Source organism: Lipophrys pholis (assembly GCF_963383615.2).
Source record: "Lipophrys pholis genome assembly, chromosome: 18".
NCBI classification, from domain to species: Eukaryota; Metazoa; Chordata; class Actinopteri; order Blenniiformes; family Blenniidae; genus Lipophrys; species Lipophrys pholis.
In genome coordinates this window covers 21,005,796-21,139,627 of record NC_137646.1, presented here as the reverse complement: position 1 = coordinate 21,139,627, position 133,832 = coordinate 21,005,796, and the positions used below count along the sequence as shown (strand labels likewise).

Here is a 133,832-nt window from a genome sequence, read left to right as displayed (position 1 = left end):
CGTGAATACATCTACTGTCCTATGTAGTCGGCTGAGAAAATTGAGTGTGCCTTAGCAAACAGAATGTTAATGCTTTGTGTATCAATACAATGCTGATTGATTCTAAAACTCTTTCACATGCATCCATCATTGGCCGGGTTTCAAAAGTACTGGCCTGGTTTAGACTGATCTCAAGCCAGTGACACGGAAAGCATTACTCACGACAAACTGGATGACAACAGTGGTAAAACCTTTAGCAAGTGACTCTGAACACCTTCTACAACATTATGTCTCCTTGGTAAATGGATTCCACTTATATTGCCCCTTTTCACTAATGCCTTGCTCAAGGTCATTTTGACATGTTGACAAGATGGAAAATTGAACCTGAATTCTTGTTGTTTGGTGGATTGGATGATTTTTGTCTGAGAAAACTAGACATAATGGAAGCTGAACAGTTTATTCAGTAAACAAAACAAAAGCGTTTGTTGTGTTTAGAGGATCCATGTACAGTAATAATAATAACAACCCAGCGCCTCCTCCTCTTGGACGGAACCGACCTGATGGTTTTTCCCTAAAGAACTATATTGGGCTTTGTGTGTAAATATTTGTCCTTTCTTGACTGAATAGAATATATGTCTTTCAGGCTTTCCATCATTAGATATAAAACAATGCTGACTTCAGCGGCTTTAAACGCCATAATACATGAAGTTCATATAACCCAGTGAGGCCTGGTTACGGGAGCAAATTGCTCTTTGGCTTCACGGCGCACGGCCACGGACTTCCAGCCACATCAACCTGCGATCTCGTGGCACCCTGAGAGACGTTAGCTCTTCTCATGTAAAACAGATGTTCCTCATTCCTCAGCTCGCGCTCCAGCTGCTGCTCTCCACCCGAAGAATGCCAAATGAATGGGCTCTCCAGGATATTTATCATTAAGTAATTGCGCGTGAATCCGAGCGAGAGTCATTATGCTGAAAGTGGAAAATAATCTGGCTGATTGGACTCCCCGCCCTTCAGCCCCCTTCTCAGTTCTCTCTCATCACCAGGCCACTTTTTTGTCCCTCTTTCTCCCTCCTCTTTCGACGTCCTCCACTTAATCCGCCACCGCCTGCCCCCCTCCCCCCCGTCACCCGTCTCTCCTCCCTTCTTCATCTCTGCCTTCTCGTCTTTCTCCAGAGTGACCAGATGCCGCCAATTTCACGACTGTTGACTTATTTACATTCCTGCAATCATGGGAATGTATGAATATTTATGATGCCGGTCCCTCGCTGTGGGGCATCTGCCTGTGCCTCCTGCTTATTTGTAAGTGTGTTTGTGTGTGTGTGTGTGTGTGTGTGTGTGTGTGTGTGTGTGTGTGTGTGTGTGTGTGTGTGTGTGTGTGTGTGTGTGTGTGTGTGTGTGTGTGTGTGTTTGCATAATTTCCATGACGTTTCATTGAATTGTGTGTACGTTCACAGTTGGATTCTGAGTGTTGGTGAGGCAAAACGCTCTGTGAAGACTCTAACAGCTGGTCGAAGTTTGTGTGTGTGTGTGTGTGTGTGTGTGTGTGTGTGTGTGTGTGTGTGTGTGTGTGTGTGTGTGTGTGTGTGTGTGTGTGTGTGTGTGTGTGTGTATGTGTGTGTGTGTGTATTTGTGTGTGTTTTACTTGTAGTACTGTAGATCCTTCTTCTTTCTGAGGTGTATGAGAGCTTAGGGAAAAAAAAAAAACATGAAAAACGGCGATCAATACTTCATGAGAGCTAAACCCTCGTGACGCACGCCCTCTATCTTTTCTCTCCCTGAACACTCTTTAGAAATGGATTATTTCTGGAGAGCTGTAGGATGTTCGAGGAATGAACTACGGCTTGTTTGAGGCTACAGGCATGCCCGCTTGATAAACGAGAATGCGCGCGATGCTGCTTGGTGCCGGCAGAGGTTTCTGTTGCCGTTATACATCAGATCAGAGCGCAGGAGCTGCCAGTTTTGTCCCTAGACGTGTGAGAAAGTTTCCCCGAATCAACTCGACATGAGCGATCCACATCCAAAAAAAGAAGTAAAAATACTTCTGTTTTGTACTTTTTATGATGTGGATTAACTTTTATCTTTTTTTTTTCTTGAGTAACTGCTTTGACATTCCTGAAGTACACAACTAATACAAGTTAATTGAAATTAAAATTACATATTTATCGTTCATCACTGTTTTTACGATTTAAATGACCTCATGCTAAACTGCACAGTACTTTTACTACTTTTAACAGGACCAATTCCTCATAGTTACACTTCGAATGAGCTTTGATTGTCGTATTGAAAAACAATACTGAGCTTGTACCATTTTGAAGCTTTCTTTTTGCCCCCCAGGTGACCTTCAGGTTAAACAGTATTCATGCCACATGTGAGTCTTGAATCTTTAATGGTTCTTACATAACTTGTGAAGGTAGTCATTTCACCAAACACACCTTCAACGCCTTGTCATATTTATACTCGTCTACTAAACACCTATACATACTATCGTGCAAGCCATAGGAGTTTCAGGTCAACTGAGCTTTCACCTGCATGGAAATCAAGTTTATTCATCCACTTTTGATAAAGAGACCAATAACATCTTTCACGAGTCCTGTGTTTAGTTGTGACTGTTTGTGCAATCACACGTGAATACAGATGTGGCCTGTCCAGTGCACTCGTGTTTGATAATGAATTATTAAACGAAGCCACCAGTCCAGATGGATTAACATATATATTTCTCCAGATAAGATAATCCAAACACTTTTATATCATATAATAACTCATTAATTTTATCGCTGGTATTGTCATCTGTTAAAAGGTATTGCAAGTTTTTATCACATGTCTCATGTCCCTATATTGGCGTGCATGCAGCGCTGCTGGGCAGGGATCGTACATCAGTCAGGATTCATGCCGGCTCTTCAAAGAGAATAAGATCAAAAACAGAAAATCAGTCGTCAGCAGTTCATTTAATCGGGTATAGTGATCGTTGGTTCCCTTTTCCCGACAGAAGGCGTCATTAAACTGGACTCAACCTGAATGAAGCTTCTTTGAGAAATGACGCTCGAGACCAATAGATCCCAGCTGAGGGGATGGTACCCCATATTGGGTCCCCAAACACTTTGCTTGTTCAGAAAACCCATTCATTTTCAAATTCAAATAGTGCATAATTTGCACGAAATAGACATTTGTGGGATGGGCAGCATACTGGAGTATGTTGGTTACACCCTCTGTAACAATGAAGAACATAATAATTTTGGCCATTCTGAATGTAATAAAACCAAGAATATAAATCAATATGCAAGTGTTGCATTGTATGGATCCTCAATAAATGAACATGATGACTATCTCATTCAATATACCTATTTTAGATTATAACATTTTTAAAGTTACTCTATCATGTTACGAAGCAAAATGTTATTACAATAAGGAATCAAATATGTCACTACACTACTCACAAGTTATTACATTATGGGCTTTATTACACTTTCTCGCCGGCCCTGATGGGGAAATTATTGCTAAAGTGATGAATTTTTATCGACGAGCTGCGAGAACAGAGTCGCCTCCTGCTGATTTGATTATTATTGAATTCCTGTTCAGTTCTGTGTAATTTTTTTTTTAATCTTTGTTGACTTTTAATACACTTTGATGAGTGTGATTCATTGATGTGGCTCATCTGCTTTCATGCCATTAAACCCCCCAATAATGGTTAAAGACGCTGTATATGTACATATATATATATATATATATATATATGTGTGTGTGTGTTTCGGAATTATGCCGCAAAGTGAGAGTGCTGAGTGCGAGAATGAAGGTGACATGCACGAGGCAAAATATTAGTGCTATTTATTTCCGCTGGGCCACAGAGAGCAAGTGCACTGGCCACACAAACACACTGGGCCATGACAAGCGAGGGCTGCATGATTTAAGAGTGCGGTCATCCCCTTCCTCCTTGATGATATACAGACTCTTCCAGCCTGTTGCATGATATAAACACGTGCATTTCTATAGCCACTATCACACACAAACACAAAGCACGGTAAATAACTTCAGGTTTACAAGAGTCACCAGAGGTTGACAGAGTGACCCGACACAGCAATCATTTGTCTCTAACAAGCAGCAGATTGACGGGGGTCACCTGCACCGCCGACACTTTATTACCCCTTCAACTACTGAGCAGAGTCTATCTCTTCCTCTGACACCCCACCCCCCCACCCCCCGTCCTTCCCGTGCCCCCCAGTCGGATGACTCAATGAGATGAGTGACCGTCCATTCATTAAACCCATTGGACCTGCTCCACCACCTGAACCTACAGCTACAGTTCTACTGATTCAACAGTCTGACGCAGTGCAGAAAAGGTTTTTAAGTTAATGTAAATACATTAAACATTCAGCCACCAAGTGTCCTGTAGACAAAGACAAAGTTTGTGTTGATATTGTCAAGAAAATAAGCAGTTGTTTTTTTAACCTTGAGTTTTCAAATTATATGTAAGTAAGAATTTCTTTTTTTTTTAAATCCGAAGGAAGGTGGACTCTTGATACCATTACTAAACTTTCATTATGCTCCTTTACTTCCAAGCTGTTTTGTTTTCCCGAAGCACTTGTACGTTAATCTCGCATATCGTTTATTATAAACCCGCCTCCGACATCAGTGATCCCACTAATAATATGACAGTTAAGTCGGATCTCTGAACATGCATCTTAATTAGCTTTTTTGACGCCACACACAATTGAGCCGTCATCTATTCATCTTGAAGCAATAATAATCCAGCCTATGCTGTCACGCCCACTCGGCACGGGAGCGTCGTATAACTGAGACGATCAGTCTTGTCAATCACACATATAGCGGGGCCCCGTCGCCGCGGCGGCTGCCATCAGATTTGTAATCCTTGGCGATAATGGCTAATCCAATTTAGCAAATCCCTGCTGTCAAAACCCCAACATAGAGCTCCTCATACAGCGCGAGATGTATTTATAGAAGACACATAGGATGTCATGCTGCGTGGAGGTTTCATCACACAGAGGAACTCTCTCCAGCTAATACCATCAAAGGCCACTCCAGCGGCCTCTTTTCATGTGCCAGGCCGGCTGCGGGACACTAAAGCACCTCCTATAGGATGAGATGTGAGCAGAAAGTAACAGAGGAAGAGGTTTCGCACCAGGAGTTGTCATAATTGTTGGGATTAGAAAATGAAGACGTGCGTAACAGCAGGGAAACGCTGCTACGTTTCTAATGAGAGCTAATTTACCCCGAGGGTGGACTGGGAGGCGTGTGCGCCTCGCCAAGGTAGCGCAGAGGTGAGATTACGCTGCGCCTGAGGCCAAGCCGGAGAAAGACGAGGTGGAGGGGAGATAAAGAGAACAGGAAAAAGAACTGAAAAAGCGATAGAATTATGAGTGTTGTGTTCGCACGGTGGATGACGGCCAAACAGTTTAATAACGGCGAAATTGGGACGTGACCAAACCGAAGGATGACTGTGTGAGTGGAGGACGCGGGAAGAAAAGGAGAACCAAAGATCTGTCACCCCGCCCAAATTATAAAAGCCGCTCGGTTCTATCGCCGCTCCCCTCTTCCATCCCCCTTTCCTCCCGTGTGGATCATGGCAGGCTAATCTCAATCTGTTTCACTGTGATATCGCACAACTGCTTCCCCCTGTAGCCGCTGCGGCTGCCAGCCCGTTGTTGGGGCTCGCTGCGCCGGCCTGCCAAGCCCGGGCGCCAGCTCGGAGGCTCTGGCGCTCCACGCTTTAGTGGGGTTTTTCTGCTGTCTGCGTCCAAAAACGCTCAGCTCTGCTTATTATACAACTGTAGTGGCTCTCTGGCCGACGTGCCGCTCGTCGGGTTTTTTCGCCCCCTCCAGAGTCGTCTTCTGCACTCTTTCAAGTACGCCGCCAGTCCAGAGGTCACACGACACCTCCCAGTGACAAAGACAGGCACAGGCTTTTCAGCGTGGGAATTAAGAATCTTTAATAAAGACACGCTCAGAACTTGATTCAATGTGATCTGTTGCATTTATACTTGCTTCATTTCCCCCCCCAAAAAAATCCAAGTATTTATTTTTATATATATATATATATCGGTTTCGCTTTTAGTAGCTGTGGTTAATATATCACCAGTGAACCAGGCTTTGATGGGAGCTCCTCTGTGAACAATTGCTACAGCGGTTTTAATTAGATCTTACGGTGTCTGGATGTGCGTGCGTGTGTTTGTGTGTTTGTGTGTTTGTGTGTGTGTGTGTGTGTGTGTGTGTTTGCTCTCTCACCAAGCTGCCTGTCACTAAAAGTGAGAGCACAGCCTGTAACTGTGCCTCGGCTGGATTTCCCCAGTGTGCGTACCATAATTTCTCTCTCTTTTATGGCACTTTTCTTTTTTTCCTTTTTTTTTTTTAATTACTGTTCGGACTGTTAATTACACGTTACGATCTTTTAATGGCAATTAAAACAAGATCACGTCAATATTAGAGGTTCATTTGATTCCAAATCAGTTTTATAACTTTTCAAAGAGAATACTTTGGATGAAAAATGCAACACTTTACTGGATTGTCTTTTTTGAACTTGACTGCAGGAAGTGGTTTCTTATTGATCTTGCTCGTGACTTCTTATGAAAAATCAAGGATGTAAAAAGCGTCTTAATATAGAGGTTTGCATTTCTTGATTCATTTTGCCTTGAAGTACGTGGTTCTTGCGTGGCGAAAGGAGAGATTCAAACCTGTAATCTCCGGCCATAAAGACCATTCGAAATGGTGTGATCCTATACTATATGTCCCCCTTATGTTGTCTAACAGTTATACGGTGTGTTGTAAAGTGGAAATTGCTCTGAACTTGGAAGACTCGGTCAGTGTCTGGAAAAGATAATATTCTTGGCACCCGCATGCAGGCCAGTGTCTGAAGACTGAGCGAGGAAACAAACGGCCTCTTTCCTCACATTAAAGTGCTTCTGGGCCGTCCTTGAGAAACTCCCCCTGAACACTAATACGAAGGTTTACAACTTAACAGAGACCAGGTCAGCGTCGGCTGAGCTACCTGGACCCGCGGCACTAGAGTCTAGAGAGAACGTCGTTTTAGATTTACAAAGTAAAAAAAAATAGAAATAACTAAAATCTCATGTCATCTCAGTTTACCTTTTTTTTTTTTAATGATGTCATTTGTTTTCTTGATGCTGGAGAAAGCTGATAAGGTGAATGTATCTTCAATTGGTTATTTCAAGACACATTTGGTGAGACATGAGACCATTATTGACCAAAAAGGGACATTGTCTTGTATGGGGGGACAGCTTGCAGGGGAAGTTATACACACACAAAAAAGACAAACCCGTGATATGAAGTAAACTCGGGGTGTCAAACACATTTTAGTTCAGGGGCCACATATGGCCATATTTCATCGAGAGTGAGTCGGACTGGTAAAATAGAATCATAATAAGCCTTCAATTTAAACTTTAAAGATTTTCTTTATTGTGTTGCAGAGTATGAGTGATGGAACAACAATTACTCCATAAAATGACTGCAATATCTATATCAGACAATTTAATGAAACCTTCTGATCCAAAATACCGTGAAATGTCTGAAAAACTTCCCCTAGAGCTGTTGCATTATGGACTGGACTCCTGTGACCCAAATAGGTCAGATAGATAATGTCAGTCCACTGATTCCTAAATATGATTTATCAGGGTCCGAGCACTTCGTAGGGATTATTATTTGGATTTCAAATACTAAAAACTGATAGTTTTCCTTCTATTTAAAAGAAATAGCAATTTCATTCAAGCGGGGGGTTTAATTTTGTAGTCTTCCTTTGTGTTTATACAGTAATATTAGTACAAGTATAATAAACGGATTATTAGAGAAAAGTTGTATTGAATGGTAAGCTCACATGCTATTCTAGCATTGATCATTCATACCTTTACCTTGAGAGAAGTTTGCATGTTCTTCATCTGCTTGCTTGGGTTTTCTCCAGGTATTCCTGCTTTCCTAACATATTCCAAAGGTGTTTGAAATTACACGGGGATTCCAAGTTGGCCGTCGGTGTACCTTGCATTCATTCACTGTCAGCTGCCGTCACCTCCAACCTGAAAGGCTGAGTAGGTTAGTGACGACCTCTGAACACTAAACAGACGCGGCAGACCTTTTTCTTCACCGGAACATCCAAATGCGATCTCCTTCATTGAATTTAAAAAAAGCCGATGGTAAAACGTGTTTGAAACACATATTTGTGTGTTTGGTGAGGTTTTGAGGGGCGCTAAACCTCCAAAACTAGACTGGACAACGTTGTGGAAGCATGTTCGTCAACCAAACTCCTACGTCTATCTACCCAAGCCTCATTCATACAAAAACATGTCACATAATGTTGTGGTTATAAACGACATCGCCGAACAGAGCATCACATTCCTCCATCAACCCAAGAAAAGCTATCAAAAGCTGTAATTAAACCTACAGAATAAAGCCGTTTTCCACGGACGCATACGCACGGCGTTGCCCTGAAACGGCATTGAAACATAAAGTTTTACTATCCATGTAGTGCACGGGCCACTTCTTCTGCGCCTCTAAAAGGAGGTGAAAAAAAACTTCTAATGAGTAGAACGGAAAGGCGAGGGCCTCAGAGCTGAGTCCCGTGCTGCAGAGAGATTGTCCGCTCTGCTCCACTGCGTGTTGTATCTCCACAACACGACGGGTCAACCCCCCCCCCCCCCCCGACTCGCTGTCTTCTCCCAGCCCGCTGTGGCTCTTTAAGTATTTAGAGCTGCTCGGCTTCTCTTCCTCTCCTCTAGTCTGTCGGTTTGAGTGGCTCTAATTCTCCGTCCCTTGTCAGCTTCCCCCTCCTCGTCTTTTTTTTTTTTTTTTTTTTTTTTCATCTCCTTTCATTTCCTCTCATGTCTTCCTCCCCTCATCAGCATATTTCTGTCTCAGGACATAATGTCAGCGTCTCCTTGCCTCTCTTTCATATTTATTTCAAATCTCTGCCGCCTGATGTTTTCCTGCCCTGTCGCATCCTGTCTCCTCGATGAAACTCCAATGAGCCGTGCCGGTTTTAACCTCTGCTTATCGATCTGCACTCCTCTGTGTCCGTGCACACATGAATATTCAGAGTTGTTTCTGCGGACGAGACATACAAAGAGACGGTGTTTGCTCCGGTTACAGTGATGGAGGAACCTCACGCTAATGGACCCGGAACATGCTGGGGAGCAGAGACATGCACAGACATGTTTGCTCAGTTTGTGTGGGACATTATGTTATTCCCCAAACCTGTATCCTGTCCACACTTCAACTCCAAAACCACATCTTAACATTCGTATAAGCGCTACACCCTAAAACAAGTACATACTTATTATGCACACCCTTGTATTGACTTACATTCATTCCCTGCAGATCTATTAATCAGAACTCTACAGCATTCCCGTCAACCCTCAAACATCTTTACACGTAAAAACAGTTAAGTTTCAAGGTCCAATCTTTGGTTTGGACCCAACAAGTGCAGCAAACTCTCAGGTTTTAAAACCTAAACGGACGACAACCAGCGCACACAGACACACAGCTTCCTATTGACTTTCCCTATTTCCTCAAGATTTATTACTCAGGCATTGATAAAACACACACACACACACACACACACACACACACACACACACACACACACACACACACACACACACACACACACACACACACACACACACACACACACACACACACACGTTTCCATTAATTGGACATTATGCAATTTGCTGGCCCATACTCAAACCTTAACAGTAACCTTAGTGTAACCTCAGCCCTGAAACCCCGTCTTCACACTTAATTGCATGTAAATTGTAATGAGCTCCAACACTCGGTCGACATGATGTCGGCTGAGCCAGCCATCTCTGAAACGTAGGAACCGACCTACACGAGTACAACAAACACACTCTCATGCGGCCATATACTTAATGAAATTGACGTATATTCATTTCCCCACTTGCTCAGTCCTAAACCTTCCCTTAAAATTAAAAATGTCCTTATTTCCTAATCACCCATAAATAAGATTTTTCTTCTGAGTACTTGATTTTTGTCCCCAGAATATAAGCAAGTGAACACATTTAGGTCCCTACTACAGTGGTAAGTACCCATCCACACACACACACACACACACACACACACACACACACACACACACACACACACACACACACACACACACACACACACACACACACACACACACACACACACACACTGTAGATGAGAGGAGAGGGATGTCTCTTGATCTCTGTATTGTTTCAGAGATTGCCAGAGAGCCTTCTGAACTGCCTCACTTTCATTTAGGAATAAAAGGAGGTTTGTTGTAAAGATCTGTTGGGCTCCTCCTTTAATTGGTCTGATTCTTCAGGTATCTTGGAGCTCTGTGTTCTTAATCGTGTGTTCTTCCGCCGAGGCACCGGAGACACAAAGTGCTGTATGTGGAGGATTTCTACCATGCCAGGCAATGGAAAGGAAACACCGAGAGATTTAACTCAAACTAAGCATTTGTGAGCACACAATGTTATTAGATTCCATGTGTGCTTTAGTGACACCAAAAGCCACTTTTGATACTTGTAACTGGAACTAAAGAAATCATTAAAAGTTTGTTGAGGTAGTTTTTGCCGTCCTGATCGAATGAGGTCAATACAACTTGAAATGCTGTTGATGACATAATCAAGTTTGTAGAACCGAAGCATTAAAATCCGACACGCTTTAGCATCCTGGTCCTATCACACCTGCAGCCCCTCAGAAATGTATTTTGCAAGATCCGGGGAGTACCCAGTGGCACATACCTGCAGTGTGTTGTTCATTAAAGCCCCCTACAGAAGGAAAGCTCCCATATAAATCCCAATTTGAGGTCAATTTATCCGAGGCTGATGCCACATAATAGACGCTGACTGACACAAAGGGGCCGCGTGTTATTGCATTACGTGAGACAGCGCGGCACTGCTGAGCAATAATTTACCAGCATCTAATCTGCAGCCGTGTCTAGAGATTTAGAGGTGAGCGTAGGGTTAACGCACGGATGCAGCGCGGCCGAGCACACGGAGCAAGTGACGGGCAAATGACAAACATTCACTTTCCAACCTCTTGCGGCGGCTCGATTTGTGGTTTTATGAATGTGCCGCGCGCGTTCTCCGTCTTTATTGGGTATATTTATCTGTGACACCGAAGTCGGGGCAGGATGTAGGTTGAAATATGAAGTCATAATGCATTAGTGCCCTCAGCTCCTTCCATCCAATTGCTGATGTCGAGATGACAAATCCAGAGCTCTACGTCGTGCAGCTTTACCTGTCATTTCTCTGCACAGATGCTTGAAAGAGATAAAGAGTGCTTGCTTCTTCATTGTAGTGCCTTTCCAATCCTTTTTTCTTATTTTCCGTCCCCAAATTCTTTTGTTGCTTTCCCTCATCTTTATTGAGTTAGCCCCGGGCTTCCTGCTCTCCGCATACTGACTATATTTTTGCCTTTTGCACCTGTTCTCTCTCTGATCCAAGCAGATTTCCTGTCCCCCTCCTCTCTGCACGCATGCAGAAACGCAGAAAGGAAGGATTACAGATAACCATGCATGGATAATATATATGAAGCATGAGCTAGTAACCACGAGGATTCGTTTCTATTGTTCCAAAAGCCTTTTTTTATCTTCTATGTTAAAGTAGTAGGTCAGATTTACTGCCACTGACTGTTTTAACTATCTCTTCATATGTGCGATATAATGGAGTTTCATATTAGCCCCAATCACTTCACTGCTTGTATTTTTTGTCCTAAACCAACAGTCACTGCCTTTACAGCTAAATGTCTCCATCAAACACAATAGTGTATTGAAAGTATAGTTTCATATTATTGAGACTACGGAGATGCTTTCTACCACCAACTTTAAATGAGATTAAATATATTACAGCATGATCTTACTTCAGTTGGATTTGGAAAATGGAAAATGGACTTTACTTATATAGCACACTGTATTTTACAATTTCAGCACTTTACTCGGTCAGTCATTTTTCACTCACATATTCAAGCAAACACACACACACACACACACACACACACACACACACACACACACACACACACACACACACACACACACACACACACACACACACACACACACACACACACACACACACACACACACACACACACACACACATACCAAAGGTGGCTGCTGCTCACACTTAAGGAACAATTTAGGATTAGATATCTTGCTCAAGGATGCTTCAACAGGCCGAGATTGGAAAACGATCTCCTCCATAAAGGAGCAAAAGTCAAACTTTGAGTACTTGGTTGATTAAAAAAAAAAAAAAAAGTTTGAGTGTCTATGTTTAGTACGCGCACTAAACTTTATTCACCTATGTTTTTTTTAAAGATTGGCTCAAGACGAGACGCAAACACACTTTTCCAGTCCCTTTCCTATCCTCCGCTTCATTCTGCCATGGGGCTGAACCCTCTTTACACTAAGTCTTCTGTTTATTACAGTTCGCCATCAGAATAAAGTAGATGTTGCACCCTACTACCCTCTTATTTATGGCACTTGTAAAACAAAAACCTCCACTTGCGTAGACAACATTTGAACTCGGAGTAATAAATCGTATTAACTTAAAAGTAGTACTGGCAGTCTAACTTGGCTGGATCTCTAGCTGACGAACAAAAGTCGTTTCATTTAATAAGCCGCTGAATCATGTTTCCTTTCCGTGTTGAATATTCAGATGTGATCATGCAAATCCCTCCACTATTGCTGGTAAACTTGGGATAAATTTGCTTTGAGTGTTTACAATTATTTTCATTAAATATAGGTTGTTTTTTTTTTCCTAACCCCCCCCCCCTCTCCATTGCTCCCATGGCATTTCGTAGCCCCTCCCTGCATCAGTGAAAGCAGAATATCAGTGAGCGGCCCAAAGCGAAACAACCAACCGTGTGATCAGTCATGCAAACACTGCAGGATCGTCTTTCTTTTTTCTTTTTAACTACAGGCCCTCCATCTGTTTCAGGGAAAACAACACAAAACAGCCCCATTCATGCTTTATGTTCACTCCCCAACGTTTTATGCGTCATGATGAAACATACGAGGACGATAACGGAGGCAAGGATGAGCAACAGAGAGGAGGTGGGCCTCCGATTAACTTCATATCAAACGGTGGTGTTACACATTGACAGTTTGAATTTTCTCTCAGGTGATGAGAATCAACACACTGATCCAGTGAGATCACATGTTGCAGATAATCATTGTTACCATGGAAACCTTAAGCGCTGACATTAGATGACTCGATAATAGCTGTTACAATGTGATTAAAGATAAATGGCATTTTGTTTTAATGTTGTGAAAGAATATTGAAGCTTGAGACTCCATGAAATGTCTCTAACCAAGTACACACACACACACACACACACACACACACACACACACACACACACACACACACACACACACACACACACACACACACACACACACACACACACACACACACACACACACACACACACACACAGATGTACAAATAGATTCAGGGCATGTTTTCTTCCTTTCGCCCTTCCCATCCCTCTTTACTTCATTGTCCCTCTGATTCGGTTGCTCTGTGTCTTGGCCGGATATTTTGTTTGTCTCCTTGGCAGTTCCCTTCTCCCTCCTGGCACTCGCCCTGCCGTGCCTTGGCCAGTTTGCGCCCAATGATGTCTTCATTCCGATCCACCAGCATCTGCATCTTTATAACCCCCCCCCCCCCCCCCCCCCACACACACACACACACACACGCACACACACACACACACACCAAACGGTTTCCATCATCCACTTAATTTCAAGGATGCGTCCTGAGCAGTTTGCTTTTAGAGGATGCTGGGCCACGGTGTACCACCACAGCAATGTTCAGAAAGTACAAATCCTCCCCGATAGTCCCATGGACCGAATGACTTCAAGGTAGTGTCCAGGGTAAGTCCTTAAAACAACAGCAGGTCATTGTGCACAAACTGATGTATAATGGAAGTGATCTCAAGCTATCACTTACTGCTCACTGTGGTAAAGTAATTGTATTAGTTCGGTCTAATTTATCAGAGGGGCTGCTGTTTCCCTCAGGTGTCTCCCCACAGATTTTATCAGTCGACCTTTTTATGTGTTGTACTCCTTCTCAGGTTTTGCAGTTTTGACGTTGTGACAGACCATCTCCCGTGTTGCATCTTTTCAGAATTATCTGGCTGTAAGACTCCAATATGTTCAATGACTTCAATGTCACACTTAATTTTGTGCCGGTGGGGGTTCAGCACTCCATGGCAAATACAGGCACTGATTTCAAAAAACTGTTTCGTATGACTTATGGCATTATTATTAGTTGTAAACATGCAGAGCGAGCTATCTAATCGCAAAACTTTACACAGCGTCTGAGTAAATAGAGAATATTTGCTCAGTTTTAATAACAATTTTCCAACCACAAAAAGCTAATTTTTGATTTGTAGTTTTCGGCGAGTCAGCAAAAATATAAAGAGCTATTGAGTTTATAAATTATTTTAGAATTTCTTTTTTTTTTTTCCTTTCAATGGGTTGTGAATAAAGTTCTGGGTAGGTGGTTTTATAGGGCTGAGGGACGTCCTTGGGGAAGCATAGGTGGGGAAAGACGACCATGGCGCAGTGAGCGGGAAGGACACGGGGAGAAAGAGAGATAATTATTTAACAGCTCAGGAAACTGCAATATGGCGGGGTGTGCGTGTGTGTGTGTGTGTGTGTGTGTGTGTGTGTGTGTGTGTGTGTGTGTGTGTGTGTGTGTGTGTGTGTGTGTGTGTGTGTGTGTGTGTGTCTGTGTGTGTGTGTGTGTGTGTGCGTGTCCGGGGAAATCCTGCAGGGTTTTCTCTTCCTCGTTCCCTACAATGCCAGCAGAAACAGAGAAAGAGAGAGCAGCGATAGGTCTGCCTACAAATCACAGAATCCCACTATCCTTTCACATTTACCTTCTCGGGGGACCACATGCTGAGGAGAGACGTTATCTCTGGAAACCCCCGTCACCAAACGTCGCTAATCGTATTTGGCGTTAACTTATTACTCCCAAAACTGACTTCAGATGTTTTGATTACCATTGATTCAGTCCAGACAAATCAATGTTTAGTTTTCATTAGCCAGGCTTATTTTGTTCCCGTGGTTTTTTTTTCTTCCTGCTTTGTTCATTTTTTTTTTATTGTTATTGTTCTTTTAGATAATCAGCAGCGATGTCCTGTCTCCACTGATGTAAATCAGTTGATCAGTTGGAGCAGGGTTTAGTTAAAATCTCCCTGTTGAAATTCACCGTGTAGAAATGAATACCGTCTGGCTTGAAGTTAATCTATACTAAAAAGACATAAACGGTTTACATTATTTCAGGGAGAATTTTCAGCACGCAAAAAATGGGAAAATAATGTCACTTTTACTTCTCTTTTTGGAGCAGATCCTTGTGTAATTTGCAGTTAACAGTTAATTGTTTAAGTCGGCGGTGTCAAACACATGACCCACGGCTAAAACCCGCCAGATGACCTTGCAAAGGGAAAGAATTACAAAGAGAATATTAACTTTTCAAAAGAAGTAACTGCTGTTTACAAATTACTGTGTACTTGTAACCTTTGTCCAAAATCTAGGATATTTAGTTTAATCATCCAGCCCATCAAAGTTTAAATCAATTTGTCTGTTGTGGACCCTGAAGTAAAATGAGTTTGACTCTGTGAGTTTAAGTTTTGAGCATCATCTCTAACTATTCATACGTACCGTTGGGTAATTCAACCCAACATCTAATATTGTCGACTGGATTGGTCAGAGGGACACTTTTCAATCTCTTCTGGATCTAACTTTATATTGTTTCATCTCTAACCCACACGATTGTTTATTTGAAGGTTGCATCAAGCAGCCTGTCCTCTAGCTTAGTAAAAAAAAAAAAAAGATTATCGGAGTGGAAGGATGGCGAGAAAGAACAGCCTGAAGGGCCTCACTGCACATCACCGAAGTTAACGATCAGGTATGCTCGGCTCAACGGCGACCTGCACTCAACACATATACGCAATTAAACAGTCAATCGAGTGGATGATGGCGGCTGTTTGGAACAGTTTAACTCAACTGCCGCTTCAGTCAGGAAGTGTATGGGGAAAGAACATCATGGATGGATGGATGGATGGATGGATGGATGGATGGATGGATGGATGGATGGATGGATGGATGGATGGATGGATGGATGGATGGATGGATGGATGGATGGATGGATGGATGGATGGATGGATGAAGGTAAGACGATTGTCTAGGTTTGATGTGACTCACTGGCGTAGCGTTATCGCTCCATCTCTGGCCACAGAGCGACGCCGTGCTGCCAGCTCGTTCAGGCTGGGCATTAATAAATTCACCCTCGCTGATCGGAGTTTGAACGTGGGCCAGCAGAGAAGGTTTGGAGAAGTCAGCTGAAGTCAGAAGCAATACCAGCACTCTCTGAAGATTAAACTGCAGGCTAAATCTGATGCTGGTGTCCCTTGTTGTAATAATTTCCTTTGAAAGACCTCAAAAGACTGCTTTGCTTTGACATCATCATCTCATTGAAACAACAGAACAACTACAATCGTTGAAGCTGACACGTTTTCTTCAGTCAGATTTCCAGATGTAGTTTGTCTATTCATCTCCAACTTGAGCAATGTCACTAAAGAACTTTGAATGCATGTGTTGGAGCTGGAAACTCGCGCAAACCTGGAAGAAATCCCTTTCCCAAAATCAAACCCTCAACATTCTACGAGTTAATAGTGCTGACTGGCTCACCACTGTCCAATCACATGCCGATGTGAGACAGGTGCAATTATATTTTTACCTGTTTTGGATATAGATCATATAATTGGGAGTACTTATAGTTTTATTGAAAGGTACTATTATATATGGGATCACACCGTCAGGTGTTAAATGGTAGTCGTAATTCATGGCACTCAGTTCCTTGGGTATTTCTCCCATTACAAGAACTTTTCTTCTCGCATTGTGACTGTTGATTTACCATTATTTGATGGCGGCTCTGATGATTTCAATATTTGAAATGTTAAATTTGAAACCAAAACTGTATCTTTCCCCATAGAGTGAAAATAAAAGGGTTTGCCCTGTTCCACAGTGACTATCAATGCCTTTACAAAATTCACCGGTGATCCATCACATATACAGGGGTGTCGGAGTGGACCGTAGCGGTGGACCTAAAGCTCAAGTTAACCGCTGACATCTGGGAATGTGCAGAGGAAGAAACTCACTGATGCAAGATACACATTCACAGCGAGACACGGCTTAAAATCCAACCGGAATCCCAATTATTCATCCTTTTGCGCACTTGGAAAGGCACCTGTGTTGTAAAATGTTTTATATGTTTGAACAGAATCCTACAACAGAAAATTGCCCCCTTTCCTTTGAATTGGGGCGGGCCATGGTTTGATGTATAGACAAACAATTCCTCACAACAATTGAGGTAGTAAACAAATATGTTATACACTATTTTACATGAGCAGCCACTGAGCTGTTTGCTGTTGTTTGCAGGATGACTAAAGAGAAAGCTTGTCTAAATGGGCCCAAGTGACATTTCCAGGTACATTTATATGCTGTTTAATGCGCTTCACCTGAGCAGCTAATTGGTTATCAGTCTGGGCTGCAAATGGACGTTGGTAGTTAACGCACTTTTTCTCATGAATCTTTGTTCCTGAGATAAGAAGACTTTTACTGTCTATGGAATATGACTGACCTTTTATAAAAATGTACATTACTGCAATATTGTACCATTGTTTGTTGAAATTTCAATGCAGTTAAGAAGGTCACATGAAAAAACACTGTTTTTTTGACATGATCAGTGACATTCAGCCACTCACACACTGATAGGGACGGCACTCATTTAAGGAGCTCACATACCTTTGCCCCATTTTACTATCTCATGTATGGAAGACCAGAACAGACACATGAATAAGTAAAATCCCCAAATAATGCATTGAATAATTCACTTGTTGATTGTCAGATTGTAACAATCTCTTGAATGTAATATTTCTAGTTTATTTCCTCTATAATGGTACAAAACTAAATTTTATTTGACTTGTCGGGCAAAGACGTAAGAGATAAGTCTGTATCTCGTGCTTTGGCAACCACTGACTGACCTTTCTCGCCAAATTTTAAATATTAGAAAGACAGAAACTATTCTATTGATTGCTCACTTAAGGAAGTCAGTGTTCGTTTGCGTCTCTCTATTATGATTGAACGAGTGACCTTCCAACTGAAAACATTCATCACAGTTTCCTGTAGTGGCTCCTGCTCAGATTTTACTGTACAACGGAGATTATTCAACTGAAGTCCGGGTGCAGATGCCTTTGTTTATAAAGTGACTACTTCTGTTTGGCTCCCTAAGACTTTACACCATGTGAAGGAGCCTGTAGTGTGTGTGACTCATGTATGGGTGATGCAGTGACGTTCAATCCCGACTGACTCAGGCTGTGTCACGGCATCTATACGTCCTTGTCATAGTTGAGAACGTAGCACTGACAACCTCTCTGAGTTTGTCTCTTTAAGCCAACATCACTTCAGAGGTGGTAGGGGAGAGAAAAGGGGGGAGGGAGGGAGGGAGGGAGCGCCCCATCATCGACACGCTGCCGGTCCCGGCGATGCCTGACCCGGCGCGATACCGGAGAGGTGATAGGTGTACAGACACGGGGGGGAGGAGGAGGGGGCATTGAATTTCAGATGTGGAAGGAGGGATCTGAGTGACGGAGAGGGAGGAGAAAAGGGAGGGAGGAAGAGGAGCAAAGGGGGAGGGTTTAGGGAAATAGATTTGAGAGCGAGAAAAAGAGAGAGCGGTGTGTGAAGCACGCTGCCAGCGCTCACTCAGTAATGCACTGTGAACAGGGACAAGAGGGAGAGGGAGTCTCACACACACACACACACACACACACACACACACACACACACACACACACACACACACACACACACACACATGCATACACTTACGTGCTGTCTCTGTCACACACACCCTCACACCCGTACACCTTCCCACTGTGTCGCTCTGTCAGACACATGCATGCACTCCTTCACACGTGTGCGCTGAGCCCGAGAGGTGCTTTATTCTGGAGACTCATACTTTGTCTCTCTCTCTCCCTCTCTCGCTCTCTCTCTCTCTCTCTCTCTCTCTCTCTCTCTCTCTCTCTCTCTCTGTCTCTCTCACACACACCCACACACACACACACACTGGAGTCAACAGAACCAGACTGGACCCTCGTAACCCTCCAACGGAGACTCTCGCAATGAGCGCCGGCATCACGGCACCCGCCGTAAGGCACTGCTACCTGGCACCCCACCATCCCCTCTCTCCCTCTCCCCCTTCAACCCCATCTCTTTCTCCCCTCCCTCCCTCCCTTCCTATTTTCTGTCTCCCTCCATTCATTCATCCCTTGTTCCCCCTACTGCGAGGTGGCATGTGTGTCTGAAGGACACAGAGCTGCGCTCTGCTGTGGTTTAGCGCGTAGCTGCGAGAGTTGGAGAGCCCGATCCAATAGGGGGGATAGATAGACTCTCTCTCACTCTCTCTCTCTCTCTCTCTCTCTCTCCCTCTCTCTCTCTCTCTCTCTCTCTCTGCTGCTGTCTATCCCCATGCTCTCTCGTTCATGAATGTCACCTCTATCTCTGGGAAATGCCGGATTTATCAAGCCTCTGTGTTTCTCCCCTTCTTCTCTCAGGGTGCAAGCAAATGCAAGGCTGATGCCAGGAGAGGCTGAAAGACAGCGGGGAAGCAAGCCACACTCTGTCCAGCAGCGTCCGCATCCTTTCATCAGCTCGCGGAGCTGATACCTCAGGTCGGACAGTCCCTACTTCTTCTACTTCTCTTGCTCAGATGGAAAGATTTCACAGGTGATGGGCAGAAAGGAATGACCCGACAGTGCTTTTGATTTTGGACAGTTGACATTTGGAGAATTTCTATCTCTCTGGATTGGAGCTTGATCTGCAGGACTAAGCAAGTTAAGAGAGCTAAATGTGATATTTGTATCGGGTCTGCTTTCACAATGCAGCGAAGGGCTCAGTTCCCTACCGGACGGGGTTGAGTTGAACTTCACCGGAGCTGGGAGTACTCTCAGAGTGGGACGGAGAACTCAGGGGGACGCTGGCTTAAAGAGCTCGGAATCTGGGTGCATGACAGCATGACTTGTCCCAGTGAAGGATCGATGACATATCGGGGCTGCACCTGACTCTCAACCTGAAGGGGAAAATCAGAAGGACATTTAAAAGCCAACAGTCACGTAGCCAAACATCACCAAGCTGTAGCTGTCACATTCAGGTGGGCTTTTAAAGGATCCACCTTTCTTTTCTACCATCGTCTGCTCCTCCTCTCCCTCTCGTCCTGCCCTTCTCCCACACCCTTTGCTTCGGTCCATCCTTGGAAGCCCCCCTCCTCCGCTCTGTACCCCTCCCCTCAGCGGTGCTCCGTCGCCCTGGGTGAGCGGGCAGGGGGGTGGCCCACGGTACCCCCCGACACCTGGGCGCCACCGAGCCACCAGAGGCTGGTGAGGCGGCTGCAGGGTCAGCTCTGGGAAGATGGCCGCCCTTGCCAGCTCCCTAATTCGCCAGCGCAGGGAGGTCAAGGACCCTCAAGCAAACCGGCAGATCGCCAGCAAGCGCAAGCCCTGCCCGAAGAGCAACAAGTCGCTCTGCCAGAAGCAAATCCTAATATTAATATCAAAGGTTCGACTATGTGGCAGTCGAGGGAGAAAAATGGAAAAAAGACCAGGTGAGTTCCTCCAAAGGCCTTCTTTTTTCAAATCTGTGTCTTTCTGGTTTCTCTCTTTCCTTCCTGCAGCCGGTCCGTCTTCTCTTCTTTGCTCTGCTTTCTGCCTGTAGTGGATAACTGGATTTTGATGGTTGACTTGCCAGACTACAGATTAATCCTCAACTGTAAAGCCTCAATAGAGAACATCCGCAGCCTGTAATTTCAGAGTTCAGGACTTAATCTGAATCTGGGAAACATCCCAACCCATCTTCCTGCTAGCTGTACACAGCATGTCCTGGATGTACGGCAGCCGAGCTACGGACAGAGTCAATTCCAGGTTGATACGCAGGTCTTTGAACACAGAAAGCATCTACACTATGTTGTAACTGTGGCGATGACTTTGTTGGGGTGCATGTCAACACATTCACACGCTCTCTGGTAATCTGCAAGCCCACTGTGAATTTGGCTCATACAAACGGTGATTTACTGTCATATAAAAATGTCAAGAGGCGCCTCATTTGCCATTCTGGGGGCCATTACTCTCCTCGTGCTTCTCCGAAGGCTAGGAGAAACACAGTGTGTCCTAATTTGTCTTCGAGTGTTTGCATGTTAAATGTGGTTGTAGGATTATTAATTGGCGCTAAATGAGACAATGACTCTTGAATTGCGCAATGTGTGCGTCTGTGTTGCATATGGCAATAGATTCCTACAGTACAAGCTGGAGTAGAATGGATTTCACACAAGACAAGAATCTGCAGAGAATCTGTGCTGTTGAAAACCGTTTGGATCTATTAGAAATACATTTCCAAATTTAGATGAGGACAAGCAGGGCTGAGCACTAGAAACACACACATGGGGTTTGAGTTGGCCAGTGGTCTACAAACAAGATGCACGAGTAGGCCAAATATCTTGAGGGCTTTTTGCAGTTTAATGAAGTGGTTTATCAGAGGTTGTACTTGAAGAAAACATTCTTTCTTCTTCTTTCATTGTTTCTCTCAAATGTAGTCACTACCTATACGCGTTTTGAAAAACACACCTTGTATTTGTTGTTATATTTTACTATAGTGTTGGCTGGAGCTTTCGCTTTTTTCTGTGCTGGCTTCATCATGACAAGCATTCATTAAACAAATAAAAAAAAAAACCTCCCTTATACCTCCTGCAAGGTAGCACCAAGTGGCTCCATAACATATACCTGAGTAGTCATGTTCGATTCAAGTAGGCTCATTCAAAGGTGTATTATTTACTTTAGACATTGGTTAGTTAGGTTGTCTGTTAACATAATGACTCCAAAATTGAATGACAGCTTTTGATGATATTTAGCAGACTAACGGATAAAGCCAGAACATTTTGGGATACTAGTTAAACACCGCCAGAAATTCGTCAGGTGTAAAGAATATTGGCTTTTCAAGTTAGAGTCAAATACCAACGTGATTAGTTGATAAAATAATAGGAGAAAATGTAAAATATGAATGTAATAATGATATAATAACAATGTAGCAATAACATGAAACTTAACAATTGCTAATGTTAACTGCAAAAAAGAACAAATTGATAGAAAAAAAACTTTTTAGAATTGAATAAACATTCAGAGCCAATAAAGTCTGGACACACTTCTTATTGTAAAAAGTAATATAAATTTCATGTTCACCTCACTCATGATTAATTGTATAAATGTGTAATTTTTATTTTGTTTGCTTCTAAACGAGGTATATGCACTGTAAAAATGGCAGACGTTCCAGTCCACACTGATAATGCTTTGGAATACCGATTCAGAAAATTTTCCCTTTTGGTTCAACCAAATTGTTTTCCTTAATTTACTTGCTTCACAAACACACATTTTTGGCGTAGGTTTCCTCTGCAGAGCTAAAATTTGAATGCTTTGCAACATTGCATGCCTTACAGCTTATCGAAATGTTATTTTCTTCTAAATTGTGTAATTTGCATCTAAAAAACTTGATTCAACATCAATTTATATGTGAGCAGACCGTACAATACTTAAGAATATTTGTGTTCATGCTATGAGACATTAAAATTAAGCACTACAGTCAATCTTTACTACTTCTTTACTTCTTTCTATTGGTTATTGAATAGCTAAAAGGTAACAGCTTAAATTTGGTGAGATGGACATTCCAATTTGAGAACTATCTCCAATCACAAGATTGTCTGTGAACCACTGGTTTTTATCACATTGCAAATGATATTGACTTGTGGACTCACTCAACACGAAAATGCATTGTCCGTGCAGAAAAAAGGCCAGTGGATGTTTTCTGTGGTTTACAAATATGTGCAATGCTCAGAAAATCAGAGGAGAGGATCATTAAGACTGAGCAAAGAAATTCAACTAGGAGTACAAACATAGTTGAGAGCTGTCTATCCATTTATGTTCTTCGCCACTTTGTCGAATTCAGGGTGACTAGTGCTGAAGCTGATCCCAGCAGACTGTGGATGAAGGCAGGTTACATCCTGGACTGGTTGCCTCATAGGGCAAATGACAGGTGAAGAAGTTCAATCAAAGTTGCTTTTAAGATCTTAAATGCCTTTGAGTGTATTAAGATTAACTCCTTCATTCAATCCTGAAAAGTTAGATCAGGACAGACCTCCTGAATGTGCCTCTCTTCAGATCGTTAAAACATAGCCTGAGAACTGAAACCAATCTGAGCTGAGTGTGTACATACTCCGAATCTGCTTGTCCTTACCTCACCAGCTTGTGTGTGTGTGTGTGTATGTGTGTGTTTCCTCCCCGCCCGATCATCCACTTACAGTCTGATGTGTGTTCCTTTCAGTCTCGTGCAAGTGCATGTGTGTGCGCGCGCCTTCGGTGATATTTATTACCCCAGCCTGCCAAGTTCATCATGATAATTACGTGGGGAACCTCTAACGTGGGAAGCAGCATCTGCCGTAGAGGCGGCCGCTCTCTATATTGTAATTGCGGTTGTAAAATATGTTGGACAGGTCGTGGCAGCGCCAGCTCTTTGGGAAAAGGCCGCCGCGTGTGCCACGGCCATTGTTTGAAGCCATTTCCATCCTAATGGCTTCACGGCTCCTCACACCCTTATGGATTTATTATGTTAATCGTGGGGACGAAGTATGGCGGCTGTGGTTAGGGACGCATTACTATCCTGACCCATTCCCGGCTGTGATTTTCAGCGGTCTGTGTTAAGCAGCCAGTGTGGAGACGAGCGTCTTCATCATTCCCTTAAGGAGTCTCCCCCATGCGTGCACATGTGTGTTAAACACACGGAGGACACTGCTGACCCCTGGTCAGGCGTGTGTGAGTGTCACAACTCAGCATGTGTGAGTTCCTCACTGCCTCCTATAAGCCTCAGCCCCGGGCCTTGGTTGACCCCTGGCAAGGAATAAACAAAGAGAATATTCTCAAGCTATGGCGTCCACCTTGTCCTTCTCCTCCTTCTCCTCCTTCTCCTCCTTCTCCTCCTTCTCCTTCTTCTCCTTCTCCTCCTCCTCCTCCTCCTCCTCCTCCTGGCAGGACATCAGAGCGACCTGCTTACAGCTCGATTCACTTCAACTACCTTCCATTGTTTCTACTGGCATCATTTGATTTCCAGTGGCTGAATTGTCATGCTGTTGTTTTTGTTCCCTTGGTCTTCATTCAGTTTCTGTAATCCATAAAGACGGCAATAAGACTGCAGGAGCCACTTGGGGACAATAAATTTGAATTCTGTTCCGATTTCACTGCAGACAACTGATAACGCGATGATATATTACAACATCAAAACTCTTACGGGCTTCCAATTCATGTCACTGGATAATCACATTTGTATTGTCTTGAGAAGACACAGCAAGTAGCATAACCTCTCATGTGTTTTTTGTTTTGTCATCTCCTTATAAGTCCATTAAGACTACCTGAACTATATATACATATTCATCGGGCTTGGGCTGTATGATTTCTCCAGTGACAAAAAAAAAAGGGAAAACAGGAAATCATCAGTGAAATTCTGATAAAAATCTACTCCAGAAACAATTACAGTGACTGTTTTCAGTCTCTACTGACATTTACATTGTCCAATACGAAACAAGACACTTTTTTTTGCCACAGTGAAATTTACTTAAGTTATAGAAGCAGAAACAATCTGCATTTCGTACATTACATTAGATTAAGTCTCTGTAGCACGTACACCACCCTGTCATCCACCATTGTTTTGTCAGTGGTCAGGGTTAATACGGGTTAGGGAGAGGTGAGGCTCAGACTTCAGGATTCCAGCACTTTCACGAGTAAAGACGATGATGCTAAGAAAGTGTTTTCAGATTCATCCAAATTTGTGCACATGGTATAACACTTATGCTGATACAACTAAACAGATCTCTTCAGAGCCCCGAGGCGTTAATAATGTTTATTATTCTGGCGTGCATACTGATGAAAATCAGCGGCAGGAAAGAGGAAAGTGAGATACCTGTTTCCAGCTGAGACTGGTTGCTTTGCATGTCTTTGATTTGTTCAAAGTTTATACTTTAATGGAGTTGCATTTGTTTGGATGTTTCAAACCAACGTTACGACTTGGTAACGGAAGAGACCCGCAATAATGCAGGAGTGGAACCTGCCAAGCGCAAACTCACCTTCAGACATTTTACAAACCCATCCATCCATCTTCTATACAGCTTAATCCTGTGTGGGGGTCGCGGGGCGCTGGAGCCAATCCCAGTTAACTATGGGCGAGGGTGATTTAGGGTCACTAATTAACTTCACATGCATGTTTTCGGACTGTCGGAGGAGACCGGAGCAAACCAGTGCACACACAGGGAGAACGTGCAAACTCCACACAGAAAGACCCTGGCCGGTATTTGAGTTTTTGAGAGGCTTTGAGGTGTTGAGGTTTACACTGTTACCTCAGATCAAAAAGATCTCGTGTCGCTTCAGGAACTTTTCCATGTGTGTTTTCTTCCTCTACATATGTGGGTTTTGCCTGAATACTCCAGTGTAGTAAAACAATAAATAAAAAATAGCTTTTTGTGTAAATTCCATGTAATTGTGAATGTTTAGTTCCTCAGTCTAATAGACCGTTGACCTGTTGATTGCATACCCTGCTTTTAACGAGGTGCCCTGGTGTGACCTTAAGTCAGACTGGAAAGATGGATGAAAGGAGGATTGAATCCTATCGAGACTTTGGCCCTGTTTACATGAGAATGATTTAAAATGGTGTAGTCTTTTCCAGTTTTGTTTGTAGCGCAGTTGAGAGCAGCATTTTCATATGGATCGATATGCAAATGAGAACAGACGACATGTTGAAAAAAAATCAGTTGTTTTCGTCTCTGGGCAATTAGTTGTAATGTCTTTGTATTGCAACCACACAAGCACACGTGAAGAGAACTGTACGAATATCGGTAATCGAGTCCCTTCAAGCTGTCCTTCTTGTCCTATAGAACCACTCAAAAAATGTTGTTGTAGTATTCCCATGCATGTGCACAATAACTACAACTATGGTGTGCGTGTGCAGGTCTCCACATTTCAGAAAAGCCGTGGTTTTCTTGTTCATATATGAAGATAAGGCATTTTGAAGTATGAAATCAGTGCAATTATCAGATACTCTGCTATAACAGTTTAACGCTTTTCACTTGAAAACAATCCACATCCTAAATGAACTTCTTCTAGTGCACAAAGCACACAGAAAATCCTCAAAGAGAGGATAGGAAACGCTAAAAGCACAACATTGCCATGTTTTACAAGTAGGTGGGCTGCAGAAGAGACGTGCTCCAATTTACCAGAGTTACTGGGGCTCGTTTAATTATGCAGTCTTGTCGTGTCAAGCATGTTTCCTTGAAGGTAGCCACTTCAGCACAACTCTTTAATAAGGATCAACACCTAGAGACTGAACATGTGTCAGCACACAGGAGGTCCTGTGTCCCAGTTTAAAAATTTGGTCACGCTATTTCCAGTCTGGGATGCTGGAGCACTTCCCCCTGAGAAACTGGTGATGACTCAAGACGCTCCGTTTTCTCTGCACTTGCTTGGAGACGTGAAAGAAAGAGCGGCGGCTGCTTAGTGCATCAATTCGTTGTAGCTGGACAGACCCGCCTCCCTGCGAAGGGCCATTTGAGGCCATTGCAGGAGGAGGATGAAGAGGAGGAAGTGTGCTTAGGCATAAAAGTGTGTGTGTCCCCAAATTTGCTCTCTACCTCCTTCTAAGTGACGGATGACCTGAGTGATGTGTGTTTGCATGTCCCGACCTGACCCATATACCTCCACTCCTCTATACTGCCCCCCCGCCACCCACCCCTCCCCCGCTGTGTCACCCCCTCTCACCTCCACACATACACACACCTTCTAACCCTCACCTAACCCATACTAATGATGCTCCAGCGCTACAGCCCACTCAGCTTATAACAAGGTCATCTTGCCCTGCGCGCACACACACATACACACGGAGCACACCCGCAATTACAAGTGCCAGGGCAACACATATAGAGAGAATTATGTCCACATGTATAAATGCAAACAGAGAAACACCCACGCACAAGCTAATAAATCACACACACACACACACACACGAGAACAAACACAAACTAATGATGAGATTTCAGGATAATTTTGGTGGAGTGTAGGAGCGAGATAATTCCAACCGCGGCTTTCTGCTTGTGTATTTGTGTGTGGGGCTGATATGATCTAATGAGGATGTTAAGCCGCCTATTGGATATCAAAGTGAAACCAAAATAGCTTGTGTTGTCCTCTGACTGCCTGCTGGAGCTGCTGTGGAGGCCCTCTTCTCGTCTGTTAACAGGATAGAATAACACAGAGTTGTTACTGCAGCGCAGGGGCCAAGTGTTCATCCAGCCACTGCAAATTGGTTGTGTGTGTGTGTGTGTGTGTGTGTGTGTGTGTGTGTGTGTGTGTGTGTGTGTGTGTGTGTGTGTGTGTGTGTGTGTGTGTGTGTGTGTGTGTGTCTGTGTGCGGGGCTCATTGTTGTGTCATGATTCATCAGGCCACATCAGTTCCTCTCATTAACACACACTGATTTATCAATAATGTGCACCAGCGTCTGAAAAGCACACACTGAAGTGGGGCGATTTACTGCCTCACAGACCGGACACTCCGAACGGGCCACACCGAGACGGACTATATTTCTCTCTTTCGTTCTCTTTCTCTTTAGCTCACTCCCTCTCTCTGCTCTCACAAAGACATGATCACGTACACACACACACACACGCAGATGAACACACACACTTATCTTCTCAAGGACATCTGGCTTTCTTATACCTGTCTCTCTCTCTCTCTCTCTCTTTCTGGCTTCCGATCTCCCCCTCTTCACTAGCTGTATTTTCCACTGTGTCTAATCATCTTGTCTCCGGGCCAGCCAGTTAGCCACTGGACGCTACAATGGCACAGATAACCAGGGTATTGTGCTGCCATGTTACGTAACCCTGCTTCCATTGTTCACGGATCAGGAACGAATGGGATGCGCGTCGATTGCCAAAGTGCGAGAAATGATCCCTACAGTCACCTCATCTGCTCTCGCAGGTACACTTTAAACAGTCTAATTGTGAGGACTTAAGTCTTGCAATGCTGACTTTTCATGTGATCGGCAGTACGACTGTAGGATTACTGAACTTTTTTACCCCCATTGTAAAAGTTGGATAGGATCGCCATTTGGTTTAATAGGTTGCCAAAAAAAGCGGCCATGAAGGTCAAACAACACATTCTTTAATGTAGGTGATAATCCATCAAGTCATTCACTTTCTATATCCAATTTAGGGTCACGGGGGGGGCCTGGAGCCGATCCCAGCTGTCTACTGGCAGAGGCAGGGTACACTCTGGACAGGTCAGGGCAAACACAGAAAGACACATCTGCACCAATTTACTCCTAGTACCTAATGGATATCAGAGAAAGATCTCCTCACCGGACTCGAACTAGGCAAAGACTCACTGTGAGGCGAGAGGGCAAACCACTTTAGTAATGTTTGGCTGATGATATAGGAATAAGAACCAAGGCACACATTCTTCATATTTGAAACAAAACATAACCAATTACTCCCTATAAAAAGGATTGATGTATTGTGCTCTATGATGAGGTGGGATAGAGTTTGGAGGCAGTGTTAAAAAGACATGAGAGGAAAGTATTGTAACCTTTCTCCCGGTTTTATAGCTCAGCCTCGGGCTTGAAAACTTTAAAGCCATTTTTGTAACTTTGCTGCTTCGACACTGGCTGCCCTCGGCCTCTGCAGGGCGGTGCGGATAAAACCAAGACAGTGAGAATAAAGAACAAACAACTAAAAGGAAGAGTAACAAGAACAACAAGGACACAATAAAGATTAAAAGGATGAGCAGTTCTACTGTTAAACTGTGAGTCAACCTGTAACAAGGCAGCGAGTGTTTAAAGCGCCTTTATAAAATCAATGGACGCTCACGAAAGGTTGCTCAATGTGGAGGCCTGTATTTAGACACCAAATTAGAATATTATTCTTTGAGTTCCAGATAGTTATGTTAAATGTTTTGATGGTCTAGCTTGACGTAATTACCCCAATGTCACCAGTTTGGATGAAATACCTCAAATTATAGAGCAGGGGTGTCAAATGATTCTTAAAATCGCCCGCAAGAGACTCCAATCCAGCTCGCCAAATCAAGTAAACTGTCAAAATTTGGTTGCAAAAAAATGCAAACAAGCATAACCCCCGAAGACATGCTGTCAGGGTGAGTTTGTAAAAACACCCAGAATGCAACAGCTATAGGAGAAGTCTTTTTTTTTTTTTTTTTTGGACATTTCGTAGTATTTTGCTACAGAAGGTATCATTAAAATTGACTTTATGTTAAGATTGTGGTAAACTTATGTAGTTATTGTCTGTTTTTGCAAACATATACACATTTTCATCACGTATACTCTGCAACTCAACAAAGAAAAACTTCAAAGTTTAAATTTCAAGGCCGTCGTGGCACTGCGTCACTCGAGATAAAATTGTGCCTAATGTGACCCCGGAATTAAAAAGATAATCATCTTGTAACCATCTATGACCCACAAACATCCTGTTTACTGGGAATTACCAGCAGTTGATGGCGTCCGTCGTCCTGTAGCTGGTTCCGCCCTCCGTCTCTGCCAGCGCAGCAGATGTTGTGTATGAACGGTGCTCAGAATAAATGATTTGGAGATGCTAACATTTGGCCTGTGTGATGATCAATGTGGGCTTTCAGTGCCTCCGATCCCTAACAATTGATTTATGGAGCCTGCCGCCATTTGTTTTCGCTGCAAAGCTTTTTTGGATCCACATCAATCACCATTATCATGAAATTTTTTTTATATTTCTGGCGATTGTGCCCTTCCTGGTGTATTTCAGCTTGATTCTGGTCTGAACTGTGGGTGGGTGTTAATCGGGACCTTGTTTGGTTTATGGCGGCTGCAGTGCCCTGGTAGGAATGAGGCGAGCGCGGCTTGGACCCGGCACGGCACATTCTTGGCACAGCGTGGCACAGCCCGGCACTGTAATTAGAGCAGGCCAACGAGGCCGACGGGTGTCGGATCTGGAGACTTTGCTCTTCAAATGACCTCCAACTGAGATTACAACACACACATACACGCGCACGTACATCAGCAGTGAAGCATGTCCGCGTGCATGCTAATATGTTTACATTCGTCCACCCTGGCGTCTTATTTTGCATCTGACAATTTCCGCTCTGCCGGGATTCACCATCTTGAGAGCCCAAGTAACAAATGACCAGCAAGCGTCGAGTCAGCATCCAGAAACCTCCACCGCCGCCGACAACCCAACCTTGTAATCCTCAATGTCACAAAACCTCAAAGAAACACCGTCTCCTTTAATCAATGCCTACAGTTAAACTCTCAATATTAACATGCCGAGGACAGTAAAAGCAGCATTTGCATTTTATGTACAATCAATTTGCTGCATGGTTTGCGCGCGGAGATGACAGTTAAGGGATAGGACGTGCACCTAACCTGACACGCCGCCGGGCCGTCGGGTTCGGTCCCGAAAAAAAGACGCGGAGGCATGCAATGGCACGGACAGACTCACAATGACACCACACACACACACACACACACACACACACACGGTCATGCATGGGGAGTCTGATCTCTCTCAGCTCATGCTCAGTGCCCCTGACCGAAGTGACACTGTCCAAAAGACAACTCATTAAATCATACGTCAATCCACACCCCCACCTCTCTGTGTGTGCGTGTGCGTGTGCGTGTGCGTGTGTGTGTGTGTGTGTGTGTGTGCGTGTGTGTGTGTGTGTGTGTGTGTGTGTGTGTGTGTGTGTGTGTGTGTGTGTGTGTGTGTGTGTGTGTGTGTGTGTGTGTCTCTCACATACCTCAAACCTGCTGTCGAGTGATGCAAGTGAGGAAAAAAAAAGAAAAAGCCCCTATGGGAATAGCCTGGGCGTGCATGCTTTTCTGCTTGCGTCTGTATCTGATTACCTGTTAATTTACTTTGATCACAGAGACTGTGGCACCCAGGGGTGGTGTAGGATTTACTGACAGGTGCTCCGGACCACAACAGATCAGCACACAGTGCCGGCCATTGCCTGTATCTCCGCTACTGGGAAAAAAAAGCACACTTTCTTACACGTATATGTATTTGAGGAATTGTGGGATTTGTTTAATTTAATTGTGGTGCGATCGACAAGATGAACCATCTCAGTCCTTCAAGAGAAATAAACGCTGAAACTTCAGTGGTATGCAAATCCTCAGCCTCCAGCACGTGAAGTAATTGGAGATCATTAGCTCCTGGCAGCTGTAAAAGTGGATGGTTGGTTAGTTTTAATGAGTACAAACCTGCCAGACTTGTTTAGGGGATCACTGAAATACACATCATGCGTTTCATCAGGCAAAGTCAGACGGAACTTTTGAGCTAATTATGATTCTGCTTTCTAATATGTGTGAATGTAGAAGTTAACTCAAATTACACAGACGCATAGTTTTTCTCCCTTTTTCTCAGATTTGAGTTCTCGTAGCATGAAATGTTATTATCTTATTAAAATATTGAAATTGAGACAGAAATCTAAAGTTGCATAAGAGGCTGAGGGAAACTTGGACGATGCATTTCGAGTGGCGCCCATTGTTCCCTCTTCTGGACCTGTGGGGGTTTGGTTCCGGTCGATCGTTCTCTTGCTCTGACAACAAGTTGGGACACGACTTGGTTCCTGGTCCTGGTCGGGCTGCGCGGCGTCTCTGGGCCTCGGAGAAAGTTTCCCACGTCTTGCGCCACTTGTTTCCCCACGCGAATCGGAGAATTGCTTGCACCAAAGATGTTGCACAACGTGTCACTCCGATGTCAAATTTATTTGAAAAGCGATATTGAACAATATGCAGACACTGAAAAATGACTTCCAATTATCTGATATTCCTAAATAAATAAGTAACTTAACATCTTGACAACGTTCACTGTGGCAAAGTTTGATCAAGTATGTGACAGAATTTACCCATCTAATTTTTCTCCTGAAGATCAGTTCACTTGTCATGGGGAGTCTTATTTAGCAAGAACAATTAGGTTTAATATCTTATGCAGGACCTGCAGGGAGCTTTATTCCAGTCTTGGAGAACTATTGATTACACATTTATAACAGATAAGTCTGCATAAGGAAACTGCGGGTGGGGATGTGCAGCCAAATGCTCTTTAACTGTTGGCCTTCTTCATGCAGTGAGACTATAAATGTGACAGTTTGACTGAATTTTTTCTCTCTCTTTTCTAAAATCATCTCTGAGTGCTGAGTTCCTTAAACGCTGATATGGACTGCCGAACATTTACTCTTTTTTTTTTTTTTTTTAAAGTTGAAAATACAAAATTGTTACATAACAGATCAAAGCAAAGGGGGGATTGTTTCTGAGTACATATTATCTTGTGGAATTATTTATTAAATAAATAAATAAATAAATGAATACTACAAAAATAGAGTAACTTAAAATAAAATAGAATAATTTTCTAATGAATTGAATTTTTAGAACAAAATGTAATGTACATCAGATTAGGTTTTTTAGGATGATTTTTCAGAATATAGAATACATTTTTCATACCACTTATTCCTTTGTTTGCCTCGTTTGAATCCGTCAGGCTGTTCCATGAGTCTTTTTCTACTCTCCACACAAAACACAGGTTTGCAAGCCTACGAGGACCGACCTACCTAATTTAAACTGGATACTTCTGACAATGTATCGTGCATTTGTCCCTACAGCCGTGAACAATCTATTTTCATATGAAATATAACTATTTTGAAATCATCAAATGATTAACTGAGCATGAGAGAAAATACACTTCAGTTCAGTTCTGACAACTTTATTTATCCCACAGAGAGTAATTCATTTTTACCTTCCCAGTGAACATTCATGCATACAGTCAGTCACAACATAAATAAGTAATCAATCAATCTGTCAAGGAAACATATCTAAACATGGGACAAAGGGACATTTCTGAGCATTGTAAGTCGCCCACGCATACAATTCATAGAGCAAGTTAAAACCAGATACGATATAAAGCACATAAGGTCAAAGTAAGACAATAGAAACATGTGTGAGTTTAGAGTTAATGACATGACTTTCACTCTTGATCCCTGAGTGATGGCAGCCCTGCTTTAGCTGGATCTTTAAATGTGTTTTGTCTGGTTTGCTTCTGAAGTAACTTTAATCTCTTGGACCAGAGGGTTGATGTCCACCCTGTAAATTGCACTGTAGTCACAACTTTAAATCAGTATCGCTCAAGCACCTGTTTATGTTTGTGGTTGTGTCTCTGCATAGGATTGCATGTAAATGCTCCTGGTTTCGTCTCTCAAAGCCTCTTTTGCCGGACACTTAAAATTTCAGGGGAAATGTCCCTGGTGTAGTTGTTGCCACAAGAGCACATGTGCCATGATCCCACAAGCATTTGCACTTTCCTCCCCTCGTCCCCACACACACGTGGACCACTTTAAACATGCAAACTGCATTTACTGTACATTAAGTGCCGCCACTAAGTCAGAGCATGAGTAACACTGAATAATGTAACTCGCGTGCTTCGATACACAGACGGCGTAGGCGAGCGGTTTCCTGCATGTAGGCATTATTCATTGTGTTACCGTCGAAAAGATGCGACGTTTCAGCGTAATGAAGGGGCGCAACGTCTGTATGGAGAAGCAGATGCTGCTGTAAGTGTTTTGAAAAGAAATGCGAGGTGGACAGACAGACATGCACTTTACATTTGCAGTTTGGCGTCATACACACACATACACACACACACACACACGGAAAGGGATGATAAAAGAGCTGTGATCTACACTGTGTCAACTGCCTGTAGGCATTTTGCACATTTTCAAAGCACACGTGTCGGTGTTGAACAGAGACCTACAGTGTTTACATGTGTTCTCTGTGGAAAGATTTGCATGCATGTATTCTCTTTGAAAAATAAACAATTCAGATACATTCTCACCTATGCATATAGGAGTGTGTAGTTGTGTGTGTGTGTGTGTGTGTGTGTGTGTGTGTGGGGCGGGGGGGGCTTGCTGATTGCAGCACCCTGCCTACCTGTGTGTTGTTCCCCCTGTGGTACACAAGCACAGGTGCGTGAAGCGTCCTTCACTTTAATGTGCCATCAATCTGGAAAGCTGGAGACGAGCCAGAGCGCACTCTCCTTCGGCCCACCTCCCCTCACCAACACACACACACACACACACACACACACACACACACACACACACACACACACACACACACACACACACACACACACTCCGGCACACACATACATGCACATATGCAATCGAGAAATCTTTGCGCTCTCTGAAGGGATTTTGCGTGCATGAGAGAGGACTTTTCTTCCAAACCCGGGGCTTTCCCTTTGCCATTAAATTATCCATCATGCAATTAGATTCCAATCCTGCAGAGAGGGACAGAGATAGAGCGGGACAGAGATAGAGAGCACTTTCAGACTCACATGTTAAGAGAAAGCCATGCATTTGTGGAGTTTTTCCACTGCTGGTCTTCTGGGGTGTTCTGAGTGAGAGTACAGCCATATTAAAGTAAAGAAAACTTTTCTAAAAAGGACAGTGTCTTCAATGAAACCGTTCATCTAAAAGCCTTTTCACAAAGCAGTAACACCACAGGAAATACTGCTTTAGTGTATTTGAAGCCCTGTGGAGTATTGGTTGGCACGCTTGCCTCATGGCGGGAAGGTTGTGCGTTCCAGCCCAGGCCGGCCCTTTCTGTGTGGAGTTTGCATGTTCTTCCTGTGCTGGCTTTCTCCTGGTACGAGAGTTTCCTCCCTGAATCCAACAACATGCATGCAAAGTTCACTGGTGACCCCACATGCCTACATTCCTTACATTGTGCAGTGTTGTACTCTACCTTTGTTTATTATTTCCAACTGATCGGAATGTTTCAGCCAAGTGGACAGAGATCATTAGTACCATCTCTTTATATAGGAATTGTAGATGTCTTTTTCTATCTATAGTCAGCATGGGGATTTAACTTTTTTCAAAGTGGAAACGGAGGACCGCAAGACACAGAGAAGTACTGGGACACATTTGTAAACTTTTAAGATATAGGACATGATACCGGAGCAAAAGATATAACAAGACAAATGTCCCATCCTAAAATGGGATAAAAAGTGAGATGGGAAAAATATGGAAAGAAACACATAAACAAAGCAAAACTTTGATAGAAAATGAGAATAAAATTAAGGTTTGTTCTAAGAAACCTAATAGGGCCAATATGTTTGAGTGTTTATTACTAAATAAATAAAATAAAATAAATTTGTGTTGGTAATTTTTTGTATTTACTGACCTGTTGTTGTACGACGGTTGACGGATGTTAAGACAGACCGGGTGGCCTCACAAAATCCTAAAGATCAATATCCTGTAGGTTGATGGGGAGTCAGTAAAAATAAGTTTCATCAGTTTCGTGCTCGATTTCTATGACCCACACCGAGCAGCTAAAGGGCAGAAGAGGGAAAGAGAGAGCGAGCGAGGCGAGGGGGAGCGCTGTTTGAAATCTTTGCAACTTGAAACGTTGTCGGCCCCTCAAGGCCGTTGGGCCATGAAGGACAGCCATTTGCAGATATTTATCATCATTATTTTTAAACCGTTTCAGCTTTATTAGACATTTTGAAGTGGTAAGTGAGGGGATGAGGCCCGGTCGGGTGATGACATTCACAAAGGTCACAAGACAGATTCAAACCCATGATGCTCCCCGTCACCATGAGTCATATCCACAGATCCGGTCGCTCCTTTAATTCGTGTTCCATGCATAAATGGTTAAATTAACATATGTATTCATGTCCGCGGAGTTTCATGTAATCCATCCAAAGGCGCTCTAAGATGGAAGGCATTAAATCCTCCTAATGAAGCCAGACGCTATAACTTATTCAACTCAGTTTTCATCACAAATTCATGCCGCGCTCTTAAATCACGACTCGTCATTCCAGCACGTCCCGCTGCAAAAGATTGACTGTAACTCCGAGCTCGAGACACCGCTTACATAAAGCTTTAAATGCACATATACGGTCGCACATTTGAGTGGGAGCCAATCATACGAGCCATCGTCTCACAGGGAAGCATGACAGGATTAGCCCAAGAATACGCGCGAGATAATGATGAGCTGACAGAGACGTGGAGGTACTGAGTGGCTGAAATTGGATGTGACAGAGAGCAAGCCGGAGTCAGAGAGCTGAATCTCAATTAGACAGGGCCCCCGTCATCCCAGTGTTTGATTCGCGTCATCCTCTTTTGCGTTCGCGACACGTCTCATCCCCCCCCACCTGCGAGCGGAGGCTTGTGGTTTTTATGAAAGTTTTGCTGATGTGGGTACAAACTGTACCCATAAAAAAAAATAGAATAAAAATGTGACGCAACTGTACCTCCTCGCAATCAGGCTGTGGTTTGGCCTCTGCCAAAGCCTTGGCTGCTCACTCTGGAGAACATGGACTTGGTGGCAGGATGCCATCGTGGCTCACTGACGTACAGAGGGAGCGAGACAGATGGATTATTGGAGAGAGGCGGTTGTGTGATTCCAACAGTTGGGATCATCGAAGCAACCGTAAAATGAATGCTTTGTGATTGCTGAGTCCCCCGCTCCCAATTTTTTAAGTGTTTTTTTTATCAAAGTGCCAAAAGCCTAATGAACAGAGGTATTTCACTCTGAAAGACTCTTTAGACATTTGGTTTCTATCAGTGTGATATTAGTAGAGGGCAGGCGGGCAGCAGTGAATGCTCATCTCAGGTCTGTCAACACATTAAAGTGTTTTCACCCATGTTTTAGAAACTCTCTTCACAGGACTGAAGATAAATTACCAAAAACAAATCAACAAATGAGTAGAAGCTCTTAGAAGAATTGGTATCGGTTGGCGTAGCATAGGGAATATGTTGAGCAGATATGTTGAGTGAGATTACTGAAATTACTAAAAATGAATCACAGTTTTTTATCTGTTGTTAGAAGTGACTAATTATCACTTATTGAATAGTTTTTCTAATCCATACTATGCCTCAATAGTCAATCCAAAGCTCATTATGATCCTTTCATATTTTATCTTGCGGTGGTTTGAATGGAACTGAGATAAAAACACCTATAAGCCACAAACTGTAAGAGTCAAGTCATGACATTGTTGGATTATTTTATGATCAGTCTGTGTTCCGCTAAAGTGTCACTGGTTTGGGTTTTAGTTTTTTTGTTTGTTTGTAGATAGAGTTGAGCAAAGTTTAGAAATCATCAGGGCTAAACCCTTCCTCTTCATACGGTGAAACTCGGTGACCATCTAATATTACTGAAAGCACTGATACATACCAGTCCCCATTTTTATTCATGGCTGCTCTCCAGAGTTACTCAGTACACCACCTTGTGGTACAAAGTTGCACTGCAAAGAACAGAAAACTTTGTGAGGTATAACAACACAAAAATGTGTTTGAAATGACATCATGACTGCTTCTCTTTCAATCATTACATGGTTTTATGTCACAATGACTTATTATTTGAAGGCTCAGTTGGGTGAATGGCTGATCTTTCAATCGTAAGGTGGCCGGTTCAATACTCCTTCACTCAGTGTCAATATGTTGCTCACAATGGAGGGATTGTATGGATATGAGCGTGTGTATGAATGAGTGAATGTGATAAACAATGCAAGTAAAAAAAAAAGCACCATATAAGTGAAGTTCATTTGTGAAAATAAAGTTAAATGGTGGGCAGAATAAAAACTTTAAAAACTTCTGATGATGGACCTTTCACAAATTGAAGAAAAAAAAATATGAATCTTAAAGGATTATATGCTGTATGTATGAGATTTAAAATCTGATTATTTCTTCTAAAAAAAAACAAAGAAAACCAGAAGTAAGCCAACATGAACACGATGTCAGGCTGTAAGGGTAGCTTAAATTGGAGAGTTTTACTTTCTTATGCGAACCCTGAATACAGTGTACATGTCAAGTGAATAAAACTGCCACGAAAGCAGCACTCCTTTTGTCGGGCAATTTCTACAGTGTTTCCCCTCAAAATATTAGGATTTACTTTGAAGAAACGGCGTCCAGGCAAGCCAATTTACAGGAATAACATCCAGCTTTTCAAGTGCAAAATAAAAAAGTCACCGATTTTAACATGCGCGTATGTAAATATTTTAGAAAGCACACTTGTTTCCCCAACACGGAAACATGGTAAGAAAAGTGCAGCATCCTCTCTCTCTCTCTCTCTCTCTCTCTCTCTCTCTCTCTCTCTCGCTCTCTCTCTCTCTCTCTCTCTCTCTCTCTCTCTCTCTCTCGCTCTTGAGACTAAAAGTGAATTGGGAGATGGTGTGATTAGAGCAGACAAGGACAGACTGAAGTCTGACCTCTAGCTAAAGAACCAAGAGAAAGGATGAGGAGGAGGAAGATGAAGAGATACAGAGATAAAAGGGGGATGCTGCAAGTCGGAGAGTCTCGAGGAGGGAAAGATAAAAATGATACAATATCACGCCGACTGTGTTTTTAATATGGTTAAAGTTCAGATGGAGGGATTTTCTTGGGACTGCAGTTCCAGTTTGGAGATGCAGTTGTTTTCTTTTCTGAGAATTGATTCAGTGAGTGTGAATCCGACAGATAAAGTCTTTTTTTGTTGTTGTTTGTGTGCCTGGTCTTGAATTTGCAGGTGTCACTTTCTCAAAGGGAGAGCCAGTTGGAGGGGATCGACTTTTTGTCAGCTCTCATTGAGCCACAGAGTTTTGGATGGCTTTAACTCTAACCAGCTGTGATATCAGAAGATCTTTGTTTTAGTGAGAAAACGTTGATAAACAACTGAGTCTGTGGCAGGATGTGTTTATCCTCACAAAGTCTACATGGAGTTCACTCATGTGGCACTTTTCAACTGCTTGAGCAGCCCCAAAGCGCTTTACATCGTTAGTCACACTCACACACACTCCAATGGAGGCACCCGCCATGACCACTTCAACATGTAGACCGGCGGAGATGGGAATCAAACCCTCAACCTTCTGATTGGAAGACGACTGCTCTAGCAACAGAGTCTAAGTCACTAACTCACAATCTCATCACTGTTTGAGCATTTTGTCACATAATGATTCAGATTTCAAACAGTGTAGTAGACCTTCATCTTCATCGTAGTTTCGTAACTTTGGGCACCGGTTGGAGTTGTTTGGAAGAGTCTTCATCGTCTTCCCCGAGGCCATACTTTGGGATAAAATTTCTTTATTACCCAGTCTCAAAATTATACATCAGATCACTTAGGCCCCATTAACACAAAAATATTTCAAATTAAAACACATTGTTTTAAATAAAGGATGTCTGTTCAGAGGGCTATTGCAGAAACGCTGAAAACAATGTCATTTTCATTTTGGGCCACTAGTAGGTAAAGTGGTTTATTTGTGTAATGAAACCACACACATCTGTGCAGACAACAATATACTATAAACATTAATAATGAATAATTAATAATTAATAATTAGTGCACAATCATTCGTATGGAATATAAAACCCTGTTTACACAATGACGGAGGCGGAGCATTTTCAAAAAGTCCCACCTTGGGAGCCGTTTCCAAAAAGCTGTGTTTTTCAGTGCCACTGAAAGTCTTGCTTTTTCACTTGAAAACGTTGCGTAAACGGCGCCTTAGTCGATGTGCTTTCAGTGTGACACCAACAAAGGTGTCCTGATTAAAGATTCATGGCTTCGGTGTGTAATGGAAAATCCTTTATACTCCATCACCTCATTTTCTGCTTCGGTCCCATTAAATTACTGTGGTCACTGACTGTGCTCTCCATGGCGGGATCAATGAAATGACAGCTTCCACATGTTCGCTGATTTCATTGCACAAATGTACAAGGCCTGCATTTTGTTGTCCTTGAAGCTGCTCAGCAGACCAGTAAACATTACTTCAAGACAATTAAATCAAAAAGTCATTAATCTTTGGTAATTTCCTAAAAGAGCAGCGGCAGTCTATTCTCCTCTTCATATCTCTAGAGAAGCAGTCTACTCTAGATTTTTTTTCACTGGAGTTGTTGCCTTTGCATTTCCACTTTTGGCCAAAAGCGGCTCACTGTGACATTGCAGTTTCTTTGCTTCGGGCCGTTCAGTGAGATAACAAGTAACTTTGTCTGCTTTACATTCAGCCAGAGGGCTCTGCGAATACGTAAGAGCAACCTGGAGTATGACTTAATATTGACACCCAGGGCATGAAAGGATCTGCACCCTCAGCTTGCTTGGGTTGTGGTACCTTTCCATGGTTCACAAATCACCACTAGTTTTAGTGTCTTTATATCTACTCTTCAGGACAAAGTACCTGCATAGTGGCTAATCTGAAATGGTACTCTGTGTTAGCAGTAGCTGTGTGTTGGTCACGTTAACACACACTAGAAAACACAGCACATGACAGTACCCATCATCGTCCAATAAACTCTGATCCATGCACTTTTATAAAATTTGAAGGGGAAACTAGGCACAGCAGGAACAACCGGCGATGGATCTAATCCACACATGAGAAAAACAGCGGATAAAGAGACACAGGTGTGATGTTAGGTGAGCACACAAAGGAAGAAGAAACAGCTGGGATATTACAAGCCATGAAAAACAGGTAATTATTTTGTCATCTACTTCTACACTCGAGGATAAAAACAAACCCATCCTTGAAATATACCCAGGAACCAAACTGAACGTTAAACTGGACCGAAAAAAAGTTATGATACAAATAATAGACAGGCTATTAGGACTGGCAGTTGTGCAAGAGCTGAGAAGATAAGGGAGGTAAGGAGGCGAGGAAGCAGTGAGCACACAGATATATCTTGGAGAGCCAGAGAGAGATGGACAGATAGGTGGAGGAAGTAAAAGCAGCTCTAAAATGGTGAGGAGGAGATGTTGCGATAGGGAGATGGAAGGATAAAGAGGAGGAGAGGAGGTGGGTGGATGCAAGGAGGGAGGTAAGAACGGTCCAGGGAGAGATGGAAGGGTAGATAGGAAGTAAGCCAGGAGTGGAAAGGAAAAGGAAAGGAGTGGGGAGGGGTTAAAAGATGATTGGGGGAGTGAAAATGACCATGGGGGGGGGGGGGGGGGGGGGGGGGGGGGGGGATTGAATGAACCTGAAGTCAATTCATGAGTCTCAGAGGAGCCTTCATCAGATAATTTAGTCTGAGAAATGCTTGTAATTCCTTGTGTGTGTGTGTGTGTGTGTGTGTGTGTGTGTGTGTGTGTGTGTGTGTGTGTGTGTGTGTGTGTGTGTGTGTGTGTGTGTGTGTGTGTGTTGGAAAATGTGTCAGAAAAGCTGTATGTAAATATATACCTACTTGTTTTTCCCTCCACATTCGATCTCCTGAAACCACACGAAAGCTGTGGGGTCCCACGGACTCTGTAAGGATCAACCTGCTACGATTTACAACATTTTAAAAAGTCTATGTGCGGTTTAAAGGTTCTAATCAATGAAGGTTAACCACTTAGTCATATTGGTTGAAGTGAGGGGCAAGAAAAGGCCCCACAAGTAGTGCGGCGTGTGTGTGTGTGTGTGTGTGTGTGTGTGTGTGTGTGTGTGTGTGTGTGTGTGTGTGTGTAGCTACACTAAGATTGGAGTCTGGGGGCAGCACCGGAGCTTCAGAGAAGATAAGCAGACATAATTAAGAGGCCATTAATAAATTTGTTAATGAGCACTCCATGTAACACAGAGAGAGAGAGAGAGCGAGAGAGAGGGCGAGGTGGAGATAGAGAGCGAGAGGCAGATCGTGTGTAATTTTGTGTGCGCATGTGTGTGTGAGAAGAAAAAGGGGGGGTTGAAGAACACTGGCTTTGTGCGTGTCTTTCATATTCCATATCAGGCGTATCTGCTGGCTGAGATAAGTTATCATTATGAGATATGTCCTCCCCATGACACATACACACTGTCATATCCACCCCATTTGCATAAAGAGGGCTTTTAGCGATGCCCTTGTACCCTCAATGACAGTATCTCTGCATTAGTCAATGCACGCACACGCACACACACACACACACACACACACACACACACACACACACACACACACACACACACACACACACACACACACACACACACACACACACCCTCACACAAAGAGACTCTGACACATAAGTTTCAATTGTTCATCATATATTCATGTTTTAACTAAATGCGGGAAAGTAAAACACTGACTTAGTTTACTCCTTATAGGCGTTATTCAATAGCTTCTACAAAAAAAAAAAAAAAAAAATCTGGTTTTTAATATGTCATGTGAAAGATCCTGAAAAATGGTACAAACATTCTGAAAATGTACTTCGGATTTATAAAGGTTCTAAAAAGTTTGATTTATAAAAGTGATGTAAGTAATGTACATCTTTTCTTATTTATAACCCACACTGAAGTTTAATAGTTACGCTTTTAGAAATATTTTGATTAAATGGATCCATCATTTGTAGAGACTGGGAGCAAGTGGCACCAGACTCAGTGGATCTAATGCATTATGTCACAATTATCATATAATTGTTAGTTTGGAAGAATCCAGAAGATGTGAAACGTCAATAACAATGTTTTTTTTGGTACCAAATTATACTTTGATCAGTCATTCCTGATGATCTTTTTGTTGCTGGAGTGTTGAATACACGAGACAGAACAATAGGCCTGAAACAAAAACGTTCCCGGTAGATGATGGGAATGTGCTTAGAATTATTCATTCATGCTTATTCAGATCGCCCTGATGAGGCGCAGAGAATCCGGCTGCTCTGCAGCTTCTGCATGGTGGAAAGGTCAAGTGTCAGCGTAGTAATTGGTGGCATCAGAGGTGGAGGTCAAGCACCAAGTTGAATCTATTGTTTTATAGTTTTGAACCATTTGCCTGAAACCCTACCCCCCCCTAATTTTAAGTTGAAATCTTTAAGATAATTTCCAGGCAGTTTTGAACTGCTAGTTTGTGCATGTCATTTTGAATCATTATAGGTTGGGGTCTATTAAGAGTGAGTGGAAAATAACAATTAGGAGAACAAACACGTTTTTTACGTCCAATGGTAAGATCGGGTAGTGGTGTAGTGTTTAGGACCGCCACCTCACAGGAGTCAAAACACGTAGTTTGATTCCTGAGTGGAATTTGCGTGTGATGATCTGTGTTTGCTCTGTCGCTGCTTTCCTTGTTATGTGGATGACGGGAGATATTGTTTATCAACAGAAACAAACCGAAGAAGTGGATACGTCAACTTCAAATAATATTGCACTTACACACGCTCAGCTGCGGCCTGTGTTGTGCTCTGTGTGGCTTTCAGGGTCAGTGTTAATGTTAGATTAATGTCACTCGGGGTGCTGGGGGCCGACCATGTCGGAGTGGGAGGCGGAGTGCAGGCGTGCAGTTTGTGTGCGGTTCAGCGGGTGCAGCGCTGGGACTCACAGCAGGGGCCTCGTGCAGCAAGTCACCCTGGGAAACACTGACATCGGCGACGAGTTTTCCGCTGTGGATTTATCCTCCCTCTGTGGTGAGGGATCGATTCAGGCTGTGTTACCCGGCTCCCGACACTTTGCACCAGTGAGACAGGACTCGTGCTGCTTTATAGTATTCTTCTTTAACTCAACTCCACTTGCGGTCGCTGCCTTGAGTTATAACGATTAGAGAGGAAACAAATCTGTTCAGAACGAAACTTTGGGAAACTTTGACATCCTGCTCTGTTCAGGGAAAGCCGTTCTTAAAAGGACTGGCATTCAGTTTGGGAATGTTCTCGGGTTATACCTAAAGCCTCGGACACTTTCTTGAGGATCGAAGCTACGGCGCCCAGACCGTAATATGGAGTGTCAGCATGATGTACAGCCTGGAGGTTGGCCACTGACAATGACTTTGTGGACTCACACAATGTTTGTCCGAATTTATACGTCCAAACAGGCTTTTTGCTGTGGTACTGTAATCGGTCCAAAAGCTGAAGTCCATTTTTTATTTTTTTTTTTATTGCCTGCTCAACGCTGCCAAACTGCTCCTCTCCAGAGCCCGGCACGGTCAAATGAATAAATATACACTAATAATGCTAAATGCTGCTTGGCACCCCTGCCAACCTAAAAGTCCCTTATGTGGGTAATATACATTCTCTTTTTTTTTTTTTTTTTTCATTGTTGGAACTGTTTAATAGAGGCGGTAGACGAAAGATTATACTTATTGCTTGTGTTGTGTTTGCAAATACAATATTGCACAGTCAGTACATAGAGAAACTAGGCTTGGTATTGAACTCGGAAAGATTTTTACAAAGCAGGTTTAGTGTAACTCCTGTGAAAGTGCCAATTTGCCGCCATGTTTTCTTTATATATGCATGGGCTTTATCGGATACACTATCCACCACCTCAATGCAAAGGTTAATCAGTGACTCTAAATGATCTAAATGTGTCAATATAGGTCCCGTTACACAACGTTTCAATTAAAAATGTTTACGTTTCAGAAAAGTTTCTCATTTACACAGCAAAGTTTTGAAAACGATGTCTATTTACATGGAAATGGCAGAAACGCTGATGTAATTTTCATGTAGGGTCACGAGTTATTGTTTTTGTTTGAAACCACACACACACATGCACACTGTGAATGAAATGGCTATCCCACACCTGGAATATTCCTCTGTCTCCTTGCAGCAAAGCTTTTATCCCCATTTTAAATTGAGGTGTTTAATATCCTTAACATTCCCACATTTCCCAGCCTCCATGTCCTCAGTCCTCCCGCAGCCTGAAGGGGTTTTGACTTAAATGTAATTACAAAAAGCCAACTCCCACACCCCGCAGCAATTAGACAGACAAAATGACTGTGGATCCCCCCACCCCACCCCACCCCACCCCACTCTCCCTCCAATTAAACCCAACGTAGTGAGCGAGAGAAAGCGAGAAAATGAGTTGGCGCAAAGCAACATGGGAGAGCTGATCGCCTTATTGAAAACCTGCCGCACTATCCCTGCCCTCCCCCTCCTCCTCCCCCTCCCCCTCTCCTCACCGCCCCTCCAGAAGCCATCACTTACTTACACAGCAAATCTCCCAGGACCTCGAGAAGGAAGCAATTAGTCCTGTTTTGCCTTCCTGTTGCATGACAGTAATGATCGCCCTGACGATACTCATTACGGCTTTACATGTCGGTGCGATTCCACGAGTCGCCTCTGCAGGTCTTTTGCACGCGCGCCTCCTTGCTGCACGCTGCAAATGAAGATGCCATGGCTCAGGAGGAGTTTGGAAGAGGATCTTAAGTGAGCCGCAGCTAAGCCACGCCGCTGGGAAGCATCTTAAGGGCCAGTGTCCTTCGGTGTCCTTCAAGTTGACACAAACAAGCTGCTTCTGCTGCTTCCAGCGAGGCCTCTGTAAATGATCATAACCTTTAACATTGAGAATGTCTGCACACTGCAGTCTTCATTTTTTGACACTAGCAGTTTTCAGTGGGGTTATATGTACTTAAGACATTATGAAACACACACATTATCATCAAAACAAATGGAACCAACATATTATCACATCAATACAACACAGGAAGTAAAATCAACACTAGAGGGTATCAGAAATGGTTGGTTTTGTTGGCAAATGTATGTTTTATTTCCACGACATTTCAAATTACTAATCCCCAACTGATTCCTAACACATTTCAGGACGTTATGAGATATCTTGTCGAGAGTTCAGGACTGCACTTTTCAGTGAACGTGCAGCTTAATTATGAATTCCACAGTGTCCCACTCACAACCAGTTTGAAACTTCCCAAGATGATGCTTGTTATGCATGATCATACCCAATTAAATCACTTTGGTTTTGAAAGGGAAAGCAGGCGTATCTGGCTGCTTCAGCTAAGATAGACTGCGTTTCGCCAATCACTGGTCAGAGCAGGGCACAGTTCAGGAAGAGAGAGGCTGGTGTGAGGAAGAAAAATGTTGAGTTTCACAAGACTGCTGATCAGTGAACTAAGGAGACTTCAAATAATATGTTGGCACCGTATTCCCTCCTGTTGTCTTTGTTATTTGCAGACTCAGAAAACATTGGATTCACCAATTAGCCTCAAATGTATGTTTTTGGACAGTGGAAGAAAAATGTTGACAGGAAGTTAAAGCACCCAAACTCTACACAGAAAAGCCGGGTCTTGACTGACAAGCTTCTTACTCTGAGTTCAAACATCGTATGATTGTCTTTTTTTCCAATGAATTTAGACAGAATTTGAATTATACCACAGCTAAATTGTGTCAACCACACAAATAAGGTTCACCTGTTTGGATGTAACATCAGACCTGGCTTTAACAGACCACCAGCAGACAGCCCTGCTCTGCTGCAGGGTAACGGACATACACAACAGCATTAAATGGATCACGAGCAGCGAGCCAGACGCGCTGACCCGCCGACACAATAGAAGTGAGGCGATAATGGAGCGGCGGGGAGAGAAGAAACGACACACCGACAGATGGACGGATGTACGAGGAGATCACCGGGAAAAACCGAGATGATGGGGTTACCCGGGTGGGTTTTAAAGGCAGTGGAGGATGGGGGGGGGGGGGGTCGCTGTCTTCGTATGAATAAAGGGAATTATCCCCGTCCAGTTCAATAAAGCAGCTAGTATAATTACAGTGTAGTTTACTAGCTTGAGGGAAATTGAATCCCTCAGAAGCTGCGTGAGAACGGCAAGAGAATGAGAAGGTAGATAAGCATGTGAACAAAGAGGGGAAATTCTAAAGAGGTAGTGGGGAAAAAGAGCTTCACGTTTTCTATTATCTTTGTGCTGCAAATTAGACTCTGAGGCACAGGAGCAACTGTATGACCTGTGTGTTTTCTCTTGTTTGCTATGATTAGCTGCAGCAGGTTTAAAAAAGAAAAATAAAAAAAAAGAAAGGAACCCGCTGCTCTGCGAGGATAACCCCATCGAGCCGGTTCCAATTCAGCTGACAAACGAACTGCGTGAACAAACGCCACCGACAGGTCCGCCCCTCCGCCCGCCCCGCGGGCGTCATTCCGGGACATTCGGGGGTGGCTGTTTACTGTCGAGTCGTCGCAGTTTGGTGTCACCAATCAAAGAACGATTTTGCCAGATGAGAAACAGCTGCTTCAATAAGATCAGGAAATAATTAGGAGCAACGTTTTTGCGAACTGCGTGGCATTTGAGTTGATTGCGGAGCTGCCAACAAGAACATGGTGGAATGAGGATGTACTGTGTTAGCGTGTGTGTGTGTGTGTTCGTTTTTGGTATGGGGGCATGAATGAATTGAGGACAGACTGGAGGAGAGAGTCTCTGCAAATCAGTTTAATTAAAGAGTACCGATGCATGAGATTAGATTGGGAGCCTATGGTGTAAAGGATATGATTACACAGTGAGAAAGACAGATTGGAGATAGAGAAAAGGAAGAAAATGGAAAGTTTGGACCAAAAAAAAAAAAAGAAGACAAATGGCAAACGATTTTTGAGAGACACTTAAAGCAGACTCCTGTGGTACATGTTTCCCCACAGTGACACACAACATGCCAGTCCCACGATGCTTCTTCAGTGTCCACAACACCGAGTCACCCAGTGTCTGGTCTTGGCAGCGTGGTACATCCCAAGTCGCCTGCATGCTTGCACCAGTGCATGCTGTCTGTCGCTGGGAGCCTAATTAGTAGCGTTGTACAGAATCTGTTGAAAGGATTCAGCATAACTGCTGCAGGACACACACATATGTCCGGCATCCATGTTTGTGAGGTTGCAGAATCCCTCGCGAAGCCCACTGTGGACGACCAAACCCTCAGACCCCAGGCGACTCTTTTAATGTCAGGAAATAAAAAGCATTTGCCGCATGGTTGATTTATATTTCAGACATTGAGAGTCAATTGTGTTTCAGCCGCATTGTTTCCAACAGCCTTTGAAATTGGATTTACAATGGCATAAATGAGCTTTGCATGAACTAGTGTGGATCATCTCGCTGCATTTTTACAAATGACTTTTTGAAGCATGATAACCTGGTCAGTGCTCCAGGAAAATTTGTTGGCATTGCATATCTCCAAAAGCCACAAACACACTGAGTGTGATTTTGAGAAGAGTAATTTCATTAATGGCACAATTGGACTTGCCGGTGCTCGGGGAGTATTAAAGTTTTAAAAGGCTAAATGGTCGCTTCTGCTTTTTCATAACATTCGTAAATTATATATTCACTTTTCTCACAATGTAGTCAAGGTGCTGCTACAGATGCCAGACACGTCTCAAAACAACTTGAGTATATTTGAGCATTATGTTGCACACGAATGCCGAATTCTCTCAACATTCTTAGAATCACTGGTATTAGTTTAGTATCTACATTTTACTGAAACAGTTCCTGCGTTTGAAGGAAAATAATACATGGATGTTACATTAATCATGCTAAATGTAGAAATGTAAAATACAATGTTAATGCAAACTATAGCTTGTTCCTGCATCATGCACCCGTCTCTTTAACCCGACTGTGCTTCATTGCTGTTGTTCGGTAGCTGCACTCATCCGTTATTACCTGAATGGCTTTCATACAATTAAGTGATCGTTGTGGATTACTACAGCTATAAATTTACAACTGATAGACATTTGGCATTTTTGTACTTAGACATAATATTTCAATGTGTTTATTTTAGTGCTACATCAAGAGCATCATTCAAAAGCAAAAGGATTTTGCTTTGGGTAAAGGTGTTAAAACAAACAGCTTGCGCTAAGAAAGCAAACGTTTTCTCAATCTGGTGTCATTAAAAGTCGGTCCTAAAAGGTTTTCAGGGTGCTGTCTGCCAGCATATTCATCAGTTTGGAAATGCAAAATGGCATTTATTAATGCAAGAACGACTCACTAACTAAAAGCCCCACCAAAGTTTGAGTTCTCTGTCACAAGGACACCATCTGTTATTGACAACGGCTCCTTCAAACCTCAGCTCATGTCCTCAATCTGAGCTGGGAAATTAGTTTCGTTTCAAAACGGTGGGCTGCGGGGAAATTTGGGAATAAGGGGCACAGCCGCACAGTCATGGAGAGCACTGCTAATCCTGAAGTAATACACAAATTCGGTCCCAAAAGTGCTTCGAATTAGATTGATTACTAATAAGGAGTTTCTCGTAAAGGAGATGGTGGGTATAAGGACGAGTCATACACTGAACAAACGTTGACTTTAGCACGGCGTACACTTCTTCACTCAGAGTACATGTAACTTGTTTATAATCTGTTTATTATAGGCAAACTGTGTATCACAAACATTTAATATTGCCTGTAAACACCCGTCCTCCCTTTGTAGCAGTCTTTCTTGTGTGATAGCTGTATCTTGTTATTGTCATATCGCAAATCCCATAATCAGATTTATACTTGCAGTTACCGGCTTAAATTGCAGGATTGCAAAACCCTATATGCAACATGATCTTGATTTCCTCTTGCATGTTACAGTTAAGAGGAAAACTTAGGAGACCACACAGTGGTCAGCTTTCTACATTTACATTAGTTTAATTTGTTTGGGTTTGCTATGGGCAATCTGCCCGCCTACCACAATCCAGAGACACAAATGTATGGCAGGGGGGTGTCAAACATAAGGCCCGTGGAGCAAGACCGGCCCGCAAGAGGCTCCAATCCATTTTAAAGTTTTAAAGAAAACCAACCTTTTTTCAAACAAATGTCTTAAGTGGTGAACACAACACTAAGACTGAGAATCGAGCTGAGCTGCTGCCATGAAAGACAGCAACCTCGTTGCTCAAAATCATCCTCTCAGGCTGAGTTCGTAAAATCATGCTTAATGCAACAGCTGTCGGAGACTGTTTGTGGACAGCTCAATTTATTTTGCACCAAGTTTCATTTAAAATTATCTTTATGTTAAGATTGTAGCCATTTTTGGTAGTAATTGTTTGGTTTTGCGAAAATAGGAACATTTTCCTTTATGTATACTCTGCGCCACAGCAAAGAGACTCTTAAAAACTTTAAAGTTTAAATTTAGAGGTTATTATGGCACTTTTTTACTGGTCTAGCCCATTCAACATGAAATTAGGCTGTATGTGGCCCCTGAATTAAAATATGTTTGGCACTCCTATTATAAGGAGTCTTTATTGCCCGTAGGTATAAATACAAGCATGTGGTTGTCTTTCTGTGTAAGCCCTATGATGAAACAGTAACCTGCCGAGGATCTATATTGCTCTCTGCCTGTTGTTTGCTGGGATCATTGTGCTGAACAAAGTCTGACATCAATGTACCAACATTGTTACCGTTGCCTGTGTTGCTCTTTAATTCCCATACTTCATTACCAGCAACTTTTAATTCCGCCAAGGCGCTATTTACACGTCTCAACTCACCTCTTGTGATTGTAAAGTGTCGGCTGCTTGGAAGCCCAGTTAGCGCCAACCTGATATACTAAAATCCTGTAGGCTATAAAGTGCCCTTAATTGTATGCTCACACATAGATTGCACTTTCGATTTTCAATGATTGTTCAATTAAAAATAAGTCCATGAATGAAATTGCATATAAACAGGCGTATTTACCTCAGAGCTTTGCATGCATGTGGTAATTTACATGCGAATGATCCCATGAGATCTACCGAGCCCCCCACAAGCGCAAAATTAAATGTGGTACAGGAAAGAAAACATAGTGGATTGTAAAGTTCCTGCAAATGGAAGCTGGCGGAGTGGGGCCACAAAACAGCTGCATCTCTGCTAAAGCCTGAGGTGACTGGTCTCTCCTTTTCAAATGCATCAGAAACGGGATGAATGCAAACATTTTCGAAAATTGCACAAGTCATATTGTGGATAGTATATTAAGCAATTCGGAGATACTCCTCCCAGTATTTTGTACTGTTTTGGTACACATTGTGCGACATGCGTGCATTGCATAGCCTTCACGTATAAAATAGGCTTTAATGAAAAGTTTGAAAAGACTTAATGTACAAAACCACATTTAATAAGACAACAACATTTTGGACCGGAGGTTTGGTCCAGCAAACAAGCAGCCGACTTGATATTCCTGTGGTGTATTGTGTTTAAGTGTATTGACACAAGCAGTAACAAGAGCGTCCCTAAAAGACACTTTAGGTGATACGTTATGTAACTTTGGCTTCAATCGGTTCATTAATTAAGTGACTGAGGAGGTGTTACTGTCTGATACCCACTCATATTTCATATTTGGTAAAATCTGGTGTCGTGTTCAGTAGCTTTAACTTTGAGTGTATTAGGATGGAATGTCTCTTCCAAAGCCATCGTTTTACTTCCAACTGATGGCCAATATCAGCGGGATTTATTACCCCACCCCTCAAACTACGCCCCGCCGTCGCTCCGCTTGCAGATGGAAATATGAGAGTCTACAAAACAGATGGCTGTGGAGTTTTAGGGATATGACCTGAGGAAGAAAAAAATCCAATATTATAGTTACATGGCTGTTGATTGAATCACTTGGGAGCCGACACTGACGTAGAATGAATAAAAAAGAATGAGAGGGAGGAGGGGGAGGGAGACACTTAAGGGCGAGGCAGAGTTTGGCTGCTTTTTATGAGTCCTGGCTCTCGTTGGACGGGGTTTTCTTGGAGTGAATAGGAGCGGGGAGCCTGATTAGCATTGTGCTCCATGTTCCACTGCTGTGGCTCAGAGAGAGAGAGAGAGAGAGAGAGAGAGAGAGAGAGAGTTTGAGGGAGAGAGAGTTTGAGGGAGACTGAGAGAGGGGAGATGGACGGCGAAGTGCAAGTGCTGGCTCAGCACTGTGCCAAAGGAGAGAAGGAATGAGGAAGAGAGGAGAAAGGAGGTGAAAGGTGTCTATTCCATATGCTTGGAGATGAATGAGAAGAGAAAACAGAGCAGGGAAAGAGAAGCAATTACCTTGAAAAACGGTGTTCTCTCTCTCTCTCTCTCTCTCTCTCTCTCTCTCACCTTTTCCTCTATATTTTATGCGCTTCAGCCTCCTCTGTGATTTTGGGCAGCCCTATATCAAAGTGGACACTCGTGAGGGGAAAAAGAGCAAACTTTTAAGTGCAAAACTGGTAAAAGTTGGGAAAGGCAGCCATAATCACAATTTCAGAAGTCATTCTTTGCCTGATTATAAAGAGTAGACACCAGCTTTGATATGAATAAACCTAAAAACATCTAAACGGCAGTGGCTTTGACCCCATAACAGCTTCTCCACAGCGTTAGGCCTGTTTTCAACCGTTTCTAAAACAATCATGCACCACCTCAAAAGTACAATAAAAATGCCAAATCCACAAGTTTTAAAAGGTTTTAAAGGTGTAATAATCTCTTCTCAGGGTCATTCTATAGTTTCCTGCCTCTGTTGCATAATTTAGCTGCTGACGTAACAAAACTGACCGTAACCTTGAGAGCTCAAAAAGCCACATGCGTGACATTTCCAGTAACTTTTCATATTGTTGAATAAAACATTCGAAGAACTCCTTAGCCTATGTGAAGAACAAACGTCGCTGAAGTTAAAAAAAAAGAAAAGAAAAATATTGAAATTGAAAGTGCTCAGTTGTTAACTATTTTCCTATAGCTCATTGTCATTACACTCTACAAATCCACAGAGCACAAATCAAATCAAACTCTTCTGATGACCAATTAAAATCTGAAGTTTGAGTTTGGTTCACATTTTGCCCCTTTTACAAAGAAGGTTCAGTGTTAGTTTTTGCATACTATTCAACTATGTATACTACATAGTATGTACACATATGTCACAGCTTTTATTGGGATATTATATGATTGGCCAGTGTCCAGCCCCCTTCACCCTGACAGCAATAAATAAAATAAGTGCAAAAGATGCCTTCAGATTCTACTTGTTTTTTCCTCTGTTGGCTTTTTATAGATACTGGTGGCACAATTATTCCATATCCAAAAAACTGTTTTAATTTGTGTTTTCTCCCAAACATGGTTACTATTCAGTGTTATGGATCAATGCATATTTCAATTTTTATGTGAAAATGTCAAAGAAATGTGCCTGCTGCAGTTGTTATATCCTGAGTTGAACACAATCAAGGTTTGTTTTGTTCTGATAATTTGAAATCGGCCTGACCCGAACATCAAGCCTTCACAGTTAATTTGCTAATGATACCCTGATGTTTAAAAGCAGCACACGTAGAGCTGTGAAGTCCCTCTCATAATAATGTGAAAGCAAATTGATTTGTCCTCTTTCTCTCGGCGTCTCTGGATCAAATCCAAGCCAAGATTTGCGCAAAGAGTCCTTCTGGGTTGTTTAAATTTGTCAAGTCATTGTCGATTCACCCTTCCCTGCAGCCCATTACCCATCTGCTCCCACTGTTGCTACTTGAGGATGAAAAACTCACCTGTGCATGCATATGTGTGTGTGTGTGTGTGTGTGTGTGTGTGTGTGTGTGTGTGTGTGTGTGTGTGTGTGTGTGTGTGTGTGTGTGTGTGTGTGTGTGTGTGTGTGTGTGTGTGTGTGTGTGTGTGTGTGTTGTTGTAAGAATACAGAAATTGGTCATTAACTAATGCACGGTAGGAGAGCGTGTCCGCCGCTGCCGGCCTCGCCGGGGTCAGAGGTCGCTGACGCAAAAGCACACCAGTCCCTTGCAGGGCCGACTCTGCCTCATCCATCTCTGTCAGTGTCTCAGCCAAGAACACACACACACACACACACACACACACACACACACACACACACACACACACACACACACACACACACACCCATGCACAGATGCACAGGCACACGTGGAGGTATTCTCAGGTGGATGACCAGACATGCAGCATCACATGTCAGATGTGCACAGTGTGACTGCACATGGAAGCATGCATTGCGAATGATTGCATACACACACACACACACACATGCACACGCACACGCACCCATGAACTTATGCACGCACAGATGGAACACTCTCAAAGCATCTGGTGTCATAAACACATGCATTTTGTTTCCACTGGGAAACAATTGAGAAACAAAATGACAGCAGCAAGTGTCATGACCTGTTTTTTAACTTGACTCGTGTGTGTGTGTGTGTGTGTGTGTGTGTGTGTGTGTGTGTGTGTGTGTGTGTGTGTGTGTGTGTGTGTGTGTGTGTGTGTGTGTGTGTGTGTGTGTAACAGCTAAAGAAAGCGAGCCTTGTGCAGCACTCAAGACAACATAAAACATTTCTAGTAATGAGGGTTCTCTCATATTTATATTTAAAACAAATGACTTGATTTTTTTCTCAATCATTTGGAACCAAGTCTAAATTTAGGCTTCTGCTCAAAAGTGATTTATTCTTATCGCGTCATAATCTGTGGAGCTTTAATTTGTTACATTGTTTGAATAATTGTGTGGGAAAAATGTGTTTATACTTGTTAATGCCACGGTGAAGATTAAATAACTTGAAGTAAATGGCAACACAAAATCAACATTTGGTATAACATATTAACCGCTATAAAATGATCTAATGATATGTAATTTGATTAAGATTGTTTTTCAAGCAGTGCAGATAGAGCATAAGGGACACAAAAACAATCGGAAAGGAAAAACAAATTTAAAAAAAACACATAAAACACATAAAACTAGACAAATAGAGTTTGTGAATGTAATTGTAATCATATTACGTCTTTGACCTACGAGTTTTTTGTTTTTGTTGAGTGAACTGTTTAAAGATATTTATTCAAACAACTGCATCAATTACATTTTTCTAGTCCAATGCATCCGTTGCCACGAGTTTGCAGTTGGTTTCCCATCGTGTCCTACAGATACACATAATGGAACCCATTAAGAAATATTTTGGCCGCGGTGGGAATTTACGTTGCATTATTGCAACAGACTTTGATTCATGTCGTGAAAGTACTAATTTAGATGAAAGAGGAAAACACTGCGAGAGCCTTTTTGTTGGCCGACCTCCACTGTGGCTGCTGTACTCCCCTCTTCTCAAACAGTCTCAGGACTGAAAGCTTGACAATTTTTTCCCACTTTTATTGGAAAGAGTTGTAAACTTTGAAAAATTTGGCCAATTTGTGTCTTTTGGGGTATTTCCCTCACATTTTCATATGCCACATTCGTTCCCTTCCACTTGTGCATCGCTGTGAGTTATGGTATAATATGCTTTAAGTGTCATCCAGAGAGCTTCTATAGACAGAAAATTGGCTTGTATTTGCCTCTAATGGCTCTTAAGGGAGTATTCCTATTTATCTCTGTATAGGTCAGCACTTACCAGCAAGAGCAGAAATATAGCACGGTGTTAAAAGGCTGAGATATATAAGACGTTGTTAAGAGAGAGGAGAGGAACGTGGCAATAAAGGGAGAAGGACAGGAAGAAGGAGAGCAGGGTTTTTCTGGAAAGGAAAGACATTCGAAGTCAGGAGAGCAAAACAGCTCGTGGGTGGAAAGTTTGGTTCCTGGCCATTGACTTTTCCAATGTTACAACACCAGGGCCACCGTTGATTGATCTCTCCACTCGCCTCCCACCATTCACTCTCCCTCTGTTCCTTTGTCTCCCGCTGAGTCACTCATTCGCTGTCCTCCAGTCCTTCTGCAAATGTTGTGGTCGAGTCTCTCTCTCATTCTGTCTTAATGATTTCAGCGCTTTTTGTCTGTGTGTCCTCTCCCCCTGTCTTCTCTGCATTTGTTTTCTTACTTGTCTTTTTTTTTCTCTTTTCCATCCTTGCATTTCTTTCTCATTTTTCCCCTTCATGGTTTCTTTCCCTCCCACTTTTCCTCCCAATACAGGTAGCGTCTCTCTTCTCTCACTTCTTTTCTTCTCATCTTCCCAAGATACGCTAGACCCCCATCTCTTCGTTTCTCCATTCACCCTCCATCCGGTCTCAGATCCGTTCCCACATCTGCTCTGATTTTTGCACAAACCCAGTAGATGGATCCCACATGTTTTTGTGCACAGAAAACCAAATATTGGCTGATGGGAACCGTCACTTCTCTTTGATTTCTTCAAAAAGAAAAACCCAAGTCATGAAAGGCCAACTGGTCATCCATAGTCTAAAATAATGAAATCGTCCAGCAAACAAAAGTTCAATAGATAATGGATAAACAACTCACAGTAGGGTTTTATTCGTTATCCTGAAAGTAAATGTCTTTATTCACTGAACCAGTGGGACTTTCACCCACCATCTATGAAGGCTGGAAATGCTGAGGTAAATAAATGGCAAATGCACTGTATTAATACCACACATTTCACAGCTTTACATTCGTGTACATGTCCACCAATCCCCGTCCGAGTCTTTCAAGTCAAGTGCACAATCACTATTGTATAGAAAGTTTTCGGCACTGTCATAAAAAACCCAGAGCTCAAGCTGTAAGCACCTCATTACAGCTCAGGCTGCTGTGTTGCGTACACAGCCTGTGATTATGTGACTTTAAGATGCAAAACAGAAATGATGAGAGTTTCTCCACTGTCCCGCTCAAAGTACCGGTTAGGCAGGTCCACAAGATCGTGTAGAAAGATGGCAACCATGATTAGCCTGTTGGCTGTTGAGTGCCCACTACACATGGTGAGATTTTCCCAGACATCTCAAAGGCAATACGGATAAACTAATCAATGGCAGTGAAAAAAATGATTAAATCTGTGCAGGTATGTATTTGGTCTCAGTTCCACCTTCGCAGTTTATGTTCCAACCGCTGCTCTTTCTAATTGAGGAAAAGCAGTTCTGTAAAATGTTCTCATCGCTTATTTTAAACTCAAGCATTGCAAATATCACCGAATGAGTTCAGAGGTTCCCCTCTTTCAGCACCTGTGCATGTCTACTGGCCTCCACATCTCACATATTTTCATGCAAAAAACAACACTCCTCTCCCTCTCTTTTCCTGATAGACGCCCATCTTCTTCATCCCACTCTTCCTCCCTCTCATCCCATTTTAATCTTGCTCTTTATCCCTCTCCTTATCTTCCTCTCCACATACCCTCCCTCACTCATTCTCCGAGACAGCTGCTTTTGTTTCTTTCTCTCACTCTTCCTCTCTCTCTCTCTCTCTCTCTGACTTAATCATTAGGCCATTCATTTAAGCTTTAAATCATTAAGCTTTAGAGCGCTGTGAAAAAGTTCACCCAGTTCTAATTAATCCACGATGTCTCACTCTCTCTGACCTATGAATGTGTCACTTATTGTTCAAGTTTGCTTTTTTATTTTTGCTTCCAGTGTGTGTGTGCTTGTTCAGGTGTGGCGACTTTGCCACTGCAGTGAGTCATTTTTGTCATTATTGCAGCGCTCAGACTTATAATTATTTTCCTATTGGACAATCCTACAGGGCACAATATTCACACAGTGCGTGTGTTCAGCTGTATGGCAATAAAATGTGTTGCATGTATATCCTTGAAGGATACATATATATATATATATATATATATATATATATATATATATATATATATATATATATATATATATATATATATATATCAAGACAAACAACAATGATCCTTGGTACAGTTGTTCATTTATTGTCATCAAAAATTGGGTTTATTGACCTGGGAAGCATCTTAATCAGATAGCCCTGAGATATCAGTGTTATCACTGGTCTGGGTTATTTATTAGAAAAGTTCTTTAAGCTTCTGAAAAAAAAAAGTAGGTTTGTTGTGTTTCTTTTGCCTACAACTTATTCGCACTACCAAGCATAGCACCGAGGCAAGATGTCCTGATGTGGAAATTAATTAGTCCACTGGCACAATACTTAGTGTAGTTTGTTTGCTTGCAGTTTTCTTGTGCACTGAAGGATAATTTAACGTCCCTTTGAAGCACGCTATACTTGCTATTTGTAATGTTTGTTATTCCAGGCAGCTTGGGTCACACTTTGGAAACACATTCTATATTCTCAATGCCAGCAGACCTCTATGAATAGTCTTTTAAAGGTTATGTCCCTGGTAAAAATGAGTTTTTCCCCCATCTAAATTTTGTTTTGTTTATTTTCTATATCTGTTACTATCTCCCGTTACTTTTCAATTTTTCCAGTATTGCTCAGTTACAAATCTAGAAAAATGTAAATATAATTTCCAGACATGACTGTGAAAATGTGACACAGAGCAACAGTAGCTCTTAAATAATATGTAAAAAAAAAAAAAAAGAACTTCTCATTGAGCAAAACTCAAGTCAACTTATATCTTGACCAAAAAATAGTAGTGCTAATTTTTCATGCTTCACTTTGTGCTGCTCATCTTGCTTTTTCCTCTTTTATGTGGTTGTTGTGATTTTGGCCTGTTTTCCAAATGTTAGCAGTGATTTGCAGAGTGGAACTCCCAGACTAAATTGATTTCGCCGGTTTTTTTTCAAGCAAATGGTTGGGAAAGTTGGTGCCAGAGTTCTGTTGCATTTTGCTCTGGCTTCCAAGATTGTATATAATATTGACATTTCAGCTTCAAACATAATGAGAATAAATAGTTTGAATGCAATGAGACTGCAGGCAGATCGGAGAATGTTCTCCACGCTGAGCTCTTCTCCTGCTGTCGTTACTGTGGAGGCGTTGATCTCTTTTCTGGAATACACACTCCGACACATCAGAATCAGATTTCCACACATGTTAACTCGATGTTCGCTGCAGCCGGCAGAGCTCTCTGCTGTCCTCCTCCCTCCTTCTCCTCTTTTGACTCCGCCACCAGTCACCCACTATTTATTTTGTCACTTTTTGTCATTTTAATTACAAACAGAAACACGTCTAAACCTGGAGTGGGGTAAACTTTTAGCGGGATTGCACTTCATCACTTTTGTCAGGATCGATTTTCCTAAAAGCCGAGGTTGGGCTGCAGCTGTGTGAGTGTGTGTGTGTGAGAGAGAGAGAGAGAGAGAGAGAGAGAGAGAGAGAGAGAGAGAGAGAGAGAGAGAGAGAGAGAGAGAGAGAGATTGAACAGCAAAGAGGGAAAAGCATTTTGTTTTGAAGGTGTCCCACCCCTTTTCCTCTGTCCGTCCTATGAGGAATGAGGCTGCTTGCGGTTTGGAGATGATTGATGGTCCTTGTAAATATGGCCATTACCATATAGGCTCTCCCCGACTTTATCCCTATTATTCACTGTCAGCCGGGGCACCACTAGTGAGCCCCTAATTTTATGCAATTTAGTGGTGCTCTTAATGTGCCTCGTGAAATATGAAAAGCGTGCGTGGCGTTCCCTCAACCTGAACCTAGATGTTTCAGGGAAGAGCGTCAATACATTGCAAAAAAAAAAAATTAAAAAAAAGTTTGCTTTTATTGTGATTGTAGGGAAAATAAATCTACACATCGAACTTTGCGCATTCTAATTTCAATACAGGAAATATGATTGCTTTTGTTGCCGCCGTCGAGCGTTTACAGTCAGCGGCAATAAACGCCGCGAGATGAAATACTAGGAGTTGTAAAATCCATATGTCCATGGATTAATAGCTTGGGGCTCTCGTGCTGCTGGTGAGAAAGACAATATTAGAGTCAGTGGGGAGTAACAAGCTTATTAACTGCGGAGAAAGCCGGGAAGTGTTTCAGGGACCAGAGAGCAGAAGCATGGCATGTTAAGTAGTCGTGAAGGAGCAGGAATTTGCCCTCAGTTCCGAGATTTCAGAATGAAAACTCATCTAACCCTTGACCGGCAGGAGACGAGGAAACCAAGTTTGCCTGAAGCCCTTGAGCTTGATTTTCAGGTCGTATGTGGTCGTAAGGAGATGAACATGTTCTTGGCTCACGCGCACGACGATTGTCACCTTTTGTGATCGAGAGACACGTCGCGCAGGAACAGACTGGAGAGATTCCTCTGTTGTAGAGCATGAACAGCATGCAACTGTAAATTACTGCTGCTCTGTTGCTCAGCCCCAAGGAATAATTACTTGAGAAATTCAACTGTGCTTAGTTCCTGCAGCACAAAGCGCAATCTGTCAGCCAGCTGACGGAGTTACCGCCGTCGTCTCGCGTATAATCTGAGTATCGGCTGAGCTAATTCTGGTTAAAATTTGGATTTAATGTAGACTTTTGTTTGGTTTTAATCCATTTGATTCCAGGAAAAAAATCCAGCTTTGACTCCTTTTATCATGAGATATGTGGGAATAAAATCTGATAAATCTGTTGATCACATGTTGCAGTCATACGGTAGAAGAGACATGGACACACAGCCCTCATCTCCATTCTTTAATATTGACAATATTACTTTCAATGTCATTTTGACCACATTTTTTTCAACCATATTTGTAAATTTAATTATATGTTATAATGGTATGATATTTCAAATTAGATTAAAACATACATGACATCAGAACCAAAAAATCTTTGTATACTCATGGTCGAGACACTTGGTGGCGTTTTAACCTCCTGGTAATAAAGACATTTTTGTAGCGCATCACAATATTGAGAATTGCCCATCGATGCTGGGAAACAGAGTAAATCTCCCCTCCATGGCTCCATGTCGCTCTCTGACTTTCGTCTCCTCAAATCAAATGACCAAACAAAAACATTAAAAGGTTGTTTGTCCATGAAGCCATGCATTTTGTTTTGTTGATTAAAAAACACAATCATTTGCAATCCTCCAAGACACAGAACAACAAAGTTTGAACATAATTTATGCATCGTTATATCTGTTTTATGTCGATTAATCAATCAATCAATCAATTGCGTGTACTATATGTGGTTATTATTTGATAATCAAACTATTAAGTCTATTAAGTCAATGACATCTTTCATGTAATATTTTAATATATATGGTTTTTATGCCAACTGAACCACCCAGGATAAACCCTCTTCCTCTTCACATTGACTGACACTATCCAATAATGGCCTCTGGTTTTTGCTGATACAATTTGCAGCAGGTGTTTGTGAACTACAGATCATTTTATACACTTTCCTTACACTTGGATGTCAAAATATGTCTATTTTCATAGGATTTGATGACAATGCAACACATACAACTGCATGTAGAATGAAAACATTGATACTATACTTTAATCATCACATCTGACTTTAAAATAAGTTGGAAATATCATTATGTCCTGATGGGGTCATATGCTTTTGGAAGATTCGAGTAAGATGCAGGTTTTCTGATGTGAACGTCACTGTGTGATATTATATACCGACCAAACAAAGACTCAAACTGGGCATGCTCTAGACCAGTGTTAGAACGCTCATACTTTTCAGAGCGTCCTTCCTGTTGTGAGAGGTGATGTAGGAACAACTTCAAACTTGGTTATCTTCAGTAAATCCACAGAGAAATGATCCAGTGGCTTGTGGTTGCATCACCTTCACTGAAACAGTAAGAAACAAAAGTCCGTGTCTTGATTCTACACAAACAATATGTGGTTTTTTGACAGAGTTTGGGTGCATATTTTAGTACCAAAACAATACAATAAAGTGGCTGCATCTTCTTTGCGTTCCTGCCTTTATGAATCTAAAGTGCTTAGTTTTGGCGGATGTACTGTTTGGTATGAGGTGAATATTACGGACAAAACGATAAAACCACCACTACCCAAGTGTTACAGTTTAGACTATAACAGCTGTTTTTTTGTGATTTTCTGTTGCTCAAAGCTGCTGATTCCGTCTCCCTAAAGTTTGATAGCTTTAATCCTGCCAAAACCTCGACGCACTCAGCGAACTACAATGACCCATAATTCATCTGTGATGTTGCACATCTGTGCTCCCCAGAGTTTGACTGCGCCACTGCCAGCGTCGGCCGTTTAAGAAGACGTCTCGACAAACAGATGGAAGCATAATAATCAGCTATCGTCGCCGTGCCGTCGGCTTCAAGTGGTGTGACAGACTTAAGCGTCAGAATTTAAAAAAAAAAAAAAAAAAAATGGATTGCCTCCTCTCTGCTAAATGAAACATCAGTAGCAAGTCGTCGGTGTGTCCTAGTGCTGCCAAAGTGCACCGACTACCTGTGGGGAATTGCATTTAAATGCTTAGTGGTGGAATCATAGACAATTTACTCACATCTCTTCCCCTTCTTCTCTTTTTTTTATACCTCGTCTGCTCCCCCCACCCCCCTGCCTCCTCCTCTTCCCCTGACTGACAGTCTGTCATTCAGCACTCTCCTCTGCTATTAAGTGCTGCTCCTCCTCCCCCATTTCTCTCCGCGTCAGTCGTTCACTGTTTTAAAAGAGCAAAAGTAAGGGCTTCCCTGCAGATTAGGTAGGCAGTTTTCTCGGGATGAGATGGGTAGAAAAAGTACTCGGAGGGATGGGGAGGGGGGGTGGCAAGACTGCAAAGAACGGGAGGAAGAATGACATGGAAGTAGAGAGAGGGCTCAGCGAGAGACATTAGATAGACAGAAAAAGAGTAAAACTGTCTGAAGTACACGACCCCTAGCAGTGTTAGCAAAAACTGTGAACTAGCACTCCCAGTGCAACTGTGGTGCAATTTGGCGAGCAAGCCGACGTTTTCACCAGTTTTGATGGCGTTAAGGACGTGCCATTAACGAAGGAGTGGACGCAGTGAACAATAAAAGAAAACATTGTTGTGGAAAATGGTTGAAAAGCTCAGAAAGGTTTGTTGGTGGAGCGGTTAAATAGATCAGCGTGAGACAATTGGCTGCTTGCTTGGCGGTTTATTGTTCTCATGGGAGCATCAGTGACCAAAAATTGCAAGATAGCCTATTGTGCACAGTGTGTTATCCATGTTAACTCAGAGCATTATAACACCATCATGCAGTGCCTTGGTGTTTTCTGCTTGTGTTAGCCAAAGCAAACACACTACTATTACTATAGCACCAGATGAATGTCGGTGAGGGAAATATTTCTTAAATCTAATCAAACTCTATTCAATACAGATAGAAACTACCTGCAGCGGGTCAATATGGACAACTTGCCGTCGATGATGTTGTTTTCTGTGTATCTATGCCAGGCTGTTTTAGTTTTTTTGTAAATCAAAAGATAATGTTCTTAGAACCGATTTTTAGTAATTACATATCTAAGATGAATGAGTGTTCTTTGTTAACTTAGTTGTTTTAGAAGCTCTTCCACAATTTATACCAGTCACCGGTGGTAATCGACCAATTATGTTGTTGGCAAGAAATGCTAATCTCCTAAAAAGGTAAAAAGATGATTATAGGCTTTCCAACACTTGGCACAGTGAGGTACAGCGAGTGAGGTAGATATGTCCAATACATACTGGAGTCATCCACAGTGAGGCAGACTTGATTATTGCAAATTTTAAAGAGGTCACATTATACAGCTTTTCAACACTTTCACATGGGTCTCATTGGCCCCGAAAAGATATTTAAAGTTTATAGCCCCAAATCCAGCTTTTCCTTGACTGTAATCCATTTGAATATTGGATTAAATGAGCTGCATTCAGAATCTGCTGTGTCTGTGTGATGCCACTTGCCCATCTTGGGAAGAGGAGGAAGTGCTTCCTCTCGTGGTGCCATGTGCAGGAGCACAGCTGTGTGAGGGTCCAAGGGAGATAAGGCAATGGGATTGGCTAAACCCCCAATGACACTGATCTGATTCACTCGCGAGAGCACACACTTCTGGGGCGTCGTTCTCAGGTATGGGGATGCATATTGCTGTTGGACAACCATTAGAAAGTCAATTTGGCATACGATGACCCCTCTAATACAAATCCTTACAGATTTGCATTTGTGGACTGCAAAATGTATGTACCATTTTGACATATTTAGTTTCATTCATATAGTTGTCACGACAACAGTGTTCTATCAAGACACCCAAGATAATGAAAAGTAGAAACCCAAACGTCCAAGACAAGAGAGTATTGGTGACAGTGGAAAGAAAATACTCGCTCCAAAACGGGGAAAAAAATAGGTGGGGAACATCTGTCTTGGCCAGTTGGTGTTGGGAACACTGAAAACCTAACAAATCAGCATAAACTGTTAGAAGGTAGTAAATCCACTTTATTTTATTTACGGTACTTTACCACAGCAGTCTCAACACACTTTTCATGATTTGTCACATTCTACCATTTGCATATACAATCATTCACAAGAGGACAGACACTATTGGGAGGAATTGTGGATCCAGTGTCTTGCTCGAGGGCATATGAAAAGAGCAAGATCGGATATTGAACAACAAATCGTTGCGATTGGAAAACAACTCACTTTACCAACTAAAAGCGACAGATACACCAGTGGAGCTCATGAATACTGCCAGTGATGCAGTCAACCCACGGCTTAAAAAATTTCAAAATGGGCTTTGTGCAGTACTTTAAGGGCAAGAAAAAGCCGTCTGTGTATAATACTTACACTTTCATTTACAGGGACACTGAGAGCTGGCACTGGATGTTGATTTTAGGAGGTAGTAAAGACATAATCTCAGGCCTGACTGGTGCTTAACACTTGTTACGCTTGAGACGAGAAAGACACACAAAAAGGAGAACGTACATATGTGAGTGTGCGTGCTCTTGTGTGTGTGTGAGATGACGGACAGACGTTGTTCTTGGCACATCTTCTCCGCTCCTTATGCCAAGTCCATCCGGTTGGAGGTGTCCAACACACTCACACTCACACACACACACAAGCACAACTGCAGTGTGTAATGGGGGTGAAAATAACACCAGCGGCTGCCCAGTTGTCGTCTGACGCGAGACCCCGAGCAGCCGGCGTGTTCAGGGTGACTTTAATGGTTGAAATTCTTAATAAGTGAAATTAATCCCATTCTTTATTAAGGTCACTCCATAATTGGCGTTGAATGTCTGCCGGATTACGAGCACAAATCCTCCCCGTGAATAAACACGCGCCCACAAACCAACACACACTTTTGTGCTCCAGGACGGGGCTGAAGCTGTTATCTTTTGACTGGTGCTGTGATATTCCCAGGATACGAGCCAATGCTACAATAGGATTGCTGTTCACACAAGTTTGAATTGAAGTTCTCGTCCCACAGTTTTAATGCCATTTAAGAGGCTTTGTGTACTTCAGAAAGAAAACTCACTGAAAGTTGGGATTTTTTATTTTTTAAGTACACCAAGAAATAGCATCAATATGGTAAAAACCCAATGAAGCCATCTGTTGTTAATGCCAGCCAGTGGATGTTGCAGGGGCTGCTTGTTGATTGCCTGGATAGAATGAAAGAAAGGCTCACTATATAGCACATTTTGAGACACCAAAGGTGAAGGAAGTTGTACTCAGTGAAAACTCATGCAGGCACATCCACACAGAAAGGCTTTGGCCTGGAATTTAACCTAACCAGCACAAGGGTGCTTTTATATACGTTTGTGAGAATCAGATTTTTTTTTGGCGGCGATCCTAAACAGAAGGTTAGAGAGCCACAGATCTGCTGGAACAGAAGACCTCTCAAAAATGACAGGAGACCATAAAAATTCAGATTTTTATTTGCAATTCTGACTCAGAGCTACGGGGAAATCAGCGCCGCATTAATTGTACACATCAAGGTCATCTTACCCGTCGTGATAGTGCTCCTCGGCCTGTAAAAATAGCTCTCCGGTGTTTGGCTCCAGTGGAAGCCTTCGAACGTCATGGGGGGTTGAATAAGGGTTGAAGACGTCACCTTCGTGACAAAATGTCTGGATTACATGGAATATATGATGGAGAGATGTGAGCAGAATATGTTTGCTTTGTGCATTGCATACAGAGTAAGAAGTAGATTTTGTATCCTTCACTAATATTCCTGCGGATGCATTCTCTGAATAATATAACTTTACATGTCTTACGACTACTTTTCGGATAAATTGAAGCCAGCTTGATTTGGTGGTGTGGCTTCGACCGTGACCAAACTCCTGTTTTGAGACCATTTCCATAGTGATTCCTTGTAAATTCATCGGTCAGCTCAAATGCATCAGTTTAAGAGACACGGCGGATTCTGAAAATAATCCACTGTCACTCTGTATCCATATCTCTGTGTGTGCGCTTAAAACCCCTTTGTTCAACTGACATCCTGCCTCAGGTATGTCTCCAGGCAGTTCCCCCTGCTTTTAGCTGAGCACATGCATGCATATGCATGAGGTGCTCCGTGTGCGCACATGTATGACTACTCTATCTCAGCTCTGTGCATGCAGTGTTGCATGTCACTGCATCCAAACCGTGTTTTCGCTGTTTTAGATGGTGGCGCCGTTACCGAACCAATCTGTGTGGAGGCGGCGCCTCAGCTCAAAGGTTAAGACGAGGCTGCTCCCGGCGCGATCGTGGCGCTGCTCTGCAGCAGATGTTTTAAGCCTCTGGCCACACATTAAGCCATGTGCTGCTTAATTTGGGATTAACACTCAGGATATTACAGATTACCACATTCCAGGTTTGACCTTCTGCGTCTGGTCAGCCAGTGGTGGAGGAATCAGCTTTTATCTTTTAGTAGTTACAGCAACACAATTTTGTTGCCAAGGCCAGAGCCTGCGATGAAAGGTTACACAATAAGTGGAAAAAGACTAGTATTTTTATTGTCATCAATGCAACGCCTTCATGAGATTCAAAAAGAGTCTGCCTGGCCGCACTTGGAATATTAAATTGAAGTCATCTTCTTCAAGCATGTTAAATGACATCTTACAAGCTTGAACTTAAACTCAATCTTACGACCTGTCAATACTTCTTGTTGTCATTCAACAACGCTTCAAGTGAATTTTTTTGAAATGGCAAAATGCTGTAGTTGTCTTATAGGACCACTAGTGGGTGCTGTTGTTTGATTTTGTAATGAAACCACACACCCATGCATGAAGAGAACAATACGCTATAAGCATTAACAGGGGTACAGCTACAGTTACATGGTCCTGTTGTGTACCAGTTGTGTACTCTCTAAGATGTGCTTCTTTTGTCTGAGAAATGGTAGGATCTTTCACTGCAAAGACTCTTGTTTGTTCCCTGGGTTGTGATGTAGAGCCACCTGTTTTAGTGGGTAACGTCCTTCAACATGACTGGGGAGTCAGTTTACTGAGAGCTTCACAGGGACCAACAGGTGCTGGGAAATCACAAACAGCTGAGATGTCACAAGAAATATGAACAGTTGTTGACAGCACAATGCCACATGGCTCATCAGAGTGAATACCTGATCTCCCCAGGTAGAAGATAAGAGTTTGACACATCGATCTATCTTCTATACAGGGAGTGGTCATGGAAAAAGTTTGGAAAGCCTCTGAATAGTTGACTCCTCCTTCACTATTTAAAAGACCTGACAGACATGTACATGTCCTAACTAGTGTGCAGCAATATCAATATCAATATCAGCAATATCATGAGGTATATATATAATGTGTGTTGATCAGGGAATTTTATAGAAGCCAGATGTGAAAATGTGAAAGCAACATAAAAGAACTGATCTGCAGAACAAGTGTTATTGAATTTATGAACACCTGCAAGAGACACAACAGAACACATTAATAAGTACATAAGAAAAAAACTAAACAAAACTGAACACCAAGAATTTCTTCTTTGCACCTTAAAGTGTCACAACCTGAAGAGGTATAGGCACGGGTTTCCTCCCAGTACTCTCATTTCTTCCCACAGTCCAAAAACATGCATTTGAGGTTAATTTCCCCGAGGTGTCAATGTGAGTTTGTTTTACTGTCTGTCTCTCTGGTGACTGGTCCACATGTATCCTACCCTCACACATAGTTACCTGGGATTGGCTCCAAACAGGACACATAGGCATAGAAAGATACATGGATGAAAAAGCTTGCAGGCGATCTGCTTGGGCTATTACATTTTTAGTCAGTTTGACAATATCCATGCTACTACCTAGGAATACTTTAACAACGCCATCAAGGTTCTAAATAACCTAAGTTATAATAGAAGTTAGTAATCTGTACATCAACCAGATAAAGCAGGAATTTTCCCATTCTAGTGTAAGTTCCTTCTTCATAAATCTTCCTAAAGTTGAAAGGACATGTTTGTTTGTTTGTTGTTGTTTTTTTACTCGAGGATGAAATAACATTAATTGTTGTGCACGTAAAGTAGCTAACAACTAGTATCAACAAATTCTATTTATTGCGTATGGACCAGCCAAAAACTACAATATCTTCTATAAAATACAGAAAGTCTGGGATAACAAAATTTAATGCAAGGGTTTAGAGTTAATTACCTTAGTTTTATTATTATTGCATGTCCCTCGAGCAAATCACACTTTGCTGTACTTTAAGAAAAGGAGCAAATAATTCCCACACCATGGTGGATTTTCCACTAAAAAATCTCAAATACTACAAGCATTTGATGAATCACCCAAGTCACTTCCAAACATTTCTTCTCTCAGTTGGAAAAATGTGTTGACGCTCTGTTTTTACACAAGAAGAAAAGATAATTGAGCTGCAGTATAAAGACTGGTAGGATCTATTGTTTCATTAGCTTACCTAACTTGATGGATGTGCAGCACTGCACTGTTAAAGTAGCCTGTAGATATGTGAAAAAAATATAGAGAAAACATACTGGAATATGAATAATGCTGAAGAACTCTAAAGTAAACTTTATTTAGAAAAAAATAAATTGAATAAAGACATTTGTTTGTGTTACATCATCATTTTTCATGTACTTCAAGGACAATTTAAATGAGTGAGTCACTATTTCATCTCTCTCACACACACACACGCACACACACACACACACACACACACACACACACACACACGCACACACACACACACACACACACACACACACACACACACACACACACACACACACACACACCCCTGCTGTCAACCGAGGGCCAACTGCCAGCTGCCCCCGTACTTCTCTGTCCTCATCCATATTTGATGTGTCTCATTAAAACTTGATTGTGGAAACACTTCAGCATTCTGACATTCCTTCTGATCCACTATTTAGTCTCCCTCAGCACTCTCGGAGTGAAAGAGCCCCCTCAGTCATGCGTGAGCGGCCTTAAGGAGAGAAACACAACACACGGGGTTAGATGGAGACAAATGCTCTCCGGTGCGGCCGACGGACAGACGCCCGACTGGCTCACGGAAACAAACAGGGGCTCGACTGCCGCTGAGTAAATGACGACAGGTGCTCAAATACAGTTGGTGCTTGAGAGGAGGGTAAACAGACGAATGAAGACGGTGCTTTAAAAAATTCAGCATGGCTCTCAAGTTGCACTTGTTTGTTGAGTTTTTTTTTTTTTTTTTTTCACTGTATCACATGCAAGCAATTATGCTTTTTTAGTCATTATCATTTGAATAATTAATCATGTGAAAGAAATTGTGTACACTTTAGCATAGGAGGCGATATAGATCTGAAATATCAATATGAGACCTAATACGAGATTGATCAGATTAGATGATTCAATAAAATATGTTTTCATTTTGTAGAGAGAAATTTTCAGTCTATTTAAAATCTGTGCTTTGCTGACACTCAACATGGGCTTTGAAGAGCTCTCAGATGAACAAACATAAAGCTCTTACTGCTGCAGGTGCTGAAGTACCGCAGAGTCCATTTGACAGAGACATTGTTGTTGCTCAATTGGTTCTATAAATATAAATAGAAGCAAATAGATGTCAAAAAATGAGGTGCATTCAAGTGTTTTTGGAGAAGAGTGACGTTTATCTGCTCTTTCTGAAACTCGCCACAGTTCATAGTGTCCTCAGATGGTCAGGGAGGTTGTTCCACAAGCAAGAGGCAGCAAAGTAGAAAGTTTGATCCTCCGTGGTGGAGGATTTTGTTCTGGCAGTGTGGCGACATTTAGACTTGTTACAGGCAGAGTCATTGAGTATGGGTTTGCTGAGTGAAATGCTCCTTCAGATAGGAGAAGCATCCCCATCGAGCCTCTCAGTGCCTCAGTGTTGTATCATGTCAGGATCGTATGATGATAACAAAGTTTCCACTTTCAGAGACACGTTCAACATTTGACCAAAACATGTAAACAGAACACCTGAGAGCTGCTGTGATGGATAATCTTCTGGTTACAAAACAAAGCATGATGGATTATTGTAGAGGGATAGCAGCTAAATACTCACCAACAGCTTATACATGTAAGTACGTATAAAATACCAGTAGGAATTCATTATTATTATTATCTATTATTCGCATCACTTACAATGAAATGCAAGGAGACAATGCTTTTGAAATTCTTCACCTTATTTGTTTGGTCCATTTACTGACTCCTATATTTAACTCATATTCAGTCAAGTTGTTTGGTGTGTCACTTCCATAATTTGAGAATAAGATAGATAGATAGATAGATAGATAGATAGATAGATAGATAGATAGATAGATAGATAGATAGATAGATAGATAGATAGACTGATTTACTTTATATCACAGCAGCCATGTACAATATAATATAATAAGAGCACATTAGAAACTACAGGTAGTAAAAAATACATTAAAAATACTTGCCTCGTGTCTCCCACAGTAAAAATGCCTGGGGTCAGCTCAGAATTGGTTTTATTGCTTGTCCATCTTTCATGAAACACAGTGGCCACATACTGGATGGATGAGCACTTTACAGGCTGAAGACTAAACATTCTTATAATAAATAGCTGAGGACTGGATGCCCTGTCTGTGATGACTCAGTAGAATAATGCAAATATATTGCATATACTGTATTGGACCGTGCTGTTAGTTGTAATAGATCCCTTCATATGTTGTAGATACTGTTGATGAAAGGAACTTGCTTCCCTTACTCGAACCCAACTGTAACGGCTCCGTCTTTATAGCAGACGCTGACATCCCATCAGTCATCCTCAAGTCCACAGCCACACACACAAACACACTCGTGTGTGCGAACACTTATACTTTAGTGTTTAACTAATTCAATGGGTAAATATTAAGACCTGCCTGGTGTTTGCTCGGTGCGCACGCTCACAGGTGCACAAAGGTATACGCCGCCTAACGAGAATGTGTGCAGCGGGACGCTAAACGTGTGTCGAATGCTGTGTTTACTCTGCAGAGCCCCAGCTGAAGGGCATCGTCACGCGGCTCTACTGCAGACACGGCTTCTACCTCCAGATGCTGCCGGATGGCACCATGGAAGGCACAAAGGACGAAAGCAGCTCCTTCTGTAAGTGACTGAATCACAGTTTTTGCTCTTTTTGAAGAGCGCCTTTTTCACAGCCTTGTTGGTATTGTGGGAGTCCCCCCCCCCCCCCAACTACAACACTCCCCCGTCATTGCTTCATGCCAAAGGGCATTTAAAAGGGGGACTTTCCTCCGAGGACAGTCATATATCTGAGGAGAGCATAAAAAGGTGCCGCCATGCTTTCTGGTTTGATTCACACAAGGATCAATCAGGCTGAAAATGTTTGCACACTTGGAGAGGTGTGCTGGATGACTGCCAGCTCAATGGGATTTGTTCTTGTTACATAATGTATCACAGATGAAGTTTCCTCAACACGTTGCTTTAATGTTTCGCTAACAATCATCATGACCTTTAAGTTACAGCCTTGTTGATCTACACACTGTCACATCGGAGTGTAAAATGTGTATTAGATACACCAGAGCTCTATTCTATGGTCGTAACAGCACTGTGGTAAAGAAAATAATATCTTGAGCCGGATCTACTAAAGGTTTGAGCTTATAAAAGCAAACATAAACCTGACGTTTGCATTGTTTATGATGCCGAGCACAAGCAAACCTGCAGAAACAATCACATTTCTTGCAGATCATTCTCGTATAAATAAGGTTGAATGCCCTCATTTGAATTTGTCACTCATTGTATTCGCCTGCAAAATACACAGAAACCACGAGCACACTTTATGCAGGATCTTCGTGAATCAGTCCATAAATGTTCATATGACATTTAATTTAGAAAGAAATACTTGATCATGAGGAGGAGCAACTCTTAAGGGCACGGTAATGGGACCAGAGGATCTGCTGAGGTCAGGTACTAAGACTTGAAGCTCTTCCCATTAGTAGAGAAACCTACTTTCATTTTTAGCTGCTGAGTGTACTAATGCACATCACCACCACCAACCGCATTAACTCACACCTCACCCTGCGAGAGGTCACTGCTGAGGTGATTACTGACTGGAAACATCATATCTCATGATCTCCCTGAGTCCCTGGACTCCCTCCAGCCCTCCCAAAGAGATCAATATAACATCACAGAATATCCCTAATGTGGCTACGCAGCAGTGTAGGTTTTTTTTTTTTTTTCTGTCAAAACACCCGTTTGGAGGGAAAACATGAAGTTAGCACTATTTTGGATTCACAAGCTGCAAGGAGGAGGGGGGTAAACCCTTCTTCAGCTCTTAGTTATGGTTCCCTCTGCAAAGCTTCCATATGTTAAGAATACTTGTGGTGTTACCAGGGTGGATTGGATGGGTTGTGTTTAAGTATATAATGTACTATAATAATCTTCCTTTTGCATTATTTTGTATACAGTATATTCCAACTTCTCTACCATTTTATCTAACTTGGTGTCATTGTTGCTGGAGGCAATGCCGGCTTACTTTGTGCAGCGTTACACTCTGGACAGGTCACTAGTACATCCCAGGACAAACACAGGAAGTCACAGACACTCGCGTTTACACCTATAGGCAATTTTGAATCATTTGTCTGGTTTTCCAGAGAAAGTGGACCCACATGGGTATTCTAATTATTTATTCTGTGTACATAGACATTTGTCTACGTTTCACACTCACGTCTCTGTTTCTTACTGTGTTATCACTGCTTAATCAGTCTGGTCAGTTGCGTTGTGCATTATGTTGCTTTTTACATACGAACTGACAATAGATGTCAATCTGATGAACAAAAACTTATGGCAGTTTTTTTGTGTGAAGTTTTCATTCATATTTTGACAAATTATCAAAAAATAACTGTATATCCGGACTACTGAAGAAGTGAGAGCCGGCGTGGCACTGAGGTTATGAATCCTGTCCAGCTCGGCCGTTTGGTTGAACACCTCCAGAAAGCTCTCTGATGACTGATTGGACCTGGTCTCACCTCTCCCTCTTATGTAACAGCACACCTACGCGGAGGCAAACATCGACGCGCGCTGAACTTTAAACACTCTCATGTCCAATCTGAAATATTCATCACATAATACCGCAGGGCACATCTGAAGGCGATCGGGACTCATTTCCCGATGGATATAAAGACCGCCGTTGCGTAACAGCGCTCCAGGTGTGTCGGGGTATTAAAGTCAGCGGAGGTCACCCCGCAAAGTGTTTGCGTGGGTCTGACTTATGGTTCATATTATAACAACTATAAGTCCATCAGTCCCGGGACCAGCTTTAAAGCCGGGCTCGTCGCAGTCAGGGTGCAGAATGCGTATGGGTGTGACAGATTGGTCCCGTGAAAACTCATGAATTATGCTTTTTCTCTGTGTGTCAGATCATTTATCCAACCAAGCAGGAATCGTCGAGTGATTGACATTATTAGAGTATCGAGCTGAAGCCCAGCCGTCTACCTGGCTGCACAGAACATTGAATGGATAGAAAGTGCTGCGTGAGCATGTAATGGAACACAGTGTGTGTGTTTGCATAAGAGCGTGTGTGTATAGACTCCTTTACTGTCGAACATAAACTGGAATGCTTCCTGATAGCTTTCTCCATTTCAATCACAAATGAATGTTCAGTGCTCATTCTTTCCTTTAATTATGGTTTGAAGCAAAAGTAAAAACTTTGACAGTACACAGTAGAAAAACAACCAATTGTCTTTGTGACAGATCCGTTTAAGTACATTCTCATTTGACTCTGTGCCACTTTGCCACTGCTATGCTTTCAATATAACATCTGGTTCGACTTCTTCACTTTCGCCTTTGGGAACCTGGACCATGATTAACCCACCTGGTCCCACATGCCCTGTTCAATCCATCTATTATTCGTGGCTCCCTTGGTGACAGCTAATTAAATTAATTCATTTTAGGTATAAGCACCTTGTAAGCAAAAATATTAGCCAGAATCAAGGTCATAAAACAAGACAAAGGGATTGAAAATATGTGATTAGTACGGGCCCCTGTGTCAGGTAATGAAATTATTAAGCAGTGCTTTTATGAGGTTCCCAAAATAAATGACTATAAATGAATTTAGTACAATGAAACTGGGTTTTTATTTGGCCCCTGGGGTTTCTGTAACAACATAATAGGTGCCTTGTTTTGCACCCATTTCATTAACAAATATTTAGTAAGCAATTTGGGATGAAGGTACAGAGGAAGTATTTTGTAAATTTCCCCCTGATTAAATCCGAATCCGTGTGCGTTTTGATTCAGAGTCAATGGACCCCAAGGTTATTTCTTCAAATCTCACAAAAATCTCTGATTTAACTTTTCAGATTGTGGTGGTCAAAATTCAAGCTCCACGATGTCCACGTTTTCCCTTTCTCACATCATAATTCAGGTTGTGTGTAGAGAACGGCTCACAAATCTGCTGCATTTCTTGACTTAGGACTCGGGGATGAACTGATTTGGGTATTTTGGTCACTATGACAAAAGGTTTAATTCCTCCAATTTTCACTTGGACTGAAGAATGGCCTGAATACAGATTGGCTCACTCAGTTCAAAGATATCTCCTTGTCTGCATCACGTGCATGAATATAACCTTGTTGCCTTCGGTATGGAGTTTGCATGTTCTTTCTGTGCCTGTGTTGGTTTTATTCATGTATTCTGGCCTTTGAGAAATACTAAATATCATGAAAACGTACATCTGGGGCCAATCTTCATGTACACTTTAAACTTGGAGAACTCAAGTATAAATTTACTTATAAAAATCATTTCTATTTGGGGCAGGAATGTGTTAATGGGTTATTTTTGATCAACTGATTACAAGAAAACACCTTGTGTGCTTTTGAGTGTGCCTTATTTTTGCTCAACAAGATAGAATGTTTCTCAGTGCTCCTGAGAAAGCTCCTTTCTGTCGCGTATGATCATCATCATTCACTTAGCCTGGTGGATAGAAAGTTTCCTTTTTAAAAGACTTTGGGGTGGAACCATGGAAGTTTTGTTTGTTTCTTTATCGTTTCAGTTAAAATAGTTACAGTTTAATATGGTTTATTAAAACTACTGCATCACAACCTACAGAAAATGGTCAGATGATCACTGTTTCTGAATGACACACAGGGCCACCTGTTGCTGTTGGATAGATGGACCAATGACCTCTAAGTAAATGGATCAAGCGCGACCCAACAGGTGTCCTGGCTCCATCTCATCCGCTCTCTGCCGGGGATGCTGGGCTTTACAGCAACTCCCTTAACCTCAGTAGTTGTCCCTGACCAGAATATGTCAGAAGGCAGGACATTGAAGAGGAAGCCAGGTGGAGGGGAATAAAAGGAGTTGGAAGGAGGTACAGAAGCCCTGAGGGGATGTAAAGGAACAAAAAGTGACAAGAGTAGCTTTGGCACGGCCTTGGAATACTTTTATATCACTATTTTAGGTTCCCCCAAAAGCCTCCATAACTATGTGACAGACGGAGTTTTCACAAGGCCAGAAGTGACTGCATGTTGAAGCAAAAGAATTAAGAGAAAAGTGAAGTAAAGGATCAGAGAGGAGGAGGAGAGGGAGGACATGCCAGGGTAAAGTGAGCCAAACAGACAAGCCTGGCTGGCAGAGGAAGAGAGCTGGAGGAGGGGGGAGAACAAGAGGAGGACAGAGAGCGCGAGAGGAGGAAGCCACGGTGAGCCGGAGCAGCAGCTGGCGTGCAGCTGATGGCTCCTCAATCACTGTGTCTCCCCCCTCTGGTGGGAGGTCAGAGGAGCTACCACCCTCTTCTCCCACCCTGCTCATTCTCTTCTCCTTCGCTGTTCTTGGCTCCTGCCTGCTGTTATGTAATGAAGCTGGAAGAGGGATGAAGGGAGGAAAGAGGAGGACGGCAAGTGAGCAGAGATTTATTATCTATTTTCCGGAGGAGAAGTGCTGTTAAAGGTCTATCCTGGTGTTTTTGCACATCTGAGCCAGTTTATTACAAGTCACTTAATGTGAGCCGACCATTTCTCTCAGTACTTTGTAAAGTTTGAGGCAAAAGACCATTTCCAAACTTCCATCATTTTCGTATTCATCTCGATATTGTTTTGTAAGTTTGTATGATCGAATGCCACTTTAAATAGAATGATAATGTAATAATACAGCAATAATAATGGAGTAATGGTCAGTGGAACCTGAAGTGAACTCTGCAGTTGACAGAAGATGAAAAGGTTTTCACAGCTGATCATAAAATCTCTTTTAGATGACTGACTGTCAGGCCAATACTTTCCAGAAGAAGTAACTCATTATTACTCATTACTACTCTGAAACTAGCATTAGCATTATTCTGGAGCAGTGCATTTCCCCTCCTTACTCAATAAAGGTTGATTCAGTCCTAAACTAACTGAAAAATATCCAACTATTAACTTTAGCTACATTAGCTTTTCATAATTGCATGCATGTTGGTATATTATCTTAACTTTTGTCATATCCATTAATTCCCACAGTTACTATATCACTAAACTCCTGCTCACTGAAGGAGGAATCCCATTATTCCTGATCTGCCTGAGTCCTCCCGACAGCAAAAACAAAGAAATTCGAACATCGAACTAACGTAAAGCCGGGTCACCATGTCATAGGCTTTACTAACATCTTATATCAAGCATGGTAAATTGCATGCTCAAACAAATAGTTGTGCTTTTAGTCTGAAGTAAGACGTAACGGACAGAAATATTCCAGTAAGGGGTTTGCACCCACAGGCATAAAATATCACAAGGTCAAAGCGCTGGGAAAAATAATAGCAACAGAACAGTTTCAGAAATGCCCAAGAGGGAGTACAACACAGAAAATAATTTATCATAAAGTAGACAAATAAATGTTGTGGTGAGCCAGCTGAGGAAAGAAAAAAAAGCCTCTCACCACAATAATAGCAGCATTTCTGCTGAAGGATAAGATGCTGTGAATCACATTGGTGTTGTACATTAATCTATTAGGATAAACTCTTTCCAGTATTTTGCACAATCAGGAAACTGTCTCTATTGACAGTTAATCAATAACCTGAATGTGTCCCGTTAGTACATCAACTTCCAGACGTGTGTGTCCGCACATGAGCACGACCTTTATGTGCTGTAATATTTTCTATATGCATGAACCTTTAGTCGATCCGGCTCATAATAGGAGCAGCATTTGAATGAGAAAGCATATTCTTTCTTTATGGCAAAATGAAGGAGAGTGAGTGATGAGAAGGGATGGAGCTGCTGATGGATTTGGATCCTTTCTGTTTAGGAAGAAAGGGTGAAAAAAGAAAATCCCGGAATGAGACAGAAATAGAGTTTCATGGACAGCGAGAAAGGGAAGGGAGGAAAAGGAGAAAAAGAGAAGTCCAGTAGATGAAAGCTATATTGACTGCCAGCGTGTACATCGAAAAGCCATAAAGAGGAACTTGATTCCCTGAATTTTCTCCACTGTAATTACCATCTCCCACTGTTGGAAGTAAATTTTACTTATCTTTCTCCATGCTCTGGAACAAGTCTTTTTCTCTGTCTAACTTTCACCCAGTGCTCTGATAATGCTCCCTCGCAGATGGCAGGGAAAGGAAAAGAAAAAAACTCTGACTTGAAAGGCAGACACGAGAAAAGTCAGCTCTGTGTGCGAGCTGAGCATTCAAGGAGGGGAAAATGTGAACGTTGAAAGCAGGGGCTCTGTTTGCCAGATGACGAGAAAGGTGAGAGGGTAGCAGAGCGACAACGGGAGAGAGCACGGAGCATGCCGAACGAGGGGAAGTGAGGATACAAAGGCAGGGGCGAGGAGAGAGTGATGAAGACGCAAACAGCGGCGGCTGCGGGGCAAAATGGGACAAAGATGAATGGACACGGGTGGAAAAGTATTGGTTTCACAGGACGGGGAGAATGACAGCCAGCAACAGGGGAGCTGAGAGGGGAACAAATAAGAAAGAGGAATGGAGAGACGTGGAGAAAGGAACTGTGATAAGGAGGAGGATATTAATTCACAACAAGAAGGGGTGAAAAGACAGAGAGCGGAGAACGAGAGGAGAGGAGAAGAAAGAGAGAGAGATTGAAGTGAAAGAGAGACCGATAAAGGGGCAGGGGACACGGCGATGAAGAGGAAAGCCTGGGGGAGGGGGGAGAAGTTAAATAACAGGAGAGTGAAGGTAGTTGTCTTGTCATCAGAGCCATCGACCACCAGGGAAATCAGCCGTAATGCTCGGCTCCAAGTCATTTAATCTACTATTGAGCCTTTAAAGCTCATTTCTTCAAAACACAAATGATGATGTGTGAGAGGACAGGGGCCGTTTCACGTGTTGCTGATGCAATTCGACTCCTTTTATGCATCTTCATTAGTTCAGGCATCATTTTAATGATCCTTCCGCTGGGACTCTCCTTTGGAAACTTAATATCTGTGTCTGGCAACTCCGTCACATTCAAATTGAGTCAAGTCAGTCATATCTATATTGTTGTGAATATAACATCACCACTCCTGGATCACTACTACTTGCAGCAGTAAAATGTTAGTAACTAGTTAGTTTTTATAAAATAAGAAACACAGTTTGTCACTCATAGTTACTATTTTGCCAAAGTCCTGTTTGCTGCATCAAGAAAGCGTCATTATTATTATCAGTAGCATTAACATTAGTGGTAGAAAACGTACATACACTAAATTTAAAGAAAGGCAAAGTTTACTTTCTCAAGTAGCTAACATGCAGCGCTTGCACTTTGAAGCCTTTCTGTATGTCCAGCACATTTGACTTTTACAGTTTTAATGCAATTGCAAATTTTAATTGAAATTCTTGGTTGCATGAGAGAAGTAAAAGTTTTAAATGTCAGATCACTTCCTGTATTGTATCTTTTGAAAAAGTCTGTCAAATACAACAATAGAAATCGTCCATGTTTTGTTGATATTTAATCCCGTTTGCTTTGCTAAGACCAGATATATTTATTGAGTCAATTTATGTTTTAGGGATGTGAGGATAAAATGCAAAACAGGTTAAAGGATCTCCTTCTGATCTCACTAATACAATATTAGAAATGACTCGAATGAGTCGCTTTCAGATGCTTTTTCATCTCTGACATCACAATACTGTTAGCCAATATTCTCACAGAGGGAAGACGGCAAAGAACTGCCAGTGTCAGTCCTGAAGTTAAACTCTGTGTGACTTCTCGCAGATGACTATAATCCCCTTCTCATTCCAGCGGGGACCAACTGTGCAGCACAAAACAACACTGCAGAGCAGGCGCGCAGCGTGCATGCCTGCAGATGCCCTCTGCACAGCTTAACTCTGCGTCCTGCCGCCACTTCCCTGTGCACGGCCACCTCTCGCCCCGTCTCCTCTCTCTCCTTGTTTATTTATTGTGTAGATGATTGCAAGCCTAAAAATTGACTTGTGGGATTGATCTGGCAACACCCTCCCCTTCATTTCCCTCCCCCGCCTCTCCTCCTCCCCTCCCTCCAAAGACTTTTGATTAATCTAACAGTCTCCCAGACGCTGCTGGGGGAAAAAGGATTCGAATGCAAGGATGGCAAGAAAGAGAGGGAGGGAGGGAAGGAGGGAGGGGGGGGGGGTGCCTCCATTACCCATGCAGACAGTTATGTGATCCTTGTTGAGTTGCTTTTGATGGAGACTGAGAAAGTAAGAGGGCTGGGAACAAATTGCAGAAAGAGAGCGAGGGGAAAACATGGTGCTGTTAACACAGGAGAAGCAGGATGTAAGTGAGAATTTCTTAGTTTTTTTAGAGTTGAGAGGTATACGCTTTTTAGGATGAGGTATGGCCAAACATGAAGAATATCATAAGTGGAACAAAAAGCCTGATAGTACTGCTGAAAAAATGAGTAGTTACTTATTTAAACTTAAAGTGCTCCAAATTGCACATTCAGGCTTTCAGTTTGCACGTGTTTCGTGGGTATTCAACACAGAGAATCACACAATGAGGGCAAATCAAGTGCAAACAGGAGGATTTTGCTGTGAATCGTATCATTTCTGTGTTGCGTTTGAGATTGAGCGATTGGATGTAAAGGTGAGAACGCAGAGGCATGAGATTATTGTCATACTATGGAGCTGGACGTCTTGATGGGGGACGATATCAGACATATCTGAAAAAGATAAGTAAAAGCTGAGGGAAAAACCACAACCCGAAGAGATTCAGAAACAATATCAGGGCCTAAAAAAGCCGACAACGTAGATAATTTGTTATAAAAGTTGTGGAGAGCCAGCTGAGGAAAAGCCTCTTACCACAATAACAACAAAAACAATTTTACACATAATAAATCACATTGTACATGTACATTAATCTGTTGACGTAAACCGATAGAACTTCTGGTAGACACAACAAATGTTTGTGTTATTTTGTGCTTCTGTCTTTCATATATTATCCCAAGTCTGTCCCATTAGTACATAAGCTTCCGTACATGCACGCCTTTTCTAAAAAAAAAAAGAAAACACCCATATGCTATAAATATAGCTACATGCATGATTGTGCTGCAGTTTTAACCTTTTTTTTTCCGGCACTGTCAGAAGTTGACATGCATCCTGCCACAGTACCTCCCTAGTTTATCATATCAGATGTTATACTGTCACAAACCAACGACAATGGTTAGTTTAAGCATACGGCTATTAGTTGTCACTACACTTTATATTTAGTGTTGGTATTTTCCTTGGCGGCTCTGTGAGGCGAAACCTCGACAACATGCTGGGAGCCAGTGTGGTTGTCTGTGTGTGTTTGAGTGTGTGCGTGACGTGCTCTATTTGTCATCCCTACCGCGCTCTACGGTGACACCGTGTTCATTTGCGAAACCGACTGTTTGAGATGCAGCGATCGATCGAGCAAATAGAAGCAAGGCCCTTAAGAAAGGAAAGGGGGAGTGAGAGGGGAGAGGACAGGAGGGGGGTGGCAGAGGGTGGGAAATATATATATATATTCATTTATATATATAACTTTATCTTGAAATAGTGGTAAAAAAAGTGAAATGTGCAGCTTTCTGCCCAGTCACTGTTGACATGTGCTCATTAGAGCTGAGGTTTGTTGGTTTAAACCCCCAAAAAACTCAATGCTGCATAACAGTAATGAAACTTCAATAATTCTGTGCATCTTGAAAATCATTCATCAAAAACAGCGCTGACAAGGTGTTTTGTGCCTTCGTTTTCTTGTAAATCATTGCTGACATTGACTTTCTGACGCCGCCTCATAATGTAATTGAGGCCCACTTTTTGTGCTTTCGTTTTCTTACACGTAAACTTTTCAGCCCATTTCCAGGTTTAACTTAGTTACATGTTGCATGGCAAATGGACTGTAATTGTGTTGGGTGCTTTTTAGGTGTTAAGGTTTCCTGCCACAGTTCGAAGACGTATGCATTAGTTGAACTGCTGATTCCATGTTAAACATTGGCGTGAATCTCATGAGTGACGAGCTGACCGGTGGCTCATCCAGGGTGTACCCTGCCTCTGCCTATAGTCACACAGTCATGACTCTTTGTTCAAATATTTTGGTCACTCATCCAACATGTGTGTTTTTAGTGATTCAAGCAAATGAAACAGCCAACTTAATAAAATAGGAAACACCTGGTTTAGAGCTGCATCTGCTGGATGGCAAAGTTGTAATTTCTCAATCAGAGAGATGGAAATCGAGCCAGGCCTCCTCCAGTATTGGTGCACCTGCAAGTAATAGGACCAGCTAGTCAGAGAGTCAGCCTTCATGTTCTATTTGGGAAGCTTGACCGAGTACCAATGCGCTTCATTCCAGTGAATCTATACAAGCACCGCATCCTGTCTTTACTGTCCCTGCCTTTACTTTCTCTGGTGCGTAGAGCTTTTCAGCATTAAAGTGGAATGAAACCTATTTGAGATCAAGTGCCTGGAGATCATGAGGTTCACAGGAGTGTAACGTTTAAAGGTCTGGAGCCGTGGAAGACACAGTAGTGACATTTGCACAAGCCAATGCAAACAAGTCTGCACCTAAAAAAAAAAAATGCACTCGGGTTGAATCCATAATTTCAAAATCAAAAGAAAAAAGAAGAAGCATGATACAAATCTCTCTCTCTCTCTCTCTCTCTCTCTCTCTCTCTCTCTCTCTCTCTCTCTCTCTCTCTCTGTGTGCATGCATGCGTTGCATTCTTGGTGCTCACTTTAATCTCAGTGTAATATCATCTGAACCCACTGATGTCTAAAAACCTATAAGTATGACTCACATATTCATTGTCACTTGGAAATGAACTTGGAGAAAGAAGGGCATCACAAACATATTTTAATTAAATTGACTCCAGAATGAGATTTTGCTTCTGACAATAACCTACTGGAATGTGTTATCTCAGGAGAGTCTACAAGCCATTGTTTATTACACCCAATATATAATTTTCTATCACATCTTTCATCAAGCAGTGTACACAAGTCTACATATATTCTACAGGTCTAAACAAACACTGCCAGCTGTGACTCTGTTGGTTAATGCAGCAATACACCAACAGACCATCAATATTTTATAGTCTGAGAGTGTTTTGTGTTCTCAACCTATTCTGTTTTGGTTGCCGTTCCATCTGATCCTGTTCGACTGCTTCTGGGATGTTCATCATCCGAGTCGCGTTTGGTCATGACAGCAGAGCAGCTGGCAGCCAGAGGCTGTTTATGTCAGGATTATTCAACTTGCCATGTCACATCAACAGAATAGTGTCATGATATCTGAGAAGAAAACAAAACAAAAAAAAAGTCCACACAGTCAAGCGTGGGCATGCTTTGTACGGAAATTATAGGTCTGACAAGTACTGGATCATAAAGTGGCTCTGAGGCCAGTACATATCTCAGGTGACCACAAAGATTCAGATGTGCAGTGTCAGTCACACAAACAGTGCAAACCGCTTTACACGTGTCTCTTTGAATAAGGTGCACCGGCAAAGTGATTACAGATTGTGGACCTGTAAGTGTACAGAGATTCAGATTGGGTCAACTAATGCATGTGCAACATTTATTTGTGCTTCTACTCATAGGGCCTGATTTACTCAGCTCTTGTGTAAAGCATACTGAAACTGATACTCAGTTTGGGTTCATTCCTGTGGGTGAATTATAAAGAAAAACACTATGAGTGACATCACATGCAAATATCAGTTTCCAAATAAGGGTTTGGTTTGATTTAGACGCGTTTCACATTTGTTGGGAATGGTATTGCTTCTAAATTCATTTGCTTGCTTTTACTGTGGATAAATTCAATGTGGGGCTGGATGTGTTGTGTTTGTGGAAAAAAAAATCTTTCGTACAATCAAAATTTGAGGTACCCCATAAATAATATCTTAAACTCAAGCCTGTAAACAAATATCGTGGCAGCAGAAATCTGATAAATTCACAAAATAAGTTTTTGTTCCAGAAAATGCTGGAAGCAGTGTATGCATTATTTCATCTGTTTCCCCATGACTCTTACTTGCAGGATTCATCATATTTTTTTTGTATTGTACTAATTCTTATGTCATGCAATGTTTTCTGAATCTCATATTTATCCTGCATCTTTGACATCCTTCTCCCATGCAAGTGTTTTTCTTTCGTTTGCAGTGATGCTACCACATGTTTAATAACTTCCTCTACCAATGTATCCAACTCCATGGAGTGACATTTTGTGCTTCTTTGGGCTCCATTTAATCACTCCATAGAAAACACAAGCATTAACACATACGCGTGATGTCACTCATGGAATTACTCTTACTTGAACGGAAAATGCAATTTATTTGCGTGAGCATTCAATTCAGTCTGTCCCTGAGATGCGGTATACTCTGAGTCCTGCTCCACTGGCCAAGTTGAAGTTAGTTTGTATGGAGAGCTATGCACATAAGAAATCCAGGGAGCCACTGGAGGGGGTTCAGCCAACCTACATTACAAAGTGTTGTTTACTGTGTCGGGACAGAGAGAATTAATTCAAAGCGGGCTCAGAAGATGTCACCCTCTAATGTACTGTATTTTCTTGAGGATCCCCGCTCAGCGAGTCTTTCTCTCTCACCATTTTTCTTCCTCCAGCAGGGTTTCCTCCATCCTGTCACTCTCAGTTTTGTTTGACCTCTGCTGCACCAGCAACCAGACTTTATTCCCCCTAAATCTCTCCCCTCTAATCCTTCACTCAATTCTGTTTTTCACGCACTTTCCTATTGGCAGATAAACCGTACAACAGGGGGGATGAAATAAGAGACAGCTGAAAAGCGATTGTCTTTTTATGCTGTGAGGAAATGCTGTTTAGGAGAGAGAATGATTGCTCTAACATGTCGTCCCCCACCCCAACCCCCCTCCTCTGTGTTTTTGCAGTGCAGTTCAACTTGATTCCTGTGGGGCTCAGGATAGTGGCCATCCAGAGCACCAAGACGGGGCTCTACGTTGCCATGAACAGCGAGGGCTACCTCTACACTTCGGTACGGTCACAAACACACTTTTCAGCGACGCTTCTGGAAGCGCTGCCACCCCACTGCTGACCGTGTTCCTCGTGGGTGGATGAAACAAATTGTCGTTAATGTGCGAAAGGCGACCCGTGTGATCTGAGTCCTTCTGTTTCTCCAGACGGATCGGACTCCCTGTTTTAACCACTGTGTGTTTCTGTGAGCATTACTATCATGTCATTGTGGACAACTTTAGGCTGACCTGCTGCGTTCTCTCTCAGACGACTTTATGTTGCCTTTAAAAGTTAAAGAGAACAAAATGGGCTTCTTCATTTATTATTCATTCTTCTATTAGAGCTGAAATCTGAACTGTAACAGACCACACATTGTCGGGGGCAGAAAGAAATCCTCCCAGAAAAAATCGAAATCAATTTGCTAATAAAATTCTCCACAGAGTCTTTATGCACAATAACAAAGCAGCAATTTAAAAAAATATTCAAATACCTGAATTTAGCAACAAATTACAGTTACTGGTTACTACTTATTTAAGAAGTAATGGAGTTACACTGAAAGTACCAACTACCAGCAATTGATGTAAATAATGCTTTCATGAAAAATATGCACATTGCAGTAGGAGTTAACTGTTTTTTATGTCTCTTTTAAAAAAACAATCACATTGACATATATGCAGAAGGAAAGCATTATATGCATATTTGCATAAATATACAATTCCTACAAATAAACAAAACAACACTGTACCATATAAGATCAGATAGATCAGATTTCAATTGGCTGCTTCACAGCAGCAGGTATTCAGACATTACTTACATACAATTTGACTCCAGAGTAGAAACATATAAGACGCAACCTTTTTTGCTCTAATATCCAGTCAAATGCTGAAACAGCAGCCAAGCACTCATTTGTTTGAATGAACTTCAAACAGGAGTTTAGTGAAATAGCAACAATATTTTTGCTGGAATACGAATGCTAAAGGTGGCCTCAGTGAGCTGGACAGGGAGAGACAGCATATCAATCATCATTATTCATCTTTTGTTTTTAATAGAAACTATGAAACCTATATTTAAAAAACTAACAAAAAAACTAACATGTGAATTATGTAGAGTAGCATGTAACTGCAGATCAGAATGATAAAGATTGCATCACACAAATGGTGCATCTCTGTATGTTACTATAGGTTTTATGGAGAAAATTATCAGAGTAATTCACATCAAATACAAAGAGAAAAGTGCTGACCTGGTGTGACCTAGTTATTTTTGTGTTGCAGAAATGCTGCCATCTTTAATCTCCAAAACAAATCTGAAGAAGCTTCATATATACTGTATATTGTCCTCTTCAAGTTATTACTTTGAAGATTGCTCTCTTACCATATACGCATATATCTTTTGATAGATAATTCCTGTGGCTATCATATCAGCTCCAGTTATGCACTCTTAAGTGTCCTGTGAGTCGTCGTGCATCACACCAGTCACGTCCGTCATCTGAGACTCGTGACACAGTCTTTCCGCTCTAACCTTGTTCCCTTGTCGTCGCTCAGAGACAAGCTGAGGTGGTGACATCTGAAAGTTTGTATACATCTGAGCATCAGACGGTTTCCCTCGCCGGAGGCCGCGGCGGCACTCGCACGCCACGTCTTGTGAACCAGCTCGCGCACCGCTACCGGAGAGTTGTTTGTCATTGATGTACTGAGAGGAGCAGGCAGCCGAGCCGAGCCGCAGATTTGAGAGGTAGATGGAAGATGATCAGAGTGCACCTCTTTCAGGACAGAGAGGAAACGCTTCTTTTCTACCTTCTTCCCTCCCCCTCCAACACCCCCCCCCCCCCCCCCCCCCCCCTCTTGGCACACATGCAAAGTGTGAGAGATCTTGTTTGAAGCGCATTTCTGTGTTCATTTCAAAGTTTATCCAACGGTGCCGATGTGCACACTGCCAGAGACGAGGTGCAGAGGTGCAGATGGTTGTCAGCTGCGACACGATCAGACACATACAGTAACGGTAATTTGTCCCCAGTGGCGCCGGGCTCACGCTGTGGACGCGGTTTGGTCCATTTCAAACAAGTCCACTTGCTCTTGCTTCATTTCTAAAAGCTCATCCACACTCATGGTACGGACCAAACAGAGGAAGTCTGGACTGTTTGAAAAGGTGGGTCTCGATTCACTTGCAGGTGAACTCTTGTGCAGTTCGTTTACAGTGTTGAAATACCTGCGGACAATTCAGCAAATACAGGAGATGAACCGAAGAGAGTGTGGTGGATCGTGTGGTGCATAATGAGGAGAAAGAAACATAGCCGACAGTGCTGGGACATCAAAGCTGAGGAAACTGTAAACCCAAAAACTTTGGGAAATGTCTTGTGGGAGTAATCGAGCAATCAATTAGGCAATTAAACTTTATTTATGTAGTACTTTTTGTATATAGCACCGTACGTGCACACAAACATAGAAACACTGGCAAATATAATCTATGTTTATAGCTTATATCAACTTTAGACTCAAAAGAGCATCGCAGCTGTAATCAACTGTAATAACGGAATAATGATTTTATTGAAAAATGAGTAAGAGCATCTTTTGTGCATCTATTAATTTGCACTATCTTGCCATGAGCTCATCTCCATATTGAATTATTCTGTCTGGAGCAAACGCTTCAGTGGAATTTATCTTAGTCTAAGATTTTGATCGGATAGTTGATATTACTGTTGGCTGGGCCCCAGAAGATGATATGATTTGTAGGCCATGGCACTCTGGAGTTTGTGAAAGTCTGTCAGCGAGCATGTCAAAGTATAGTTTTACCTGCTGGTACAACACTGCCTCAATCCATATTTTAGTCTAAATCTCACAATGCTGTATCCCCAAACCTCCAAAAAACTATACTTTATCCCTAATGAGACCCAGAAAAATGGTCCTTGCATGACTTTTTCAGGGCTTGGAACCCCCCATAGACAGTAAAAACCTTGCAAACACCGAGGTTACACTTACCCAGGCATTCTCCTGACAAAAGAAAGGTGACCCATTTTTCACTCATGGAAATAACCACAGGGAAAAAGATGGGGGGGGGGGGGGGGGGGGGGGGGTTTGGGGCAAAAGGGAAACGTTTGAGAAAATCCCTCTGAGATGAGAAGAGACAGAGGACAAAGAAGAGCAGGAGGAATTTTATCTCCTTTCCTTCTCACCTCAAACTAACTGCTGTGCCATTGTTCTGTGCTAATGTGAGCGCCACAGCAAGGGAAGAGGGAAAAGATGATGGAGGCAGAAATAGAGGAGGGAGGCATGTTTTTGGGGCTCGTTGCCCCCGGGGTTCCTGGGAGAGGCAGTGCGGAGCCTTAACATCCTGTTATGCAATCGTTAGCATGTGCAGGGAACAAGGCCCCCCCTGCGCCAACCCCTGAAGGGTGAGGGGGAAATTTTTGGAAGCAGTCTCTGAAGTAACCTTGTACATGAGCATAGAGGAATAAATGTGCCATTTCAGATCAGGGCGACACGTTTCTTTTTGCCTCGTGCAGCGGAAACTGTACAGTGGGCTGTGGGAAAGGGGGGAAACACCCTGTTGTTGTTTCATTTCTGATGTGTGTGTTCTTGAAAGATTCATGAGTTACCGGGTTGAGCTGATGGCTCTGAGTCGGTCTGTGATGCAAACAAAGAGGGAAAAATAAAGATAAGCACTTTGTGAACGGATTGAGGAAAGGAATTAAAATCAGTGATGTGCGTGTTGCCAAAACTTTGTCGTGAATTACAGTTAACAATTAAGAGTTTTTGCAAGATAAATAAAATGGTTTGTGGGTGGAGCCCACATAGTGGAGCAGTGGTTAGTGACCTTGCCTCACACCAAGAAAGTCATGGGTTCAAACACCAGCCTGGCCCCTCTGTGTGCAGCTTGCATGTTGTTGGAAACCGTCTCTGTCAAACGGTGACAACATTTGCAGACAGCCTGAGGTCATTTTTCAACACGGTCAAAGGTTACAGGTTTGATTCCTCATCTATCTGTATGTCGACGTGTTCTTAAGCGAGACACTGAACTCCAAACTGCCTTCTGGATGGAAGCTGCCTGCATTAGCGTGTGTGAACGGGTGAATGTGACTAACATTGTAAAGTGCCCCGGGGGCTGTTAATCATTTAAAGAAAAAAACACTGTAGAGAAGAACTCCATGTACCACATTCTCATTCCCCTGCACATAAATGCTACTGGAACAATATGGCTCTATTTGTGCTTTGCTTTATTTATTCACTTCCTGTAGGCTTTGTACACAGAAGAAACTCGAGATATCGAGCTGTTGCTCCCTACAACTCAGTGTAGAGTAACATGGTGCATTATGGCATGCCCAAGTTCAACAAATCATGTCATGTAAAGTCTGTAGTCTTCACAGAAACATTCAATATCAACTTGCTCTTGTTAGTGTTGCATTAGTTCTGAATCTGGTTTCCAGTAGCTGAGACTTGATTTTCTTTTTAAAGATTAATTGTGATCTCCAATTCTACATACAAAAAAAAAAAAAGCATTAGAGTTTAATGAGAGCTTTCTCCTGTGCAATAACAAAGTGTACCCGAGGTGGACGGACGTTTCCTTCTTCACCTTTTTCTAGGAATAACAAATGCTCGCATCGGCTGCGGCAGTGTTCCAGTGGCTACTCAGCATTAATCTTTCATGGGCCTCTGTGGCAGACGTGTTGCCCTCTGCGAACCGCACACACACCAGAAGATAATTACAACACTTATTTAAAGGATCTGGAAATGAAGCGCCTCCTCCCAGCTGTGCATTTGCCAGTAATGGCTGCGAGGAAAGAGGAAAAGTAGTTTCTCTGGCTCAGCCGTCCTCGTCCTCGTCATTTATCTTTATTCATCAATTGCGTTTTCCTCATTTGTTGGCCATTTGTTGTAATCTTCCTCAGTATTTTCTATTTGGCCTGTTCTTTTCATGAATCTGCGCTCCGATTTTCTCGCAACCTAATCACCTAATCTAATTACCAATGACACCTTTTAAATTCTTTAAATCTCTGTCGTGACCTCATTTTATCTTTCAAACTAATTAGATATACGCTTGATCACATCTAACAGTCTTTTTTTTTTTTGTTGCTTAATCTATATTAGGTGATGAGAAAGTAGCCGATGAACGGGAATTCATGAAAGCAAAGGATGGAAGAAAATACATGACTTTGGGATGACAGAGTCCCATAAGCAATTTTTGGTCAAGGTTGATGATGCCCACGGAGGAAATTTCTTTCCCTCTCTGCTCTACAGGGCAGACCAAGGGTCAGTGTGAGCTACAGAGTTATAGATTTGTTTTCTTGCACAGTAGGACAGTGTGTGTCTGTTTTGTTTTGTTGTTTTTGTTTGTATTTTATAAGGGTTTGCATGTAGAAATGTCGTTTTTAATCTGAGTTTCTCATTATGGCTCCATAACCCCTTCATTAAAGGAATAATAAATACGAATTTACATATCCCTTAGGTTCAGTTGTGCTTGTTTCATCCCGCTCCAACGCTAGCACTCAGTATGATGTCGTTCTCAAGGGGATGCGTGACGTTTTCTCATTGATTGATGGTGTCAGCACGTCTCTGATTGATTGCCAGCTCTCTCGGGGCAAGCGCTGAAACTTTTCCTAACCCCATGCGAGCTAGATAACTAAGGGCTGACATTAAATTCCCATTTATTTTGCTGTTGCCGCGCATATGTTCTTGGTGGGTTTGCCTTTCCAAAGAGAGATCAGTCAACGAAAACTTGGTGACTGATGCACTGGTTCCTTATGGCAGGATATCTTTCTATTGACGAAGGTGCATGAAGACTTTCCCGGGGTGAAAATTAGCAAAAACGAAAACTGGAATCAACCAAAGAACTAACACACATAGATAAACTTGTTTAAACTGAAACGGGTTGAACTAAATGATGCCTCTATATCCAATCACTTATAATTTGTTGTGTTCATGCGAGAAAAATCCAAGTCAGGCCATCAGTATTCATTTGGCCTAATTGCTTGAGATGCGGTCCCGTGCATTAGTGTTGCGTTTCCATTTCTCAGATTGAAGAGTACAGTGACTCCATATGTGCACAACAAAATGAAAACAAATACGTTCACCAAAGATGTTGTCAGGAGCAACAGGCTATTTGAACAGCTTTAATCGGCCTTCATATTAGCACCTCCTATATGAGACATTAAACTATGATTGATTGGCTGTTACTCTCGAAACAGCAAAACTTGTCTTGGAAGGTAGATTCCCCCTTAAGTCCAGAACTCATTTTAGGAGCACCAGATATCAGATGTTTGGTCCAAGGAAAACAGAATAAGACATATTTCTTACAATTTTCTTTGTCTTCATTGTGAAGTTTTGGCAAATTGAGAGGGGATCAATAAGGTCGATCCGCTGGATTAATTAGGTAAATGAACTGTTTTGAAGCATCAAGCAACCTATTAGATTAACATCCACCAAGAAGCCTTGAGATCGAATGGATTTTCTAATTCTCATTAGACAATAGCTCACATAAAAAACTTTGTGGTAACCTTATGAAGCAATCCATAGCTACAATTTATTATAACGCCATAGTAGAAAATTCTGATGGGTATTACTAAAGATTCACCTTTTAATCATGATCCGAACCGTGTCTGTGTGCTTTAAGAAACACACAGCAAGGACTGTCAACCAAAGTTTGCAACAATACCCTAAACTTGCAGTGGGATGATAATAAGGATGATATGAAAGTTATTCTCGCAGTACTTGCTGTATATTAGTTGAATTGATGCTCGTGTTTCTCTCGCAAATACACATTATGAATAAATGATAACATGTCACACAACAAATCCCTCCAACTTCTCTCCAGCTTCATTTAACCAGAGCTCCTCCGACAAACAGACACATTTACACACTGGCCACGAAAGCAGCTCGGCGGTAGAAAAATAAACAGCGCCGACTTCACCGGGGGAGAAATTTGTCTATCTCAGGCATCTATTTACCTGCTTCAGAGAAGAAATAGGCAGCCTTAGGAGATATTTAAAGACACCCAAACAACACTTCCCAGGCTCCTTTTAGCAGTCGGGAGAAAGCAGAGACGAATTGTTATATGTTACCAAGAAGTAATCTGCTATAAAGAGAAATGACACACTAGTTCTGACTTGAAATGTTGACTGGGGAGTTGGTGTGCACAAGACAAACAAGGGGAGTGGGAGTGACAGGCTAAATGATGGAGAAAATGTCCTTTCGTCCTTACGTGAGCTTCTGGTATCGGGAGGATAAAACAAGATGATAATAGAGGTGAGACGGAGGATGGAGGAGTGAGTCACTGCAAGGCATGGCTTTTTCTGCATTAACATAAAAATACAAAGGAAAGAAGCTGAGTCAAACTGAGAGACTTTATGTTTAAAGGTGCAGTGTGTTTTTCTGCTGGTGGTGGCAGTGGTGAATCACTGGACATCAGAGCACGAGTTCCTCGTTTCGGTCGAGAGTCAAACTTTTCACATCAGAATACGCTGCTGCATGAACTGAATGTAGACTGCACTGCACCATCTTGTGGTACACACCAGTATTACAGGATGTTGGATTGGGCAGTGGCTAGCTAGTTAATTTAGTAACTTTAGGAGATTTTTTTTGTATTCTATGTAAATAAAAATTCAGAAACCCTGGGTTTTCAAAGAAGGAAAAAAGGAATGACAGGAATGTAAAATTGTGATGCATTATTATTTATATGGCAGTAGGATATAAGCATAAAGCGTGAAGTCATATATATATTGTATTTGTGAATAAGGCCTCTGTCTTGCTATGTGAGGAATGCTCGGTAACGTTTTTGTGGTTTTTAATGGTTTTGAAAAAGATAAATTGCATTTACTGTTTTTCATTCCCTTTTCAGAACTGAGTTGAAAAACATGTTTTGACATTCCCATACATGCAAGTTTTCTGGAGGGTAAACATGCAACGCCCACATGAATTTGTATTCAAGGACGGCGCTCCTCAAGCTCCCTGAGAAGAAGAGGGCCGGCGGGGCAATTTGATTGACCGGACAGGCTGGATCTTAGCATCAGTAATAACAAACAGGGCCGATTGTTGTCACTGTCCTGAGAGGAAGGATAACAGAGAGATGGAAGGAGGAGGCTGGTGAGAAGAGAGAGGGAGAAGGATGGGCTGACAGGCCCAGACTCGGAGCGAACATAACGTCTCCTCTGGGAGCCACAGCCGCTGCTCTGCTCATCTTTCTTCCCCCTGCTCCTCCTGCCACCCCCTCCTCCCTGCCCCTGTCTCGCTTGTACAGCTTTTACTTGCCTGTCAGTCTGTCTCACTCCTCGTCTGGTCATTTGTGTCTGTTGGCGTCTCTTGCGGTTTGTCGTTTTCCTCTCCTCAACCATCTGCACTGCCCTTCTCCTCCGTCGTGTTTTGTCACCCCTGCGAACCTCGTGTATTCAGAACAGATCTCTGTTTTGATGTGTCCCTTATCTGCAGGCCTTGTCCTATCTCGGTCCTCTGCTGCTCTGTTCTCCTTTTCCCCTCTGTCCCTTTGTCCTCTACCTCCTCCTCCCAAAACCTCTGCCTCCTTTTCCTTAAATTTTTCTTTATATAATACTTTTTAGACTTTTATAAGCTACTATTATGATAATTTAGAAAAAAAAAAAAGATAGAATGGAAAATACCTGTCTGACTCAAATTCATATTAAAATATATCCAGCCTTTCTTATATGGTTCTTCCATCCAAACCAGCTTTATCAAACTTAAGGCCGGATCTACTAATGCCCTGTATAATGTGTGTTAAACAGCAGATCCATGCAAATACATGCAAATACATTGCGCTTTGGGCTGGCATACATTCTGCTAGGTGATCCACTAAGAATAATACTGTGAGTGTCATTATATGCAAACAGAAAAATTCAGATGAGGACTTTGTGTGCACTAGGAAATACTTGCATAAGAATAATCAGCTGGAAACTATTGATCCATGGTCATATGATTCAGTTCATATGCACAATATTCCATTCATAATGTGTGTTATTATGCATGTCCACGTGTCTGACCTTTCGTAGGCGAGGCCCTAAAGTGGTGGGTTAGTGTCCAACTCACACACTGTGCACACAATGTATAAGCAATTAACTCAGCAGGTGGAGGACACACGCACACACACAGGGAGAACATGCAAACCTTTCTGCCCTGAGCCCAGAATTCTAGTGTAGTTTTCCCACTGCACCAATGTCGGTAACAGTTAACTTTGTGAAATGATACATGAGCAGAAAGTTTTCCTGGAGCCAGATGGACTGCATGTATCCATCTGTCTTCACACATCCCCGACAATTCACGTCCCTTTTTCATCACTCTCTTGTCACTTTCACCTCTGCAGCACCTTGTCTCATCTGGTCACGATACATCTTTTCATATCACCCTGCATATTTCTGACACATCAAAAAAACCATGCAAACTGAACAAGCACTGAAGGACTCCCCGCAACTGTCTCTTTAACGCTGCAAATCATGAAAAAGAATTCATTTATGAAAGGTATCGATATGAATGCGGGGTTGGGGGTGCAGCTGTACGGAGGTCTATGCAGTGGCCAGTGTTCCTCCTGTAAAACTGGAGCATGTGGGAGTAGCTCAGCAGAGGTTAATGGCGAGGGGAAACTCCTTGTCACTGCTCCATTGTGTGAGGCGACCGGGACCCGCTTACCTGTAGGCACCTCCTGAAAATTGCTTTTTCTGATAAAAATAGTGCTCAGCCGTGGACCTGGCCCACTTTATTAGCCGTGCGCTTGGGAAAAGCCTCCCGGGTAGGGAGAAGGCGGCAAAGAGGGAGGGGGGAAGGTGTGTGTGTGTGTGTGTGGGGGGGGGGGGGGGTAAAATTGTGTGCACACACACAGACTTCCCCCAGCAACCCGCTACACACATGTGCAGCCAGGTATAAACAATCTGACAGAGGCAGGCAGACATAATTGGGCCGGACTCCGATACCCACGACCGGCTCCGGCCAAACTGCGCAGCAAAACTGGGCAAAGTTAGTGAGAGTAAAACTTTGCTCCGGTGACATTGTGGATCGGCGTGGAGGATAAACAAGCACATGCACACTCACAACCATTGCCTCTTTTCCTCATATGTGATTTCAGAAGGGGACACAAACACACTGTTCTCTGCACCTTTTGCGGCCTCCTCTAAACTGTCCCTCAGGGATGCTCCGCGGCTCTCGAAACCGGGGGAACGCCAACAGGCCCACATGACCCGGTACAGAGGTGAAGGGAGGGTAGCGAGGCTTGTGGAGGGAATGCGGAATGAGAAGCAAAGGCAAATGATAAGCAAAGGATGTAGGACATCAGAGATCAGAGGTAGGATAAAGTGCCGCAGCTACAGTCCGTCCACACCTAATGCATTAGAGTGCTGCAGGGAAGATGTGTTTTTGTAGGTCAGCCCACAAGTTAGAACACTGCTTCTTTTGTGAAATTAAAAGGAAGGCAAAAATTTAACGAGATTTGTCCATCAGCTTTTGGGTTGTTGCAGAAATATACTTATTTTATTTAAGTTTTAGTTGTGCCTGCATGTGCAGATTCTTTTATATTCGGTGTATGTGTGTGTTTCATCACACACTAGACATTCGGTTGTGTACTGGTTAGCACTTTCACCACATACCAAGAATGATGTGGGTTCGAGTCTGTATTGAGTTTACATGTTCTCCCTGTGCATGCATGGGTTTTCTCTGGGTTGCTCTCACTTTAGGTTTCCTCAAGTGTCCCATGACCCTGGACTGAATGAAGAGGAACAGAGGATGGAATGATAGACATTTAAAACCTGTACAGTACCTAAAGTTGATGTAATGCCACTTTTGTACTTAAATTAACAATACTGACTCACTATAGTTTCTCCATTATTTCACCATATGTTTTATAGTCAGTGAGTATTATAAGCTACAGCATCTGTTGTGTTTGCTTTTCAGTCTGCTTCTTATTAGAAAAAAATACTAGACGTTTAGACAGGCTCAGCTGAGAGTACCACAACGTCAACTGATTATGTACAAGCTCTATAAAAGATACACAGAATATTCACTCTTGAAAACTTTATGAATGATGAGTGGCAAACTGATTCAATGTGCAATTTTTAACTTTGTGACTAACTTGACATTACAATACTGTTTTGCAGATACAGCGACATTAGTAACATGATTTGTTAAAATGTTATTGTCGTCAGTTTTAACCACATGATCCCAAACAGCTCTTTAAAGGAAGCTATAAAGTTTGGAACTATATTATCTACTTGTTGACTTTAATTATTGAAAGCCAGAACTCATTTCAAGAATTGAACCAAAACCCATGTTTATAAAAACAGCTCAAAAACAGGACAAGAGATGCAAAAGTTTAAATAGAATGCGACATTTTGGCTCTCCGACTGTAGCTGAGACCTTATTGTTGATTCAAAGTCTGCCCTCTGCTCGCTCAATCTATAAACACACAGGTGAGCTGAATGTCTGGGTCCATTGTATTCGACAATTTATAGGACAGCAAAAGGTTCAAGTACACAAGCTTTTTACTGTAAATTAATTCCTATGAGTGGACCTTTCTTTATAAATTTCGTGCTGTGCCGTTTTGCTGCCACGTCTCACAGAAGCAGTTAATTGGGATGGATGGTCCTCGCTGATATGGAGAGTTACCACATCCATCATTGCGCTTTGTTCCGTAACAGCGAGCAGGCTCCTTTCTCTGTGGAGACCGGCTGAGAGGAAGAGTGAGAGGGGGAGCGCATGTGTGGATGGAGGCCTCTAAGAGATATTTAGTTCACTCAGTTTTCCCGCAGCACTGGCATGAAGAGTAGGTCACAGGACGGATGCGGGGACGAGGAAATGTTCTGATTTCTAACTTGTGAAAAGTTTATTGATGAACTGGGAACATCTCAGATAGTGAAGTGTCCTAATGAGCTGGAAAATATCACATTTATTAAAATTTCAGTAAATATGTGTTTGTCCACCAACCGACCCCTCTATTCCGAATACGAGTTTCTGAAGATACAATGCTCAAGAATTCTGTAGTACCACACATGTGCATTTGGGGGCAGTGCTGAGTCACTAATTTCTAGTCTTTTCGCTGTTGTTATGATTGCTGTTTGAGCACCTCAAACTGGTTTCTTCCTGGATTTTTTTCAACTCTTAAGATGCTAGAGTGGCCTTATAAATCACCTTGGTACTATCTCACCTTATTAGGATGCATTTAAAGTAACTCTAATTGTGTTCCTGCTCCTGTTTCTGTATAAGAGTGCACGTGTTTATTAGTATTTTACTTTGCTGTGATGTTCGGCAAACAAAAGAATGTTGTTGTTTATTTGTTATTTGATAAGTGAAAATGATGGGAATCTCTACTTTTGACGTGCAACCGTAATAATTGTGACGGCAGATATTTTCTCCTCACGACCAGAATTGTGATTATTCATGAGAATTAAGGAAACTAAGTCAATGGGGAAAATAACTTGATTTAACAAGTTGGCACTTATTCTACAATAAACTCAGTCACACATTATTTTTGAATAATTTAAATTGATACCACCACCATCCTTCCACTGCCTGTAAAACCAACCATACATTATTTTGGGGGGATAATAGCTGAAAGTTGTTTTGGTGTTTCATTGTATTGATACTGTTGTTGTTTTTCCAAACAAAGCTGGCATTACTCTGGTTCCTTCAACTGAAAGCCAACACTTTCCCCCATTGGTTTTGGTGATTCTTGCTAAAACTGGGGCATGCATGGAGTCAGGACAACCAAAACACTTTATTTCCTCCTCAAAAGTCATTGATTTAAGTATGATTCCAGCAACATAATGAACTGAACATAATGAAGTGTCCAACTTGGAAGTATTGAGTTAGAATAGCTTACACTGACATGAGTAAAACAGAATATTATTCAGATATATCACCAAAATTCATGAAAAAAAATTAAAAATGCAACTAGAAAGAAAAGGAAAAGTCTCTACAAGCATCATTGCTGAATTTCAGCACCTTGGACAGCGCCATACACTTTGAACGTTCAACTGAGGTCTGATCATTGACGCGAGTGAATTCTTTTCACCTTCAATAAAAACCTGTTGGAATATTTTCATATGTTTCCTGCTCTTTATTGGCCAATAGTTGCAATTTATAGTCCATTACTGCCACAATTCTTCATTCATTCACGTTATAGACGGCCATTATTGCCGTCTGAGTCACTGTACATGGTGTCATTGTTGTATTTCAGTGGACATAAAAGTGTCAACAGACAATACAAAATAAATATGAAGTTGGATTACACTGATTGAGTGCCTTGGATGCTTTACAGCACCATTCATGTCCATAGAATACAAGACTGAAGAGGCCATAATCTATATTTTCTGTATAACAGTGTCTCGTGAAGTGAGAGTATGAAAACAATGTGACAATGTGAATAGGCTGTTTGTCTTGAAAACTGCCAGTTGTTGGATTTTCTAGTTCAAGGAGGTTACTCACAGGTTTTTACACCATTGATTTACTGATTCATTTCTCCTGTTTTGGATCTGTCGCTCCCGGACATCAACCTGTCTGTGTTGTCTTTCCAGACATCTCTGTTTTCAAACCATGATAACGGCAAGATTATTTAGATTACCTTTTCATGGGAAAACTCCAACAATTTACATAGCATTAATACTTAATAAGTCAACAAGTTTAGCCAATTTGAAATTTTTCCATTCCCTTGATTGTCTACAAAATATAAGATTTTTCAAATCAGTCCTAGTTTTATCATTAAATTGTGGGCGTACTTCATCGAAACTATTGATTTTAAAAGTAAATCACATAATCCAAATTGCATATACTGTAAATAGTTGTGAATTTCCATAATTTAAATCAAATACAGAAAAATACCCTAACATACCAGCTAATATAAGTCATACAGAGTTCACCAACAAAGTTAGAATATATTCAAAGCTCAGCTGTTATTACAATATTGTTAGAGAAAAGTTATAGCAGGTGCTCTCGGTATTCATAGATAACTTTAAATATGAATATAATGGGTCAAATTCACCATTTGTTAATGTTGGGGTCAGCGTGTGATCAGAATATGCAAATTACCCTAGTGGTAGGCTACCGGAAGGTTCTACCCTGTCAGAGGTAATTTACATATAAACGAATCGCCAAACAGAAGTAAATTGTTATTTACGGGTTGACAATTACTGATCACTAGCGGTAGGCCACCAAAGTAATGGATTACTGGAGTAATAGATTACTAAGGTAATGTACCAAGTGTAAGTTATGCAAAGCTATAAAGGTTGATTGGAGTAAATAGTCAGTTATCGGCCAACAGCTTTGAGCTAAAAAGGGTCGCCTGACGGGAGGAACCTCCACGGGGTCCAATCGCGAAGGCGGTCCACCAGTGGCACGACCGGTCAACAGGCGTGACGGGTCACTCCTTTGTTGACAACTGCGGGTCAGTGGCGTGACCTACCGAAGCGCCTGTGGACCCACAGGAGGCGACTCGCTGGAGTAACCGGGGAAAAGCTCAAGCTGCGAAGGCGTCACAAATGGCTATTGACCTATCAATGAACAACGGTACTTGATTACGAGTGATGATTAAATTACGGAGAGCAACCTATGATTCAAGTTATCAATGAAACAAACCTGCGATTTGTAAGTCAATAACTGAGGGGAGGCTGAATTACTTCGGTGGAGTGGACCACCGAAGGTGATCTGCAAGTAATTTAGAATGGATTGTTAATCAAACAAGTTTGGTTATTTATCTAATAACAATCGGGAGTAATCAAGGAGGAGTTGGAATTAATTAAGTAAAGTCGGGGTTTACTAATTAAATACAATGAGTTATTTGAATGAGCTAAACCATTGAAATTGAATTAAATGCAGTTAGGATTATTAATTGGATAAACTTGCGCTTTATGAATTAATAATACTGGATAATTGGATGCTGAGATGCACGAAAACCACTTAAAAATGATTAAAAGCACTCTTGAGTATTAATTGAATAAATTGACTAATTTATTAATTAATAAAGCATACAAATTATCTATCTGCAACAAAAATAAATGAACAATAGCTTAGAGACAATTCAAGTTGTGATTAGGTTAACTGGGTAACAGATCAATCAATAATAGTGCGGGTAATTAACCACAGAAAATGCGATGAAACACTTAAAATTATTTAAAAGCAATGCGGGTTATTCCCGTGGAAAACCTGCATTCATTCGCCAACGCCTCCTAGGTGTGTTAAATTACCCAAAGCGTTAAAATCATTGAAATTGATTTAAACCATTCAAACTATTAATCAATTGAATATTACCGTTACTTAATCAAAGTCGGGGCACCAGCTGAAGTTAGGGTCTTAAACGAAACATCAGTCTTAAAAAAGAAAGTTCAATTAAAATGTTTAAATTATTATTTCTGATTGAAATGATAATCGCAATTTAACTGAAGCAGGAAAGGAAGGCTGTAAATCCGAGCACTGACTGTTACAACCAGCAGTTGTCGCTGAAAAGCACACAAAAACCACCAAGAATCGTTCAATTCAACTATTAAGTGTTTATTAACAAACGTCTATTCCTAAATCATCAATCTATGAATCACATCTAATCAATAAACATCAAGCAAGATCTCATAAAACAACACAATACAAAACAAAGCCAGCTAATAAAGTGTGTGTGTGTGTGTGTGAGTGTGTGTGTGTGTGTGTGTGTGTGTTCGAGTGTGGGGGAGCGATGTGTGTGAGTGGGTGTGTGTGTGTTCGAGTGTGGGGAGCGATGTGTGTGTGTGTGTGTGCGGGTTTGTGGAGCGAAAGGGGCGTGACTTGGTGAGAGGGTAATGACCACGAACGTCCACCAGAGGGAGGTAGACGTCGGCGGTCCGGTGTAATCACCCGATCTGGCCACTAGGTGCGCGTCGGCGCGCGGGGCAGTTGTGATGACTTAATGCAACCACCAGATGGCGGTACGAGCGGTTGCAATTACCCACGCGACTACCAGAGGGCGCCAAACGGCTCGGCGACCCGGCGAGGAAATCGATGTGATTACCCACCCGGTCACCAGAGGCGCTCGGCGTGCTCTGCCTGGGATAGCGTGACGTCACTGAGCTCCGCACGGGCCGTAGCCGTCGGGAGCGCGCCGGATTCCTTGTGGCCGAGAAATCCGAGCCGCAGTGAACTACACACGGTCCCAGGGACGCACTGAAAGGAGGCGCTTGGAGGCAGCGGCGGCCGTACCGTGCGCTGGTTAGTGAACAGGGAAACAGAGGAGAAGAGGAGAGAGAGAGAGGAGAGAGGAGGGGGTGTCTGACTGTGTACACTGACGCGACCGCCTCAGCTTACACGTACAGAGTCCAAAAACGGCTGTTCAGGCAGATATGGACTCTGGGAGCAGAAGCGTGAGCTGAGGATGAGGAGGCTCGCGCGTGCGTGCGATGATTCGCGTGGATGGCCGTCCACGCGTAGACACAAAAGTACTCAGAAACAGGGATCGGCGTCCCAAAGTTACAAGTACCAACAATAAACACACAGCAATAATAATATCACGTTATTCTAATTCCTGCCCAGACTCTAAGCCTTACTTGGTTGGACGAGGGGGAAACGTGCTTCCGTGGCCAGGTGAAATCCGTCGATTTGTGGCCGCGGGCGGTTCTCTGGCGTCCCAGAAAATAGAGACCTGACGTGGACTACGGAGGGGAAACCCGTAGTGTGATCCGAGGGGCGATCAGCAGCTTCTTGCGATGAGGGGGGAGTGAAGAAGCGATGCTCAGGTCGGTCTGCAGACGAGCGTGCGGTTGCAGCGCGCGCTCGGGGTCCGGAGGATGCAAACAAAAAAAAGGAAGAAAAAAAGAAGGGGAAACCAAAAATAAAGGGAATTCCCGCTTTTCTTGAGCTCGTCCAGCGAGGTGAAGAAAATTCAGGCCCGGTCCAGGTGCGTTAACACGAGGCGCTTTGTCTCCTTACGAAAAGGTGCGTCTGGGTTGACGCGATTTCGTTTTGGAAGAGGCTGGATCTCTTCCCGGGCCTGAATTTATACCGTTATGATGTCTTCCGGGCTCCCCGCGGCGTTGGCCGTGGTTCAGCCAATCCACGCGGGGTTGGCTTGCGCGTCACCGGGCCGGTGACCCGGTGATGACGGGATTTTGGGTCCCCCTGCCGTCGAGCTGCAGTGCCGCAGCTAGAGGAGGGGGGACCCGGGGGCCCCCCCAGGGGGGGGTCATGTGATCAATGGCGAATTTTCCAGGGTTGAGCACATGGTTTCTTTGTTCTCAAAGAAACGTGGCTCACCCCCCTCCTCGCCCCCCCCCTTCCTCATGAGGGTGAGTGAACAAAGGATTTTGGCTCCAACATTAAAAACACACCAAGCCACAGTAGCTGAATGCATGTATTGTATTGTAGCCTGCAAAAAGCGTCTTGAAAACGTTTTTTGGCTCATCACAGTTAATGAAGTGAACCTGAGTCATTTGATGTATAAATTTATTCAAATACCTTTGCCCATCTGCTAGAAGAAGTATATAGAGTGTGTGTGCAGTGTGAGCACGTCATATGCGAAAGTCCTCACCGGCTCCTCGACACATACAAACGTGCACTTGTGCGCCCTTTCACCCACAAACAGATGCACCTGACAGGTGGCAAACCGGCAATTAGTCAGCTCCCTCAACTAAGTCTTCTTACTGTTTGACCTGAGGGGAACCACACACACACACACACACACACACACACACACACACACACACACACACACACACCTACACACGCACACGCTGACCTTCCTCACAATCCCGTCGAATCAGAAAAAGCTTGTCTCATTTTCTTTGACTCAGCAGTCTTGTTTCCTTTCCTTTCCTTCCTTCTTTCTCTCTCTCTCTCTCTCTCTCTCTCTCTCTCTCTCTCTCTCTCTTCGTGCCATTCTCATCTCCCCTATTTGCACTCTGATCAACCTCGTTAGCTCGCCACCTCGTCACCCCCGTCACACAGGCACACTGCTTCCCGACACATGTGGCCTTGAGGAAAGAGATGGAGGAAGGAGGAGAAGAAGTGAGAAACAGAGAGAGAGAGAGAGAGAGAGAGAGAGAGAGAGAGAGAGAGAGAGAGAGAGAGAGAGAGAGAGAGAGAGAGAAAGATAATCGAGTAGCATAGAAGGAGGGAGGAAAAAGACGCTGTGGACGTAAGACAGGTTACCTCTTGTTCCCTTTGGAAAATCCCCAAACGCACAGCGAGGGTCTGGCAGTCAAGGTGAGAGGAGAGGACATCCCTCCCTCCCTCGCTCACTCCATCCCTCCCTGCTTCATCCCCCTCTTGTGCACCCGCCTGCACTCTCTCCAGCTGTTCTCATTACACTGCATGTGTGTGTGTGTGTTTTTATCATTTGTCGGCACTGTGTGTTTGCAATTCATGCGAGCAGCTTATTTATTCATCCTTTTGTGCAGTCAGACACCATCGTGTGTTTACATGTGTGTTTGTGTAGTGTGAGAGCGAGTGTGTGTGTGTGTGTGTGTGTAGCCCATCAGGCCTGGTCGAGCTCCAGCACTCCTCATGGTGCCCCTGTAAATGCCAGAATGTTGGCACACTGACGACTCCCCCCCCCCCCCCCCACACACACACACACACATACACTGTCCCTTTCTCCGCCTGAAGTGATAAAAACTTCTTTCTCCTCTCTGTCAGACAGCGGCTCAGACACTCAGGAGGGTTCTCAAAAGCAACGAGAGGCCAGAAAGTGGAGTTCAGCCAGAAAAAAGACAGAAAAGAGACCTTTAAAAAGTCAACAGCTACAGTTTAGGGCCTCTGTGTCCAATCAAATCAGCAGTGAGGGAGGAGAATTGTGCTGTTATGGCAAATCTTACATAAGTCTTCACAATAAAGCTGAGAGACATCTTATAACGTACTTCTGTTTAAATGTGAGTGTCAATGCAATTGTTGTCCTACTTCCAAACAACCCAATACTTTGAATGATGCCCAGTAGGCATCTGAATTACTTTATTACTGTCACTTTACTCAGTTCCAATCACAAGCTGGAAAGAATAGCAGACAGGCCGCCACGTTGTGTGAACTTGAATGGTCACAGTTCATGATTGTACATGTGAGTAGGAAGTGGTAACTCCCTCTGCTGGTTACTTTAAAGTATGTAAAAGTAGCAGTTTAGTGCTGTTGCTTTTATTTTCTTAGCTGCGGTTCCCATCAGCAGCTTTACAATACGCAGAGCAGGTTGTTGACTTTGTTGTTTTTAGTCATTGCTCTTAGATTTCTGTGCTTATAGCTTGTTTGTACCAGATATGATGTATTGTTGATTGATTGATCTAAAGCAGTAGGACTAGTGTCTGATTGGCTAAGTAGTTTGGCAAAATATGAATACTTCTACATGGAAATACGCAATTTATTGCAATTCAGTCAGTCTTTTGCAATATTGCAAAAGCTGATATATCACTATATTTACAGTCCATCTTATATTTGGTTTGTTGTCTTACAGTAATAGAGCAGACTCAGGACTACAGTAAAAATGACACGTCCACTTTTTTTTGTTCCCCAGAGTGCAGCGTCTTTTTGTGTGAGCAAAAATCCCCGCCAGTACAAGTGGAGCAGAAAAATGTTGCTTTAAAAAGCCGAAGTCAACAGACTACTTGTTGTTGCCGCTGCTGCTACAAAGGCTTTTGACAAAGTTGCTTTGAATGTCAAAGGTTGTTTTCGACTTAACTCTTGTAGATTTCAATATTTATTATTTATTATTTTTTTTAAACTTGATCCAGCTAGTTTGTCCGCCTGAGAGTACCAGCACCAGCAATTTGTCCTGTTAGGACTAACTCCCTGAATGCTGAGTGATGGTTTGTATACATGATTTGAAGAAATGGCACTGATGAAAAGAGGAGTGCCGGCAGGGCTGCGTGTTGTCCATGCATAAATTAATAAGTGATAATTACTCCTATCTTTAGAGGATTGTTTTGCAGCGCTCCTGTGATGCTTCCTCAGCTGTTTGTCCTCAATTAAAGTTGTTTTTCTGCTCATTTGCTCGGATAATAATCAGCTTTGCTGGTAAACAAGCCTTTGTGAGGCTAACCTTGCTGCTTGTGCTTTTGCTGCTGATTCTTATCCTCCTGACGGGGGCCGCATCCGCGGGTGAATATTCATCGCTCACCGAACGGGGACGGAATTACCCCGTTTCATTTCTCTGTCAGGTTCGTCCTCGGCCAGAAATCCAGCGGGTCCCACGGCTTCTTTGTCGTGATTAAAATTTTACATCACAGCTTTATTAAGCAGTCATTTATCAGACAGTTGTACAACAAAGCAGAAACACCCACTAAAGCGCGCAGATGAAAGAAAACAACTCCCCAATTCACAATCAATATACTTTACAACCCAGTCATCCCTTTAAAGTTTTTTGTCCCCCCCAACGCAGGATATTTTTTTTACGACACTTTCAGTTTTAATGGATTGTAAAGTGAAAAGAGACGGAGGGATGAGACGGAGAGACGGAGGCGGAAGATTCAAGCCGACAAGACGAGCCGTTGGCAAGCGTCGGAATGTCAAACGTGACCTTTGACACGGTGTAACTCATTCTCAGCATCAATGCTGTCGTCACAGCATGAGTCACATGCAAGTTTCAAGTTGAGTGCTTTCTTTGAATCGGTGCGTTTCAGTGTGACGCTGAATAAAATTGAAACTCACCAAAATTGGTTGAGTGGCTTGTTTGTAATTGAAATGGCTTTTTGATTCTTTCAACAAGACCACGAGAAACCCTGCGCGAGAGTAAACACCTTGCAACGTGTGAGTAACAAGAGACAAATGTCTCCCGGCATCGTTTCATTCCTCCAAGATGGAAATGTGCGGGAAAGTGCAGTCCATAAATCTGATGACTTCATACTTGGCGAAAGAAAAGGATAAACAACTTGCGTTGCAACTTTGGCTCCAGCAAACCTTAAATTGTCTTTTAGTCGCAAACAGACTCGAGTTTTGAGTCAGACTGGTAGCAGCTAGTGGGATTGTGGGTAAAGTGTGTTTGGCTTTGCAGACCGGCAGACACACAACAGATGACAGTTTTGGCACAATGCCAAACATTTGGCTCAGAAATTGCAATTGATATGAATCTGCTTTAAGACATGCGTCATTTTCCTTTGACCGGACAGCAATGTATTGCGTGTTGAATATTTGTAATTACGCCCAGACTGACGTGAACCTGATTAATGTCACAGCCCCATTAAGTACCAGTCTTACAACTTGTTCATGTGTCTCCTTCCATACCATGTTTTAAAATCTAATCTGTTGAAGAGACATTAAATTTGCATTGTTTGTTGAGGGCGTTCTGAATGTTGGGAGACTTGACAGTTCAGAATGACTGTATTTTGAAAAGCATTGACATCCTTCCACTTTTGTCCCCATCTGGGACTTCCCCGTATCGGCCTGACACTTCGCGGCCCAGGTTCAACACAGGAAAGCCTCTATCGATCAGTTGTTCCTGCTGACACATGAAACCATAAACATCGTTCAGCCAAAGCTGTAAAAAATAAATGAATGGATTTCCCCAGTCATGTACAGTACAAGTCAGGCTTTGGGAACACACACACACACACACACACACGCACAAACACACACAGGAACAGACGTACACACACACACACAGGAACAGACATACACACACACACACACACGTCTGCTCATGCATGTGTCCTATTGATGGTGTGAAATACGTTTGTCCTCTGGGACGCGGTCGATAAGTGTCTATGACTTAAAGCCTGCGGATTAACCTGTGCCTGTCCGATTGCAGCTTGTAAGTCGTTTTAAGTTCTTCATGCTCGGTTGCGTCGCTGCGTCCTGCGTCCAATCAAAGCCTAATCCCACTTTTTTTCTGCCCCGATGCCTATTGACTTTTCGCAGAGGCCTTACATGGGATCAATCCTCCAGCTGAGTGCTCGGGAGGCTCATTGCAAACCGGGCTGAAAAATGTCTTTCAGTGTCAACAGATGGAAATAATATGAGGCTGTGCTTCATTACTGGGGGGGGGGGGGGGGGGGGGGGGGGGGGGGTGAATCCTGCTTTACTCATCTTCCTCATTTCACCTTTATTGTTTTTGTTCTGTTTCTTATTCATTCACCTTCTCTGTTTTATTCCCCACCTCTCTCTCTCTTCTCTCTCTCTCTCTGTGTATCCCTCTCTTTTTCTCTCCTCTGTCTGTAAGAGTGAATGATGAGGGAGGGACCTGGTCCATCCGTCACTGTTCATATTGTGTGTGTGTGTGTGTGTGTGTGTGTGTGTGTGTGTGTGTGTGTGTGTGTGTGTGTGTGTGTGTGTGTGTGTGTGTGTGTGTGTGTGTGTGTGTGTGTGTGTGTGTGTCATCTGGCACCGGGTGGCCTCCCACTGATGTAAGAGGGATCCGTCATGTCTCCCTGTCACAACAGCAGATACGCATGAGTGGCTGTACACACACACACACACAAACACACACAGACACACAGACACACACACACCAGAACACACATACACTTGTGTTTTCATCACTTCGGGGAACCTCACATTGACTTTCATTCATTTACTGCAGATGCACTGTAAACCACAGCGTACCCTCCTAAGCTTGGCTTAAATAAAAACTAGTTTCACATCAGAATGTAATTACTTTATATCGATTTCACTGAATCCACATAAAATGTCAAAAATACATGTTTATTGTTCATATATTTAGACTGTGGTGACAAATTATATACCATTTCACAGGAAACAAGTGCATGTTTTACCGTATTTTGCAGAAAATTTGGGAAAATTCAAAAGTTAAATGCTGATAGTTTTATGTCTGACATCAAAATGTACATATAAAAAAATCTCTCCATTAAAAAAAAACTGAATAATGTTGTTTTACAAGCTGTTGACTCGGCCATGTTTCCCCTTAATTTCACCAAACTGTCACAACGTTGTTCTAAAGTCATTCGTATTCTCACAATTATCTGTTCCTTACAGTGGTGTTGTGCTTAGTAATCTCTCCTCGCAGCAAGGTATTCCCAGGTTTAAATTCACGCTTGTGGATTTTGCTGTGTGGAGTTTGCATGGTCTCCCTGTGCATGCATGTTTTCTTGATTTTGTGGTTTTTTTTACTCTTGTTTCCTCCCACAGCTGAAAACCACGAGCTTAGGATTTAATTTGTGATTTTTTAAAAAGGTGGACTTTATTGATATCACAAATCAAAATTTGTCAAAAGAGAAATTTGAAAAGCTGAGATTTTAAAAGTAAAATAAACACAGACAAGTTAAAAAGCCACAAGATGGGATTATTTATCCTAAAATGAAACTTCAAAATCTAAGATACGCTCTTGATCTTGACCCAGCAGAACTTGTGTATCTGTGATGTTTTTTCATTGTCTTTTGCCATAAACAGCAATGAATATGTTAAGTTTATCAATATTGCCTGGAGTTGTAAAGTATATAATAGTTACAACACGTTGCATTGTTGTAGTCTGTTGGGCTTCTACATGCAGAAGTGGTATAATGTGACATGACGGGAAGTTTTAGCAGATTTCAGCTTTATTTTAAGAAAAAAACTAACTATTTGTGGCTGTTTCCTACTCTCTGTTTTGTGGCTTTGTGGCTGTTTTCAGGAGGTCCTTTGGGGAGAGCTGAGCATGCGAGCAGACAGCAACAGCAGCAGGTAGAGGAAGTTCCTGTCTGCCAGTGTGTTTGGAGCAGCCCCTGCTGAGAGCTAAAAGAACTGCATCAGTGATTTTAAATTCTGAGGGTTTGTCTTCCACGTGAGAGGAGATGAGGTTTTATTGGACTCCTGTGACGAATACCTTTCAGTGTTTTTATTAGAACGAGGATCATTTGGCGTTCTGGGTGAAGAGGTGTGAGGGCCCCTTTTCTTTAACTTTGGATTAAAAATAAAAATTAAATTATCAGTCAGAAATTGAGCCTGAAGTCTATTCGGAGTAAGCTGTGCAGACAGATGTGCATCTGTCCCCTGTGTGTCTGCTGTGTGAATAATGCGCCTCCATAAATGACTGCTTAATAGTTTGTTATCCTATAAAATAGCATTGCTGATGGCACCCTGAGTGCCTGCTGGTGATTGAGTACATGCGTTTGGCTCCAGGCCAGGGCCAAAGACTTTCATTTGAAATGATTATTACATGTTCACTCACAAAACAATTCGATTCAATGTGCAATAATTTATGCATTGCACATTTGAAAATCTATGGCCGCGAAACAGTTTTGGAGATTTAAGCCACTTAATGGGTCAAATTGACTCATTTTAAACATTTACAGTTGCATGAAGTTCTGCATGCAAACTGCAAGGCTTTCATATTCTGCTGTGAGGATTCGGTTCACGTAGCACTATGCTAATAAGTACACAGAGTCAGATCACATGAAATATTAAAGGTGCGTTTTACAATTTGCAGCAAATAGTACAGGATTTTATGTTTTGGCGTCTTGTTGGCTTTTTATATACACTATTTAGATTTAAAGTGAGATTCTTCCCATCCATAACTTCCCGTGTTTATATCTGTCAGCTCTGCACACTCTTTGCTAAGATGACAGATGAGGAAGCGGCCTGCCCTTAACCGTCAGTCTGAGCCATCAACCGTCTGAGTGGACCTGACATCTTGATGGGGCTGAAATGTCATTAAGAAGACACCTTTCTGCAGCGTAATGGGATGTATCAGAAGCTCCATATGTGCTTTGCACGCACACATGATCCTGCAGACCCACGCATGCTGTCAGAAGACAGTAAAGAGAAATATGAAGTTGTATAAATGGAATTAAATATAGAAAATACTCCCCCCAACTTTGTTTTACATGCATATTTTTCAATTTTTGCCTATTATAAGTGGGGAAAAAATGGTTTTAAAATGTCGTTTGAAGCTAAACTAATAGCACTTCCATGAAAGGAAAATCAGATATTCTTCATACACTAACAACGTGACTTAAAAGTGGCTCTAGTAGTTCCACTAAACTGTAAAAACACTCCATAACAGACAACTAATGCACTAAGGTAGTTCATGCATGACTGGCATCTTATCTTTTGCCAAGTTTGACACATTCATACACAGTTTTAATACAAAGGCATAACATTTTGGATGTTCGTCAAATGTCCACACACTTGTTCGGGGACCACAGGGGAAGATGGGCTCCATAGAATGGCACATTGTTGTGTGAAGACTCAATACTTCTGTAGACTTCTCTCTGTATTTGCCCTGTTATACAGTAGGTGACCTGGTCAGGGTGTATCCGGGCTCCAGCGCCCTGCAGTTGAATAAGGCTGTATAGAAGGATAGATGAATCATCCGCTCATACTGAGCTACATTAATTGAGGATATCGATTTACTTTTTCACTCTCCAACCTTTTTAATCTGTAATTTTACACAAATTGACTGTACTTATGGCACACATCTTAAGGCTTCAGCAGTCTTCATATGACCTTTCACAATTAACCCATTTCACAATTACGTACACTCACATACCAATGGAAGGAAGACCTTCTCTGTGTCTTGCATCAAGACTTTTCCTTCATTCCTGTGGCAATAAGACTCTATATATCTCCTCCTTGTAAATAGTGTGTGTTGTGTTGCTTGCTAAGATCATTTGCTCCACTACACCATCACTGCTGAGCCTAACTCTGTATACGTATATGGGCAGTTAACTTAAAATTACTTGTTTAAATTTGCTTAAGCTATACGTTTCATTCTGTGTGGAGCTATGTCAAAGAATTTCCCCCAGGGGGTTAATAAAGTGATTCTGATTCAACACGTGGCCAGGGTGAGATGGTGAGACACAGGAAACACCATATTTCCACTCTTTCGTACCTGCATTTCACTCTCAGTTGCATGGTAGCCAATCAAAGTGTCACACAAGGTTGGAGTCATTTAGACACACACACACACACACACTAGACACTACACATTACTCATACGGCCCGATGCAGTTTAATTCACATAAATAATCAATTAATGAACTTGAGCCAGTCTGTCTGCAGGTGGAGTGATCAGGCTTTACAAAGCAGACTGGAATCTTTTCAAAGTTCCAACTACACACACATAAACACACACACACACACACAGACAGCAACAACACAATGAGACAAGTCACGCTGCGATGCAAACACAGTTAATGATAGCAATCTGATTACAGCTTCCGAGACACTCCAGACCTTTGGATTTCACTCTGCACTAATAGAGCTAAGGTAATGGGTGGGCGAGGAAATTAATGGCTGCCTGAGTGAATGGATGTGTAATTAAAGAATGGGCGATACAGTCAATGTAATTAGGTTGTTTATGCGTGGTACAATGGATATGGGCAGGCGTTAAGACTCCGCGCCTGCAGCGGCAAACAAGCGGAGAGGAGAGAGAGAAGACGTGGAGAAAGAAGAGGATAGAGAGAGAGAGAAAGAGAGGGAGAGAACAAACTCCTTATTCAGGCCTTTTCTGCTCACCAGTCACATCAAGGCTCCAAATCAATCCTGCAAATTGGTTTGTTCCTCGACAAGGTTACCAAATGACGAAGGGATGGAGGGAATGAAGTGGAGAAGGAGAGGCGGAATATGAGATAGAAAAGGAATATGTGAGAGCTGTAACGAGAAAGAGAGAGATAGTAGGTGGGTAGGCGGTGTAGGATGTCCCGCTGTTGACGTATCATCTGGGCTCATGTGTGTCTGTGAGTATGTGTGCGTGTGTGTTTGTGTCTGTGTGTTTGCGCGCGCAGCTGAAGGCCAACAGCCGGGGTCATTAAACCGTGGAGTGGAGGTGAAGGATCTGGTTGATTGTTGTTTGTTACAGGTAAACTGAAACCGGCTGAGTTATGGCTTCCCGGCTCACCGGCCACTTCATCCATGTCGTGGGCAGGCATGTCGAACTCAGTTGTTGGTGTGTGTGTGTGTGTGTGTGCGTTCGTGCGTGCGTGCGTGCGTGCGTGCGTGCGTGCGTGCGTGCGTGCGTGCGTGCGTGCGTGCGTGCGTGCGTGCGTGCAGCCGCAGATGCTCCCGTAACCCTGTCACGATGAAATGTGGAGCCCATTTTCTCCCATTTCCAGCTGAGCCGGTGGAATTGAAGAGTAAATATATAAATAATGGAAGCGATAAAAGATGGCAGACTCTCCAGATGTGTTATTCTTCTGCTCTGACCTGATGCCTCTCTCTATATGTGTGCGTGTCTTTCAGGAACACTTCACACCTGAGTGCAAGTTTAAGGAGAGTGTGTTTGAGAACTACTACGTCACCTACTCGTCCATCCTGTACAGACAGACCCAGTCGGGGCGGGCCTGGTACATCGGCATCAACAGGGACGGCCAAGTCATGAAGGGAAACCGTGTGAAGAAGACCAAGGGAGCCGCTCACTTTCTGCCCAAACTCATCGAAGGTAGTAAAGATCCATACTGTGCACGCCACCCCCGATGAAACACTTTCCAGATCGATAAGTTCTTCTTTTATATTGTGGGTACAGCTTTGATTTTTTTTTTCTTTTCTTTTTTAATCATCCCACCTGCTTTCCAAAGTTCGTCCAACATTTTTCAAAATTAGATCGTGTAAAAAGAAAACAGCGTTCCAAAGTAAACAATCATCATAACTAATTAAAATAAAAACACCCGATCTCTATCAAACCCCAAGAAATAGGTTTGACTTCTGTCAAAATGCTGCAGAATTTGCATGAACATACTAAATATTGCTTCTGAATGATATAGTATAAAAACCAGAGCTCATTGCAATTACTATAAAAAAGTACAGGGATGTTTTTGTGACAAAACTATTTGTCAATACGTATGGAGAGTTGTCTGTCTGTATTTCAATCTGTGTGTCCGAAGTGAGAGTTGTCATTGTGTCAAAGAATTTCTCAATGTGAATTGGAATCTGTAGAAGTCGTCTGTCTGTCATTGGGTTTTCAAATTAGGTTAAGTTAAATAATGATATTGTAAGCGAAGTACACATCAGTCAAACATGGCGTGTCTCCTGGTAACTCCTATTTTGCCTTCTCTCACCACAGTGGCCATGTACAGGGAGCCCTCCCTACATGACGTCGCTGAACAGAGCCCGCCCAGAAAAACACCTAAGACCTCCAGTGACTCGCCTGTGCACCAGAACGGCAAGAAGGACCCTCAATCCAAAACCAAAACCTCCTCCTCCTAGCGCTCACAAACTCATGGGAGGAGGAGAGGAAAGAAGAGGGGGGTGACACAGGGCGATGGGCACCAGCGGACACCTGAACAAGGTTGTTAGGGCTACCCCCACCTGCTGCCTGTAATACTGACCTCCACCCCCTACGATGCACTGGAGTAAACCTGGAGTAAAGGAACAGGTCCAGGTGGAGTGGAAGGAACAGGAAGCCCTCTTTTACCTTTGCAGGACCCCCACCCCACCCCCTCCACATGCACACCAGCCCTCCAACCTTCTTATTTAACGACCTCTGCGATCAGCAGAGCCTGGGATTTAAAAGCAATAACTCCACAAACAGGTGAACAGCGGCCTAACGTTGTATAGCATGACACCATGGCGTGTTTCTGAAGCTGGAAGGAGGTCCTGTGTGCCTCCCGAGCCGAGGCGAGTCCATCCAGTCAACCAAATATCCCAGCAAAAGTCTTCCTGGTTTTACCACAACGGGTGCAAGCGGTAAATCGGCTCCTCTGCGGCACGTCCTCCATGGATGGCTTGTGTTTTTACTCCTCTGTAGAAGCCCTGATGTTCGCTCCACACCGAGCCGTGGCGATGCGAGGCTGTCACAGAGACCCTGCAGCCTTTAGTTCTGGAGCCATCTGCCCAGTCCACATCTCCTGTGTGCATCAGCAACTTCAGGAGATGGCCTGAATACTCGCCGGGCTCTGTTTGTGTGTATGTGTGTGCACAAGTTTGTTCGTGTGTGTGTGTGTCTGTGTGTGTTTGCGCACGTGTGTGTGTGTTTTCTCTTCTTTTCCCCATTCACCTTTGGCTCGACTTGATTAGTTTGTGACATGGACTCAATTTTCCACTCTGCGGCACAAGAACCCCCACACCCCACACCCCCCCTCCCCTGCCCCCGACCCTTCTCTCTGGCTCTGTTAATGGAGTCCGGGTCTGATCGGAATCTTTCAACCCTTAAACGAGGGGCCAACAGCTCCCTCGGCACACCACCTAACAGCACGCACGCGCACGCACGCACATGCACGCACGCTCATTTACACACACTGACATTTGCACACACGTACAAGAGGCGAGTGCACACACGCTCTCTCGATGTCCGCGAGCAACGACCGCAGAAAACGATCTCACGACTTAACACACTTAATAAAATGGCATGCATTAACACTCACGAATGCACATATACTGTACACACCGGCACTGTGGCAAATGTGTGCGTGTGTGTGTGGTTCTGGGAGATGATGAGGATATCATCAGTAAGATGAGGTAGTGATGGAGCCCTGCGTGTGGAGCATGTGATTGCACTGCAATAGCATTTTCTTTTTTTTTGTTTGTTTTTACTGTGACCACCCATGCATTGCACAAACCCTGAGGGTCCACACAGTATCTCAGCCTGCTATTACTCTCTAATAATGATGGATTTTATTTGGTTATTGCGTTCATATTGTGCAATTTATAGCGAATTTGAAAACAAAACATTCTTAACAGATTAGAGCCAACATTGCTCTCAACACATTCTCTCTATAAACTCTTATCCTCAAATGGCGTGGTCACTAAATTTGAAGTATACTATCCAATCTAACGGAGAATAGGGTGGATCAGCTTTTTTTATTTTTTTTCAAGACTGATGATTTCACTACAAAATAGGACTTTCTTTCTTTCGTCAAATCATTGCTTTAACCTTATGTTGTTGTGCACATTTAGATTCAGATTTCTTTATGCATAAAAGGGACACTTCATATTAATGCACGTAAACATGTCAATATGCAAGATTATATCCAGAGTTGATTTCCACATTTAAAAAAAAAAAAAAAAAACACCATCTAATCATTACAGTGAAAGAAAGAGCCATTAAAAAGAGGCCGTCCTCCAACACAACCTTCCCCAAGGCACCGGTGAAACTGTGGCATTGACGAGGTGGGAATCCTCTTATATGTGACCAGTTAAATTCTGATATGAAATACTTAGACAAAAAAATAGTTTGAAAAAGATTTTGAGTCTTATTGGCGCCACCATTAAATCCACTCTTGGATTAATAATTAGAACGTGCAGACAACTAACCCTGTTCTTTAAAAAAATGTTAATAAAATAAACCGGCATGCACACGCATATTATCATAATACAAGTTAAAAATCACAGTAAAATCAGTATCTATTCTGCATTCACACAGAGCAGCAAAGTTAAAACTCGCCATCTTGAAAATGAAGCTCCGGTTTCTTTGACGCTATTCCGAGTTTACCCCCACAATATCAACCTAAATAAACATTGAGAACGACTCAACATTATGAATGCGAAGGCAAATGGATTGCTGAACAAGTTTCCACTAACTCCACCCTGCAAGCTCTCTTAGTTATTTTCAGGTTTCAAATGCAAGAATTTCTCAATGAAAAAAACAACAAACCACCCCATGTTGTTGGGTAAAGTAGAGCCTACAATTCAAGGCTGAATGGGATGTTGGGAATTGTAGGATTAGGTGTTTTGTTGAGGTGGGCCCACTTAGTCTAAATGTCCCTAATTGTTGTAGTTGCAGTGCTGAATGATTTTACTTCCCTCTTTAAATCCTGTGTTGCAATGAATAAGTTCAACACCTGGTTAATATCAATATAATTAAATAAGAGGTCATACCTTTTTAATTTGTTGATTTTTTTAATTTATTTTTTTATTTTTATTTTGTGACTTAATTCCATGTATCACATCACGTGACTGTTTTGTTCAGAGAAAAGTGACTAATGAAAGTGACGACTGTCCTGCAGTGTCAGAAACTGAAAGATTCCTGTGTTGGCTTTTACTCGGATCTCATTCCCCTCGGTGTTTATTCAGTGGACTCTCCAGGTGAAGCAAGTCACTGACAGAACGCACATTGAATGTTTCTCCTCTCTTTCAGGAGTCCTTGTTTGCCGCGCTTCCATTCGTTGTTTTCATTAAACACGAAAAGCAATCATTTTTCATATCAAACTTTCTTGGTACAATATGCCAGGAGAGGTAATTGTTTCCGCCTAATGTTTATGCATTGTGGGGAGCGAGGGGAGTCCTGCATGTTGGGCGAGGAGAGATTGATGATTGGAGGCCGCGGAGAGAGAGAGAGAGAGAGAGAGAGAGAGAGAGAGAGAGAGAGAGAGAGAGAGAGAGAGAGAGAGAGAGAGAGGGAGGGAGGGGTACTAATCGCAGGAAAGAAAAGCGAAAGAGGAGGGAGATTTTCAGGAGTGATAATTACTGATGATGAGCATGAGAAAGAGAGATTCAAGAGGGATTTATGGTAATGTGAACGGGAGTTCCCTGGCCACCAGCACATTTACACGCCCTCTCCCTTCATGCATAATCCTGCTCCCCTGTAAGCCGTGGTTGTAAATAATAATAGCTGATAACCCGATCAGCATAGAGGCGAGCTGCTGAGCAAAGTAATCTGCTACCTGAGAGAGGAAAGGAAAGGAAAGGAAAGGAAAGGAAAGGAAAGGAAAGGAAAGGAAAGGAAAGGAAAGGAAAGGAAAGGAAAGGAAAGGGATAAATAAAAAGTGACTGAATGAAGTGTTAAAACAGATTTAAGGAGTAAACTGAAGGAGGTGCTGATTTATTCCACACAAGCTACTGTTAAAGCCTTGCATTCACACTAAAGACCTTAATTAAACTGTTAAATAGACCTTCAGGTTGGTGCGTGTGGCCAGCCGCCCCCCCAAGGATCACTAAATCCAGAACAGTGTTTGACTATTATTTTCAGAGTAATTACACAAATGTTTAATTAAGTGAAGCCTCCGCCTTCGCGGAACAGATTTAAGACGGCCCGGGACTGGATGCTTGTAGATGGGAGGAGGAAGAGGAGGAGGGATTAAGAAAATGTAATATTTGTTACTACTATTATGTATTTCAAGGGCTGGGAAAATCTATGTTGCAATACTTTTTAAATTTTTTTTACATCTGTGCCATGACTGTTTTGAATAATCAATCCAACTATACAATTTTCAAAAGAAGAATTAAGGGCTAATGTTTTCATTAAGGTGGAATATAGAGATGAAGAGAAAGTATAGCTACTTTAGCTTAGTTCAAAATAAACATGAACTTAATTAAACCGTGCATGTCAGCATGTTTAAAGGGGCAATCCGCTGGTTTTCATAAGAGAATTAATCCATGTGCTGCTTGTTTCAGTCATGAACTTTCACATTCACGCCTGTCCTGTTCAACAGACCACTGTTAGTTCAGACTCAGGATGGGAAATCTCAAAGAAAAAAAAGTTAATTCCAGGCAACCCAACAACTGAATGTTGATATTATTTCAGAAAAATGGCAGTCTGGCTGTGTCAATATTACTTAATGTTAATTTTAGCATCACAAATGTATATATATATACCAGAAAGTTACCATAACTATGTGGTTTTATAAGAGACAAAGTCAAATCGCTTGATTTTAGAGGACTACTATTGCAACACCACATCATCAGTAGGGTAAAACTTAACCCAGCTTACGTTACCTATTAGTGAGTGAACAATCCAAAGCTTGGTGAATTCTGCTCCACACTGATAGGAAGAGCCAACATCGAAGGATCAAAAAGCGACGTCGCTATAAACAGTTAGACGCCACAAGCCAGTTATCCCTGTGGTAAACTTTTCTGACGCCTCCTGCTTAAAACCCAAAAACTCAGAAGGATCGTGAGGCCCTGCTTTCACGGTCTATATTCATACTGAAACTCAAGGTGTAGACCAAACAGTCCAAAGTATTTGCCAGCCAACTTTTGCACAGAAGTTTGCAGAAAACTAAAAAATAAATAAATAAAGAAAGCACAATCTTATAGATGACAATGTTAAAAAGTCACTAATTCAACTCTCAAAGTGCTTGTATTAGTGTTGAACAAAATCTGCATTACTATAAAAATGGGTTTCAATGAGTAATTCATAAGGTTAATTTGACTGTTTTTATTAGTTTCACAAAAAAATGATCCAACAAACATCAGCATCCTTCTATCTTTTCACTATCTATTGTCTTTTCAACTGCAGATCACTTACAATGTGGATAATGGTAAACCAGGAACAGAACAATACAACACCACACAGCCTCACAAGTTCCCACCCCGAGTCTGAATTCACAGGAAAGTGGTTAATGATTGGTCGTCTTTAAAACATATGAGTGGCATTATGGGTAATGTAGTTTTTTGCACCTCCAATGTTTTGCACACAAAATCAACAGGCAGCCTCTTTAACTTTAAAACGAAAAGCAGCAATACTTTAAGTCAATTTTCAGTCAAAAAATAAATAAAAACAAACCTGCAGATAATGCTGCATCTTGACGCAAGAGTTTGTCTTCTTATTTGTTTGCAGCTTAAGTAGGGCTGATATCATTTGACTTTCTGCCGCTGATCCTGATTAAAATTGACTTTAAAGCCAAGTTTCCACAAAGTCAATCCATCAGCAGCTTTGTTAAAGTCAGAGCAGCACAGCGTCAGTTAGCGCTGACATCTCGTGAATGATGGATTGTGTCACTGTTTTAGATATTCACATCGCCACTGTGTGGATTCAAATGCAAATACCATCTATCAGCTACTTCAGTCATTTCGCCGCTCCACTGTAGAATATGCAGATAAATTAGCTTTTTTTTTTTCTTCCTCCAGTTTGCAGACTGTTATTTGAACTGTGGTCTTTGTGCTGTTCAGCAGTGATCGATGTGACATTAGTGTCCATATTTATCAATGATGACTTGGTAACTTTATTTTTTATTACAGAGGTTTAAAAGATATTTATAAGCAGATAAATCCTATGAGATGTTCACTGACTTGTGCTCTGTTTGGGGTGTAATTGATTGCAGATCGGAAGAGTTAATGAAATATGTATCCTGTGTGACGAGTTTGCATGGTTGAGTGTATGTGCGTGCGTTGTGTGTGTGTGTGTGTGTGTGTGTGTGTGTGTGTGTGTGTGTGTGTGTGTGTGTGTGTGTGTGTGTGTGTGTGTGTGTGTGTGTGTGTGTGTGTGTGTGTGTGTGTGTGTGTGTGTGTGTGCGCTGTGTTCACGACTCCCTCCGTTCTGAGTCCCTCTGTGTGAAGCCTGAAATCGGCTCCTCTGTTGCAGCCTGTCGGCTCTCCAGCCTTCAGGCTTCACCTCAAAACAATCCCACGTGAGTTACAGGATGTAAGGTTTGCCATTCATCCGAGCACATGTTTGATTAGTGACCCTCCACCCTTCCTTCACGCCCCCTCCAGTCGCTCTAATTTACTACTTTTACCTCACCGATGAACGTCTCTGGATTCAGCTCTAAATTCTGGCCCTTTGGAGAACACCTTTTCATTATAAATTAGAAGTTATGAGAGAAGTGTGATAGTGAAGGGAGTTAAATGATGTATATCTGATTCCCACACACATAAACACACACACACACACACACACACACACACACACACACACACACACACTCTCTCCCTCCCTGGGGACTCCCCCCCCCCCCCCCCCCTGATTCTCCAGAGTCAGTGCCCTCCCTGCTTACTGAGTGAAATACAGCAGCAGGGAGACAGAAAGACTGGGTCACCCGGGGTTGTGAAGGACTCTGTGAGGAATGGAGGGGCATGTGTCACACACTGGTGTAGCTAACTTGTGCCCTCGCAGCCTCGCTTTGAAGTTTCTCACTGCGATTCTTCTCTCTGTTGTTGTTGCAAGCAGTAAACACAACTTCCCTTTAACCTGGAGGCGGTGTGTGCGTGCGAATGTGTGTGTGCGTGTGTGTATGTGTGTGCGTGTGTAGATCTACAACATCACACTCATTAGTTTTTAGCTTTTTGTGTAACTGTGACGGAATATCTTTGTGTACCGGAGGTGGAGGAAAAATAGAGTATAAATCAGAAGCCAAATCAATGAGCATGAGTCCTTGAGCAGAAAGCAATAAACCCCATTAACAAGGTGCAGCCACATTATCTGGAAGGGAGGGGAGAAAAAAAAAAAAAAGAATATTGATATAGAACCAACTGCGTGTTTTATTAGAGCGTTTATTTTTCTAACACTTTTCCCCCTTCTTTTTTTTTTTTGGTGAGCTATTCAAGTGTGTGCGTGCATTACTTCGAGGTGGAGTCCCTTCAGCACATCTGCAATGCAGCAGAAAACACAAAAAGAGAGGGAGGAAGAGAGAGACTCATGTGCTCCCACAAAGGAGTGACGCCTTCCTCCGTTTTTTTTTCCTTTCATCCCCCTTTTTGTGCGTGTCGCCGATTCACGCACACAGAAAAAGTGCTTTTACACTGAAATCCTGAGCTTAAATAGCGTGCATTAACCAGCGAATGAACTTCTTTCTCGTTTGTTTTTTGACACATCTGCATTGCACGCTCACGCGTCGCTCTGCTCCAGTCTCGTGCAGATGTGACTCGATGTTGGTGACCTTTACCAGCAGATCATTCGGAGGGGACTTCACCTCTTACAAGCTAATGAACCACGCCCATGTCGTACTCTGTGTATTTCTATTTGTGTGATTTGTTCATGGAAGACTATGTATAGAAACTACTGTGACTAGTGTTGAAATGATATGAGGTATCCATTGTAGTTTTTTCAATGTGTGTTTGTTGGTTTGATGTTTAGTTTTTTTTTTCTTTTTGCTGTTTCAACGCATATCCGTGTCTAATATCTTGTGGGGAAAAAAAAAAAAAAGAAAAAAGAAGAAGCTCAGTCTCCAAAGGAGCAGAGGAGTTTAGGGTTTGAAATCTGGTCCTTCTGATCCCCCCCAGAATCCACCTGTCAACCACAGTGCGCCCGACCTGCGACCTTTGATCTCTCCTGAGTGGTTCACCGGACCGCTCGCTCACCACCCGTCTCACACTACACGTGTGTGTGTGTGTGTGTGTGTGTGTGTGTGTGTGTGTGTGTGTGTGTGTGTGTGTGTGTGTGTGTGTGTGTGATCCTGTGATTGATCCTTGAAGGATTCTTTTTCTGACCTTTTTTTTCCCCTTCGTTTCTTTTCTTTGTACTGCATGGACGATTCAACTTAACTGTCTTCCAGAGAGATTTTAAGGGAAAAAAACAAAACAAAAAAAAAAGACCATAATCTTACTTTCCTTCTCGTCTTCCAAATGCAAAAAGAGTGCTTCAGTCTTCCACTTATCAAAGCCACAATGACACTATTTTTGTATTCAAACAGGGCAAAAAAATATATCTATATATCCCTATATATAAATATATCGATGCAAATGTGGTTGGGGGGGGTGAAGAGACTCCCCCTATTGCTGGCAAGGTGGAACTACACAGCGACTATTATGCCATCCAACCCTCATTGGATCACTTGGAGGAGGGAGCTAAGAAGGACTTCCAGGGAGCTCTGGGACGTGCAGATTCAAACTGCTGGGTTGAGGTAGAGGATCGCAGATGGGCGGGACAACAAGTATGCATGCGCCAATCATTTACTGGACACCTTCAAACAAACAGTCTTTACCTAATATTTACTCTTTAACCCCTTTAACCACCCCCTCTCCTCGTCAACACTTGCCCCTCTCCCAAAACTCTTGTCTCTGCATTTGCAATATGACCTGTATTTATTTCTATAATAACTTACACAATGTCAAGGAAGACGTATTATTGGATATAATTGAATAAAACAAACTAATATATTTGTATGATTGTAATGATGGTCTCTGCGGAGTTCTTTTGTCTTCATGTCATTTCTATATTAAGTTGCTTCTGTCTGCAGGTTTTAGGGTAAACAAAAAATATCCTAATTCTTTGGATTCAATCATCCTGTTGTAATGTCTGTTAAACATGTTCATCTTCTCGCTTCCTTCAGTAGCCATTACCACCAATATTTCACAGACCACAGGAGAGAGACAGACTGTTAGTGACGGGTAATCGTGAAATTTGAGTGGAATGAAGAAAAGTGAGAAAGGAAATAAAACTTACCGTAGCATATGTCTCCCAGCAGTCTAAACCTATGGCAGCTTAACTAGAAAATGATCCAGGATGGTCTGGACCAGCCCTAATGCCCCGTTTCCACCGCACAAAAAGTGCCTGGATGAAACGGGACGGGATGGAGCGGTATGGCAAAGCATAACCCGACCGAAAGCTTCATCAAGGAGGAAAGTTTTAAGCCTGATCTCAAAAGTAGAGTTTGGGTTAGCCTCCCTCAAACTTCGAGCTGACGCCACAATTAAGACAATTTAATCCACAAAGTAATTCTTTAATATGATTACCACAGAAGGTGAATCAGGCACATAAACTTGGCCTGAAATAGCGAGCGCTTCAAAAATCAAACCACATAACTGCATTAAAATGTCGCTAAACCACGTCCAGTCAGTGTAATCTGATTACAACAGTATTGCCTACATCATCACTTGTTACCCATGAGGGTAAATACAGTCAGCACAGGTGTACAATCAATCCAATTTAAGTTAACTACTTACGTCTGAATTAAACAGTGATCTTCAACGGTTCCATGAGTTTGAGCCACAGCCAACAGGAGCTTCATACAGTCCCCTGTGACCACCGACGTAATGTGTGACTCGACACTGGCTGCTAGCTGTTAATAGTTAGCTTCTATGGTAATTAAATTGGCATCCGGCCAGACAGGGAGGACAGTGGATCGTAAATTAGAGGCGGCACGGAGGGACGAGGAACGAGAGCAGAGTGGCGTGACGAGACGGATACATAGAGGAGGATGGGGAGGTTTTTCCCTCGGTGGTCCTTGAGGAAATACAGCAGCATGCCAGCGATGCACATCTCTATATGGCTGCTTAGTTGACGCCACCGGCATTGAATTTGTTCATGTTGTTTAAGTGAAATCACGTCAGATCAACGGTACACAGGTGGTCCGCGGGAGACGAGCTAAAGTGGCATCAGGTTGATCATGGCTATAAGCCAGATGGTGTGATGTAGAGAAATCCCAGGAACAAGACTCTAGTGGGGGTAGTATCGCAAAGAGGAGTTGTGGTTCTTTAAGTTACAAAAGAAAAGGAGGAGAGGAGGGAGGAGAGGGGATTCTGGGACGCGAGGGTATGGGAGGTGAGGCACAAAGAGAGAAAAAAAAAATAGAAGATCGTTTCCCAAGTTGTTGTTTTTTTCAGTATTCAAAAAATACTTTTGTTGAGCTTCTTCAAATTTTTTCAAAAGTTTGTTTCAAATTAATGATTTTAATCAAATCTTTATTTATGCAGCACCTTTCAGAAGAAAAAAAAAACTTCACAAATTAATGATTTGATCTTTGTTTTCTCACAATGTCCGAGCGTTTTGAAGAAGTGAGATTGTGCTTTGGAACCACAAATTAAACTTAATCTAAAGTGTAAACACAGCAGTGAAAAATGGCTGTCTGGTACTTTGTGTCCCTATAAAAACCCAAAATGACTCTGAAAGCAGAAATTAAGAACTCTGCTGTATCGTAAGCTTTTTATGGGCAGAGCCACACCTGCTTCCCCCTCATGGACATGCACAGCCCCCCCCTCTCTCCCCCTCCCTCCTGGAGGTAATTGGAGCAGACAGCAGTTGGCCTCACAGGCCTGACTGACAGACAACAACAGTCCAAAGTCACCAAACCAAAACTGCTGAGGAGTTCCACTGAGTAGCACAGAAAGCAGAGATACAGAAGTCTGGTAAACCCTGCTGAGGATCTTGTTTTGAGGGGGAGCTGAGAGGAAAGGTTCAGGAGAGGTGGTCACCATGAAAAGCCTGGATCTGTTCCTGGTCGCCTGTTGCGTATGGAGCCTGAGCACTCTGGGAGGTAAGACGCAAGCTGGCACAGCATACCCATGTGTCAGAGTTAGAGGACTCGTCTAATGCGTACCCTGAAATACACAAACACCATGTGTAAAGTAGCAAGTTCAATTATTGCTTTTTGTTAACATGTACTAGACACTGATGATTGGTATGTGATTACTGATTACTAGATTCTGTAAACAGCTTGTTGATAAAGTTTGTGCTACTTTTAATGGTTTCCTTCGGTTAGGCTAATTTTGTTTATTATGTGCATGGAACAGTCATAACGTAGTTATGGTTATCGCTCTCACCTCAGCATGACGATTGTGGGTTTAAATACAAGCCAGGCATTTCGTTGTTGAGTTAACATGTTGTCCCTGGTGCTCGGAATCCACTGAAAACACAACTTTTTGAAAATAGTTTTGAACTTTGCTAATGTGGATACAATGTACAACTGTATAACTTACTTAATGTAAGAAAATAAATTCCAGTTACTAGCAGATTACAACTAAACATAATGGCGCTACTGTCAGAATTTACTTTAAAATGTGATTACCGATGCTGCTGGGCAATGTGTTTCCGACATTTTACCTTCTCACTGCATCTCCATGTGCTGCAATCAGCCTCGCCATTTGCTAGGTCGCCTGAACTGGGAAAGCCAGATAAAAATGGTAAATTTCAGCCTTCAACCACGGCCTCCCACCGCATCCCTCGCCCATCAGCAGCCATGTTTTCCCATGCCTAGCTAATGGGGGTGCCTTGCTGGGTGATCGCCGTCATTTATTCCTGTCAGGTCAGATCCTGCCGGGGCCACACCGATGCCAAACGTGATGAATGCCGCGTCACCAGAGCTGCTGATTATAAATGCCTCTAACCTTCCAACACCGGGGAGGAAATGCTTGCAAGGGGAGAGCCACAGTTGTGCTTTAAAATGCAAAGGAATGGAAGTATTTGCGTTTCTATATTTTAACCCTAAGAAGCCTGTGGTGAAGCGTCACACTGTAATTGGGCAAAACAGAGAAGTGTTAAGGTCTCCAGTAATTATTTGAAAGTAAACTCTGGAGTTTTGGAGCATAATCCCAGAGAAAAATGATTCAGTTCAGTCATATTCAATGTAAGTCTGCTATTGGATTCAGCTTTGCACTCTAAGGTCCTGTTTGCTCAACAAAAATTGGCTGTTAACTGCGTCATTATTCCATTTTCGGTTTTATAAAAGTTTCATGTACGAACAGCAACTTTTTTTAAATTGATTACTGTCCACACAGAAATGCGACTGAGCCATAAGTTGGTGGTATGGTAATGAACGGGATTAATAACACAAGGTAAATAAGAAATACCCTACTTAAGAATAAGATAGCCGCATGAGTCATTGCAGTCAAGTTGCACGTAATGTCTTTTCTTTGTCATTTTCCACTATAATTCCTCTCAAGGCCATGGGAAGCTAACAAATCAATCAAAGGTCCCTTAACACAGAAAATGGATCTCAAGGGTTTTGCAAATATAATGATAATTCTTGTAACACTCTGCTACAGATGAACAAATCAAAAAATATAGAAATAAAAACGAGGATTTTAAAGTTTGAGCAGAAAATGAAGTTGTAGGATGACAAAACACTTTTCCGACTTTGTGTCACATTTTCACACCAAACCTCAACGGAGACACCCGGCGGAAGGTGTTGATCACCCAGAGACATGCACTGCAGAGAAAAAACACCTCCTAATAGAAGCTCCCAGCCAGGCGCATCGCCACCAGGTGTGAGATCTCCACAGGTACAAGCGCCACAGTGAGAGACGGAGCGTAAAACCTGGATTTCATACACTTATAGCAGTGCATAGATAGTGCATGGTGATTGTGCAAACATAAAATATAATGCATTTCATTATTTACACATAGTAACACTTTTACAATTTTAACGGTGATGAGCATAATCAAAGCAAAGAGATAGTTTGACGTTATACAGATATTTTATGGATATCTTGAAGTGTAGTTGCCATCCCTACTTCTGACAAAGTGTCACATAGATGTACACTTTGAATTCTGTAGTCTTTTTCAGATGGAATTTGAATTATTGAATATGATTTTCTAAGATGCAGTACCTGAGTGAGTGTGTTTATTATGGCAATCCACATTCGAAAACACAAAATAATCAATTTGACTGAGGATTTTTCTAACTGAGACCAAGACTGGTAGTGTTTAAAGGTATTGAACATATTCGGTCTTTAACTTTTTCCTGTTAACAAGTTGTCGAACGTTCTCCTCCAGCCATCACCTCGTTTTCCCTTCCCAACACTCATTTGAGCTGAAGGTTTACCTGCTACTTTGCCTGTGGGGGCTTCAGTCACTTCGAACAGGCGGTGAGGCAAGAAGGTGAAACGCCCGTCTTGCCGGGCGCCTTCGGAGCTGCATTTTTCATCCGGAATGTTTGAGTTTTCTACAGATATAATCAATCGTTCTCTCAATTGACCCACAGTTTCGTTGGTAATTAGCTTCCTTGTACATGCATAAAGAGACTTCCGGATCAGTCTAAAGGGCACTGGCTCAGGAACTTTGGGAAATGAGTGGCAAATCCACTGATAGAGCAAAAACAATGACATGAATAATGAACCAAATACAAAACTGAATAATCAGAAATAAGGACAGGACAGCTAAATGGTCAAAAATGTCATATGAAATAACCCCAAATAGTGTTGATTATAAATGTAAACTTGCTGTAGGACAGAAATCCCTTGATCGTACCACAGACAGTCTATCAATACAGTAAATGAAAATATTACCGACACAGGGTCGCCACTCATTCTCTCCGTGTGTCACTCAGGCGCTGCAGACGTGGAGCAGGAGCTCTGGAAGAACATCTTTAACTCCTACAACGTCAAGGTCCGACCGGCTCGCGTCCCAGAAGACAGGGTGGTGGTCCGCGTGGGGATGGTCCTCTCTTCCTTTGTTGGACTGGTGAGGCTCAAAGTGCCCGAAAGTGCAGTGCAAAAATCTGTGCTAGGTTTGGATCGAGCCGCTTGTTTAAGCTGTGTCCACATCTCTACTTCCTTTGGCATGTTGTGCGGAAAACTTGCAGTTGATCAGCTTCAGCTGATGGAAAAGCAAACAGTTCAGCTCTGAAAACAAAATAAAGCAGCTCTGCTTCAAAAGAAGAGATAAGCTGTTTGTAATTGTTACTCTGTTACTAATTTCCTAATAGTAGTGAGTTATTTACTGCAGCCAAATGTATAAGACAGTATTACCGACTTTAAACCGAACAAGCAATTTCTGCTTTTCTGCGGCCCTCCTTCTTAACCAATAATCACTTTGGCTGTATTTTCTTTGAAGAGAAGAAGCAACTAAACATGAAAACTCCAGCGACTGTGTATACATCACCCACTACTATGTCAGCTGTCACGAGGACCAAAGCGTGGCCACACTGCAAACTGCACACATCGACACACGGATCCCGCTGGTGACCCCGGCCACAAACAACTCCTTCTTTTTTTTTCTTCTTCTTCTCCTTTTTTTAAATCCGGCTCTGCTTCTGAAATGTAAATCCACAGATAAACTTTTGTGTTCAAGGCTCTGTGAATATATCTGGGTACCATCTGGGTTCAAATGCAGAACCAGATGGCGCAAACGAGTACTACTGAAGTGGAATACTGTATTTTTATTCATCCATGCTGCGAAGTAGTGTTATCGCAGCATGCACCGACTGGGCTGCTGCTTATGCGACTGTATAATATGATAAGGAGTGATTGCACATACACACTCACACACCAGGTCACTTTATTTGTTCTTTATTCTCCTCTTGGCTCTCCTCTGTGTGGCATGCACATCCACACAGCGTCTGCAGTGAGTACGCTCCTCATACCCCCCCCCCCCCCAAAAAAACAACCACACATTCAAGGTCAGTCTTACACTGGAGAGGGAGTCACCCGGGACCCCTTAACCTCTGGACTGGAATGATCTTGAAAAGTGACCCACTTGGACGCTCGGCTCTACTGCGTCTGCACAGAACTAGTCAGTTGGGTAATCACAAAGTTATTATCAACATTGGCCCTGAGGGACGCCCTGAGGTGAGCCGCAGCAGGATGTATATTTGTGCAATAGGTCTGCGGTCAAATCAGAGAGAGACAGAGCGAGAGAGAGAAAGAGAGGGACCCCCTCCCTCTTGTTGAGTCCCAGCTGTCTCCCTGACATTCCTCCTGCAGTTTTAAATAGCCGGACCGGCTTATCGAAGCTCAGCCTTTCCGCTTCCTGTCGTGTGATCTCTGTCAGGACTCCCACAATGCTGTGCGTCCACTTTTATAGACGTGAAAACTACAAGAGAAATGACTCAAAAGCAGCTGTTTGCTAAGTTTGCTGCTCACTAAAGAGTCGCAAATCCCTTTGTTTTTTAATAAAGAAATCTTCAAAATAAATAATTTATGGCTAAACTTGTTAAAAGTTTGTTGTAGGTGTAAGTATAATGGATCTAGACAGATGGACAGAGTTGTCAACAGAAATTCTTGGTACAAAACTTTTCAAACTTCCAATACTGCGAGCTGGAATTAAGGCACATATTGGAGTTGCATTGGCACCAGCTTAAAGCTCCATGTTGAATATTTACATTGAAAATAGACTGATGTCAATGTCAGTTGAGCCTTTGTTTGGCCATTCTGATCACAGCTGCTCTAAATGTTTAGAAGTATGCTTGAGTATTTGTTGAGAAATGAAAACCAGCTTGTTCGGTGCACATCAGGGCTCAGATGACAGTGCCACAGATGGGCCACATGTAGACCACAATTGCACCAAAATCTTGTTTTAATTGGACTGAACTTGCCGAACACCCCAGAGGATTTTTGTTTGATTGCCAGAGAAAAACAAACTGTTTGTTTCTCGCTTCATACTCGAACCATGTCGAGAAATCTGACAGCGAAGTGTTGAATGGAAGTTCACTTTCTGTCCGACACATTTGATTAGAAATGTGAATTTCAAACTGAAGGATTTTCCCTCCTTCATCGTTTCCTTATTTCGGTTTGTTTCTTCAGAACATGAAAAATGAAGAGATGAGCACGATTGTTGTCATGAATCTGGTAAGTCTCTTTCTAAGTTACCCCCACTTCCCACACAATGAGTGATGTGATCGTATTGTCGGTGTCCCACGTGTGACCATGTTTCTTGTCATGATGAGCAACTTCTCCAGTGGCGATAAGTTGATTATCATGCAACCTCGCCTCCCTCATGTTACCATTTAGTGCCAGCACACACTGTACAAACGACCACAGGAACAGTTGGAGGAGCAGTAATATGGGGTAAAATGAAAAAAATATGTAAATAGTGTTTTGTTATTCGAGGACAGGTGGGCCCATTCCAGAAGAATCCAATTACGAGCTTGGAAAAATGACAAATAAACTGATCACATGACAAACTGGTTGAATTTGCGAATGCTCGATTTCAACCATCTGTCATTTTCTGTTTCACGAGCTTGCCGACGGCTTTTCATGTGTTGTGGTGTAATTGTCAATCGGCCGCGTACAAAGCCTCTTCTTGCACCTCTCAAACAGGAATGGACAGATTACCGGCTGATGTGGAAACCAAAAGACCATGATGGGGTTGAGGTCCTGCGCATTCCCTCTGGGAAGGTTTGGCTTCCGGACATTGTCCTCATCAATAAGTGAGCTGAAACTCTCCTTGAATAATTATTAGCTGTGTTTTAAGGGATTTTTTTTTTGTTTTGTTTAAAGTTGTAATTTCTCACACCTCGTAATAACTTTTGATTGAATGTGAAATTGGATTTCAAAGAAAATGCTTTATTAATGTCTGTTGGGATTCAAGAGCAATAAAAATGCATAACACTTCCTGTTATTATTATTATTATTATTATTATTGTTATTTTCTGCTAAAAATGTATATATAGTCTGCAACTGTTACACATACAGTTTAGAGTATGGTCCAAATATAAGGCTGATATTCAGGAATAAAGGTTTGCAGACTCTTTTCATGCATTATGATGAAGCCTGTTGATGTCTTTCAGGACAGTTTTGCCCTTTTTGTGCTCTCCATCGTCTCACATTGCACTCAATGACTCCATATTTTTTAGCAGATTGACAGTTATTATTAGTCTCATCTGCATTGATCAGCGTCAGATTACAATTAGCCTCATAACTCCTCCTGTGTGGCTGTTTAATTTGACCTACTTTTAAACCACTTTTCTTCAGGTGATCCCTGTTTTGCTCCATTTTTCCATCTACAGGTTACTGTCATCTAGATATTAGGTATAGTTTTGCTTCTTTATGGAACATAAACTGTATCAGATCCTGTTTAATGACATGTAAAAGACAATATGAAAAAAGGTAGATATGTTCTTTTCTTTACACCCTGAATATAAGACCACCTCTCTTTTTTAGACTTATTTCCTATTTAATTAAAAAAAAAAAAGGCTCTGCCAACGAGCGGTTGTCAGGTAGCGCCATCAAAGGGTGTCAGTCCGAGCAAGAGCAAAAACTCTCCATGTGGAATATACACAGGCGAAGGTGGACACTGGATCTGACTGGATTAAGTTGTGCATACTTCCCCAACTGCCTGCAAAGACTCTCCCTCAACCTGTTATCTCACAAAGCCAACTACTTTAACTGGAAGAGCAATGTGAGGATCCTGGGAGTTCTTTTTGAACTTGATTTATCTTTTGACTTTTACATTCAACAAGTCCTCAGGAGCACTTTTCTTCACCACTGTAACATCGACCCTTGAGCAAATGTTGATGGAGATTGATACGGACAAATGAATCCCCACTTCAATACAAAGACAGTTTTCTGAAAAGCCTTCGTTCAAGCTGGATCTGAAGCAGCAACCTACAGATATCTATGTTGCCCACTACAATCCTTCACTCGAACAACTGAGCTATCGAAGGCTGACAATTGTGAGCCCGAGCAGGGGAGAAACATTCCTGAGTAGACCAGAACATGACTAAACACAAAGTACTTACATTATAGTGTTTTAAAAACTATGTACCACAGTGTAATGTCAAAGGATTTAGATACTAAGAAGAGTGAGTGTAGTCTTCATTCCTACACACATACACACTCCCATTAATGCCACTGTAAATATCCACACCGCTCCATTCATCAACACTTTATAGGCGATTAAGCAGCATGGCTCCCTAATAACTGAGCTCATGGCACTGCACAGCTACTTCAGCTTGTGATGCTTTCATTTGGAACTGCGCACGCACACAAATGAATAAACCTACACAAATGCAAGCACACACGTACTTCTCTGTGTCTGTATGATCAATGCAGGTAATTTTAACCGCAGCAGCAGCAGCGCCTTCACAGGGACAGGGTTTTTAGGAGAGCCCACTTAAAGGACACGAGCGTCTCCCTGTTATATTACCACAGCCATAAAAGCCCCAAGACTGCACACAGACCGAGGGCTAAATCTGTGTCTAATTGACTCAGTGTCTTTGTTGTGCATTGTGTTATGAGCTTAAGCACCCAAACAGCTTTGTACACAGCCAGCATTAGCCGTGCACTTAGCGACGCTCTGCGAAATGTGTCGAGTACCACCTTCCATCTATGCCAATTAAAATGTTTTAAGGTGGATTCGTGCATAATGGGAGCGCAGCCAAACATGTATGAGATAACATAAAACAAAGGCTGCAGGTGAAGTAAAGTTTTGAATGCTGCTATTGAAAGTAGATTGATTTTATTTATCTCAGTCTGCAGCAGAACGCACTTATACTGCTGCTGTCTGTAAATATCGATCTGGTGTCTGGTCTCCCTGCAAGCACATCTCACAGATTTATACATATTGTTGTTTGTACTTCTCAAGCTTTCAAACTTTATGTACAAGATAATTTGTTAAGTTTGTTCGAGCCTTATGTTCTTCTTGTTGGCATCTTCTGCATTCTTCATTCTACTTTCTTCAATCCGTCATTTAATCTGCTACAATGCAAGATAAGCTATGATATGAAACAGCATGGTACAATTCAGAATAATATAACGGAACAAAATAAGTGACAAACAGTCTCACATATGATGCACTAAATGATACAATGCAATCCATTATTATACTAAACATTGCAGTATGATTGACAAAACATTATACATTCATATAATATAGAGTACTATTGATTTACAATGAAACCATATAATACACTACAAATACCAATTTAATTGCACTACCATGAATCTCGATACCATACAAAACACTTTGATGCAATATGAAATATCGCGATGCACCCCGTCACCACGGCTCCTCACTTTAAAACAGGATGTGAACTCGGTCTTTAGTGTACGCTCACGAGCACATAAAGAGCGGTTTTCAAAATGAAAGCGATGCAAATAATTTCTAGGTTGTAGAAAGTGTTTTATTGAGGATTCGATATGTTCAGATCAGGTTTTTGACAAATGTTTGACAGCCAGGTAAAAGCCCTGACCCCCTCGTGTGATCTAGGATTTCATCCACTCTGATAGGATATACTCACAACATTTATTTAATTCCCACTGACACTGGCAAAGTATACCTATTGTACTCGATTGTATTCTATGAAAAGAATAAACTAGAATGGCATACACTATGATACAATACATTATGAAATGTTATGATACACGTCAATAAAATTTGATCTCCTTTGACGCAGCATGGTACAATGCAATACAGAAGATACATTATACAGTACCATCCAAAATGATACTAATATAATATGACATTGCTACTAAATACATTCAGATACACTATGATAAAGTAGGATACAATGTGATGTGATACATAATTAAATTAAAGTACATAATATGGTACAAAAGCCTTCACGTGTTTCAATATGATACAGTGGCACAAACAGAATGTGACACGATATTGAAAACCGCGATATGATATATAAAAAGTTTCTGTATCTTTATTCAGTAGAAAACTGAATGATATTAATCCATACCTCTGTTTGCAGTAATGATGGAGTGTTCGATGTGGCCCTACACGTCCATGTCCAGGTTTACTATAATGGCAGGGTGACTTGGACCCCCCCTGCTCTTTACTGCAGCTCCTGTGGAGTCAAGGTTAAAACGCCAATATGAACAAACTCCACTCTATTTTTGTCTTGCATTTATCCTTCTCATGAGCTCTGTCTTTCTGTCCAGGTGACATATTTCCCATTTGACTGGCAGAACTGCACAATGCAGTTCAGATCCTACACGTACGACGCGACAGAAATTGACCTGCAGTACGCTCTGGACTCAAAAGGCAAAGAGATCCGTGAGATCGTGTTAGACGACTCATACAGTGGTGAGCACTGCTATCATGACGCAGCTTCCCATTTCTCTAATGGGGGTGTGTTTGCTTCATTTTCTCGCTGAAATCATTCCTGAGTTCTGACTGTCTCTCCAGAGGGTGGCGAGTGGCACATCACCCACAAGCCGAGCAGGAAGAACATAAACGATGATCTGAACGAGGACGTGACCTTCTACCTGATCATTGAGAGGAAGCCTCTGTACTACGTCCTCAACATCATCCTACCCTGCATCCTCATCACCATTATCGCAATATTCAACTTCTACCTGCCTCCTGATGCAGGTACACAATTTACAAAACACAACATTTAAATCATTTTAAGTGCTAAAGATACTGGACTGTATCTTTCTCCTCTTGTGGCAGTTCATCCATACAGTTTCCCCATTGATGTAAAGCTGGTTTAGATTAAAGCCGCCATGCCATTGATTTCCCACCGTCTCAATGGCATTTTCTCAAGCGTGTTTGTGCGGTCTTTTTAAATTGAGCAATCACACATTTGTCCAATTACCAAGGAATTCAATTTGAGATTAGGTGCCTGTTTCCTGGAGAAGAGCCGAATCAATAACCTCAAAGATGAATATGTTACCTCACAGCATAGCTCGTGACATTACTTGATACCATACGTTGCTCCATTGAATTACATTTGCAATCTCTCATCAGTTGGGACACTGGGAATAAAAGTATAAAAAGTGAGTGACAATGCCATGCTCAGACTACAGCAGCTGTAAAATGCATGTGCCAAGTACCAATTACCATTTCACAAGTAAATTCAGGTCAGAAGCTAAAAATTTAACAAAATGAAGCGAGTTCATAATTTCATGAAGATCAGTTGGTTCAGAAAAAAACTTTACTTCACAAGCAAAGAACAAGACATAAGCAGTTTATGAGATGCAAAGTTCTTCTTTAGGCCAACAATATGAATCAATAATTGAAAGAATAGAATATGGCCATCCAGTATTTTCTTTGTGCACGTTTTCATAGCCACCATCCTCGATGGTGTGGACATGTAGATGGTCATGGGTTGAAATCACATAGGTAAAGACTCCATTCACTTTGTACTACGTTTTGTTTGCTTTTGGGTTACGAACATAAGGCTGTTACATCCGGGAGATGCTTTTGTTCTTGTCAAACGATGTTCTGTATGTGATACGACAGGATTGTAAAACATCAAGAGACCCTTTGATAAACCGTCCCGCAGTCCACGTCTGTCAACAGTTGAGAGCATTTGGCACATTATGACAGAACAGGACAGAGGAAGCTCGGTCTTCTGAAGCTGTTCTTCCAAGTTTAAGTGTTTCTCTTCAAGACGATGTGAGGTAAAACCTTTCAGCTGACAACAAAAAGACACATGAAACCCAAAAGTCTCTGTCTGAGTCAAGAGAATGAATGAAATGTTGTGAGAACTCTCCGGTGATGCAGTGTGAAGAAATGCTTTTGATGTGACTGTTCAGTTAGAGACTAAACATTGGTCTTGATCCAACCCATCTGAGGTAACAACCACTAAATGTGGCCACTAAATATATACTGTAGGCCTTTCGCATAATGTGGGAAAATGGGAAATTAATTCCACATTAGAGTCATTAATGGTAAATTAGATGGACCAGATGCTGCTAAAAGAATTGCTCCCAGTGGTTGGAAGGTGGAACAAACCTCGCTTGAGCTCAGTGGAGCAGAAGACTTAACTCATGTATTTCAATAGCTGCTTAAGTGTCTGTTTCCTTTGTGCCAGGTGAGAAGATGGGTCTGTCGATCAACGTGCTGCTCACCCTCACTGTGTTCTTGCTCCTGCTGGCCGATAAAATCCCCGAGACCTCGCTCGGTGTCCCGATTATCGTCAATTACATCATGTTCACCATGATCCTGGTCACATTCTCCGTCATCCTCAGTGTGGTTGTCCTCAACCTCCACCACCGCTCCGCCAACACCCACCAGATGCCAATGTGGGTCCGCAAGGTGAGCGTCAAAATTCTAAATAGTTTTTAATTACGTCACCGTATTACAATAGCGTCCCTTGGGTTAAAAGGTCCAATGCTTCAGAGGTGAAATAATATGAGTCACATTCCGTCACACATCTGTGCCCAGTTTT

The 133,832-nt window shown here is 42.3% G+C and overlaps 2 protein-coding genes across 2 annotated transcripts in view; both read left to right on the top strand.

Moving 5' to 3' along the window:
* Positions 1–19,623: 19,623 nt before the first annotated feature.
* Positions 19,624–113,666, top strand: fgf11a (fibroblast growth factor 11a). The gene is made up of 5 exons (XM_080486206.1): positions 19,624–20,669; positions 70,578–70,688; positions 83,812–83,915; positions 110,920–111,118; positions 111,740–113,666. Exons 1-5 carry the CDS (start codon positions 20,477–20,479, stop codon positions 111,880–111,882), a joined length of 750 nt encoding a protein of 249 aa, XP_080342332.1. The 5' UTR covers positions 19,624–20,476; the 3' UTR covers positions 111,883–113,666.
* Positions 113,667–122,281: 8,615 nt separating this feature from the next.
* The window catches only part of chrnb1 (cholinergic receptor, nicotinic, beta 1 (muscle)), a 19,595-nt gene continuing 8,044 nt past the window's right edge, over positions 122,282–133,832 (top strand). The window contains exons 1-8 of the mRNA XM_080486627.1: positions 122,282–122,525; positions 125,316–125,449; positions 127,510–127,554; positions 128,026–128,135; positions 131,406–131,514; positions 131,596–131,740; positions 131,843–132,028; positions 133,476–133,699. Coding sequence (XP_080342753.1) covers positions 122,465–122,525; positions 125,316–125,449; positions 127,510–127,554; positions 128,026–128,135; positions 131,406–131,514; positions 131,596–131,740; positions 131,843–132,028; positions 133,476–133,699 — 1,014 coding nt within the window. The 5' untranslated portion in view covers positions 122,282–122,464. The remainder of the gene's footprint in view (positions 122,526–125,315; positions 125,450–127,509; positions 127,555–128,025; positions 128,136–131,405; positions 131,515–131,595; positions 131,741–131,842; positions 132,029–133,475; positions 133,700–133,832) is intronic.

Bases quoted from the DNA above. Each gene is read 5' to 3' on its own strand.
- fgf11a (XM_080486206.1), top strand. From the start codon at position 20,477: ATGGCCGCCCTTGCCAGCTCCCTAATTCGCCAGCGCAGGGAGGTCAAG. The intron at 20,670-70,577 runs GTGAGTTCCTCC...TTTACTCTGCAG, and splicing joins AAAAATGGAAAAAAGACCAG to AGCCCCAGCTGAAGGGCATC. The intron at 83,916-110,919 runs GTACGGTCACAA...CGTGTCTTTCAG, and splicing joins AGGGCTACCTCTACACTTCG to GAACACTTCACACCTGAGTG.